At 41.4% G+C, this 117,293-nt stretch overlaps 2 protein-coding genes across 4 annotated transcripts; both read left to right on the top strand.

Moving 5' to 3' along the window:
• Positions 1-767: 767 nt before the first annotated feature.
• LOC308090709 (zona pellucida-like domain-containing protein 1) lies at positions 768-6,301 on the top strand (the record flags this gene model as incomplete). The annotated part of the gene is made up of 10 exons (XM_080435974.1): positions 768-860; positions 1,265-1,485; positions 1,588-1,778; positions 2,246-2,318; positions 3,919-4,016; positions 4,565-4,645; positions 5,311-5,476; positions 5,631-5,745; positions 5,906-5,923; positions 6,177-6,301. The coding sequence occupies exons 1-10, from the start codon at positions 800-802 to the stop codon at positions 6,299-6,301; spliced, it is 1,149 nt and encodes a 382-aa protein (XP_080292100.1). The 5' UTR covers positions 768-799.
• Positions 6,302-27,714: 21,413 nt separating this feature from the next.
• alcama (activated leukocyte cell adhesion molecule a) lies at positions 27,715-116,492 on the top strand. 3 transcript variants are annotated; one of them, XM_080436518.1, is made up of 15 exons: positions 27,715-28,034; positions 74,185-74,291; positions 75,415-75,634; positions 76,056-76,120; positions 93,882-93,969; positions 95,287-95,457; positions 100,520-100,644; positions 100,842-100,974; positions 102,009-102,121; positions 103,055-103,178; positions 104,879-105,012; positions 108,075-108,210; positions 111,340-111,375; positions 111,884-112,113; positions 113,628-116,492. In XM_080436518.1, the coding sequence occupies exons 1-14, from the start codon at positions 27,971-27,973 to the stop codon at positions 112,078-112,080; spliced, it is 1,713 nt and encodes a 570-aa protein (XP_080292644.1). In that variant the 5' UTR covers positions 27,715-27,970; the 3' UTR covers positions 112,081-112,113; positions 113,628-116,492. The 3 variants fall into 3 exon arrangements, with proteins under 3 accessions (XP_080292644.1, XP_080292645.1, XP_080292646.1); XM_080436519.1 differs by having other exon boundaries at positions 113,625-116,492; XM_080436520.1 differs by having other exon boundaries at positions 27,716-28,034; positions 104,879-105,000.
• Positions 116,493-117,293: the final 801 nt, after the last annotated feature.

The raw sequence follows: 117,293 nt of genomic DNA, 5'->3' as shown, positions 1-117,293 counted from the left end.
CTGCTCAATGTCATATAGCACCCATACACAATCTCTGGCTTAACCTCTGGGCTATGGAAATATCTCACAGGGTCATCCTTTGACCAAGATAATTATTATTACAATAGTACTTGCTTTACATAATGTATTCGTCATCTTTTATATGCACAATTCTATCTTGTTTTTATCTAGTTCGTTTTTTATTGTGTGTTGTATTATTACACTGTACTTTCAGAGTGTCATTGTAAAAGAGAGCTTGCTGTAAATTGGCCTCTCCCTTGTTAAATAAAGGCTTCTATCTATATGTCTATCTAAGGAAACTCCCATAGGAGCTGGGCCATTGTTTCTGATCGTTCACTAAAGACTAAAGATGGTGGGTTGGGTTTCACAAACTACTTATATGAGATGGTCTGTGTGCCATCCCCAATACAATGGAATTGTTCACAAATCAAGGAGGGCATGCCCAGCTGCACTGACCTGAATTCTATCCAATCCGAAGAAGATTGCTTACCTATAAAAGCCTATACATCACAGGAATCAGAAAGAAAGGAGACAGGTAACTGAAGGAAAAGGAGTCTTCAATGGCAGTCAAGGTGAGTGTTTTCTAATGATAATCTTAAATCAAAACAGCTTAACATGCTCCAACTTATTTTTCTGTAACTTATTTTACCTGTTGTTTATTTAGATTTCTTCCAGACATCTGGCTGCATGATCGAGCATGTGTGGCAGGAGCATTTAAAAAGTTGTTATTTTTCTGTTATAGATCTCCACAACCCTGAAGGCAAAAATGTATCATCTGAGCCTTTTCTTCTTGGCGTTCATGGTTGCGCAGAGCTCTCAGTTAAATATAAGTGATTGTGGAAGTGGGAATAGACGTCCAGGTATTCACATTTAACATCAGTTTTGATTGATTGCTTTTGAAGAGTAAAATCTGGCTGAACTTGATATTCATTACTGAGTTGAGTTGAAAATAAATTGCTGATTTTATCCTCAGCTTTGAAGGCTCATCTCTGTCAGAATTTTTACTTTTATACCAAATGATCACAACTCATGGTACAATTTATGTGGAACTTTATTGTGTACTTTTAAGACTGGCATTTTATATTTCAGGCAGTTTGCTCTTGTTTTTTTTAATGCTTAAATGAATCCTAGCACATTGTAAAAGTACCTTTGTAGGCAATACCCATACGGTAGTCATCATATTGGAGTGATTAGTTGTGAGTGAATAGGATTATCAATGACGATGGAAAACAAACTTGACTGATCTTATATTTCCCTGTTGAAGCATACGACGACATCTCAGTGGAATGTGGCACTGCCTCGATTAGCCTGGCCATCATTTATTGCCCTGTGATGTTCTCTGGCTACAACGTGTCCCAGCTCCTCCTCAACCATGTGAGTAATAACCCAAGCTGCGCAGGAACCCTGGACGAAAGTGTCTCACCCCCGGTTGTTAGGTTCCACTTCTCCCTCAACGAGACTACATCTTGTGCCAGCAAATTCCTTGTGAGTAGAGCATGAATACGTTGGATGGGGAAAATCCATCTTTTAGGATTCCACAAAATAATAATTTCTTTATCTTGACATGGGTCTTGATGTTTTTCTCAGACCACCAGTGCAGTCGGCCAAGGGGTATTCTCTGAATTCTCCAACATCCAGACGGTTAACATCAGTGGTGCAGTGTACTCCTATGATATATCCCCAGGGTCAGCAGTAGTCACCTATAAAGCCGAACTCAAATACTTCTACTCCTGTGCTTACCCTCTGGAGTATCTTATCAACAACACCCAGGTGGATGTGTAAGTTCCTTACTTGGAATTCTGTTTTGTGTCACTTCAAAGAATGACTTTGTGAGATGGTTTTGTACGAGGGTACCAAAGAGTGTTATTACATGGGACATCTGATAGATACTGACATGCTGATGATAAAACAGTTAATGGTTTTTACACATTTTGAATGTGGTCACACCACATTAAAAAAAGTCTACAACTTAATTACCTCAAAAACCGTTAACATGAAACTACGTACAAAAACTTTTTTTTTTGTGAGCTGATATACAATATACGATTTACAAATTATAAAGTAGGTACTGATCATAATGTCAACAACAGTGAGCAAATAGTATCCCTCTTCTTTTTGAAATATACTTTCAAAGCGTTTGACTCCTTCAATAATGTGTTACTGAGTGTAAACCAGTGTCAGACTCAACCATGTCTCAACCATTAATCATTACTTTCTCCCCGTCATCAATCTTTGTCTGAAATAGGTCAGGATCCACCATTGCAGTGACGGACAAAAATGGAAGTTTCATTAGCACATTGAGCATGGAGCTTTTCACTGTAAGTCATATGAAAAATGTATTTCTGTTGCTCTCTCTCTCTCTCTCTCTCTTACAATCTCTCTGTCTCACACACACACACACGCGCACATGCACGCACGCACGCACGCACGCACGCACGCGCACACACACACACACACACACACACACACACACACACACACACACACACACACACACACACACACACACACACACACACACACACACTTTATTGTCACATTGTCTAGAGAAGAGAAGTGGGTGAAATTATTTTTAGTTCAAGCTTCATCGTTTGTAGTTTTCCAGGAAAGAGGAAGAAGAATAGATATAGAAACAAGAGCAAGGAAAAACAGCATAATTACAGGTCAGATAGTCAGTCTACTTCCTAGTAGAGTGAAGAAAAACAATTATATACTGTATATGTACAGGTGGTCTATATTCATGAGAAAGGCAATGGTATAAGTTTGAGGCAGTTGTAAAGCAATAATAGGTGTGCACAGGATAATGTACGTGATTTAGCGATGCACATTATAAAAAGCAGCATATAAGTAACAGGTATGTGCCTGGGGGTATAGCAGCAGATACAGATGTGTATACACTGTATAAGGTGCAGCAACATGTAGAACATAAGCCAAATAGTATTACATGTGGATAGTCTTACATGCAGGTGGAACATAAGGAAAGTAGTCCCACATAAGGAAAATAGTCTGCATAAGAATGTAATCCAACTTAAACTTAAAATCAGTTAAACTTAAAGTAAGTAATGTAATCCAGTGCGGCAGGCCAGATCGGCGAAAGGTGGCGTTCAGGGCAGGCCTTGTTCAACAGTCTAATGGTAGCCATGTGGAAACTGCTCAGAAACTGCTCAGAAATGTTTGCCCGTCGCAGCATGACACACACACACACACACACACACACACACACACACACACACACACACACACACACACACACACACACACACACACACACACACACACACACACACACACACACACACACACACACACACACACCACACACACACACACACACACACACACACACACACACACACACACACACACACACACACACACACACACACACACACACACTTGTATACACTTTGCTGCATAGAACTGCATTTCATTTAAGCCAATGTTAATTCAACGTCAACCACTCACTCAGTCAAACGGAAATCCTCCCTGGCCAAGGAAAATATTAGGGTTCTGGACTTAGAGACAGGGCTTCTCTGCTACATTTCCCTTTGTTTGACCTCCCCTCTCGCGAAACCTGGTCCAGGTCACATCACCAAACAAGGACTGGTCAAGGACAATATCAGACTTCTGGGCTACAGGCAGGGCTATTATTCTACATCAGTGGTTCTCAAAGTGGGGTCCAGGGACACTCAGGGTTCCTTCAGGTCAGAGCTACAAATGGACCCTTACAGGTCTGTAAACTCTGAGAGGACCCTTACACGTCTGTGAACTCCATTTGGTTTCATTTGCGCACTCAAAGTTATGGGGGTCCTTGAAATTACGCAGTTTGAGAACCACTGTTCTACATGTGCAGTACAGTATCAATGTTGAAATAGGGGAGGTAGCTTGATGGAATACAATGTAATAATGTGTTCACAGGACGTCAACTACACCACCCCGTTGATCATGCCATCAAATGGAGTAGAGCTGAGGACCCGCATCTATGTCCAGGTCCAGGCAACCAACTTGACTGAGCAGTAAGAATATCCATTTGTCTTCAATCACTGACTGAGTTTGATTGATTGAATACTTTATTAGTCAGAAATGTAAACAGCACAAGGTACAGTCAGTCATTAAGGCTAAAATCATAACACACATGTTTCCATTGTGGTCCTATGTATTCAATTCATCAACATAGCATAACAAATAACACAATAATACATGTCATCAACAATTACAAAACACTATTATGTAGAAAAGGAGAAAAGGGAAAAACGTCATCAGTGAATGACACCTCCTCTCTATGGGAAATTACATTTACCTCCCCTTGTGGTCTCCGGAGTCCTGATAGATAGTTTTTCAGGCTAGTTTAGAAAGACCATTGATTTGCATTTTTCAATGGATGCTGTCAGGGGCATTCCACATTTTGGTGGCAGAGTTGTAGTTTTTGTAAAATATGTGACAGTGTGGCAGGCCTTAATTTCATACATCAGAAACAAACTCAACACACACTAGTCCTTTAGTCATTGAGTGAGTGAAGTTTCTGCCATTGCCAGTCTTGACTCTGACCATTCTACCCCATCAGGTATCACGTTCTCCTGGACAGATGCTACGCCTCAATATCCATGGACCCCACCTCTCTGACTGTCTTTGACCTGTTTGTCTCGTAAGTCCAGTTGTGGAAAAAGTACTCAAATTCTTTACTTAAGTAAAAGTACCAAAACTGCAATATAGAAATACTCTGTAACAAGTAAAAGTCTAGTATTCAAAATTTACTTGAGTAAAAGTACAAAAGTATTGGCATCAAAATGTACTTAAAGTACCAAAAGTAAAAGTACCAAAATATTTGAAAATAGCAGATCTACAAGCTCACAACGCGTCGCATCGCGACGCGTTGTGAGCTTGTAGATCGGCTATTTTCAAATAGCCAAGGTATAAAATAGGGCTAAAGTGGTTCATGTATGTTTCATAATATCATAATTTATATCTGAAAAGTAACTAGTAACTAAAGTTTTAAAATAATTGTAGTGGCGTAAAAGCACAACATTTGCCTCTGAGATGTAGTGGAGTAGAAGTAAAAGTATTGACAATTGGAAATACTCAAGTAAAGCACAAATACCTCAAAATTGTACTTAAGTACAGTACTTAAGTAAATGTACTTAGTTACTTTAAACCACTGCGTAAGTCCACAAGTCTCATTCTGAATCAACAGCTCAAGTTCAACCTCACCGTTTGTTTGTTTGTTTGTTTGTTTGTTTGTTTGTTTGTTTGTTTGTTTGTCTGTTTGTTTGTTTATTTATTTGTTTTTCTTTCTTTCTTTCAACTGGACAGGTGCCAGATGGACAGGAATACAGAAATGCATGATAACGGGGGGAGCCACCAAGGACGCTTCTCCTTCCAAGCCTTCCGTTTCACTGAACAGGCGAATGAGACGGTGTCCACCTACTATCTGCACTGTATCACCAGGCTGTGCGAGAAGAGCACCTGCAGTGCAATGGTGATTACTATACAATATATAAACACTATAATTAAATTGATATAATAATCCTACAACTCTCAAATGTATTATGTAGCCCATCACCTATTTAACACTGACATTAAGTGTAAACTGCTGTTAGATCATCTCAAACTCTTGTTCCTTCGAACTATAGAGGTGTCCATCAGAAAGCAGGAGAAAAAGAGATTTAGCTTCGAGTGTTGAGGAAGAAGGATTGACAGAATCTGCCACCCTCTCTTCACCACCTATTGTCACCAGTACTGAGAATCGTAAGTGTGATCTTTCTCTTTCCACAACATACTGATTACCATTGCCTCTTAGACAAAATGACCTAATGGCAGAATGTAGTAAGACTTTTCCCTCATTCATAGGTTATGAATGGTCATATTCAGAGCAAATATTGATCTATTTGTTTATTTTATTTTTCAGCTTATCCATCTCAACAAGGTACTTTATTCTTTTTCAATTCTAAGCAGTCAATTGTCCAAATCTGAACCATTGTTTATTATTATTTAAAACATTTGACACAAAATATGTACAGTTAATAATGTACAGTTTGTAGGATGACAGTTAAATGATGTATGTGGAACCTCCACCTTTTTAATTGATTTCCGGATCCAAGGGCATAATAGACATGAGGGATGCATATCATGATAAATAATCTAAAGAGATCTAACACACCTGCTTGTCCTGTCAGCAGCTACACACTCCAGTGACGTTGCTTCATCTAAAGGACTGAAGGCAGCTGTTGGTGTCCTCGCTGTGGCTGGCGTTGTGGGCATAGGCATGGCAGCTTTCTTCTATAGGAAACTCAGACGCCATTAAAGGCCAGATGCACCTAGACACCACTTTGCTGAGCTCAGTACAATTTTGCCATCGCTGAATTTTTCCACATGTTACGAATGTGGTCTTGTGGCATAGAAGTCCTGTGGTTGTAGATCTGCTAGTCCTTATGGGCCAATGTTGCATTTTAAATGCACCATTGGAAATGTACGCAAAGAAATGCTTGTTTTAGTAAATGCAATATGCAATAGCCTATGTAGTATTAATGCACTTGCGCTTTGGCCTTTAAAAAGCACATAAGGGAAAAAGGTGTGTAGACAAGGTTACTAGAATAATTTAGACCCTCAACGTTTTAACACTGGGGAAAGATGCACAAAAGTGCAATTAAGATGGGTACATATACTGTGTTTTCTATTTTAAATTAAATGTTCTGCAACTGTATTGATTGTTATATGTTTACTGTATTAATGTAATGTCTGTCCCGCTTTATGTGAAACAAAGTATGGCTTATGGCTCAAAAATAATTTCAGGGGAATCTGACAATAAAAGTGTGCTCTATCTAAAATGGCAATGCTAAAATGTTCCTTTTGTTTTTATAATAAAGCCATTCTAAAATTATCATCCTGAAGCAATATTTTCTGTTGCGGAAATGTAGAAAACAAACAAGAAAGCTGAGGGATACTGATTTTGCCATGTGAACACATACTGGCTTTGCTACAGTACATAGAACATTTTGAGCCACTGTTAAGTCAAGTATTGATTTAATTATGTATTAGTTTTCTTCTACTATTAAATTATTGATTATCTGATTATCAGTATGAAATGTGTTGTCCTTTCTAGTAGAATATTCACCCCATATTAATGTTGATCTTTATTTCTAAAATGTTTTGAATATACATAATTGGTTATAATAAATTACACAAAGAGAATACAGGGGAATAGCAGTAGTTGGTATGTGCACAAAAGAGACAAGAAATATATTTTTTCTGCCACATTTTCATAGGAGGTCAACAACAAGTCAAATTCAAGTCTGATATTATTAAATCCGCCTAGTGATATATGTATGTTAAACAGCGTTTGTGCTCGCGCTTCACTATTTTCTCTCCAAATGTTGATCAAACATCCAAAAAATGTTTCATGAAAGGAGGATATCAGCTACCCTTGACTAAATATGTGATACTGACCTAGAATACACCTGTATTTAGTCACTAGCATGGTATTACAAACTCTTCTTCTATTTTTCTGAGGCCTCATTAAATGCCAACCATTTTATTGAAACATGTACAGAAGATGCATATAGTCTTACAGTACATCAGGAAACACAAAGGGCTTCCAATGTTAGTGACACCAGAGCATATAATTGTCTGTACAGCCTTTTCTTTAAAGTGACCTTTTCAATAGCTGTCAAACTATGCAAGTAGAAAAAAGAAAAGAAAACACAAACAATGTGTAAAGCCTAAAATAGGCCTCAATTTTTGTCTTCAGAGATCAAATATCACTTTGTTTTGAGTCTACAATGGCTGACTAAACAAAGGAGTGAGAGTCTGTACAAAGGTGTCCCTGCTCCATGGAGAATAACAAAAGTAGATGCTTTATGGAATAATAATAGAACTATGATCCTTCAGATTACCGTACCTCCCCTTTCTATAGAAAACGGCATCTGTTGCTGGGATAGCCACACATTTCTTCACGTGTGTGGTGCCCACGTGAAGAAATTAGCCTTTTGTCAAACGTCATGGAACTAAGACACAGCTGCCTATTCTAAGCCCTCTCCCCACTTGGTGTGCACTGCTATTTTGTTGTATTACTTATTCTCACCTCTCTCTTTAAGATATACATAGTGTCCCACATGAAGCCCACAACCTCCCCTTAGACGTCATCCCTTCACGTCTCGTTGAAAGAGACCTTTGATTTTAACTGGCCCTAGTGTTCTATCGATTCTCAACCCTTGTCCACCATACCAGGCACCATACCAACAGTACGTTTTAAATATACATTGGTTCACACTCGCCTCAGAAACAACAACCTTGACTCTCAGGGTGTAATTTTTCTGGAAAATCTTAAAACAAAGTTGCCTTCTCTCAACTCTCATCCTTGATCCTTCCAAACCAAAAATTATATCCCCAAAACATTGCAGTCTGGTTTTCGAGCTCTCCAATAGTACAGATTCTGCCCTCCTAAAGGTGACAAATGACCTGCTGCTTACTGTTGATTTGTGCCGTCTTAATCCTATTGGACCGCAGTGCTACTTCCAACACTGCCGACTAATCTAAAGTCTTGACCATAGGGTTTGCATCCAGGGTACAGTCATCAAATCTTTTTGTTGTGTCTCTCAATTTTATTAAACTTTTTTTGGTACAGCACAAAACCTGTTGTTTTATGTGTTTTATACATACAATCTACTGGGGGAATATCCACTATGCACAACAGTCTCAGTATGACGAATGTATTGTGAATGCAGAAGGAATAACTGAAGGAGTAGCATCCCTACATTTTATTTTAAAAAGTGCTGACACAGTTACAGTAATTAAGGAGGTAACCTACAAAAGAGATGATGAGTAACATTTCCTGTGTGACATGAAGGATTTCCACAGTCGGTGGAAGTGTGGTATAGTGAATTTCTGTAGTCACTCTGATCTGCTTTGTGCTGGCACTCAGCAAGTGCTTTGAGAGCCTAGTTAAAGGACTCACTAAAGAGCGCATATCGAGCCAACAGGAGCACGGAAGATACCATTGGCCATGTCCTCTACACAGCCCTTTCCCACCTGGAGGGTAGGGACACTTATGTGAGGATGCTGTTTGTGGACTACAGCTCCGTGTTTAACACCATAGTGCCCTCCAGGCTCCATGGCAAGCTCCGGGACCTGGGCCTGAATACATCTTTGTGCGACTGGATCCTGGACTTCCTGACAGACCGCCCCCAGACGGTGAGAGTGGCTGGTCGTACTTCCTCCACACTGAGTCTCAGCATGGGGGCACCACAGGGCTGTGTCCTGTACTCCCTATACACCTACGACTACGTGGCGACACAGACATCAAACCATGTCGTGAAGTTTGCTGACGACACAGCAGGGGTGGGACTGATCTCTGGCGTCGACGAGTTGGCCTACAGGGAGGAGGTGGCCACATTGGAGTATGGACAATTACCTCTCCCTGAACGTCAGTAAAACCAAGGAGATTGTTGTGGATTACAGGAAGCAGAAGGCTGAGCTCCCACCCGTTATCATCAATGGTTGAGCGGGTGGATACCTTTAAATACGTGGGGGTGAATATTGAGAAGGACCTGCCATGGCTGCCATGTCACTGAAGTCGTCAAAAAGGCCAACAGCGCTGTCATGATTTATGACATTTATCTGCTTGACCCAGTACAGTGGTGAATCACTCATCCATGTAAGCCTATTGATATCCGTGATACGATGACCATCAGCTACTTTATCAGAGAGACTGACTGACGTCTGTGCACAATGATACGAGATGCATGTTCTATTCCTATCCATTCGGTTCTTGTCCCAGTGCTGTCCACTGTCCATTACTGTACATACTGTATTCTCTATGTGTGTATTAAACTTCAGAACTTGTAATGTGATACTGCCTGGTGTCATCTTGTTCTCCGCTCAACGGAAACATCACTCACCACCCTTAGTTTGATGGAGACTCGTAGGGGACCACATGGTTGGTCAACCAAAATCACAACAAGCCTGAAGAAACTCGGCCTGAGACCCCACACCATCAGGGACTTCTACAGAGGCACAATAGAGAGCCTCCTGACAAGCAGCTTCACATCCTGGTACGGCAGTTGTAAGGACGAGACCGTCAGGCGCTGCAGGGTCGTTCGCACTGCAGAGAACATCACCGGGTGTGAGCTGCCTTGTCTGGAGGACCTCTACACCCAGCGGTGCCTCATCAAATCCCTGAGGATCATTAAAGACCCCACCCACCCCAACAAAAGACTGTTCTCCCCTCTAAAGTCCAAAAGGGTGAAGGGATACAAGATCCCCTAAGCACACTAGCAGGCTCAGGAACATTTTTTTCCCCACAGGCCATCAGACTGTTAAATAACAGTAAAGAGTGACTACTTTGCACTTTCATTGACTGATATTCTTGCCCTGTTTTTATGGTGTTTTACTGTAGGTTGTTTTATCATGTTTTTATTGTATTGGAGCTTCCGAGCATAGCCTACTGTACCTAACCAGTGCATCTAAGTGACAATAAAGTGAATCTGAACTCTGAATTTGAATCACTTCATCTTGATCTTGATGTCAACTGAAGTTCTTTATCAGGGAAATAAAAGGAAAACTGGGCACATGTGGCTAATGTGACCTCTTGAAGTGGACATCTATCTATCTATCTATCTATCTATCTATCTATCTATCTATCTATCTATCTATCTATCTATCTATCTATCTATCTATCTATCTATCTATCTATCCATCTATCCATCTATCTATCTATCGTAATTGCGCAGATAGCCTACCTATAATTGAGATAGCCTACCTGCAATACCAACGTGTGTGTGTGTGTGCGTGTGTGCGTGTGTGTGTGTGTGTGTGTGTGTGTGTGTGTGTGTGTGTGTGTGTGTGTGTGTGTGTGTGTGTGTGTGTGTGTGTGTGTGTGTGTGTGTGTGTGTGTTTGTGCGTGTGTGCATGTGTGAATGCAAGAGAAAGACTTACAGAGAAAAGATCCATGGTCAATGTGCTAATGAAACTTCCATTTTTGTCCTTTACAGCAATGGAGGAAGCTGACCTATTTGAAACAAACATTTATGACAGGGAGAAGGTAAATGGTTGAGACATGATCGAGGCTGACACTGGTTTACAGAAACTTATCACTCAGTTACCACACATTATTGAAGGACTAAAATGCAAGTAATTCCCATTAGTAGAGTAGATTTCAAAATACAGAGGGATCACCTACTACCATACAAGCTCACTGTTGTTGAAATAGGCTCTGTGCATAACTGTTGGGACACTCTTGGGAGTATTTTAGTGTTTGTGTGTGTGTCAGGGGCGCAGCTATGGGAGCTATGGGTGGGCCTGGGTGGCCCCCGGCCCACCCACATAGAAAGCTGGCCCACCAGCTTATACAATTAATTTTTTGATAATACATCTGTAAAACCAGGCAAAAATAATAACATAACCCTAACCCTAAAACCGAAATAAACAGAAAACCGAAAGAAAAGTAACAAAATCCTGTGTGTGTGTGTGTGTGTGTGTGTGTGTGTGTGTGTGTGTGTGTGTGTGTGTGTGTGTGTGTGTGTGTGTGTGTGTGTGTGTGTGTGTGTGTGTGTGTGTGTGTGTGTGTGTGTGTGTAACTCTGTTGGATGTAGATTTTAATGTATTATAAATTCTACAATCAAATTTTCCTGAGGTCCTGAGGTCGTGCTGAGCTGGGTCTACTTTATCATATCACTGCACCTTTATTCTCTTTGCATAGAGAGTGACAAAATTGCAAAGGGAATATTAGATTACAAGGACAGTCCCTGGTAGATTGAATCCATTTGAATCCCTCTGTGGAAATGAATAGATTGTAACAGCAACCCTCCATTATCTCTTCAAAAGGATTGAACACTATTGTACCACAAACCGTAACAAAAAAGTATAGTAAAAACAAAAACAAAAAATATCTGGTGACTGGCAAATTCACTATAGCTTATCTGATGTCACATATCTCTTATCTCAATCCAGGAAGTCCCACTGAGATACAAATCTCTTGCCAGGGAGAGGCTAACATGCAATCAACTTCAAGAGGCTGTTTCAATATAAAATAATACAAATATTCTCATGAATTAATTTAAAATATTCAAAATAGAAACACACACAACCAACAGCGAAATAGTTAAAACATGCTCAGACAAAGGCAGGAACTTTTAAGACTTTTCTTTTAAAATCATTGAGATGAGAGAGCTGATCAATGAGAGAGTTTTCTCTTTTTATAGTTTTTACAGCGTAGCCGTACAGTAATTGTGATTGTTATGTTGTTTTTGCACAGTATTTTGCAGACCTCACAAACCTGCATGTCGCTGCTTGGACCTGTATGATCATCGGGCAGCAAAAAGATAGTAACATTTCTGGCACAAAACAAAATTGTATTATACTTGGTTTGTTCCATTAGGGCGCGCTCCCACCGCAATTTTATTTTACCTCTGGGGCGGAATCTGCCAATGCTTTTTCAATGCAAATGCGTGGATTCTCCAGAAAAATGCGCAAGACCATGAATCCACGCATTTGCATTGACAAAGCATTGGCAGATTCCGCCCCAGAGGTAAAATAAAAGTGCGGTGGGACCGTGCCCTAGTTTAGAATTTCTTACCAATCACATATGTTCACATTGCAGTGATTTCAACTAGTTCCAACATCTTGGAGGTGCAGATCTTTTTTGCAGGAAAAAACAAAAAAGCAAAAACATCTTTGGCAAGGGAATGCATTTGTTTGTTTTTTCCGCACTCATGTCATTTTGTTTTTATAACCTCACCGAACTTTGTTTCCACAATCCGTAGTCTATTTATCTGTCATGATTGTTCCTGCCTATTTTAAATCTGCTCTGCTCATTCATCTTCTCAAAAAAATCTAGATCCCTCCTCTCTGAGCATATAAAGGCCCAGCTCATCTTATCTGACTGCAAGCAACCTTTTTGAAAAACTTCAGTCAGGCTTACAGCATGGATACTCCCGAAAGGTTTTCAAATGACCTTTTGTTATCCGCCGATTCAATAAACTGCTCTAAACTTGTCCTTCTGGATTTGACTGCCCCTTTTGACACCATGCATAGATCATGCAGTCCTCATCAACCGACTGGATAAATGTTTGTGCATCTTCGGTATTGCCCTCGAGTACTTTGAAACCTACTTAAGTGGTGGATGGATACTTTTCCGTCAGCATATAGGCGAGTTGATATCATCCCCAGCCCGGTGTCCCCCAAGGCTTGATTTTGGGCCTCCTCACCTGTCTTAGTGTCTTACCCAAAAGTCTCTCCAAGCCTCCATCGTCTTCAGTTATACAGATTCAAAATAATTTTACCACCTTTCTCCAATCGCATCCCTACAATGGCTGCCAATCTCTTTAGACTTTATTTTAAAAGTTTACTCATCACCTTCAAGGCCAGGTCTGGTTTAGCTCTGACCTACATGTCTGAACTAATCTCCCCCTATAAGAGTAAAACACGTTCCTAGCCTGAGATCCTTGGGCAAAGCACTGCTGGTCATTCCAAAGTCCAGGGTTCTTTTAAAGGTGACCATGGCTTTTCCTTGCCTAAGGAAATTAGCCTCACTGAGTCAGTGCCTTGATGTTTTTGTTTGTCTACAGCTGTTGTCTACATGTGTATTTTATTTCTTGTGTAAAACACTTTGTAACTCTGCTTTCACTTTGCCCCGAAGCTCGTTCCAGGACCAGGAACAATGAGAAACCCCTTTTAGAGGAGGGGTTACCCACCCTCATGCAATATGACACCACATGAACATGTCAACATCACCAACCTCAGAACAGGACATTCTGGAGAGAGGCCTTACATTCATCCTGACACCTGGCCTGCTCGACCGGGGGGAGCTACGTGAGGACATTCACACATACCACAGGAGACTTAAATACTCATCTACTTCAAGTATCACACAGTGACAGGCTACCCTAGGGAACCTCTTACCAACCAGTCCCATTGGGAGCTGATGCCAAATTGACATCTAACAGACAGCCCATACTTGCCCCTAGTGCAGAGGCATTCAACTAGATTAGGCAGGGGGCCACAATTGTAAAATTACTTGAAGTCGGGGGCCACAGAACAAAAAGTTCATGGTTTAACCGGAAACCATTAAGAAATGTGTAACTGGTTGGTTAAACGTTTAATTTATTATATTATTATTTTATTTATTTTATGGTGCAAAGGTACTTCCCTCCTAAAGTGACGCCTGGAGGTAGCCGTCCAGCCGCCATGTAACAAAGCTGCAACTGCTCCGTGACTGCTGCCCAATTCTGCCGTGAAAGTTACACATAGATAAATAAACTGTGGTTTATAAAGTACTTGAACGCCATACTTGATTGAGTAAGGGCGGATTCAGACTGGGTCCGATTGATTCGAACCGTTCCCGAGGATGATTGGTCTCTCCCAGCTGGCCAGCATTCACATTGGCCAAAATTCTTCCGTACTCGAGTACACTTAATGCAACAGTAATGGTAAATATGTGCCTCATGCGGGCGCTGTTGACTATGGGGCTTTGGGAGATAGAGAATGTCATTCACAGAGAAAGAGTCACTTGTCAGAGTTTAGAGTGAATAATAAAGTTTGACTGTGTTCCTGACATAATAATAATAACTGAACAACAATACACAACCAAAGCAGTGTGTGCGTTGGTCTTTGAAACCTCAAAATGTAACGTTGTCTCTCGCGTCTCTGTTATTATCAATATGATCGTGAAGTCACTGATGCATCCTTGGTATTTTAGCAGTGACTTCACGGACTAATCCTTGGTATATTTATCCTTATATACACGCTCGCTACACATGTGTTTTTTGTTTATGTTTTTCCACGGCTCGCGCTACTCAAACACTAGCGGGATTATTATTTCTTGTCAACATTCAAGTAGAACTATGAGAAGGCATAACCCAGCTAAAATAATCTGTCATTATAAAAATATATAAATTATATATGATTAGCAGTCCACTTCCTCCTGTCGGTACGGGATTCACATTGCAGCGTTCCACTCCTGAGTGCGCAGCAATCGGACCCTAGACTACCTCCACAGGTGGTTTCGGGTACTGTAGAAAATCCCCTCCTGCTCAGCCCTAGGTGGGAGGAGCCAGACCGGGCACTTGCCTAAATTGGTAACACACCTGCACTTAATGATTTGTACACACCTGAACTGATTGCAAAAGGCCTTTAAAAGGCACTCATTTGGTGCAGTTGTTAGAGAGGCATGTAGTTTGGTTTCCTTCTGTTCCCTGTTATCCTGAGTTCTTTTGATGCATTATTTAAGTAAGTATTCCTTGGTTAGTTTGTCTTATTTTGTTATGTTCTCCTTGATAGTATACTGTGTACATTGTTTGATTGGTTTCCTTTTGTTTCTATTATAGTTTGTTTGATTGGTTTCCTTTTGTTTCTATTATAGTTTAAAATCATCATCACCATTTCAATCACCACCTTCATCCTCAATCATTGCAATCATGCTTGTACTGTTTGCTGAAATAAATATCTGACTTTTATATATCCATCTGGTCAACTGGTTATACTTTAAAGGGTATCCTGATGCCTGAGTATTATTTCACCACATACCGAGTTAGTCAATTTTACATGGTCCTTCGAAACCGGGATATTTGGCCATCAGGCATAGACCAGAAATACTAAAACTGACCAGATGGAAACAGTATGGCAAAGTTTATGGCAACAGTACTGGAGCTCCCAATACCAAACCTTGTATGCAAAGCCAGCACCTGGCTATCCTATAGCCCAGGCTACCATGGCTAATGGCTGCTCCCAGCCACAGAGTCATGGGGTCAGCGAACATGATGGCAGACTTGCTACTGCACCAACCCCCCAGCAGTACACCTCCCAGCAGTACACCTATCAGCTCCAACCTTCGGCCCAGCAATACGCAGCACCACAGTACCAGGGCCAGCCGTACGCAGCCCAGCCTCAAGCCCAGCCGTACGCAGCCCAGCACCTTCCGGTCCAGTACGCAGCCCAGCACCTTCCGGTCCAGTACGCAGCCCAGCACCTTCCGGTCCAGTACGCAGCCCAGCACCTTCCGGTCCAGTATGCAGCCCAGCAACTTCCGGTCCAGTACGCAGTACCCAGCGAAGACTGGGGAGGAGGCCCGGGTGCTGGCGAAGACTGGGGAGGAGCCCCAGTCTTCGCCAGCACCCGGGCCTCCTCCCCAGTCTTCGCCAGCACCCGGGCCTCCTCTCCAGTCTTCGCCAGCATCCGGGCCTCCTCCCCAGTCTTCGCCATCACCCGGGCCTCCTCTCCAGCCGGTGCCACCACCCAGGCCTCCATCACCAGCGCCGCACACCCAAGTACACCCTACTCGAGTCCAGGCTTGTCCAGCGCCTCCCCCAGACCCTCTTCCAAAGTGTCTCCCCCGACATCCGCCCACTGACTGGCTCCACCCCCTTGGTCGGCCCCCAGACCTTCACCCGAAGTGGCCCCGCCAACGTCAGTGGGCCTCTGCGTGGCTCCACCCTCCTGGTCACCCTCCAGACCTCCTTCCAAAACAATTGCGGCCACCTGAGAGGCCCCAACCCTTAGGCCAACCAGCAGACTCACGCCACCCTTCCGCCCTGCCTGGGGTCGTGTGCACCTCATGGGGCGGCTGAGGACAGACTTTTTCCCTCCCTGGGTGTAGCCAGCCCCGAAATGACATTGAGGACAAGGGCATTGTGTTTATTATCAAATACTATATTTGATGGGGCGGCTGTAGAAAATCCCCTCCTGCTCAGCCCTAGGTGGGAGGAGCCAGACCGGGCACTTGCCTAAATTGGTAACACACCTGCACTTAATGATTTGTACACACCTGAACTGATTGCAAAAGGCCTTTAAAAGGCACTCATTTGGTGCAGTTGTTAGAGAGGCATGTAGTTTGGTTTCCTTCTGTTCCCTGTTATCCTGAGTTCTTTTGATGCATTATTTAAGTAAGTATTCCTTGGTTAGTTTGTCTTATTTTGTTATGTTCTCCTTGATAGTATACTGTGTACATTGTTTGATTGGTTTCCTTTTGTTTCTATTATAGTTTGTTTGATTGGTTTCCTTTTGTTTCTATTATAGTTTAAAATCATCATCACCATTTCAATCACCACCTTCATCCTCAATCATTGCAATCATGCTTGTACTGTTTGCTGAAATAAATATCTGACTTTTATATATCCATCTGGTCAACTGGTTATACTTTAAAGGGTATCCTGATGCCTGAGTATTATTTCACCACATACCGAGTTAGTCAATTTTACAGGTACGGTACGGTGATGCGTTACATGGAACGGTACATTCACACTACCACACAACATCTGCCATGTGGTCCGGGGTGCGCACCCGGGACCATAGTCTGAATCCGCCCAAGATAACAGATATCTTACTTTAAATATATTTTTAGTAAAAGTTCAATGCACCCTTAAGAAAATCAGTTGGGTCAAAGGGTTAAATTAGCTCACAGTAAATGTACCAAAAGGGATATTTCAAACAAATAGCACTTATATGCTATCAATTACACAGCCCATGAAGCCTTGAATTCATGGAGATTGTTTTGTTTTTGTCACATTCCTAAGCCAATAATTGGGTTAATGCCAGAGTCTCCGGTGAAATATGTATGGAGAAAAAGGGGAAAAGTATAGTATATGAGTCAGTTTTAGCAGATTTCATTCTAATTGGCTACTATGACTGCCTATGAATTTCATTGGCCTGGGTTGGTCAACCTGGCCTGGCAGGGATCTGCCCTGAGCGCAACAGGTGAAGGCAATTAACTTAAACAAGGTGCTGCATACCAAAAATGGCTCAAACAATGTCAAACTGTCACATTCTAGTTGCTGAAATAAACTTCCCATTTGGATCATTGTTGACAAAGAACAGAACATGGATGTTGTTTGCAAAAGGATTATTTATTTCTTGTCCATCAGAGCGTGAGGTGACAGCTTCTCTCTACTTTTGTATGATATTGATAGCCTAAATTTTGAATTTGTTTGCAGTTATTAATTTCTATTGCTTGCTGGATATTAAGACTCATCATTTTGGGATTTTGGCTGTATCTTGCCAAATGTATTAATCTATATTTTTTTGTTGATCAAATTTCATGATGATACTCTAACGCTCAACTAATGGTTCATGAAACACATCATGAGATCTCTCTCTCTCTCTCTCTCTCTCTCTCTCTCTCTCTCTCTCTCTCTCTCTCTCTCTCTCTCTCGTCCACAGCCCTCCAATCTTATAATGAGCATATGAGGACCAATTTTATGAAGATGAGCTGAAAATCGGTGAAGTGGTCATCTCCATCGATTTGTAGCTATTTCTGAGTTGTGGGTGATTTTTGACCAGCATCACATCAGAGAAATCATTTTCCATGTAGGCCTACATCCATTAGCTTTTACACATAGTCCTATGTTTCATTCAATCACTCAAGAGCGTCCTGGGCTAAATGTCATGATGCTGTGACTATCAACAGAACATGAAACACATCATAAGAGCCTGTGCCCTTATCAGCCATGTACTCAAACATAAACAAAAAGCAAAAAAAATAAAAATAAAAAGAATGTCACCAAAATGGACATATTTGTCCATTACCCTATGGGACCTATATCATAACAATGGACATCATGTTGTACTATAGCACACAGTGGCCCCTTAATTTTTAACCATTAACGAGTTTTGGTTAACGTTTATGAAAAACATTCAAAATGGTCATCCTGTACAACCAACCATCCAAGACTATTATAATTTTAGTATGGAATGTGTTCCAGGGCCACAAGAAAACTCCCCACGGGCCGCCAGTTGAATATCACTGCCCTAGTGCAAAGCGATCTGGACAGACAAACAAGATTTTTGCAAATAGCACTGAAGGTAATATTACCCCAGGCTCAACGAAAAGCTCTTAAATCCCTGAGGTGAATGACAATGACAACAAGGACCCCAGTTACGTAAAGGATACATACTGTACTGTAAGTTTGTCCACAAGATTCCTCAGGTGTCACCACACGCATTCGTATTCTCAGTGGACGTGGTCGTGGGCTCCCGTTACACCAACATCGACACTCTGGGTCTGGGGGCCATGGAACAGCACGCGGACAAGAGTAGATTGGATTCCCGGAAAACTGGGTACTTCAGAGAATTTGTAGTGGAAATCGCAACTATTTAAAAAAGTGCCTCAAATTTTTTAAATATCAGCTTTACACACTGCCTTTTTAATCCTTATTTATTTCACATTGAAAATGGCATATGTACTTTTAAACATTACTCCAAGTTTCTTTAGACATGGTGTGATTGTATTCCTTTACTGTATGTGGCAACAGTTGAATCAGTACTAATGTATGGGGCCGAGACATGGTACAGTACAGCAGGAAAAGGCCCTGGATGGCGTCTACACAAGAATGCTATGAATGGCACTTGACTTCACACGGGATGACCACATCAAAAACGTGGACCTCTATGGGGGCCTCCTGCGGGTCAAGGTCATGGAGAGAAGGATGAGGCTGGCTGGACACTGATGGAACTGATGGCCTGCAAACTGACACTGTGGGAGCCAACCCAAGGCACAGCTGGGTGGGGAAGGAGGTAGACCACCTACGTAGACACACTGCAGCGTGACAGTGGAGCTAGCAACACCGCAGAGCTCCGGACCCTAACACTAACCCTAACCCTTGGATTAGCGGGACTGAGTAACTTGGTGACGCCCCCTCCCTTGGCCTGGGAGCCTGGGAGGCCCTGCCCCACCCCCAGCTATCGCTTCCCGCGCATGGGCACGCAACATAAAAGGTAGTACTGTACACCCATGCAGATTTTAAGACGGAGAAAAACAAACAATAAGGAGTTGGTGTTGGCTAGTCCACATCCTCTCATCGCACCTTTCTATCTATTCTTCTTCCTTTTCCTGAAAACCAAATGATATACGAAATAAAGAATGTCACCCACAGAAATGTTAACATTTCCCAACTGACCTGTCCAATGTGATTTTATCGGTTAAATACTTTAGCATTTTGTCGAATTCGCGCCAATTTCATGGATATCACACAGACACACGGAAAGTGTAATCCGTATGTCTCGCCAACCCAGCTCTGGATTCACAGTCCTCCAGGGGGTGAGACAAAAAGCTCAGCATTACCTTAAGCTTCTGACCCAGGGTTTATATATGTTTGAATTTTAAATTAATGTCCAGCCAAAAGCCCAGATACTGTGTTTCGACAAACTCAATACCATCACCACCTCAGGGTGGGAACAGAGAAGGCTTTAGCATCGACTTTACTAGAGCCAAAAAACAATTGCCTTGGTCTTTTAAGCATTTAGAAGCAGTTTCAGATCACACAAAGCATCCTGCAGCGAGTTAAAGTCAGACTGCAAATTGGCAAAAAGTCTTTGGAGAGGCATTCGCCTACAAGAATACAAAATTGTATCATTGACATACAGATGGTATTTAGTTACGTGATTTGTCAGATCACAGATAAAATGTATATGAATTATAAAAAGCAAGGATCTTTGGGGAACTCTTTGAAGAACCGGATCTAGTGTTTAACCCCCTGCATTACAGTACAGTCAGTTGGGTAACTCTCAAACTACTTGATTGCTTTGTTTGCAATGAATTATAAATAAATAATAAGCAAAGAGTGGACCACTGTATCACATTGTTTGGCTCACAGTGATCAAGTTTGAATTGCAAACAATAAATCTGAAGATTTTTTCTTTATGTAAAATCCATCTCCTCTAGTGAAAATGTATAAATGTTCTGTAAACGTGTGTGGAAATTCTGGCCTAAAGGTGGCATTAGAGGAAAGGCCAATGGTTCACCTAAATCAGAAGGGTTCATGCTCCGGGGACCGCTGAGCATGGAAGGCATAGCCTACATCAAATTCCATAGCCGTTCATCCAGTAAATATCTTGTTTAGGACCACAGGGTTGGAGAGACAGACAGATAGATATGCGATGCAAGAGTGTGGTCTAGCCAACACCAACTCGGGACTCCTGAATCTCTGCCCTCCACTCTCTCCTATCTCCCATGTGTCAGTTTGCTTGCCACTAGTTCCGGGTGCCTCATCCTTCTCTCTCTGACTTTGTCTGTGACCCGTGGTAGTTCCCCATTCGTAGCATTTCTTGTGTAGACAGATAGCTACAGTATATGAGTGGACTGACTGACATTCCCATCCTTAGAGACCCACTGCAGGGCTAAACACCATACTTTCCCCCCTATCAAATATATGCTTGAAAATGTTTTCTGGAGCTGGACAGGGTAATTTGCCAATCTTTGCACAGTTACTTTGTTCTGCGTGACAGGCCCTGTCTCAGTATAATAGGATGGGATTTACTTTTCAGATCTGGTAAAAGTGCACTCAGAAATCAAAAAGCATCTCCATCATAACGTCATTCTGTTGAGAGATAAATGAGTCTGGGACTGAGAATGGGACTTTGAACCAGGCTGTCAGCAAACAATACTGAGCAAGTAGTGACATTTCAAAGCAGAGGAGGACATCATTCTCTCTCCCTTTCTGTCTCCCTCTGTCTTCATCCCCCGGGGAGCATAGAAGGTAGGCTACACAGCAAATGCCATAGCATCCAGTAGTTTTCAAAATATCTTGCTTGGGAGTGCAACACAAAAGACAACACGAAAGTGTTGTCTGTCTGTCTGTCTGTCTGTCTGTCTGTCTGTCTGTCTGTCTGTCTGTCTGTCTGTCTGTCTGTCTGTCTGTCTGTCTGTCTGTCTGTCTGTCTGTCTGTCTGTCTGTCTCTCTGTCTGTCTATCTGTCACTCACTCACTCACTCACTCACTCACTCACTCACTCACTCACTCACTCACTCACACAACACAACACAACACAACACAACACAACACAACACAACACAACCACGCACGCACGCACACACACACACACACACACACACACACACACACACACACACACACACACACACACACACACACACAGTCAATGTGTGACCCAGAACAACATTATTCACAGTTGAACATTTTTTAATATAATTATATTTGCACTATATTAACTCATTATTCTCATTATTATTGGTAATTATTACTGATTATTGTAAAAGAAATGTCATGAACCATGTGTTTTTAATAATGGTCAGAGCAGGTTACCATAGGAATCGTGTTTTATATGAGCTATAAGCTATTGCCTAGGATTTGTCTAAATTGGCAATTCCTAAAGACAACCAATAGAGGTCAGTGAAGTCATGTTTTAATCATGTGTTTAAAAAAGCATAGTTTCAAATGTACTTTACTCACCTGACTCACAAGGTAAATTACACTGGTATTTACCCAGTGTGTGTTAAAGTAGTACTTTGTATGAACCATACTCCGACTGGCTTAATAGATGGAGCATTACTCCAGAATTATACTGCGTTTTCCTATGAGAGTGTTTTGTTTCCAATATAAAGAATGGATACCAAACACTGTATTTCCTCTAAGCACAATGAGTAGATGACACATGGATTACGGGTCCATTTGAACATTTTATAGTGTATGGTGTCCCTTACAGAGGTAATATTGTTTTACTTGCTGCACATCATGAAAACCAGCAGAATAGAGCCTTGTGAGCCTTGTGATGCCGTGATGTAGGGCTGGGTGATAAGTCAAAATGAAATATCCTGGGTACTTTTTGACCAAGTACATTCTGATGCTATTGTGGGGATGACTACTGGTGCTTTCACAAAATGAGATTCTTGAGAAATAATCATCAGTAATGCTCATATAACTTTACTAACTAAGTGGGTAAAGGCAAATAATAGAACAGATGCAACAGTCAGGTAAGTTCAGAAAATGACATAACTACTAATGTATATAATGCAACTTTAAAACCATGAAAAGACAACACTTATACCATATCATGATATTATGATATCCAAATTTACAGATGGTAGTCTCTTATCACAATAGTCCTATGTGCTTTGTTCTTGCAACCCCTCCACTCATACCATACAGCTTACAGAAGCAGAGAATAGAATGCAACCCATCTATTTAACCATAAAATCCTATAGGCTATTCTTTGTTGAGAGGGGTCTCCCAGCTAGGGGTCTGTACTTGGGCCACTTAGAGAAAATAGCAGATCTACAAGCTCATAATGTGTTGACACGTTGTGAGCTCGTAGATCAGATTTTTTTGCCAAATATTTGCCTATTATGATATGCTTGGAATAGAGATGCAAGGGTTCATGTGGTCAAAAAGGGGTCTGTGTAGTGTGCATTTGCCAAAAAGCATCACTTAGTAACTACTCAATGAAAATTTGACATCCTTTTAGTCACTAAGTTCTGATGCAAGCAACTGTCGGCCATCCGGTGCTGTTTGAATAATGCTGTGCTGCTGTCCTCATGATCAGGGTGCATCAGATGAGCTGTCTGTCTCAATGTCTGCATTCACTATTTCAGTTACGCAGATCTCACATTTAAGGTCCTTGCACACTGGTGCGTCTTTTCGTTGCGTTTTATTTTTTTTCATTGTTTTTTCAATTTTTTTCATTGTTGTAAAAAAAACGCAACGAAAAGACGCACCAGTGTGCAAGGACCTTTAATGCTTTATATGCAAGGCGTGCCATGTACTGTTTACACTGATGCTAGGTTCTTGGTTTACCTATGATCCTAGATCATAGGTAAACTATACTGTCTCTATGCATTTGATGTATGTGTTTACCTTGCTTACTGTAAGTAAGCCAAATGACTAAATTGTAAATTGTATGTTTGGTCTACATACATATACCACTGCATCAGAAGGGGGGGATACGAATTAAATATATTGAACATATCTCAAACATTTTCACGTCAATTAAGGACCCCAAATTGGTACATATTAGGCGCAAAAAGATTCTGTGCCAAGGATGCCCATAACAGAACGTATTTTGTTGTTAGATTGGATTTAGTGCAGAATTCTACATCTGTAAATACAGAGATAACAGTGCCAGTGGAGAGTTTAAATACTGTAAGAAACTGAAAAATCATTCTTATACATCTCATATGGGCTAACATCTAGCAGGTGAAATAACTGTCCCTCATTTTGTTGGGGACCCCCTGGAACCCCCTCAAGGATCCCTGGGTGTCCTTCGACCCATGAGAATCACTGATCTGGCATACTGTACACCCAAATATAACCTTAATAGCTCAATAAAATACATCCCCAATAGACCTGATGGCAGCCTCTGCTGAAACTGATTCCCCAAAGAAAAGGGCCTATTTAGCTTACATAGAGATAGAACTCATAAACTTAATAATGTCCGAAGCGCAAACCACTAGTAATTACATTAAGAAATTGCAGGATTAATCATCCAACCCCCGGCCTGCAGTGAAAAAAATAACCTGCAAGTAAAGCCGATTCTTTCGTCATACCACCACCACCAGAGGGCAAAATGATTGCCTTTTCCACTGACTATGCATTTCGTTTGACTTTATGCAATATGAACAAGCTAAATTTTTAACTAACCTAAAAAATAAATAAAACATACAACATCCATGACTGAAACTTGTGTTCATTTATAGTCTACATTTGAACCATTCCAATGAGTTGCAACAAGATAGGGGATAGACTAAAGTGTCATTACTTGGGGAAATATGACATCACCTGGAGTACAATATCAAACTCTTTTGTATCACTAAATCTGGAATGGAATTAGCCTACGGTTTAAGCCTGCCTGACAGCGACAACTGATTGATCTGTGTAGCCTAACCTACTCCCAATCTCAGCATTACATGTAGGCCCCTAATTCGTCCCAGCGGTGTAAAGTAACTAAGTACATGAACTCAAGTACTGTACTTATGTACAATTTTGAGGTGTTTTTACTTTCTTCAGTATTTACAATGTTCAATACTTTTACTTCTACCCCACTACATCTCAGAAGAAAATATTGTACTTTTACTTCACTACAATAATACAAAGACTTTAGTTACTTGTTACTTTGTAGATTTAGATTATTATCAAAAAACACACTAACCAATTCAGCCCTATATATATTTCGGCCATTTGAAAATAGCCCATCTACAAGATCTGCTATTTTCAGATGTTTTATTACATTTTGAACTTGTGAAATGGGTACTTTTACTTTCAGTACTTTAAGTATATTTTGATGCCGATACTTTTGTACTTTTACTCAAGTACATTTTCAATACTGGACTTCCACTTGTAACAGAGTATATCTACATTGCAATATTGATACTTTTACTTAAGTAAAACATGTGAGTACTTCTTCCTGGAAGCAGTGTAATTCGTCCACACAACAACTGTAGAACAGAAGGGATCTGTGGTTGTGCCATGTGTGTTGGGCTGCTACTGTCGTTTAATCACACATCATCTGGGGACTGTGTGGGGAGACAAAACAGACGCTCCAGATAAAACGCTCTAATGGCTTTCAGACTGTAACTGTAACCGAGAGCAATAAGTCATTATGTTACTTTATAATCCGTCCCCTACAGGCAGGGGTGGAAACAAGCAACTAAGTACATTTACTCAAGTACTGTACTTAAGTACAATTTTGAGGTAGCCTACTCTTACTTTACTGGGGTATTTCAAATTTTCAATACTTTTACTTCTACCCCACTACATCTCTGAGGAAAATAGTGTACTTTTTTACTCCACTGCAATTATTTGAAAACTTTAGTTACTAGTTACTTTTCAGATTTAGATTTTCATTACTAAAACATACATTAACCCATTTAAGCTCTATATATATTTCGGCCATTTGAAAATAGAAGATCTACAAGCTCACAACGTGTGACTTTGCAACACGTTCATGTCATGTGAGCTTGTAGATCTGCTATTTTCAAAAAGATTTGTATATATTTTGAAAACTTAAAATGGGACATTCTGCATAATGAGTACTTTAAGTAGCCTATATTTTGATGCACTTTTGTACTTTTTTACTCTACTAAAAAAAATACTTTAGTAAATTCTGAATGCCAGAAGTTTACTTGTAACAGGGTATTTCTACATTTGCAGTATTGATAGCCTACATTTACTACAAAAACATTTTACCACCACTGTCCCCTACAGGCAGTGTTTCAGTGACAATCCCCGGACTTTTTTATGATTTCATTTGGTCACACAGGAAAGAGGAAGAAGGCGGAGTTTGTAGCCCGTATAACAATTCCCCAAAGAATTTTTTTTAATTGCCTCGACGTTTTTATTCAAATAAGTTAATCATTTAACAACAACACGAGGCACGAGTTCCACACGTGCAGACTGTTATTTATTGACACTGACAAAAACCCTGGCCTGGCTGTAGGCGTACATAAATACATGCGGTACAACCTCCAACTATACATACATACTTTTACCATTTACTTAAACTGTTTTTATTATATTTTGACACTTGCTTTGTCAATTTAAACGTGTTTTCTCATGCCAATAAATCTCCTTTGAATTGAATTGAATTGACATTTGACAATAAAGACCTGTCCTCCTCATGCTTAATTTACACTCTGTCGTACTAAGGTGTCCCACACCTAAAATAGCCGAATTACAAGCTTGTAAATCGTGAGCTTGTAGATCGACCACTAGTCGATATACAATCTCACGATTTTGCAAGCTACAGCTTGCATTTCGGATGGGAGGGACACCGTTGTACGTACAAAGTGTAAACCAGTGTTGCCAGGTTTTGCGAGAGAAACAAGCAAACAGGTCTATGAAAACAAGCCCAAAAGAAGCAACTATGCCACATGAACACTTAAAGGAATATTTCACTTTCAAAAAAACTTTGGGTAATTTTATCATCTACTCAGGCTTTTGTGAGCCCCCCAGACAGTTTTTAAGTTGCTTGATTCACTATTTAGATATTTGATATTCATTTTATCAGACACGCCCCCTTCCTATACAAACCCATTATAACTTCAAACTCATTTTTAACCTGTTAGATTCATCAAAAACACCCGTCCTTGGTTCTGGTGACTCACCCTGCCCTCCTAATACGTGAGGGGGCCATGTTTTTTCGACAACTTTTTTCATTTATTTTATTTAATGTTTTTATTGTATTAAATTATTTTCATTTTCAGAAAAAAATATAAAAAATAAATGAAAAAAGTTATGGGAAAAACACGGCCCCCTCGTGTATTAGGAGGGCAGGGTGAGTCACCAGAACCAAGGACGTTTTTTTTTTGATGAATCTAACATGCTAAAAATGGAGTTTGAAGTTATAATGGGTTTGTATAGGAAGGGGGCGTGTCTGATAAAATGAATATCAAATATCTAAATACTGAATCAAGCAACTTAAGAACGGTATGGGGGGCTGACAAAAGCCTGAGTAGACGATAAAATGACCCAAAGTTTTTTTGAAAGTGAAATATCCCTTTAATTGAACCTCATCACATCATCAGCTATTTGAAAATAGCCGATCTACATGCTCACAACGCGTGTTAAAAAAAGATGTTTTTGAAACATTTTAAATACACAAATCATGTATGGGGGTCCATGGCACAAAATATTTTCAGATCTGTGGCCTACATGTTAATTTGGGGGGTCCTTGACATGACAAAGTTTGAGAACCACTGATTTAAACAACATTTAGGAAAGTAGCCCAATTAAATCACTGCACTTCAGAAACAAGCCCCAAAAAAACGCAACCCGCAAACCAATATTTACAAGCAAGTAGCAACTTTTCAGAAAAACAAGCACAATGTCGCTTATAATAAGCAGACATGGCAACGCCGGTGGGACACCGTTGTACGTACAAAGTGTAAAACAACCAGGCTTTTACTGCAGGCGATGCTCGGTTGAAGGTGGGGCAAAAGGCGGAGTTAGTGACCGACATCCAACCAAACACCAACACCCCCTGGCGAGAAGATTCCTCTCTGCTCTACATGCGCACACACATACACACATGCGTTTTCACCTGGCTGCCGCGCACACACTCACACACAGACAGACCGACAGTCAGATTGTACAACTTTTTTGGTGAAGTTTTTCTCCCCTTTTTCTTACAACCTACGAGAAAGAATCCACAGCCCGCGGACAATTCTTCTGTTACAACGACTGTTATAGATCTACTTCAGATTCTCTTCTAATCTACGACCACAGGTGTCCCAAAAAACTCATTGATTTTTGGGAAGGATGGATTCGTCTGCTTTCCTGTTGATCGTCCTCGCCGTCAGCAGCACTGGGATGCTTGGTCAAGGTAGGTTCATCATGTCACTACTGTGTAGTAGCCTCAGCAACACTGACATTTATTATAATTAAGTACAATATGATTATGATTCCCGTCACTGCAGCCTTCATATAATGTACAGCGACGTGCTGGATTACCTGTAACCGTATATCCCACAGATTAGTCTGGGATCAAGACTATCATTGATTTATTTTTTATTATCGTTTTTTTTCCACATTTGCATATCTATGATCAAGATACGAAAGTAAAAGTGTAGATAAAATACATCTACGATAGTCTTGATCCAAGGCTACCCACAGATATAATGATTTTCCGCATTACGAACAGAACAACTTGGCTTAACAATGAATATCACCTGAAGTTATATCCGACGCCACGGCACCATCACACCACTCCAAGTTGGCTTTCGCTTTGTGTGGCTGTAGCGTCCATTCCCATAGAATGTACCTGAACCTTATCCAACTATGTCATTTAGTTTACCTCATGTCCTGGACTGGTTCTCAAAGTGGGGTCCGGGACCCCCAGGGGTCCTTGGGGTGGGGGTCCCTCCCCAGCAAAAGTAGTTAACATAGCGTCACAATCCTTTTAACCAATTTATATGTTCGCTATTCAAAAATAGCAGATCTAAAAGCTCACAGCGTGTCACTTCGTGCCGCGCTGTGAGCTTGTATATCTGCTATTTTTGAAAATATATATTTTCTTACATAAATCTTCTCTTCTGGGGGTCCCTGGCACAAAACATTTTAAGATAGGGGTCAGTGGCCAAATATATATCAATTTGGGGGTCCATGACATGGAAAAGTTTGAGAACCACTGATCTGGATGATGATGATGAATTTAAGCGATGCGAAATGAACGAGAGTCGACGGGACTCAGACTCAGAGGAGACTGTGGAGAGCAAATTACGCACGAGGTCGTGGTCCGTTCGATAACGGCATTATCATGCTGTTTATGAGCTAAACAGGGACCGTTGGGCTACAACATGATTTTAATTCAGAATAACTTTAACACAGTCTAATCCTTTCCCATGTGCACCACCACACCCCCTTCCACATTTCCCCCTGCTTGGCACATGGAGCAGTGAACGCAATTATGGAGCTATTTAGAACCCCACTGTTAAGATGTCACTGCCAGCTGGTCATTTGGTTGTAATTAGGGATGTAATTGTTTAATGCGCATTTGAGGTAGCCTACCTATATGCCTGTGATACCAACGTGTTTGTGTGTGTGTGTGTGTGTGTGTGTGTGTGTGTGTGTGTGTGTGAGAGAGTGCGTGCGCGCGCGCGCGTGTCTGCCATACAGAATTAACACTGTATGATTTCCCTGCCGTCAGACATAAATAAATATATAAACAGGTTAGTCTAGTAATTAACACTTTTTTCTTAAATTTTCTAAGAGCTAAACCATTTACCACCAACGCTCACTGATGGGGCTTTGTTCTGTGCCACAGGGACATGTTAAAACCATTGAGTTATATTATCTCTCTACTCTATGGTTGAATCTCAACATTTCTTCCATTTGTTTTACTGCCTAGGGGTGAGGGTTGCTGGGACACAACTCCTATTTTCCCAGTTCTTATCTCTGGGCTGGTGTGTCTGTCATTCGATGTCTCTTGCTGTTCACAGAGCTGCTTTTTGTCAGGATGAGGATGGCTGAAGGGCAGGCAGGCTGTCTGGCCAGCGGGGTGGTGGCCCATACCTCACATTATTTGATCTTATCTGGCCTGTCCCTGTTCACCGACCCATGGGAGGTGGGCACAAGGGCTGTTTTGGTTCATTTAATTCACGCTGAAATCAATATTCATCCCCAACGGGAGGACAGATAGTGCAGAGAGTGGTTGAAGTTGGTATTAAGTGTGATATGTGGGATTCCTCACATCAAAGCAGAGGTACTTCCAAAGGAATTCAAAAGATGATCTCAAAAGTAATAGGTTAGTTCTAATGGCTGACATGAGGTTTTGCCATTAAGGTTTTTGAAAAATGGGGATGGCTGAATGTGCAAAAATACGTACCCCTTCTCTAAGCAGTAGTGTTGTACTGGTCAAATAATAGGCTAATTTACAATGCTTATGCATCATTCAGAGGGTAGACTACATCCCAGGAGGAGTGTTTCACACAATGAGTCATGTGAACATTGCTTTGCCTTGAAACGTTACCCACTTTGAAATGCTTGGAATGCTAGAATTCCATCAAATAAGACTAACAATGTATCATTAAACAGCCTACCATGGCTGGGGCATACTCCAAAAGTAGTTTTGTTGCTTCTAGACTACATTACCTTGTGTGAACCATGGAGCTAAATAATGAAATTTAAAAGCAAGGCACACAAACAATGGCTATCTAAGAACAAGTGCTGGTAGTCATGGTCAGCATGCAGGCAGGTAATACATAAATACTGCTTGCCCTGTAGAAATTAGAAATTAAATCCAGAGGTTTTTATTTTATTTTCTGTTGCGGGGAACATAGATGGGATGACAGACACAGCTTCATGACTTTGTGCAACACAAGAATGGGGTGAGGCTGGCTGGTTCAACTGTGAAATCTTACATTAATTTGTATTGGGGTGTAGTTCTCACTGAGAACTAAACCCCATTACAAATTAATGTAGAGCATGTCTCATTTAACTTAACAAAAACCTTGAGGACATAGCCGCTCTGTTTGAAATGTTGGCATCACTTAATGTGACAGACAGGCATGATCAACCACCAAGGAATGCTAATAATGCTATTAGTACTAATGTCCAAACTAAAATAAAGTGTATGTTGAAAGCCTTTAAGATGGTCAACTGTCTTCCTGGAAAAAGAACATCAATCACAGTACTTTAGTGAGCAGCAGTCATTGCATTGTTAAAATACATGGCTCTTTAATTATGTGCACCCTAAAGTCATCCATTCACATTAAATAAATTGACTTAAGATTGTTAGCCAGCCAGACAAGAGGGTGTGATATGTTGTTCGTACTTCAAATTACTTTAGCCTGGGGACGGGCATGTAATACTATCTACATTTGCCCAGACATGTGAAACAGCCTCTCTTTTTCTGGAGGGAAAATACCTTTGGACAGGGGAGGGGGAAGGGGGTGGATCCTGCTGTCACTCTGAGAAGTATGAGGGTACTCAGGGTATGTGGCCTCTGAACGCGGGGGTGCAGCTAGAAATCCTGGGCCCCCTGACACCTGGGCTCCTGGGCCCCATAATAGTATTAGGTAGTTAAACTGACATATAAAACATTAGGGGTGCGCCGATAGCACCTTTTCATGCCCCAGTGTCAGTGCTTTATTTTTGAGAACTCACCGATATTGAGTACAAGCATATGTTTGTTTGTTTATCTTGTTTGTTTATTTATTTATTTTTGCAGGTTTTAACATGCAATAATTGCAACTTATTTTTTTCTGAGCAGGATTCTCACCCTTAGCAGAAACATATCCTAAAATTATACTACTCAGTCATTACTTATGGCCTAGCCCGTCCCTCTGGGTTATGGGAACTAAACAGCCGCCGCATCCCTCCTGGTTATGGGAGCAATGTCACTTAGAAACACGCGCAGTCCTCCCTTCAAGTTATGGGAACGACATCACTTGTAAACACAGCTCTTTGTTTTTAGTTTTTGCTGGCAACGAGCGACTACATGTTACACAGTACACCATTTAAAATACTCCAAAATCAACATTATGAACACAAAGAACTGACGCATTCAAATAAAAAAAAAAGAGGTTCTTGCCAACAGCCAAATATTTTAGCCTGGTATCTCTGGCGTGTTCCAGGGCCCCTGTCCAGGTTTCGGCCCTCTGAATCATTCAGGGGCCCCCATGGCGCCCCTGTCTGAAGGCTATAGCTACCTTCAACTTCCACAACCTCAATGGCTTATGCTGTGAAAGGTCAAAGTCTTGTTTGAAGCCACCTTAATCATTCTGTCAGATGGCTTTAGTTTGATCTCCTATTCAAAAGGGGCTGGAAATCTAACACGCAGAACTGACTAGTTATGTCATGTTAATAGCAATGAATGATGTTATATGAGTAATTTTACAAGTACTTTTGAAGCAGTAGCAATGCTACTGCTGTGGTAATACAACAGTAATCCAATATTTCAATTTCCCTCCCAGAGGCCAGAGGGAATCACCATTTTCATGACAATGAAAATGGTGATCTATGTAATTAATTCAATGCTTCTGCATAAAAATACCAAATGTACCTGCCATACATTAAATAATGGTACTGTACACAAGGAGGCTGAAATGCTGACATGTTTAATTCATCTTCCTAGAAATGCAAAATGTCAGCGAGCAGCGCATTTTCCACATTGGTTCATCAGGTTCACTGTCAATAGAGCTTAAACTTTTAGACTCCAGTCCCATATTGTTACATTTTCAATGGATTGTCTATAAAACCACTTAAACCTGATATACTTAGTTGACCCGAGTCCCCCAGGGTCATGTACTATACCCCCTCTTGTTTTCGCTCTACACTTCACCAAAAACAGCCTAACTACTGTACAAGCTCATACCACAATGTTAGTCCCCAGAAAAGGGAAGCTAGGGTTCAAGTGGTTAAGAAAGAAAATGTCAACAGTATACAGGGGAAAGGGAAGATGGAAAGAACAAAAGACAAGATTGAGAAAAAAATACAGTGATTCTAAAATATGGTCCTCGCTCTGTGCCGATCAGCTTTCCCAGGCACACAGCGAGAGCATGGACAGTGTGTCTAATGCAGGGGCCCTCACTTGGGGGTACCTTGTAGCTTGGTCAGGGTCAGAGACCTTTTGCATTGCTATTCTCTTACCTGTGAAAATGCACTTTATATGTATTCAGTGACCAAAAGTACTCGAAAGGGGGAAGCAATACAACGAAAACGAAAATAGAATGTGAATGAGGTCATAGGTTGTGCTGGAAGTTTCCTATCTCTCTCTCACACAGACGCACACATGCGCACACACACATACGCACGCACGCACGCACACACACACACACACACACACACACACACACACACCCCCCTCATCGCTTCACAGAGTAAAATCCTCGATTAACTTAAATTAACACTCAGGACTTTACTGTGCACATGAAGCAGTGCATAACTCAACAGTAGCAGTGCACTTCGATGTTGTGTTGTGGGGGCGAAAGTGCCAGACATTTGCTGTGTAGTGGTGGTGGTGATGTCATGGCGAAACTCATTTCACTGCCCAGGAAAGCGTGACAGTATCAAAGCAGGAAGTTAAATGTGATGTTTGCCCAAGTCTCAGCGGGGGAGCCCAGGCTTTGTTTAATGTGCAGGAAAATTAAAATTCAGTGAAGTCCACCTTGCCAAGAAGAAACTCCCAGGGGAAGTGCAGACAGAGTCAGGCAGCTCTGAATAGCGGCAGGGAAATGGCTTGTGTTATCTTGCCTCTGCTTTCTGATTTGCAGACTCAATTGTTTATAGGCCAAAAGGGTCCCAAGCAATAACTTGTAATCCAAATAGATATTAAAATAAGGACTTTTTTTTTTTTTGTGAAATCTACCTCATACTTTTTTCCCCACACAATTTTGAGATTAACATAATTTATTCATTGTCGAATTGGAACTGTTCAGAGGGACTTGTGTGTGTTTTTGTGGTTAATTGTTTTCCCTACTACTGCATTGAGCTCTGGGACTGTTTTTTATTATTATATATACAGTATATTTTCTTTAGGAAAATCTCAGTTCCAACTTTAATACTATTTTGTGTGTGTGTGTGTGTGTGTGTGTGTGTGTGTGTGTGTGTGTGTGTGTGTGTGTGTGTGTGTGTGTGTGTGTGTGTGCGTGCGTGCGCGGCTGCGCACGTGCGTGCAGGGGGCGGGGGCGGGGGGGGGGTTGTTGTTGGGTTGGGGGGGGTGGAATTGGGGTGTGGCATCATGTATATGGATATGACTCAGTGTGTGTGTTTGTGTTTGTTTATGTAAAATAACCCTTGGAGGTGGCATTTGATGAGGATGAGGATGGGACCTAGTCTCGTGTGGTGGTTGGGGAATGGTAAATGGGAAAAGTCAGTGATGCTGGCAGGTCATCACAGGCTTCTACAGTAAATCACTGTGACCCTGTGACAGATGAAGGAACATCTGACTTTCTCACCCTTGTCTGTGCGATGCTTTTTGCCCTGGGTGATGGTCATCTAGTCTAGTGAAAAAATACCCACATCGCCCACCCCGCCATCCGTTAATGGAGTAATTCCAGCTCTGCTGAAATGGGACCTGCTGTCTGACCTGCTAAATGACTTCTAGGAAAGCTATGCCCTTACAGTATAGCACCTTCAAATCACTCTCTTCGTGTACAGGTATATTAAAATGTACATGAAATGAGATCAATATATTCATCTTTGATTGTTGAAAAGCTGAGTTATATCACGAGTGAAGGATTAGGAATGAATGAGAGTACAAAACAGATATCAGGCCTTTTTATTTGAGTGGTGATGGTAGTGTACACACAGACATGTGCCTTGTCACATAAAGCAGAGATGAGCAGTGAGAGAATCTGTCAAATAAGCTTTAAATGAAATGTGTTTATTTTGTGTGTGGGTGTGCATGCACGTGTGAGTTATTTATTCAGAAGCTTCTGCAGTTGGTTCATGGCGTGTGTAGGTTCAAAGCTATATTGATAACTCAGATCCTTGTTTACTTGTCTCTTTTACTCCTTAATCCTCACCAGTAATTCAGAGCCAAAAAAAAATGGTCACAGCTGGAGTCAGATGCATTGAGATATTAAAAAAATAGTGAAAACTGAAAAGATGACAATGTGTTTGACTTGCAGAATTAATTATAAATAATTGCACATCATGAAGTTTCAGCCACATACAGGAAATGCAGTACATTTCTGTATTTCCTCTATATGGCTGAAACTTCATGATTGTGCTAATATGAGATGACTGCTCATTAGTCATATCTTTATACATGTAATTAGTGACTACACAAATCTCTGTTCATACGCTTTCAAATAAATGTAATTGAGATGTATTACAACAGTCAAGAATGGGTTAGGATTTGAATTTAAGATGTCCACATTTAAATTTAGGTTCATGTGTTGAATACGTATTGACATTTCTAGTATAATGAGGTCCATTGTAGGTTCCTACAAGGAGAAATCTGAAATCAGTTACATTAACCACTTTCAACCTGATTTCTTGGTATGTGACCCTTGATCCAGGACACATGATGTCCTGGTTTTTGGTTTGTTCCGATTATGTTCCTTTCTGTTCCTGAGTACAAGTAGGCAGCCAGCCTGCCAGAGGTGTCTTCAGGGATGAGACACCTGCCTCCAATCATCCTCAGGAGCCTATTTAAGCAGGCCGGCCAGAGTCACTCTCTCTCCTGATCATCAATCATCCATTGATTCTCTCTCTGGGAACGCAGAGGTCCTGGGTTCAGGTCCAGGATAAGCCCCAATTTCACCATGAACTCTGTTGTAGTACATAACAAAATATGGGAGAGCACACTCAAGAAATAATGCAGACAAATTGTTTAACAAACTATAAATAGCTATATATAAATCACAATGTGATGTGATCAGTCAGTAGTATCAGTAGTGTAATGTGGTAGAAGAGAGAGAGAGACTCTGGCCAACCTGCTTAAAGGTGTCATGACATTCATTTTCACTTTTTTTATTTTCAATGTTTTATTTGGGGTTTTATGACCTCAATTACACCCAAAAAACCTGAACTTAGAACATTCAGTGGATTTTCTGTGGTCTGGGGTTTTCTGAATAATTAGGCTGAAAAGTAATCTGAGCTTGGCCCTTCGACAGTGAGGTCACAGTCGATTAATCCCGCCCACTCTCCTCCTCGCCCCTCCCCTCCCCTATCCTTTCCTTTGGGGGGGGCGGAGCAGAGGCGATGATTGACAGGCAAAATCCCTCACCAGCGACACCCGCAGGCAAAGATTTCTTTTTTCATTGCAGTTGAAAAGGCTTTAGAAATGTGAGAGAAAAACACCTGCAATGGATCACTGGAATGGAATTTTCACTTAAAACTTTTTGTACACTTTTGAAGGACCAGGACAAAGACTTTGAATGTGGTGTAAAAGTGAATGTCATTAAACCTTTAAATAGGCTCCTAGGGATGATTGGAGCAACAAACTGCTTTTTCATATTCCGTACGGTAATCACGTTTGCCTATTGGCCTCTAAAATTAGTAGGAGGGGATTGGATTATTTCTTACAAAATACACCCTATCATTAACGCATCATCCAGTCAGCCCCAAATTGAAATTGTTTGTTGAGGGGCCTCTACAGAGCGCACCTGTATGAGCACTTCTGTCCATAGGGGGCACCACAAATGTGAAAAGGTGAGCCTTATGTTGTAGAAATTATTTCCAGCCCACGACTTACACAGCCCCTGGGTAGGCCATCCAGCCTGGCGGAGAGCCCCTTTCCAGTTAACTATGTGCTACCAACAAACTATAATGTAAGTGAGCTTTGACTGTTGTGCATTACACTGGCACTGAAAATGACAACTCACCCAATATTTGCTGATTGACTGTGGCAGGTTAGTGCAACCAATGCAGCTGTCTTGGTGATAAGCATTAGGTGCTAACTAAGCCAACTAGTACAGGCGTCTTCAATAGCTTGCTCATTAACTTGAAGCACATGTAAAAGATGCAGCTATGAATGATTTGCCTGAAAATCTTCAGTTCACGGGACATCCTGGCCTCTCTCTCCGCCCCCAACCAACCCTTGACCCTGACCCAAATTGCTAGTCATAGTGATTTTTCTGCATAATGTAAACCAGTTGTTCTCAACTTTGGTCCTGGTGAGCCACACTACTGCCAGTCCTCTGTTCCTGCAGTGTCCAGTGTACCAGGTGTTGCTTAAATGTTTCCCTGAGTGGACAGCTGGAATTAAAACCAGCAGGACATCAGCCGTGTATACTGAACATCAGCCGAGAATCCCTGGTATAAATATTATGATTACATAAAGCATTTACCTAAATGACCAGAATTGTTTTTTACATAAATAAATATTACATTATACATTCCCCCCTACGCAAATAGGTTTTCAGAGCTGATTCTAGTATTTTGTGAAATATAGAGGCAATACACTTTCTCCTCTTACAAAAGTATATTATGGTACCATCATTCTACCAAAAGTACCTTTACACTCCTATTAAAGGAACTGGCTTTTGCAGAAGCTTCGAGTGTTTGTATTGGATGGTGAAAATCTCATAGGAACATGTCAGTGCTCACTCAAAGAAAAAAGATCAATAACCATGAATGTTATCTTAAGTGGACAAGACTGCTATTATGGAAAACAACAAAAGCAGTGGTTATACTTGTAGCCTTAGATTCCAATTAAACAGATGGCTGCAGGCTTTTTAAAGTAATGAGAGATGTGAAGAAAAAAAAACTCTATTGCTAACTTTAATTGTGATGCCTAAAAATAATAAGTTACATACGGCTCGGGAGAGCTCTGTATTCAGGCTCTTAGCATTGATTGTTTAAGCACCAAATTCTTTTCTTGAATAGGCACCCTATGTATGCATGTGTGGGGGAATGACTCAGTAGCTTACCATCATAAGTTACTGTTTTCCTATGAATATAATACAGTGGGAAGGGAGCTGGATAAAACCAATTGCTGAAAAGTGCTAATATGTAGATACATAGAAGAAGCATATCTGACTGAGCCTATATCATACATGGCCATTGACTGGATGGTGCCCAAATTAACCCTGACAATGGAGTGAAAGAAGCACCAATGTGAAATGTAGTCTTCCAACTGGACACACTTAATGGAACACACTTAATGGAATTTCTTTGTGCCTGCAATTAGATGCTGCTGCTCTAAAATTGAGTTATGCAAGCTAAGGTCTCAAGCTGCGAGAACAGCTCCACTCTCCCCCTACCCCGCATTGTTAACCTTTGATACAGATTTCCTGCTGAAAGGCAGGAAAAAAGTTGCCAATATATATCATCCCAAATCTGATTCCCTTTTCGGGTCATTCAGAACAACTGACATTCACAAAGACACACACATCCACTCTCTGCACAGTAACTCAATTCTGATCCATTTTCTCCCTTTAACCACATGAACCCTAGCGTCCGAATTCTTGGCATGTCATGATAGGTGAACATTCGGTGTTGTGAGCGGATATTTTCGACGGAAGAGAGGGGGGAAAGTAGGGGACCATGTATATATCTCTGGGGGACCTCCGTCAACGAAGTATATAGAGTTTAAGTGGTTAATGAATCACTCCTCACTGACCATACTATTAGCACACAAACCGCATGCTGAATGTCCATAAAGCAGCAAGAGCAGTGTATCCTACACGCTGACGGATAGTGTTACACAGTGTGTGTGTGTGTGTGTGTGTGTGTGTGTGTGTGTGTGTGTGTGTGTGTGTGTGTGTGTGTGTGTGTGTGTGTGTGTGTGTGTGTGTGTGTGTGTGTGTGTGTGTGTATGTAGGTGGGTTAGAAGTATGCTTGAGGGCAGAGGGCATAGTGTCGTGCTGTCCGCACGCACACACACACACACACACACACACACACACACACACACACACACACACACACACACACACACACACACACACACACACAGTATTGGTATATTGAGGGGATGTGGGGTGTGTGTTATGACTTAAGCCCTCCTGGAAGAGAATAGTGGCTGACAACATGGGCGCTAGTAGACAGGAAAATGGGTCATGTTGACATTGCTTGCTACATTTAATTGGTATCTCCCGGTGCCTTCACAAAGCAAGTATTCATCCTGGGTTTTCCCCTGAAGGTCGCTGATGCCCGATGAAAGCTGTACAGTAACAGTTGTACATCACTGTGTGCTTGTCCAGCTAGAATGTCCATCCCTTGCTGTATGTGTCATCGAAAAATGCTGTAGAACCTGACTTTGACAGCAATGCCGTGGAGAAGTGCAACATTGTAGTTGTTCGGGTGTTCTTGGAAAAGAACAGCACACTGTAAAATCATGCGTGTTCATTTAATCCTAAAACTGTACAAATGTAACCTAATGGACCTGTTAAATTAGTGCTTTGGATTTTACAGTGCAAAATGTTTTTTGGGAGTCTGTAAGGCAAAGCTAAATGCTCTTGTGAAGACTGGAATGGAAATTGAAAATCCAATTTTGTGTCCTCTTAATGAGAATTTTGCCACTGAGAATAATGATGAATGGTTTCGGCTCCTTCTGTTCTTGTGACATGCAGGCGTTCTTGTGTTGGGGCATAAAAAAGAAGCACAGAGACAGGATTTTCTTCACTGGCTGATTACACAGCAATTGCCAAAACCGCAGGGAGCAGCCAGCAACCAGCATCCATATATTGTGTAGAAGATGTTTTTTTTACACATTTTCACAAAGTCTCTGTCATGGAGCACAACCAAATCAAAAGCAAAAAAAGTGACTGCGACTTGCAAGGCATGCCTTTCGAATTTCAAAACTGCCCACCAAAGTTTTTTTATGATGAAGGGGGTAAAAGCGACAACAAGTAGGTCAAGGGAAGAAGAGGTAAAAGTAACTTATGTTGTATTTTACAAGGGCAGTATAAATCACCCTCTGGTGGCTGCCTGACCATGGCTGAATGATAAACACATCTACCTGCTTGATGTAAAGGGGTACTTAAGTTTGGGGCGGGAGGTGGATTGCCGCATAAACATTCGTCTCCTCGCTTCCAAAGAAGTAAATATTTCCGCATCTCACGGAGTCAGGATTGGTTGGAAGCAGTGGTGTCTATATGTCATCGTGGTAATGAAACATTCAGATGCACAAAGCCGCTCATTTTGTCTGTTTACTTACTGCAGTGCTACGCAGGCTCCGCAGTTAGATGAGTACAGAAAATTTTAACCTTAGGCTGTGTTCGGAGGAACGTTTATAAAACATCTAATTTAATTAGGTACTGGCTTATTGTTGTCTAGACAAAAACAAAAAAAAGACAGCAGCGAGAACCAGGCCAAACATAAAGAGTGTAGGCCGGCAATAATAGTTAGGATACTCTTTTTTAATGGAAAAGCATCGTTATTATAGTCGGTTTGTGCTTTCCTCCACCGTGTTCAATTTTTTTGTCTTGGTGAACATGACATAAAAATAAATATGTCTCACTTTGTTTGTTGGAATTCATTAGGGTTTGTGCAGTGCATCAGGACAACTCATGGCTTGCGCTGCTCATGTTTATGCAGAGCATAAACATATGCATTTCTTTTCTTTGTTTGACATCTAATGAGGCCAACCTGGTGACGCCTCCAGAACGCGCAAGTGCGGATGGTAATCCTACAGCTTACGCCGTGTGAAACCAGGGCTTTCAGCTTTAGAGCTGATTGCCACCTCTGAGATTCAGAAGCCATCAGTGGTCGATGGTTCTTTTCATGTGACAATGGCAGTGGATCAGTAGTCCTTACCAGCAGCTGAGGTTTCAGTTCTGGGAATTTGGCCCAACCTTATCCTAGAGTGGACCCAGCAGGAGCATAGAATTCATCCATTAAAAGGAGATTATCGCTGAAGGCTCAGCTTTGAAGTATATTATTCCTACACCCTAGGAGTTTTATGAACGTTAGTGAACATTTACTACTGTACCCCACAGAAAGGGGACTTAAAAATGAGTTTGGCCTACCCCCTAGTGACAGACACTGAGGTATATAGACAGACACATTTCAGGGAAAAGATGCACAAAGGTGACCATGGCATTAACTATAAGGCGATTTCTCTGGGAATCATGGTACATTTTCTGGTTGCCAACTGCTACAGTCAAAGTGTCCAGAATTTCAGTATCCCATCCCACGAAAGGGCTTATTTCACTGCAATAATAGCCTACACACTATAGACTAGTGTAAGGAAGGAGAAAATTGCAAGTCTTTAAATGGTATAATCTTGAGCACATTCACTTATATTAGGATGCTTGTAGTTCCACAGTGCAATCGATTTTCAGTCAACAGCGTACGCCCACCTCATTATTTGGATTTGTGAGGGAGTAGGCTGAGGGGACTGGAAAAGCCTGCCCTGTCTGCCCTACCATCAAAAATTAATTTGGCATTCTGTTTAAAAGACATCGTTATGCTGCAGCTGTTCTGTTTGTTCAGAAGGTCTGTGGTAATTGAGAAATTATTCATTTGAAGTGAGATACAGTATGACTGCAGCTGCGTGCTCATCTGTAAGGTTGTGTATACTGCCATGGGCATCGTGTCTCGGTTTTTCCATTCCCTGACCCTGACTAGTCCGTGTTTCTCTTGATTATTCTGCTTCACTCTGACATATCACAGAATAGTATTTATTTTATGATAAGAAAATATGTAGTGTTACAAACATTAAATCATTTAGTTTTTCAGTCCTATAATTTAAAGACTTGCATGTACATCATTATGGTTCTCATCCACTCCAGCTACAAAGTACAAAACTAGCAATGTCTTAAGTAACCACTCAAACCTTGTACTTCGTTGTATGACAAAACTTGTTCTTGTTAGCTTGTTCTTGGACAGCTACTTTTGCCATATTTTTTCATCAAATGTTTGTATATTTTTGCAGAATGTTTGTGTAATTTCACTTCTTATGACATGCCCAGAATAGGGGCGCTATAGTTCACATGGCTAAGAATATGTGCATGTGCAGGCTTCAGTTTTGTGGACACATTTATATCTAGCCCTTGTTGGGCTAAACTCATCATCAGTCTACAATTGTAATTTGTAAACCCATCTCAGACTTTCTGCTAGTGGTGCAGTGCAAAATGTTTGGCTGCTTTCCTCTTTTCCTTTATTACCATTCATGTCACACTTAGAAGCAACAAGGGACAGGATGCAATAGGGCAGAGGAAGAGAGGAGAAAATTAAAATGCATCATAGATGATGGTTGATCTCCTCAAGCAGATGTTCTCCAAATCTCTTCTGCAATGTGTACTGAAATATCAGTTGCTATCAGTTTCCGCCTCATTGAATTATCTTTTTTTCATCTGTAATTTTAATTATAAATGTATAAAAACTTGTGGTTTATGACTTCATTAACACTTAAACCTTACCCTATTAGTTGACCGGGTTATCAAATATTTTCCCTCTACACCAAATGTCTCCACCAAAAACAGCTGATCTACAAGCTCACTACACTGCATAAGCATCATGAAGCATTGTGAGCTTGTAAATCGGCCATTTTTGATGAATATTCACACCACAATAGGGAGTCAATAGGTTCATGTGGTTAATGGCTCAAAATCTGAAAAGCAGGAGATTTGATTGGGCTCATGTGAAAAGTCATACGCTTTGCTTCATTGCAGAGAATACGCTTGGGCATTATGTGTACAGATGTGAGGAGATGATTTTAGCAGCTTGGCTCTCTTGGCCACTACCTCAGTGGAGAGTTGCTGCTGGTGAAAGGAGGACACAAGACACACTTGTGCCCCGCTAGTGGTGAGCTGCAAGGATAGTGATGGTTGGTCGGTAGGTTGTGAGAATGTGTGCTTTAAGGATCTTTGGTCCGGTTGGGTGTAAAAAGCAGCACAGCCTCTAGCTGTCTTTTAGACTCTTGTGTTTGTTTTGAGCCCAATGTTTTCTCTTTGTGTATGCTGTTGATTTGTTTACAAATAATTTCAGTTCAGACTGCGCAATTTCAGATGTAGCCTGTATCCGACAAAAAAGACCCCCATAGGCAACGTGAATGAGTATGATCAATTGCCAGTGATTCTGGCATTCATCACCAGCCCTGACAGCCAACTAAAATTATAATAATGGAGATAGTCCAAAGCTTTAGTGTCAGTATTATATGATAGGATATTGGATTCCTTAAAGTGTGCACTATTTTATACATGTGATGCTCAATTACAATCTGTTCAATTCAGACCAGAATGCATTTTCAGTGATAAAACACATGCCTGATGCTTAGAGTAGGCCTAAGTATTCTAACACATTATCTGTGATTGCGATAAAGCATAGAATAGGCTTAATTTTAGAGAATTTTGTTATAAGATAGTGGTCCATGGACCCTGTGTGGAAAGACCTTGCTCAGTTTATTAATAGGCTATGCCTAACATTTTTGTAAAACTCTGCTGAAATCTAGTCAGGTCACTAGGTGACCCAATAACATGCAGGGATGTGCTATTTATAATTTAGTTTACTGTGCCTTTCCCAGCCACCCTTATTAATTACATTATTAGTCAGCACACATCACCAACAGATAACCCATCGTAACATTCACTATCAATTAAGTAGTCTACAGTTACACTATAAGACTTATATTAATTTGAGTTTGACCACTGACTGACCACCCCATGTAACAATTAAACTTTGATTAAACCTTATTGTTCCTTAATTATACTGTTCTAGTCATAGATCTTTTGTTAACCACAGTATAAATAATAGGGTTAAAGTTCTAGCTTTCATCTATGATTCATGGCTGAGTGTGAGGATGACTTTAGACTTGTAAAGATGACTTACATCGTACACACAGTAGTGCTGTTGTTGTAATACTATCCTGGGCGAGAACAAAGCATGTGAAGTCTAGGCAAGTTTGTACTATAAGCTGATGTCTTCTGCTGAAGACAGCAGCATTAAGGTCTAATTTTAACTTCTTGACTGGATGGGAACCACATGAAGCTGAACTACTTTTGGCCTTATTGAGGAAATACCAGGGGGGATCTCCTGTGTATCTCTCAGTCAGAGATAACACTACCAAGCACTCTTTCAAGATAGCCGCAGTACTCAGGTATTTGAAACTGGACTGTCCTCTTTACTGAAAATACACCCATAACTCACAAGAAATGCACTGGAGCCCCAATTGTTGTTGACTAGTACATTTCTCTTCTCCAACACACAACCTTTCTTCCTCAGTGAAAGCTTTAACAAGGCTTTTTTTCCCTTCCAAACTGTGTGTTTTCCACAGATAACAAAAGCCGACTGGGTGTTTTTTCTTTCTTTTTCCAAGACACTTGAGAAAACTAGGCTATATATCACCCCACCTGCTAGAGGGAGGCAATACACTCTTACAGTTACCTGATAATGAGACTGGTCATTAGTATATTTTTCTGTATGCTAACGTGGCTGCCAAGACTTAAGAAAAAAAGGCTTCCTATTCATCATCTGAAAGACCACAATACACAGTTGTTTTCATCAACTCATTTATGTGTCTTGCTGGTCTATACTGACCTTCCTTTTTCTGTCTTTTGTCAATCCGGTTTGTCATTCTCTAATAGCGTTGCTCGCTGTATGAACTTTGACTCTGATTCCCCACTTCTTTCAATCTTTTCTCATGCAGTCTAGTCTCAGTACAGTGCAACATTTATTTTCCACGAGGAACAGAACAATGACCTGAACAAATGACCTCATCCAGAAAAAAAATTGTGTTTGTTAGCTTGGAGTTTTTCAATTATGACCACTCGATCAGAATCTATATTATGTTGTGAGAGTCTCAGAGCGAGTGTGTGTGTACAATACCATGTACATCTGCTTATACAATGTTACTCCCTATAGGAGCATCGTAACAGTGCGAAGCTGACTAGTTGGGTGTCTCAATAGATCAGGTTTCAGATAGCACACTGTCTACCAGAGCTTGCAGGCATTATGCAAAGAGGATTTAAGGAGTAAACATTGGCTTTGGCAGGTTAGGGTCAGTTTCAGTCATCCATCCTATCAGGGTGACATGAGATCTCAGTATGGATTGTTCACATTTTTCATTACTTGCCAGAGTATTTGTTTTCATGATTAGGAAATAATACAGAAATCGCATGTAAAAAATAACATCCCGAAAGCCACGCAAAGACAGAATAGATTGTTTAGACTCAATAATATGACAGTTTTTGATGATAATTGTTGTAGAGTATTTGTTTTGATGTGTTTTGATCTGTATTGCTGTCACGTCTTGTTTTTAACTCTGGAGTTCTGAATCTCGCGTCTGCACAAAAAAAAATGCCCTCGGGTACTAATAAAGAAACCTTGAAAAACCTTAAAGCTGTGATGTACAAATAAGCACCAAGGAGATGATTATTCCCAACCCCCACTCCCGTATCTGTAACTTAAAGAGAGGCTTTGAAGTTGCTTGTAGCTGCAAAGGGCTTGTTTTGATTAATTCAGTTGTTCATTTACAAATCAAATGAAGAGCTTAGCGTTGTCATATCTATCAGGTTAATGCGAATGCAAATCATGCTGTTTTAAAGCACACACCTATTTACATGAGCTTTGGCCATAATCCTGAGTTTTAAAGTGGGAGATATGCAGGAGTAGTGAGACGGAGGGTGCAAGAGGCACGTTAGATGTATTTAAGTAGTAAGACAGAGGGTGCACAAGTTAGATGTATTTAGTAGGACAGTATGTGCTTTGTGCATTTAAACTGGAGTTTCCAAAAGGGGTTTTATGTCAAGTTAAATCTCGCAGAGGCCTTAAGGGCCTGATTAAGACAGAAATCTCTCACTGACTGCTGGAGGGCAAAATTCCAGTTGTTTGCGGGAAGACCAGTCTTATGTGTTGTAATGTAAGGGAATCCCTGTGGGTGTGTACCACACCAACAGTGATTGTATACCGTCAACAATTAGCCCTGTGGTAATTGATATTTTAATGAGACTATTACATACTGTAGGGCCTTAACCCATTAAGACCGGGAAAGCATCTGTGTCATTTTAGATGTTAGCTATAGCAGCACACGTTTTTCACAGAAGGCATATCGTTGCTGTCGGGCAGAAACCTCTCCATAATCTAGATTTTTGTGTTTTTTTTTGTAAATTAATGGCCTACTTGATCATACTACAGCGTCACACAAAAGCATCAAAAGTAGCAGATCCACAAGCTTGAAACGCAGCGCCTGAAAAGTAAACAGTTTTGGATACATGAGGTTTCCACCCGACAGAGATGATTTGTAGACTCCGCCTCAGGTCTTAATGGGTTAAGTGAGATTTGACTACTGGATGACAGTTCAGAACTGTTATGGATTTTGAAATTTATGTGAGCAGAATTATCATGGCAACCCAATTCGCCACACTTCCATCTCATGGAGGACTGTATGCCTTGTGACAGAAATTGCAAACAGTAGAAATGTGTCCTGGGGGCAGTTCTATATAACATAAGCCATACTTTGAGTGCGAAAGGCTCTGGAGGTAAACTATGTGTTTCTAATCATCATAAAATGGCCCTAATTTAAGCATAAGTTAGTTTTATTTATTAAGGAGCCTTAGCTGTGTTGGCCCCCGAGGCTTAGTTTGATCAAGGTGTATCAGATACCCTGCTTTGGTGCCTTGTTTTCACCCTTTGAAGTCTGAGGCGGATCGGGCAAGTAAAGGGTTGTCAGGATGTTAACTTTCCTCTTTGAGTTTAATGACCTAGAAATGTTTCCATATTTCTCTTTTCTTTTGAAGAACTCATTTGAAAGTGCTGCATTTCCTTTAAACGGTCAAAGGGGAAGTCTTATCTGAGAGAATTCCTGGGGAATGTGATTCACAATGTCATCGCTTTCTTGCTATGGTCATACCTCATTCACTTGATAGCTCTGAGACAGCTTAGTCCTTGTCTTGACATGGTTACGACTAACAGGCCATTTATTGCCTGGGTTTAAACCTTTGAATCCGCCCACTCCACTGAGTTGACTGATTATGGTCTGGCATCGTGACACGAAACAGCGGTTTCTTGGTTGAAAAAAAGCCATTATCCAATGAGCGCCACGGGGGGAGGGGGGACACTAAATTATTAGCCAATCAGAGCCACGGGCGGGACTAAACACAATTTTCAAGCTGTTATCATGCGTTGTCAAGTTGTTGTCAAGCGTTGTCAAATCAGCTGGGAGGAGTAAAAACTAAAATGACAAGATAGACCTTGCTATTGAAGCTGTTCTAAATTGATTAAAAGTACCAATTACTTTGAAATCCAAACAGCATTATGCTTTGAAGTAATTTTTTTCAAAGTAGAGATGATTTTGGGATTGCATGGCTAAGCATCAGCTTCAACGTTAGATTCAGGCGGTCTCTGTTGATTGGTTATGGAAAAATCGAATACCCCTTCCCCCCACGGAAATCTGTTGGAGTGGAGGCAATGTCAGAGTCAGACGGAAGATGGAAATGGATTGTAACGAGGCAAACAAACACTGGCTAATTGTCCTTTCTACTTGTTATCAGAGTTTAAAAATAGACCCTGTACCTGACAGATAGACTGCCAGCACTTAAAGGAATAGTTCACCCCAAAATTATCTACTCACTCTCATGCTGTTCACATACAGTTGAAGATTATTTTGTCCACATAACCCACAGTGAGATTGCCAGCCGCTACTACATACAGTAGCAGATTCTGCAAAACAACTTAAGTGACCAGTTAGTACCAAAAAGTGGGGACATTACCATAAAATTGTACTCCAAATATTCTGAAGCCAACCAATCACACTGTGAGTCTGTGAGTGGAAACTATTATATTTAGGCCACACTATTATTTAGCACACAGTACTCTAATAATGCATGAGAACGGGACAATCTTCTCCATGTCCGTGTTTTTAGCACAAGTTATTTGTGTGAACATGTGTAAACATTTTCAAAAACAACAACGATTTGTAAGATTTAGCTCTACTAATGGTATGATAAATTATGCAGCTCTAGCGTATCAGGAAGGGTGGCCTGGTGGCTCAGGCAGTCGGTGTTTGGAAACCTTATAAACGTTTTCTCAAGTTAAATCCATATTCAACCGGTTGGGGGCAAAAAAGTTTTCAAGACCTACAGCACCCATTTATCAGTTTCCCTTGTCTCACATGAGGCATGGTAGAAAATAGGTTAGCCTCAATAATGAAAATAAATTAAATGTTCTTTTCAGTACAAAAACACACGCATTGTTCAGAGTTTCATGGAATAATTACTGTATTTCACTGATAACAATCACATTTCAGAGAGAAAGAAATAATTGTCAGTGGATGCTGCAACGAGTAAATCAATTATCTATGGTAATGTTCCTCCCATGGTCTTTATACGGTATACTGAGACTTGACCATGCCTGGCTTAAGTAAAGTGATAGACCTAATTCTCCAAGGTACACCACCATCAATGTGCATATCGTCCCTGTTGGGTGGAAACCTCATATGTCAAAAACCTTTCAGGATTCACATTCAAAAGTAGCAGATCTACAAGCTCAAAACGCGTCGCTTCGTGCCGCGTTTCGAACTTGCGGATCTGCTACTTTTGATGCTTTTGTGTGACGCTGTAGTATGATCAAGTAGGGCGTTAATTTACGAAAAAACATAAAAAGTTAGAATATGGAGATAGGCGGTTTCTGCCCGACAACGACGATATGCATATATGCATTCCTGATATAAGGTGTTGTGTAACCGTTGTTGATTTTGTTGTTGCTGTTGCTAAGCACTGCATCCTGTCTTTGTGTTTCCTTTGGGGAACTAGAACATTCACTGTATTGTTTAAGATATTGTTAAGACTCTCTAGGATCAGTTTACTTGTTGCAAACCCCCTGAATCTCATGAATGATTCATTAAACTCGCAATGTAGTCGGTCGAACAATCTCCAAGGAATTAATAAAATCTTGGCCAAAAAAAGAAACTATATTTGTTTTGTTGTTGTTTTTATTTAGAAAGTACATAGAGGAGGAAAGGTATGCAACACAGTATATGTTTTTGTCATAATGATATTTGCCAATTTCTTGCTTTTTATTTTGAAGCACCTCAAGCCATATAAATAAACTTGACTTGACTTGACAGGTTCCCTGCCGGAATCGAACTGGGGGTGTTGAAATGATGTGGTCGATGATGCACTTCACTTCACACCCCGGGAGCAACACTGCTGCTCTTTTTGTGTGATAAAGAAATTAAGAGGGAAAAAATAAAAAGAAGAATAGAAGGAAACAAAATGGGTAGAGAAAATGTAAGTGACACGAACAAATGAAGAGGGTTGAGGAAGATAAACAGGAGGGAGGAGGAAGGGCAGAGGAGAGAATGCTTTACTGTAATTCTGACTTAGATGCTCTTAGACCGGAGGGATCAGGAATAGCATTATTGTTGGCATCCTCTTAATTCTGTCACATCACTGGTAATAAACCATCTGAGAACACTGCAGGCATATGTCTATTTAGTTTGTACGTGGCTGCGTTGCCAGATGAGTTTACAAGATATATTTCCTGTAGTGTTCAATAGATCACCCCAATTCATCCAAGCTCATCTGAAACAAAATGCCGTTAGCAGTTGATGTGGAGTCACTAAATCTTTCTCTCACCCTCAAACTATTTCGGAGCTTCATGTGTTTAAATCTGTTATTGGTGTTGCTGCTAAATTGGTGCATTCTCCTAGGGTACATCTCCCTTGCCAGAACTGATTGCAGCGAAAGCGCTGTCATTTCCTTGTTATCACTTTTACAAAAGCGACAGACCTGTAAGTTGCCACATTCTTGCCATTCAGGTTACCTAATGGGATTGAAACCGTGCCAAGACAAATTACGGCACACCTTAACAACCCACAGCAGCCATGGCTTCCATATAGCCTGCAGCATGTGTTATTACTAAGGTGTTGACTTTACGTTGCCTTTAGCTTGTGTTTTGTGTTTTGTACTAACTGTAGGATGCGAAAATCAAAATATTTGGTTAACGTTTCTGAAAGTGTTTTCAAAATATGCATCAATTAACATACACTAAAAACGAATACAAAACAAAGATATTTAGATGAATAACTGGAAATTGTAATATTTACAGTATGTACGTAATTCAAAGTGAAATCCACACATGCTGGCCTAGAACATCAGTCTGTGTGTGAGCTGAAGAGGATTCTCAGAATCTATTCTTAGAGTGAAAGTGTGTTTTGGAGGTGCCAAGAGCTCCAAAACACTGTGACCTGCTCAGTCATGTTGGGATGTCACTTAAAGGTGCACTCTGCTCAATGAATTGAAACTCTACTCTGGAATTGGCTTCTTTGCCAGGAGAAAGGAGAGCGGGGACACACACCACTGAGCAGACCATGTGAGCTCTCAGGTTTTGTTTTTCTCCATTAAATGTCAACTAACCAGAAATCTTTTTTACTGGCCTCACTTTCATCATGCCAAGGCCATAGGAGTGAGTTGCGCCTTGTCCTCATGTTTTCAGTATCTACAGGCCGTGGCCTACAGATAACACCAAGGGTTGGACAGTTTCCACAGGATGATGGGATTCCGGGGGTGAGGAGTTGTTTCTAGACAGCCACCCACAGACATACTAATGATATACTTCACCCAAAGAGCTCTGTTTAGTCTCTCTCTCTCTCTCTCTCCCCCTCGCCCACCCCTCCTCTCCTTACAGTAACCACCCCACCCACCCCCCGTATCAGCTAGTCTCTGAGTGTTTGTCACTGCGTAGATTCTAATGGACGTACCTTAAGTATTTGCTGGAGAGCATCACTTGGTGGACCTCTGCCATTAATATCCGCTCAGATAAACATGGAGAGCTGCTACGAGTGCCCCCCTCCTACACTCCCCTCTACCCCTGTTTTGCACACTGACACGGCCCCCATTTCCCAGTAATGGGCCTCCCCTGGGTTGGGCGAGATGCTGTGCAGTTCACAAACAGGCGGATTGCCGCGTGCGTCCTCATCACAACACAAGGCAAGCGTCTCACGCACACATACTATGCATGCAGACAAATTGGATTTGTTGACGCCGTGTCCATCGAACGGCACAATTTCCTGCTCTCTTTCTCTCCTAATTCTGTGTGTTGCACTCGCTGCAGTCTGTCTGCCTGTCTCCTATGCGGGAAAACACGATACAATGACAGCAATGCTCAATTGTTGTTGTTTTTATATTTCTTTGCCGTAGTCTCTTGCTAAAGCTAACTGGAGAATTGGATGGGGTAGTAAGCAATTAGAGGGCACTTAGCTAAGGTTATTTTTTTTGTTTTCATAAGGTTTCTTTGTGTGTGCGTGTTTGTGTATCTATCCCCAAGGACAAGCGATGTGTTTGTCTCCAGACCTGCTGGTGCCGGAACGGTTTGCTGAAGCAGCAGAGGGCCTTCTCTCACCATACAGAATGAATTAGCCTCTCCTCCCATGGGTGTACACTGTTCCATCTCTTACTGCAGGGTACCATAGGGGTAATGAGAGGCCCAACTACTCTCAGGCCCAGGAGGCTGATCGGCCAATACAGGAAGTTGAGGGAAAGTGTGTGTGCTAGTGTTCAAATACTGAGAAGCAATGTTTAATATGGTTGTGGAAATTATGGTGTGTTGTGTGTGTGTGTGTGTGTGTGTGTGTGTGTGTGTGTGTGTGTGTGTGTGTGTGTGTGTGTGTGTGTGTGGGTGTGTGTGTGTGTGTGTGTGTGTGTGTGTGTGTGTGTGGGTGTGTGTGTGTGTGTGTGTGTGTGTGTGTGTGTGTGTGTGTGTGTGTGTGCGCGCGTGTTTGTGTATGTGTGTGTGCGCGCGTGTTTGTGTGCGTGTGCATGTGCGTGTGCGTGTGCATGTGCTGGTGTGCACAGCAGATTTTTCTATTACAAGCGGTGGCACTCTTTGCTATATCAAATTAATGAGAGGGTTTTCCTATAGGGAAGTCTCTGCTAGTTCCAAACTGCTGACACTGTGGCTTGTGGCACTCAGATTCCAGGGTCACCAATTATTAAATTGGCTTCCACGTCATTTGTCATATGAAAATCAAAAAGTAAAATATTCACTTCACACTTTCTGTGTGTTTTGTGACTTTTTTTTCACCACTTTCAACCTGGCGTCCCTAATTTTGGCATGTCATTATAGGCTTTCAAAAACCTTTTGACAATCATTATTATTATTTCATTTTAAAAATAGCTCCAATAGCTGGTCACGGATCATGCGTCACAGTTATGAGCTTTTTTTCCACAATTTTCTGAAACATTTTGAAAGTTTAGGGCTTAAGTGGATACATCCAGAAAAAATATATAATCTGTGTGTGTTCCTGTAGAAACTTTAGGAATTTGTATGTTTCTATTATGGGAAAAGTCCCACCCAAAACCAGCCATTGAAAGTTGAGGTGATGAAGAAAGTTGAAGAAGAGTTGCTCAAGTGATGAAAACAGACTTAATGAATGCAGTAAACTGTAAAAGAAAAACTGTAAAAAAATGTAATTGACAGTAAACTGTTAATCATATCACCTTTGTGTTCATTGAATCACGTTTGTAACGTCATAGAAGGAGCCATTTTGTTAACCAGCTATCCTAGTTTGAATTGAGGATCATAACAGCCACAACATACCTTCTTTGCTTACTTAGACCCATTGGTGTACCTTAATCAATCTCTCTCCCTCTTTCTGTCTCTCTCTCTTCTCTCTCTCTGCCCCCCCCCCCACCCTTCTCTCTGTCATAGTGGAATTATAAATAGCTGACCCCCTTAAACCTCAGAGTGGTCCGCATTCCTCAGTAGCTGGACATGTACGTGCGGTAGGGATGAGGAGAGCGGAGAGGACAGTACTTTTTTTTCCTTTTTCTTAGAAGGCAAAAAGAGGGGTCCCCCCACGCTCCATTTCTCATAGTGCTTGGCGCTGTGGTTACTCTCAGGTAGCCCTCTTGATGACAAAAGCAGCTGTCAGGAAGACGTTTCCACAGCAGCCCCTTCAGAGGCAGTTCAGAGGCAGCGGGGAGAGTTTGTTTGACCCCCTTTGACCTCCCCCCATCCATTTTGATGCAGAGAACACGTCTGCAGAAAGAGAGAGAAGGAGTGAGAGAGGGAAAGGCTGTTTTGCTCTCAGCCACCTGTTCAACATTTTATCTTCAGAGTTTGTGTGTGTGTGTGTGTGTGTGTGTGTGTGTGTGTGTGTGTGTGTGTGTGTGTGTGTGTGTGTGTGTGTGTGTGTGTGTGTGTGTGTGTGTGTGTGTGTGTGTGTGTGTGTGTGTGTGTGTGTGTGTGTGTGTGTGTGTGTGTGTGTGTGCGTGCGCGCGTGTGTGTGTGTGTGTGGGTGTGTGTGTGGTGCATGTGTGCGTGCATGTGTGTCTCTGTGTGTGCTTCCTTCATCTGCCTAGCTAGGGTTCAGCGTAACCCCCTTTTTCCAAGAATACCAACCACATCACCCCATCACCCTTTCCAGTTTGACGTCCCCTCTCTCCTCAGGCCAGTGGGGAGGTGGACTTGACAACACTGTAATGCTAAACAGATGTGAGCTGAGGAACCGGTCAACATGGTTATGACAGGACTCCCAGTGGAAGGCCTCGGGCAGGCAGAGAGAGACACTTACACAACAGTCACTTTTAACGTACTCAAATTGTGCAATACAGTAGGTAGCATCGCATTGTGAGGCAAAAAATATATTATGCACTCACCTCAGGCCACTGTGATAACACAGCGAAATAGAATGCCACACATGTCCTTGACAATGGAGCTACTGTCCAAATGTAAATTTAGAAATTTGCTTGACATGAGGTGAGGTCTTTCATGGCATATCGCACCATGACCGAGACTGTTCCCTGAGCTCTACCCCTCTGGAATGCTCAGAGTCTTGTGGTCGGCAGGTGTTTACGGGAATGCGGGGAATCTAATCTCAAACTATAGTACGGTGGTGGGCGGGAGGTGAAACTATTCAAGCCCTGAGTCGTCTGAGCCCATACCTCTGTGTCTTAGCGAGGGGGTGGGGGGTGATTTGTTTGGTCCGGCACTCTGAATTTAGCTGAGGGGGTCAAGGCCTCAGTCAGCCCTCCCTGGCATCTTAACCCTGTCCAGAGTCCCAAAACATTGCATAGCAATCGGGCATTACATTACATCGCAGGGAGCAGCTAACCGGCTCTGCAAAACAATCACATAGTTTATACGCTGTTTGAGTGGTAATGAAACACGAAGCACGGAAATATTAGGTTAATTTGAAGTGTATTTTGTGACTCAATAAGCCTGAATCTTTCATCAGACAGCTCCCCACAGTCAAATAACTCGAACCTCCCAAACGTGTGTGTGTTGATTGAAGCGTACCGTTATCTCTTCCAATGAGGAACGTGAATTGTTCAAGGACTCTAGCTCAAACAAGCAAACCACCCACCCCCCCCCCCCAAAAGAATTCACAACTGGCAACTGAAGGCTGTATTGTGTGTGTCGAAGCGTACGCGTGCATGTGTGAGTGCATGTCTGTCCTGATATGTGTGCCCAGATAATGTTATCTAGGTAGACCCAGGAGAGTGCTAACTCAGTGCTATGTGCATGTGTGAGTCAGGGCTACCTTTCAGTGCCAGGCTAAGGCAAACAGAAAGGGCTGCCTTATCGCTCCACTCGGGACTCGTCCCACCTTGTCTGGCTGTCCAACGGCCTTCAAGCTGCATTATAGCATTGTTTTGTGTGGGACTTTTTTCATTAACCACTTAAACCAGTGTGACTTTTGTTGACCGGGGTCCCCAGTGGTCGATCCTTGGCCCCCTCCTTTTTTCCTCTACACAAAATATCTTCCACACAATGCGCTGTGAGCTTGTAGATCTGCTATTTTTTTTGCAAATGTTCGCCTATTATGCCCTGCCCTGACCTGGAACACTAGGGTTCAAGTTGTTAGTCACTTAAACCCTATACTTCGTTGTACGTCAGTCAACTACAAGATCACAAAGCAACGCTTGCAGATCGACTATTTTCAAGGAATGTTTGACTATTTTCACTGAATGTTTGCCTGTTACGACATGCTCAGAATAGTGACGCCAGTGTTCAAGTGGTTGGCAAAGGCAAAAAAGACAAGCTGTTAGTGTGTGTGTGTGTGTGTGTGTGTGTGTGTGTGTGTGTGTGTGTGTGTGTGCGCGCCACACACACGTGCGTGTGACGTGTGCGCGCGTGTGTGAAGGAAGGGGATTATGAGCCGCCAATCAATTGGTCTCCCAACTGTAGGGTTCTCCAGCAGCAAGGCGGAGGATTAGGGCTGGATCAAAGCTCTTATTCCGGCTTTAAGATCTGGTTTGAAACACGGTGGAGAGAGAGAGAGAGAGAGAGAGAGCAGAGGAAAGCCAGGGGGAGGGCAAGAGGCAGAGGTAATGATAGGGCTGCTGCGCTGCATAACACCTGCACAGCACTGGGGGAGCTGCCCACCTGTAGGCACTGTTGGTTGTGGGGGGCTTGCCGATTGTTACCAGTCTCTGGGAACCACAGAATTTCTGGACAGATGCATCATGGATTTGGGCTACGTTTTTCAACATGTTTTTTTTCCCGGTCCCTCCTCCGGGCAAAGGTTGTGAAAGCGCATCAGCCAGTCTCACGAAGAGAGAGAACTCCACACATATTTTTCAGAATCCATACTCATCCCCCAGTCACCGGATTCTTATCTGTCCGTGTAAACCGTTGGCTTACGTGAATGTAGTTCACAGTTCAGCTGTGGGAAAACATGGGGCTGCGGGATGGATTCCCACGACTGGCTGAGAGGTGTGCCTTGCCTTCTGGCACCATACCCATACAGTACAGTGTGTGGCACTATAATTGCATACTGACTCTCTCTCTCTCTCTCTCTCTCTCTCTCTCTCTCTCTCTCTCTCTCTCTCTCTCCCAGTGGTTCTCAACCTATGGGTCGGCACCACCTGATTTGTGTCTGTGTGGGGGGACAATTTAAGGACTTTTAAGACCTTTTTAATACCAAAAATAAAATAAAAAGACCATTACTGCATCATAAGTAATCAACAAACTATACTATAAAAACTGGTCAAACATTGGCCAAATTGTCAAATAATATAAGAAAGAGGCAAACATTGCGAAAATAGTCAAACTAAATGTACTGCCTCAACTCCTACATTCCATTATCAGGGTGGGGGGTCCCCAGTTCAAATATGATTATTTTGGGGGGTCGTGGCCTGAAAAGGTTGAGAACCACTGCTCTATCCCTCCCTCCCTGCTTCTCTCTTTCTCTCTCACACAGCAGCCATGTCTTTAGGTGTGGGTGGAAGTCACGCCGGAGATATAGTGGGTTAGCGAAGTGGACTCAACTCAGTAATTTGAGTTCACATATTGTCTGTAGGGCTTTACACGAAATTTGATGTGCAAATCTTAGAATGTCTGAAAGGAAAATATTGATTATTTTTCCCCACGTCTCTTTTTGTTCTATCACTTCTTTCCTTCAGGGCATTCGAGATTGTATGCTTTGTAAGCTGTGTGTGTGTGTGTGTGTGTGTTTGTGTGTTTGTGTGTGTGGGTGTGGGTGTGTGGGTGTTCCTGCACGTGCAGCGTGCATTTTGTATCGTGCCTTCATGCATGACGCGTGTATGAGCTGTGTCAAAACATGAAAAGGAATGCGGGCCTATCAGTTTGAATGAGGGCTTCTCATGCATAGAGCTAGCATTTGGTACTCAGGGATATCAAGGATAGGTGGGTGTACTTTCAAAAGACGTCATTTATTGCCGAGATGGGTGTCGCTCAAGTTATATTGCACTTAATGGCAGATTGTTCACGCTGACTCCCATCATTTCACGACCATCCACTTAACTACTCAAAGCCATTCCCCCAGCTGACCTGCATTTGAGAGAGTGGAGTGGAGAGATGTTTAAAGATTTAGACACGTAAGCAGGCTAGAGGAGTCTGTCTCTTTCATTTTGTATTTTCCCTAGCATGTCTCAAGGTCTTTTTTTTTAATTTCCACCAAACGAAATGAAGAAGGGAGGGGTTTAGCTGCAGACTTAACAGCTGCTAATTACACAGGCCCATAATGATCCGTCTTGAGCAGAGAGAGAGCTGCTCTGCTCGGCGATGTGTCACTGATAGTATGTCATTTAGCTTAACGGGAGATGGATTGAGGGAGGAGGCCATTCATGATATATAGTAGTTTCTCTCTTATGCGCTTCTTACCTCTTCCTCTCACTCTCCACCGGCTCTTCATTAGTCGCCAGCAGTATCTTACTCCCTCTGGCTATGGCTTCCCAACACCGACCCACTCTCCAAACCCCCAAAGACTCCCTTAGTGCTTAGCTGGGTTCATAATGCACCACATCACTGCACTTACCTGTTGGGTCAAGCAGATGAGTGGCCGTGCTACTGAGCTCCAGTGATGAACTCCTGACCCGTGGTCTCCACTCCAGGCTTTAAAGGGTTTGAGCAGCTCGCCTTCTTTTTTCCATTAGCGATGCGCAAGTCAGTGTGGAATATCCGCAGGTCTGTACTGAAGATGAGACTTTATGGGGAAAAAAAGAGTATTTTTAGAGCCTAATGCACCTGATACCATGTCTACTTCAGTGTAGAAAATTATCTGTCTGACTCTGGACCTCTTTGCTCTGACTCATCTCCCTTTAATGGCTGTCCCATCCATTTATGATATCGTCGATGTCGAGCAGAAACCTTATATCTCCGTATTTCAACTTTTTATGTAAATGAATGCCCTACTTCATAGTACAAGAGTGACACGGAATAGTACTAAAAATAGCCGATGGAGCTATTTTCTCTTATAAAGATCTTGAAAGTGAAAGTGGTAAAGTGTGTCTGCGGGTTTTATGGATATTGAACCAATGAAAAGTATTAACAAGAGGTTGTGACTAAATAATAACTACATCGGAACTATCAGACATACAAGGTATCCACCCGACAGCCACGATATGCTGATATGGAACACGTTCCACCTATCAGCTTCCTGCTATTATTGGACCAGTTGTTTACAGTGTGTTTTCCATGTAGATTTCCACTTTGCATTTGGCATGCACTTCTAAAGGCATCAGCTGAGAATTAGTTTTCCCCACTTGAGAACATCCTATAGTGTCTGTATATAGGATCTGTGCTTAACACACAGTGGGTGGGTTACCTGCCACCTCCATTGTTTTTCCATGTTCACTCAGCAGCAGCTTGGCAGCGGCAAGGAGGGAGAGAGACCACACACAGACACAGGAGCTGCATCACAACTGGACAAAATGTATTTTTGTTAATATTCTAATTTACTCTCTTGTCCCCCCTCCCCTCCCCCCTCTGTAGTTTGACACCCCTTCTACAGGGTGCAACATGAATGTTCCCCAGTGGTGGAAAGTAACTAAGTACATTTACTTAAGTACTGTACTTAAGTCAAATGTTGAGGTATTTGTACTTTACTCGAGTATTTCCAATTTTCAATTACTTCTACTCCACTACATCTCGGATCCAAATATTGTACTTTTACTCCACTACATTTGTTTGAAAACTTTAGTTACTAGTTACTTTGTAGATTTTTATTATTATTACAAAACCTACATTAACAACTTCAGCTCTGTATACATTTCGGCCATTTGAAAATAGTCGATCTACAAACCCACAATGTGTCCCGATGCGACGCATTGTGAGCTTGTAGATCTGCTATTTTCGAAATATTTTTATACATTTGAAAACTTGAAATCGGACATTCTGCATAATGAGTAGCCTACTTTTACTTTTGGTACTTCAAGTACATTTTGATGCCAATACTTCTGTACTTTTACTCAAGTACATTTTTAATTCCGGACTTTTACTTGTAACAGAGTATTTCTACATTGCGGTATTGATACTTTTACTTAAGTAAAGCAATTGAGTACTTTTTCCACCACTGATGTTCCCAAGAGGATGAGTGATTCTCCCATGCAGGGGGTGTTCAGCTAATGTTGACATTACAAATAGAAGATGAAGGGACGATATAGTGTTGAAGTGTAGTATAGAGCTCAGCTAAAATGGAGTTCCCACACAAGGCTTGATGCGAGAGGTCCATATTTCATGATGAGTGCACTAACGCCGGTAGCTGACCAGATAGTATGTGGACTGCATAATTTCACCATCCCCGGGTCCGATTCTGTCCAGAAGGCCTGTGGTGTGTCGTCCCCCTTTCTCTACTCTCAATCTTCCTGTCTCTCTTCTATCTAAATAAAGTAATCTGTAATATGGTGATTATCACCGGCCTCTGTCTCCAGCATTCCTGAGTCAGCCCTAATCTGAGCTATGAAATGCCTATTTATAGCATGCAACCCTGAAATAATAACTCCCTCCGATTCACACGGCAGAAAATGAAGTTTGTCTGCACGCTGGGCAATTAGATTTAAAACTCCTCGATAAGGCTTGCTTGGATGCTTGGGCGGATGTATTTTGGTATTTTGGGGCGGGGTGGGTGTGGGGGCTGCAGTTTGTGAGTTTACGATAGGGCCTGAGGGCAGTGCTGTAAACCCTGCTTCTGTCATTCTAGAGCAGTTTAAGGAGTATAATGACATTGTTTTGTCTTTATGTGCATTTGTGGAAACAAGGTGACGTGTGTGTGTGTGTGTGTGTGTGTGTGTGTGTGTGTGTGTAGTAGTAGTGTGTGTGTGCACAAGTGTCTGTGTGTTTGTGTATCTGAGTGTGCATGTGTTGTGTGTCATAGGGCAGATAGGAATGCGCTAAACAGCAAATCCTAAATAAAACCTGTCACTTGCAAGGAGTGCTAGTGGTCATAGGTAGTAATTTAAACGTGGTGATACAGAGTTGGAAAGATCTGCATGGACACGCCAGGGCCACCATCGTGACCTCCACGTGACGCCGCCATCCCACCGCCCAAGTCGTACTCTACTCAGACACAGCTGGCTGCTAGGAGACAGCATGACTTGCTCATCTTTATCGAACCTCGTAAACTGCAGATCAAAAAATGAGCCCTGTGGGCAGGGCTGGTGTCTGACTGGCAGTGTTGTAGAACGGGCGTGAACATCGTTTGTGTTGAGAGATTTCAGGCTTTGTTTAGCACTATAGTCTGCTCTGGAATTCAGGGGAGCCTTTTATCTGCGGAATACACAAAACAAGTAAGGGCAAAGACACTGGGGGGGGGGGGGGGGGGGGGTGGGCTTGGCCTGGTTTGACAACAAGCCTAACTGAACCTGGCCTGAGGGAAGGTAATGCAATTCAACTGCAGCCACTCCCCTGCTCGTTTTAAAGCTGGTGTTTATTGGAAGCATTTGACCAAAGGTTGCATCTCCATCTTTTTGCCTTTTGAAGTTGTTTTCTACTGCCAGTTTGTGACACTCTGTGGGCGGCTGCTTCTTTTTAACCACTTGAACCTTAGTGTCCCTATTCTGGGCATGTCATATAGGTGAACATTCAGCTAAAATAGCCGATCAATAAGTTCACAACACGTGACCCGTTTGTAGATCGGCTATTTCCGGTGAAGAGATTTGGTGTAGATGGAAAAAAGGAGGGTTTATAGACTGTGGTTAAAATTGGTGGCAACAAATATCACTTTTCAATATGTTGTGAGACCATTTCTTCACACTTTGTTGATCTCTGCAGAAATGCACAAAATGGTTGAAAATGACACCCACCCACCCACCTGAGTTTTCTCAACCTGCTTGTGAAAACTGGAAACCTCACCTTCCAAAAAATATCTTCAGCTATGGAGGATTTCATGGATTTAAAATCACCCAGAGACATTTGATGCTGTTTGAATTGTGCTCCAAAAACTCATTGCAACATTAATGCTGCGATTAATCCGGGTGGATTTAGAGGTCCTGTGTGCAGGAGGGCCATGAGAGCGGGCCTACAGGCAGTGGGTGGCAATGGGAACTGGCTTCTAGGCAGGGATTTTCCAGACCCCAAAAGCGTCTTCATAAGAGGGAAAGTCCACCCTAAAACAGTGTTCATAATGTGCTGCTGCTCCCTGGAGACAAACTACTCTCTCAATAGCATTAATGTCATCAAATGCTGACCCAGTGACCATGAGCTGGACATTTTGCCCATTGGAGCTTGCAATTCTAAATCACATTATCCGTAACATTGGGCTACGTCAATATGTTACACATAGTCAAGGCAATTTTACAGTGTGTTGAAATACTGAGACACAGTGGCAACCACTCTGTTCACTACAGGCTGTTTGAGGGATAATGACCAAAAACAATGTAGGGCTTATATCCATTAACTGAATTTTCCTGTCTCCTGCTGTAGTGTCCTTCAGAGATAAATTATGGTCATCACATCACCAGCTAATCAGCAGTAGACTTTTCCCAGGCCATGGTAGAATATTCAATTTAAGCCGTTCTCATGACGATATATTCAATATTCAACAACATTTGATTTCCAGCATTTGAGTGAAAGTGACATCACAAAATAGATAACGAAACTATTACCACCATAAAAGTAAAACATTGATGCACGTACAGTTGGTCACGACTCTGACAAAATGACAAAATCTATTACAAATGTAATACCTTTGAAAGCCATGAAGAATGAACTCAAGGCAATGTTGTCTTTCTTCTTTCTTGATATGTCAGTTTATAGCTCCAATACTAGAGTAACATCATACATAAGCTGTTATACAGTATTGCACAGTCTGGTAATACGATACTTAATCAGAAGTGTAAGATTTATTACTGTTGTTCACTCCATAGTCTAAACTGGTTCCCCTCAGGGGGGGATTCAGATTGATACAGATGGTATCTCTGACAGATAGTGGCATTATCATTGATGTACATATGGCATTGCTATTGGCTTTTTTTGCTAGAGACAAATTATCTGTTAAGTGCCAGTAATCCAATCCATCAGTGCCCATTGACCCTAACAGCTTGGCTAAGGGCCACCAAAGGTGTAGTTTTACGCTGGGGTGAGGGACCATGCAGATGGTACAAGTCTTTACTCTTTAAGTGCTGACATCCTATACATTGGTGAGTTGGCGAGAATCCCTTGAGTTTGAACCCAGCACCTCTCATGAGGAAAGAAATCAAACACTCAGTGCTTTGAGAAAGAAGAAGCAAAGATAAAAAAAAGAAAGACTGGAGATAAGCAGTAGAGATTCTGAATCCTAATGCCGGTTGAAATTACACTTAACCTGCAAATATTGTGAAGTTGTTGTGATAGATCGTTTTGTCCTGAAGGCTGGCTATATGACCTTGAGGAGAATTATTCATCTCACCATTTTCATTTTCTGGCTAGAAGCTGTGCTTTTTACCTCACATCGATATGCCTCGCCATGTCTTTAGGAACGGTAGGTAATGCATGTGAATCATCAGACGCTGATCGTGTTTGGAAGTAGAATTGGAAATGGAGGATTTACTGTGGTAGGTAGTAGGGAGAAAGGGTATCTCTCTACCTTGTTCTTTTTGCTGGAAATGTTCAGATTAAAGGAGTGATAACATCTTGCCATGTGAAACTGTGTTGACGAGACAACGCCCAGCCATGGTCTGATCCATGGATTGTGTTGGAGATAATTGCCATCTGTTCAATTACTCTTCCTGGCCCTGGCACATTGGCTTGATTTCAATTACATCTTCTAAAATGAAATTACAGCATTTTTACTTTTGGCAAGGACCTCAGGGCATCATGTCCACCAGGTGAGGCCCATTATGGGTGTCTAAAGGTCACACCAAGCCACTATTATTCCCTCTGACTGATGCGGGGATTGAGGGTTTGAACGTTGAAAAGTGGACGTCATAACAAGCATAGAGAATTACAGTTGAAGATTGATTGATGGGTGGATGCCATGATATTATTGGTTGAAATTGGGTTGTTTTTCTTACAGGGAGACTGGATTTTGATATTTAAGATTACAAAGGAATTTACTTTATTATTATTATTATTATTATTATTATTATTATTATTATTATTATTATTATTATTATTATTATTATTATTATTACTATAATTGTTGTTATTAATTTATTTTAAAACATTTTTTTTAATACTGTTGGTGAACCATATGACCGGGGATGTGATCTAAAATAATAATAATAGCTTGAACTTATATAGCGCCTTTCATGAGCCCAAGGATGCTTTACATCAAAACAATGAACAACCAACAAACAACCAAACAAAACAACAAACAACTATTTGCCATAAGCCTGAGCAAATGGAAGGGTTAAAGGGTTAAAAAGTATTTTTTAATTTCATCTAGACTTTAAGACCAATGCAGCTACAGTATATTGCGCTCTCCTCTGCCCCCCCTGTGGCAGTCCACCATACAAGGTTATTATTTCTGTTCTTCTCTGCTGCCCAGAACATACAAGCCCCAGTGTTAGAGATTCAGATAGATTTGGGCCTTTTATCCTTCTCCTTGAAGCTCCAATGTTCCTGCCTCGTTTGAGAGGTCTCTGAGGTTTCTTTCATTCTTTTTTTTCCTTTTTTTTTTTACAGCCACTGTTTTTGTTCTCTCCTGTCTGCCTTTATTTTGTAGATTGAACCACAATGTGGAAGAAAACATAGGCTTACCATGGAAGCTTCCACATTCCATTGTTAGTCTGCTTATATCTCTAAAAGCCCTTTACTCCTTTCAACTAAAATGACATGCCTAACATAACAGAGAATACTTTTTTTTTAAAAGTACCATATAGTACAGTGAGTGAATATGCTTTATTTTTTTCTTCCTAGACATGAGTGGATAAAGTGGGAATCAAACGCTCAACCTTGAAAGTTTTAATGCCGTGCTTTACCCGTTGTACTATACAGGAGATTTACAACGTCTCTTAAATCAAATTGCCTTTCGTGGTCCAAGCTGTTGTCTGTCCTGCTAACAATGTTTTCTTGACAGTGTTTCTTGACTGAATTTAATTAGTTCTGCATTTAATCACACTATTCTGACTGGTATATATCATTGTGACTGTGTGATTGTGTCTAGGCTTAATAGATTAAAGGCCTGGCTTATTAGAAATGAACCACATGAGCCCTAGCATCCCTATTCTGGGCATATGCGAACATTCGGCAGAAATTAGGCAAAATTGGATGAACATGTGGCGACATTCGGCAAAAATAGCACATCTACAAGCTCACGCTTGTAGACAATGTGTAGCCTGGCATGGCCATATAATATCACTTGGAAGATATTAGTCTGGAATCTCTGTATGGAGCCTGCATTTCCAAGGGGGGGGATTAAAAAAAATGCCTCTGGTGATAAACCCGCCCCATATTTGCATACTGAGCCCTGATTGGTCCCCCACTACTTCAGAGGGAGTGAAATCCAATCACAACTGAACGGTGCCAGACCAAATCTGCCAAGGGCATTTTTTTTTTGCAATGGCAGATTCGTCTGGTTTCCAGGCAAGACAATGTGACCCGTTGTGATCTGTGGATTGCTATTGGATGTAAAACAAAGTATATAGGGTTTAAAGTGGTTAAGGGCTAATGGGCCCTGGTGTTTCTGTCTCTCACTCTTGTCTCTTGCTGTTGAGATGCTTTACTTTTTTTTCCTTTCTTATCGATTTCCTTTTTTGCCCAGGTACAAACAAATAGATAAACAAATCAGGCAGGAAAAGACATACTAGCATTTCAAGCATAATGTGAAGCAACAGCTTAGAGTAGATGTATAGTATTGTTAGTCCTATAGTGCATTCAATAATGTCATGGGACAAAACAGGACAAGTGAGTGTTATCCTGGGTGCTGTTGGTCCATACACTTGTCACACACACACACACACATGTCTCTTACACACACGCACACGCACACGCACACGCACACGCACACGCACACACACACACACACACACACACACACACACACACACACACACACACACACACACACACACACACACACACCCACACACACACACACACACACACACACACACACACACACACACACACACACACACACACGCACAGAGCCAGTAAGCTCAAGGGGACTCATAGCTTCGGAACTGAAATTCATTGTAATTACTCTTGTCCAAAAATAAATGACTTCTAATTGGATGCAGTTTAATCTTAATGACATTTTCTATAATATGAGCATGTTGTGGAGTTCATGTAACTATGTCTTATTATTAATATTCATTGTGCTTTTCCAATTAATTGCTAAATATTTCTGGCACTCATCAGCCCAGTACACACTAGGCCTACTATGGGCCAGTTTTTAGCTTAATGAGTAATGCTCAAATTAAGGACTACAGTATCTGTGCTGTCAGTGTGGGTGTGGGTTACTGAACTTGTATTTGCTTGTAGCTGTAGCCGTAGCCGTAGCTGTAGCCACATCATTATAATTTAATTTAATGGGTTTAATTGTTCTTGGTATAAGATAGCAAATTCATAATTATATTAAGTTAGATTTTTTTGTGCATATATTTCCATTATGAAGAACCATTCTTTAAAGTCTGGTTCCATTGAATTAAGAGGAGAATGGTGATAATTATTCAGCAGTTTATGTAGTTCACTAGTTTTATGCTTCAATCATCCTATTAGGGACATCAATGACTTTCCAACTTCTTTTAATTCGGGGGATTTAACTCACTGTTGAGATGTGTACAGGTCTGTTTCAAAGACATTATGCTACACTCACAAAGATAGGAATTACAATGAAACTCTGTGGTTATGGGAAGTCTGTTGTGCCAAAATTTACCAGAATTTGCTCTATGAAATATATATGAAATGAGCTGTAAGCACTTAAGCACTAAGCAGGATTATTTCCAGCTGTGGCCCAAGATATTGATTTTAGCCTGTTAAGGGGTCTGTGAGTGGTGTTGTTGACAAGTGCAGTCGATTGGCTATTCCCATGTTCATTGTCGCCTTACTTCCCTGACAAGGTTGACCTGAGTGTCACCTTCTTCCCTGACTGTGAGGTTGACCTGCGTTGCCTGACTAAAACTGGTTCGACTTGTTCCACTCGTTCCACTTGTTACTTACAGTACCTTGCAGTGGTTCTCAACCTGTGGGTCGGGATCCCCAGGGGGGTCCCCACATGATTTTTGGTGGGGGGTCCCCAGATGACAGTGAAGTGAGAATTTAAGGACCTTTTTAATACCTAAAAAAAATGAAAGAAAAGAGACCATACTGCTTCAAAAGTAATCAACAAACTATACTATAAAACTGGTCAAACATTGGCCAAATCTTTTAATAATATAAGTTATAATAATATAACTTTTAATAAAATAGCCGATCTACAAGCTCATAAGGCCTAGCGTTGCAAGGTGTTGTGAGCTTGTAGATCTGCCATTTTCACAATATTTATCTGTGTAACCGAGTCAAACAAAATGTAATGCCTCAACTCCTACATTCCAAGTGCTTGTCAGGGTGGGGGGGGGGGGGGTCCCCAGTTCAAATTCAGATGATTTTGGGGGGTCGTGGCCTGAAAAGTTTGAGAATCGCTGATCTACCTCACAAAGCAGGTTGATAACAATGGCTCCACTATCTTGGGGGAAGGAGCAAGATGTGTACTACCTGTCAGGTACGTAGCCTATAGTATGAGACGTACTCCCCTCATAAACATACTCCCCTTATCTATATGCACTGATGACATACACAAAGTAAACAGGCAGCAGGATCACGGATCCTCCCTTAAAAAAAGCATCCCTTTTTAGCCAGCTTTAGTCTGCCTTTGATCACTGCCATGGCAGGGGACTCTTTTGATGACTCATAGAGATGCATCTCTCTCTATCTCCCCGTCTCTTTACACAACCCCCCACACAAACAACACACACATTGATGCTTGGTGTGTGTGTGTGTGTGTGTGTGTGTGGGTGGAAAGGGAGCAGCATTTGATCAAAAATAATCATTTCATACCATAATGTTGGTGTTTTTTGTTTTAATTTTAATTTTTTAATGTTTACAGAAATCTTGTGATGTGTAAATGTGTAAACAAACATATGATTATGTTTTTGGACACCCAAAAGCTGGATGTTTAGAACATACAATGTTCCACTATACTACTACACTATATATACTGTAGATATATCTGCATTATTTGCACTGCCCATGATTCTGAAATATTGTCAGATTTAATTTGACCGTACATGTGGAAAAAGGCAACGTATGAACTTTCATGTACTCAACTTGAAAAGTGAGTTCATGGAGCGTGCTTGCTTAATTGTGATCCTAATCATATCTGATGTACTGCTGTGTTATTGGAAATCTATAAGTAGATACATTTGTGCTGACTGCCCAACTCCTTTAGGCTGTATAAACACCTAAATGTAACGACTTCTGCAAGAATTGCACTTGTTTGGGGGTTTTAGGCTGCTGTAATTTTGCGTCAGTTAGCTATCTCAAACAACACCAACTTCAAATATTTGTCTGCTCTGCAAGTAGGAAACTGTACACACACACACACACTTTCACATTATGTTTGGACACGGGTGTGGTGTTATGCTAATGCATGTTAATCAAGGTTTCGCGTGAACAAGCTCTGAAATCTGAAATATCCGGGCAGCAGCCACCAGACACATTTCCCCTTGAGTCTGCGAGGTGACCAGATGCAGAAAGATTTTCTTTTGCATAAATACATAGGCACCAAATGAACCGATTAATGAACAAGGCATAATCTGTGTAAGCCGTGTGACAGTGTTCATCCCATGCTTAGATTGATAGATGCTTTATTGCCATTGCATGAACGCAAAGAAACTTGGGCAACAATCAATTCCACCAAAAATATTCCCCACCCCACTGGGGATTTTTAAATTCACTGGTGACCATCACCAACAGACCGGGGTATTTTGGGTGGGAAAAAAGCATGCTGACGGACTGTCTGACACCCACTACTAGAGAGAATCAGAATGCTCTGAGGATTGTATGGGCCAGAGGGAGGGGGAAGCACTTGTTTTGTTTCATTCTCAACTGAATAAAGAATGGTTTTCCATGCATGACGTTTTGCATAACTTGAAAACAAGGCCACTGTGCGCCCGGGCGAGCCGTGAGGCCAGCGCCTGCGCTGAGTATCCGATGGCCTTGTGCGTCGTCGAGCTGCAAGGTCCGACTTGGCAAGCCGGTGGTGGATGGAACTGGTTCTCACCTGTTTCATTATGTTAACCCATTGAGACCTGAGGCCGATTCCAGATTTTACATTTCGATTGATTTACTGTACATTAAGGTGAATTATCAAAAACTAATATATGTCATGTGGAATGTCACCCAGTACCCTCCCCACTTGGGAATTTTAAAAGTTACCGGTGATTCAAGTTAAAATTCCCATATGTTTTCAGTTTCACCATAACATAGTCATAGTCAGATGAATTGACCATAGAAAATGAACACTTGCTGTAGCAGGAGTTATGTATTGCCCTTGGGGAGGTGGTAGTTGTTTTGGAGGTGGGGAAGGGGGGGGGGGGGTTATGGGATCAGCAGCGTGTCCATGGCTCTGGGGAAAAAGCTGTTTCTCAGCCTGCTGGTTCGTGTGCGTATCAGTTGAGAGCCTGCCTGAGGGGAGAGTGATGAACAGGGGGGTGTGAGGAGTGTGAGGGGTCTCTCACGATGTTAGTTAGAGGCCCATTTGTGGGGTGGTTGTCTCTAAGGTTTGGGAATGGGGAGCCGTCGATCCTCTAAGCAGTTTTCACTATCCACGTACCGCAGGTCTTTCCTGTCTGCTGTGGTGCAACAACTAGTGTATGCGACTCTACAACAGTATGTCAGGATGCTCTCAATAGTGCAGTGGTAGAACTTAATCAGCAGTCTGTTCCTTTCGGCAAAAATCATCTGCCCCATGCACTGCCGCTTTTTTTTTTTTTTCCCCAGTATATCCATATTAGTACAAGCTACACAAATACAGGGACCTAACCATTGAAGATATGGACAGCATCAGTCTTGCATGATGTTTTTGTTCTCGCAGCCAAAGCAGGAACAGCCGTGGTGAGCGGAGTCTCTGTGTAGAGGATGTTTCGAAGGCTCAGTGCTTATGCCTTCACCTGCAGACATTTCAGGTGGCCCAGCTGCCATAACACAGATGCATGCACACATACACACACATGGTGAGGGAGTAAGTGGCGTCTAATCCACACCTGCACTGTTCCTTGTTTTAGCTTGCTCGCTCTTTGAAGGGTGACGAGGCAGGGATGTATCCAAGAATTTGTTTAAATCTCCAGCATTCGTTTCGCTTCATCCATGGCCTAGATAATCACTGCTCCAATCTTGTTTGATTGGTTGCTTGTTACAGATATATTCTGGCATGTTTTGGGGTATATGCTGGTACATATATGTTGAGATGAAGTGATGAATTGTATTAATTTGACATCTATCTGCCCTTGTTAAGTTCCATAGCCTTATGTATATTCTTTCATTCAGTGTTGCTCAAAGACATGAAAATGATATTATATTATATTGTTTCATTTGAATATTGTTCTTGGGTACACTAGAATGTCCTTTTTCACATGTCACACATGTCAACGCCTTCCGTTGGGCCAAATTAAATTGTTTTCACCTTGTTTTATAATGATAAAGGTGTGACAGGGGGGCTAACACAGATGTTCATGTCTTCTGGAGTAGCCTACAGTACTTTGCCGGAGGGGTGTTGTTGCACAACCAGTCGTGCTGGAGTTTCCATAGCAAACAAAACAATGCTTGTTCCATGAAATGGGCTGCATGTATAGTTTGAGAAAGGCAGTCTTGCTCGAGGTAAAGAAGCATTTTCAAATATTCATAATGGTGCTCATGATGCAACAGTACGCTGTTGCCTCACACCAGCGGTGGACAAAGTATATACTCAAGTAAATACTCAAGTGTTCAAAAGTACAAATTACGAAGTACATATTCTTTTTAATATCAATGCATTGCTCTATTGACATTTAGAACATAAATAAATCGGCTATATAGAACATAAGTGGTTAATTCATGATATATTTTGGTACGTTTGGGATCCCTATAGTCCTTTCCTAGAAATGTAGTGGAGTCAAAAGAACAATATTTCTAGTGAAATTCATGCACTTGCAAATAAAATAAAATAAAAATGTACTTAAGTATAGTACTAAGTAAATACATGTACTTAGTTACTGCCCACCACTGCATCACACTAAGAAGGTCCTGAGTATGAACATCTATTCACATGGGTGTGCTGCGGTTTCCTCTCACACCAAAGACACGCTTTCAGGGAATACGGCTGAAAATTTGCTCCTTGACTTAGAGCATTTAAGGGTGATTGATTTGCATTGTACCTGTAAAAATAATAGTAGCCCACATTGGTTAAAACCTTTGCACCATTGTAGGACAGAGGCATACACCACAAAAGGTGTCAATTATCTGTCTCCAAACATTTTGTGCATTGAGCAAGTTAATTGCGCATGTGAAAGTCGATAAGGCCCCTTGCACTACACATCCTCCTGTGTACCTTGCGCTAATGATTTTAAGTAATGAATGAACAGAGGTGAGGTGAGGACAAGTGAGGATTAGGGAGTATTTAGGTGACAAAATAAAATAAATGTAGGAAATACTGCTGTCCGTATAGCGAGCCATGTTCCTCTCAGTGGAGTCAATAATGTGAAATATATGGGATCAGGACCACTTCCTTGCGCCATTTCAACAGTTTTTTTACCCGAGGCAGTGAGGCTTACAAACAAGCCTCGCTGACAGATGTCTGGGATTGTATAGCACACCAACCTCACTGAGACAAATTCCTGGTGTGTGTGCACTGCAGCCATACTTGGAAATACAAAAATAATTTGGACCGGAGGACCATTTAGTAGGGGTTATAATTGACAGTGAAGTGAAGTAGCAGGTAGTAGCGGGTTTAGTTGGCCCATTAACAGGCAAATGTGCAGATTGCATTCACCATCCCTTAAACTACTTTGTCTATATTCAGCTTGCTCAAAATGACATGTAGTGAAATGTAATGTAAAATGCTGCTTGAAAACATTCTGCCCCTCTGCTTGGCTACACCAGCTGGTCAAGATGCATAAATTGTGCATAAACTGACAAGTTTCTGATTTCATATCTTCTCTCAACTTTTTCTCTCTTCGCTGTATTTTCAGCTTTTAGTCACCAAGAGCTGATAAGAGGTTGACATAACCTGTCTTTGTGAACAATGCTTTGCTATACAGGAGAGCCTCACTGGCTTGAAATAGAACCCTCTTTTGTTAGCCAGACACCATAGATACTGAATGACTTGTGTGTTGAAATTGGAGAGCTTGCGTGGCGTGGTCACATAGACAAACATACGGCTGTATAATAGTCTATCTTTGTTTTCATTTTCGCCATCTCTGAATTTGATAACGCCAATCTCTTTGGCCAAAGGCAATACAAAGTGTGTTGGGCAAGGAATACATTTGGAGTGTGACCTACATTTAGTAATGTTCTTAACCACTTAAGCCCTATACTTCATCGTATGACAATCGTATTCTAAATTTTTGGAGAATGTTTGACAAAGTTTGACTATTATGTTTCAGTCTTAGTATTATGCGAAGCCTTGCTATTCCCAATTACTTTATCCTGGTGGTGATGCTGGCTTCTCCTACCACTGTGCTAATGGCGCTTTAAATGCTTTAAGCAGGAGTCCTATTGCTTTGTTGTGGGGAAGAAACTGAGCTGTTTGCACATCTCCTTTCCTACCGTCCTCGCCTACCTCCCTTATCCCCTTCATAACCTGTTGCTATGACACTCTACACCTGCGTAGGTACAGAGTAAACACCTCCAGCACAGCCTTGTTTACACAAGCCCTGAGATATGATAAACCTGTGTGTGTGTGTGTGTGTGTGTGTGTGTGTGTGTGTGTGTGTGTGTGTGTGTGTGTGTGCGCGTGTGTGTGCGTGTGTGCGTGTGCATGTGTGTGTGTGTGAGTGTGAGGACTTGAACACCTGACTAGTCTGAAATGTCCTTGGGATAACTTTAGCCCACCCTATCTCTCTTCTGTCTCATTCGGATCCACAGGCACATACGTGTGTGTGTGTGTGTGTGTGTGTGTGTGTGTGTGTGTGTGCTCTGGGGTTTGAGACACACAGCTACTTTTGGAAGAAAAAAATCAATCTAATGAAATTCACACGGTTTGTTTATTTCCTCCCTCTGTAGCAGCAGGTTCGTTAGCCCCTGTGCATAGTTCCCTCATGCCTTGTGCCTTGCATTACCCAAAGATCACATGCAGCTATTTTTTCCATTGCCACCATTGTACCATCCCTAATGTGGCACAAAGCACTAGGGCAGAACAAATTGCCAGGACCATATTTTAAGTTTTTTATGCCAGAATTTTGTATTTTGTTGGTAGTATCAGTAAACTACCCCCCCCCCACACACACACACACACACTTTGTGTTTACACAGAAAGAAAAAAATGCAATATTTTGTGTAACAGAAGAGAATAAGTAAACTTCTGAACATTAAGCTTTAATCGATGAAGAGAGGAAATGCATTGTGATGAACTTAGTGAAAATCTGATTTATCAAATGGTCTACTAAAATCAAGCTCATGCTCTGTTGAAGCTCATTAGGAGAAGATACAACATTTATGTCAGAATAATATGTGGCATTACTTGTGGCTGTTTTAATTGGATTCAATTAAAAACAAATATGATAGACTACCTCACAAAAAAATCATACTTGTGACTTTTTTTTTATTACAGATCTAGCGGTTTGTGGACCATTCTTTATTTGACTTATTAGAGTCCCTTAACCCATATCATCACTTGAGGGCTTATTGGGGGGTCATATTAAAATCTATATGTTACACATTAAAGACCTGTGAGGTCCTTTTGGTTACAATTGTAGTTACATTAATACTCGGGACTTTGGCTGGGCTTTACACAAAATGATACATCTATGCAGACTTTGCTTTATTCGGAGCTTGCTGTTTGTTTGACCTTCATCAGAACAAAAAAAAGTCTTTTAAACTTTCATATACAGTAAATATACGCTTGTGACTGTATACTGCTACTGTATACTGAACCCACTCTTTCTGGCTTGAAACCCAAAGGAATTCACAAAGAATTATTTACGACAATAGGGACTAGGGAGTTTCAAACCCTTTCTTGCTGTGTTCCATTGCATCTAGCATGCAATGGAACAGTGCAAAGTGGAAACCATGCAAAATCTTGCATAGTTACAAAAGTATGGATGCACTTTCTTTTTGTGATGAGTAATTAAAGTAATTAAATCTCAATAATGTGATTCAGGAGTTGAGTGTAATTGATAATCCATTTAAACTTCCCTTCCCTTTAAATCCCTGTTATTTACTTAATTATTATAATAATCATAATGCGGCCTCATAAATAACATACAGTAGTAACATAATATAAGAATGTTTATGATCTACATGTTTTATTGATTTGTTTCAGGTTATACCTGTTCTATATTTACAGTAGCAGTAAAGTCAAAGTAAAACATATGATCTTGGTACAGTATATTATATACACCAACAGCATTTTTTTCAGTAGCTGCCACATTACTTTATGTAAACAACAACTTGCATTGAGCAACAATCCTGAAGCCACTTCAGTCAGTGGCCCGCCACTTTCAGCATATCTTTTTGGGCCTCACCACTTTGGAATGAGCAGAATTTGAACCTCTTGCTTGTTCTGCCTGTTTAGCTGAAAGCTCAAAGAGAAAGAGTTGGAGCGTGAAGACCAAGAACTCACCGCCCCTTCACTCTACTTTGACCTCCCTCAATCCATCTTCTCCCGTCCACAATCCTCCCCCCACCCCCCACATTGCACATGAGATTACTGTGCCGCCATAGCAACCTCCATCCTCACTACTTTAATCACTACCCATTGATAGTGAATGGGGGGAGGGAAGTAGTGTTGACTTTGCATTTGTGAATGGAACCACCATTTTAACCATGACACTGCACTGCAGTGTGTGTTTACCTTTCTTTATGGCTCTTCTTCACCCTCCGAATTACAACCGTTTGTACCTGAAAGCTATGAATGCAGCACTACCATAGCCTTCCTCTGTCTGTCATTGTATAGCTCAGTGTTTGTCAAACTTTCTCATTTCAAGGACACCCAGTTTGATGTGCATCATCAGGCCATTAACCCCCATTTGAGATTTCTTTTTAATTTCTGGGACCTCAATTTACACTGTAAAATCCTCAGTGTTTATTTAACTGATAGTGTACAACTGGAACCATTTGGGGTCCATTTGTACACTGTCGGTGTTACAGACCCGTAAAGTTAGCTTGGGACCCCCTGGAACCCCCCCCCCCCATCCAGACCCCACTTTGAGAACCACTGGTATAGCTCTATTGGAGCAGTTGATTAAGTTCCTTGCTCAAGGTCCACATGACTGCAGTTATTAAGGGTTATACACTAAGAACGAATTGATACTCCCAACTGTCTGGAACCCATAGGTATTCTGTTTTATAGTGATGATGATAACCCATGACTGCAGAAGATTTTGGTTCCCAACATAAGGTTTTTGGTTATAATTGTGGGTTAATCTTGCTGCTAATTGCTGGTAATTAGTACATTCAGAGCTGTGAGGGGCTACTCACTTTCAACCATGTCATTATAGCCGAAAGTAGTCCAAAATTGTCCCATCGGCTATTTTCGCTATTGGCTATCAGGATGCTAAGTGGTTATTAAGGCACTCTGCTTTGTCTTGTGCTAAAACACCCGCAGCTGTGGTATAATACAATATATCACAGCCTCTGTGTGTTATTGCTTAAAGAGAAGAGTGTGCCTCAGTCACTTCCACAGCCCAGATTGTCCTTGTCTGCATTTAAATCTGTGACTATCTGGTCACAAACTACCCTCTCAGACAACTGTAATCTTCTGCTCATTTGCAGGTAAAACCTGCTGAGACAGAGGCTGATGTCACGTTGTACTCAATAAGAACTCGGTCTAAAAGCACACTGTTTTTCTTCTTGTTTCATAGTGAGGAGCTTGGAAACCGTTATCGGCCTGTACGGAGAAACCATTGTAGTACCATGCAGTGATGAAACACCACCAGGGGACAAAGTGATGTTCACCAAATGGAAATACGTGAGTATCCATTAGTCTGCTATACTGTCAACATTATTGTAAAGATATTTTCTTGGGAATATAGACATTTTATGAGGAAGGTCAAGATCCAGATTTACGCAGATAATAATGGATCTTTAAAAAATATTGCTGGAAGGTTCATATTAACAGGACCATACAAAGCATCATATTTGAAAACATAAAGTTAATCTAAGCAAGTTGGGTTGAACATGACCATATCAGTGTCTTTCTCTACAATGTGTGGTGCCTTATTAAAAACACAAATCAATTATTCTGTCATGTACCATTACTCTCACTATTTGACAGATGTGTGAATGTATAAAATATGGATGCTTGTGCATAACACATTAGCAATACAATAAATTATGAGCTGAGAATCTAATATGGAAAGGAAGAATTTGACAGAATTAAAATCAACTTTATATCTTTAATCAAGATCCGGGATTACATTTATTTATTATTTATTTATTTACAATTTCATTACACAGTAACATCCTCTGAGAGCGTACACTCTCAGAGTTAGATTAACCTTGAGGATTTGACTGTGTAGCCTAGGTTTAAAAGGGTTTTAACTAGGGCTGAGACTTTATCGCGTTCATTTCGATCAATTAATTACAGAAAAAATATCGCGAAAAAATAAGCTAACAATGCATTGTGCTTGTAGAGCTGCTATTTTCAAATGGCCAATATAGGGCTTAAGTGGTTACTGTATGTTTTGTAATAATAATCGAAATCTACAAAGTAACTAGCAACTAAAGTTTTCAAATAATTGTAGTGGAGTAAAAGTACAATATTTGCCTCTGAGATATAGTGGAGTAGAAGTAAAAGTATTAGAAATTGGAAATACTCGAGTCAAGTGCAAATACCTCGAAATTGTACTTACGTACAGTTCTTGAGTACATGTACTTAAAGACATATGCCAAAATCCATTTGAAAAAAATGCTTTTCACTGTTCTCAGGTCAAATATTGATACGCGATTAAAATGCAATTAATTGCGATTAATTAATTACAAAGCCTCTAATTAATTAGATAATTATTTTTATCGAGTCCCAGCCCTAGTTTTAAGTGTTCCCAGATCCGTGGTTCCCAATCAACACAATCGTTCTTCCTTTCGTCCTTCAGGAGCAAGATGATGGCTCTGCAGGTGACCTGATGCTCAAACAGGCCCACAAGAATGAAGCCATTGTGCAAGCCACCGACAGCTATGCCACGCGGGTCGACATGGCCGACAACTCCAGCCTGCTGATCAGCCAGGGCACCCTGCAGGACCAGAGGATCTACACCTGCATGGTGGTGTCTGAATCCAACCTCCGGGAGTATCCCTTCTCTGTTGTGGTTTACAGTAAGTCCCGTACATACATACAAACATACAGCAAGTCACATGTTGGGTTGCTAAGAACATAATGATGATTTTACCTGGACTAAGAGAAATACTGTAGCATATTATAAGGGGGGGGTAGGCTAATTAATATATAGGATTTCAAGGAGCAAGTGGAATAGCCCATATAAAATACGTTTGCAAAGACTTGTAGAGTTTGAGGGTATTCTTTTGTTTAAGCTGAAAGCTTTCATTCTTTTTGGGACACTTCCTCCTTCTGAATTTCACAGAAAATCAACTCACAATGAGCGCATGACCTTCTCACTAGTCTTACCAAGCAGCAGCAAAGACAGCAGCCAGTCTTTCCTCCTTGACATTTTAGAATCCCCAACTTTCCTCACAGTATATTTCATCTAAAACTGACCCTCTTTCTGTTTGTTTACAGAGAAGCCGGCGTCCCCTGAGATTATGGACAAAGCCAAAATGCTGGAGAAGGATAAACTAACAATGGTAAAAAGTCACTCTAAAATCCCCTTTCTGCAATAGAGAAGTGAACGTATGCCCTGTTTGCAGGTACACAAGTGTACAAATGAATGTGTGAGGCATCCCAAATGCCATGTGTGCATGCACACGTATGTGCACCCAGAAAAGGGAAGCCACTGTATTCTTTTGAAATCATACTCTACCGTAGCTTAAACTAGTGTGGGAAGTTGACTGCTAATGAAGTCCCAGCTGGTAAGCGTACTAAAAATGTTTTATTGCTGTAGCACCACATAAACCAGTTATTTATCTCCAAACCACCATTGTGAGTTGTTTAATAGCACACTTCTCTCCATCTGGCTTGGTTAGGGACACTTTGAAGGAGAAAAAAATTAAATAAATAAGCATAGTTACTGTTTCAACTGCATGACAGTGGATGACTAACAGTCACTAGCTTGCTCAAAGCCTTGTAGTATCTTGATAAATGTATAAGCACCCATGGTTTTCATGCCCCACACACATGCGAGTACACAATGTTAAAGTATGCATTTGTAACTCAGAGAGTGTACACATATAACTAAATAATTTGTACTCACTGGGGGTGTAACAAATAAACGATCAACAACATCATCGATGCCTCATTCATACAGGTTGACGCCATTATTTATGGTGAAAAATCAACCTTGTTCTAAGTTAACATTTCTCGTGTAACATTCTGCGTTCTGTGTGGATGTACTCATGACACAAAACGGTATGAAAAAAATAAAAAAATCCGGCACAGAGGAAACAAACGCCTCTGGTGTGTGTGGACCTTCAGCATTTCCAATCAGGATGCTACTGTGCACATTGCTACATGCAGCAGTCTCACACACGTTCACTTTGAGAGTATGTTGTTACCTTGGACAACCACCCCTCCACTCTCCAGCATGCAATGCACATTGCACCACCTGCAGCGTGTACACATTCATTATGGATCAAACAAGTCCTGTTTCTTTCCCTTTCCATTGAGGTATTATTTAACAGCTTTGTGGTCTTTCTAGCGAGGGAGACATAGAGGATGTGATGTGAATAAGATTTGTAGTGTGTGTGTGTGTGTGTGTGTGTGTGTGTGTGTGTGTGTGTGTGTGTGTGTGTGTGTGTGTGTGTGTGTGTGTGTGTGTGTGTGTGTGTGTGTGTGTGTGTGTGTCTGTACATTGTGCGTGCTTGCGTGCATCTGGACAGGGTGATTTAATTGTATAACTTGTGTGAGGAGGATGATATTGGGTACAGCATGTGTGCTTCTTTCAATTCTATTGAATTGTTATTGAGAAACGTAATATGCTTGAGCACAAAAATAACAAATACGTTTTGCTCATATGTACACAAGATGTGGCAATGAAGATCACCTTGAACCTTTATCATTGAGCTGGCTTAGATGTGTAAACATTGAATATCAATAATATTGCTACAATTTTGACAGGCAAATTTACAGTGTACAACTGAACAGACAGAACAGTATATCCGAATGTAGCTCTCAAAAGAATGTGCTCAGTGCAACCTTGGCTAGAAGATTTCTGGAGTCCAAACCAAATCACACAATATACATTCTCAGAACGTTTCTCGCCCTTGGCTTATATAAACTTTTCTTGAGTTACGCTAGCAGCAGTAGCTCCCCCTTTCTAAAGTTTGTCTTTACAAAACAGCTGACACTGTCAAGAGTGTGTGAGTGTGTTTGTGTGTGTGTGTGTGTGTGTGTGTGTGTGTGTGTGTGTGTGTGTGTGTGTGTGTGTGTGTGTGTGTGTGTGTGTGTTTGTTTAGGCAACTTTTGGGGACATTTTTCAGAATACACACCAGTTGATTGGGGACCACTTGAAAATCGGGGACGAAATTTACCGTCCCCAAAGGGAAATCCTTATATTTAATTGTAATCATATTCCCCATGCTCCAAAAGGGCCTTAGCACTTAAAATTACAATTGTCCCCAAATGTCCTTATTTTTAAGGTTTTTGTGTATGTTTTGTGTATAACCCCGCCCCCAAACCACCTCAGGAGTGTGTGCTCTACATTGCCCCCTAGTGAAAGTGTGAAAAGTTGCAATCATAAAATTTATTTCTGTTGACTTCCTGTGTCCCGGTTGCCAGGCAGAAATTAGCTAGCAGAAAACCTAACAAATACAAAACTAAGACGGTAACAGAAAACACAAAAATAAAACAAACTAAACAAAATCCCTCTTTTTGCGCTTTTAAAAAATACATTGAAGTGCTTCATTTAAAATTAATTAATGTTAATGGCCAGCCATCTCTTTAATGCAAATTTCACAATAATTTGTGAAAGGAACTGGTCAATTTGAGGCTGGAAGGTAAATCTTTCCACTGAACTGCTGCCGAGTATATGAAAGATGTTTTTCCCAGATTGTTGTCAAATTTGTAGGGCTTAAAATCAGTAGGTGAAATGCCTGTGAGTATCACTAACCTTGTTAAAGTAATCACAGAAATACTTGGGTGCTACCTTACTTCTAATCCTGTGAACTAAGTACATTTTTAATTGGGATACTCTCTCCTCCACTCTAAAGGGCCAGTCCCACTGAGCACTATAACTATAACTATAAAAAGTATAGTTTTAAATTTTGTTTTTTAAGTCAAGTGGATGGCAGTGTTCACACCAACTTTAAAAAAATATACAATGGTGAACAATATAGTTATAGTTATCTTTATAGTTATAGTGCTCAGTGGGAATGGCCCTTAAAGGGATATTTCACTTTCAAAAAAACTTTGGGTCATTTTATCGTCTACTCAGGCTTTTGTAAGCCCCCCAGACCGTTTTTAAGTTGCTTGATTTAGTATTTAGATATTTGATAATCATATTATCAGACACGCCCCCTTCCTATACAAACCCATTATAACTTCAAACTCCATTTTTAACCTGTTAGATTCATCAAAAACACTCGTCCTTGGTTCTGCTGACTCACTCTGCTAAGCCTCTTACAACAAAAAAAAATGAAAAAATGTGCACACATGCAGCTGCGTTTGTTAGGCAACTTTTGGGGACATTTTTCAAAATACATTACACTTGCTGAGCTAATAGTATGTTGCTCTTTGGATGCTTGTTCTTCCTTTGTATAAATAACATTATCAGCTAGACTCATTACTTAAACTACTGTTCATTAGCCTAAAATAGGGACAGTTTGACATGGATGTGGATTGTGGTTAAAATACAACTTTGGGTAACATGAGGCCTACTCATTGATGACAAGAGGGCGATCTCTCCCCCAAATACAAGTTCCATGTAGTCACATACAGTATGTGTCAACTTTTCTGGGATTGTATATGAATCTTCTGCCCAAACTTGAAACATGGCTTAGCCAACAGAGGGAATGTACAAACAATCAAATTCAATCACTCAAAATTAAGTTATGAATCAATGTACTATCACAGTACTTTCACATAATCTGGTCATATTAACAAAATAAACATTCATCAAGAGCATTAACTGTATTAAGCCTATATGCGTTTTCAATCAAATATCATAAATTATAGCAGTGATATGTGTTCCAGCATTAGCAGCAAACACATAAGTAACAGCATCATACATAAGCAACAGCAGTAGAATTAAGCAAAGACATAATACACACTAAAAGAAACACTTATCGCACCAGTGGCATTCCCCTCGATGGCTTGATAAGGTCCAGTCTTCCCAGCTTCAATTTTGATTCCATCCATCCATCCATCCATCCATCCATCCATCCATCTTCAAGAATCCTCTCAGCATCCAACACTGCTGCTTTTCACTCTGAACAAACATTTTCCACTTCAGTGTCTCTCCTTCTAATCAGTGATTGACACCAGCTGCTGACTGGTGTAAAAATGTAGACCTGTCCACTTAAAGCCCAATCGGGGACATTTTAGTGGGGGAGGGGTGGAAGCGTAGTTGTATTCACCCAGCCTGTGGTGGACATCAATCATCCACCATGAAAATGTTCAAATGAGCATTTTGAAAGCAAGACTGTCTCTCTCAGTCTTGCTTTCAAAATAAAAGTGTCTTTCTTATTTAGGCTTTTGACAGCACAGTATGTCTCCAAAGCATTAAACAAGTCCACACTGTAAAAACTATTCTCAACATTGATCAGTAAAAAAAATAACATTAACAGCATAATTTTCAATGGCACCATTTAACTTTTTTATTAACAAAAAATAAAACATCTTCACTTAAGTGCAAATTAAAGGGTGATATGTAGCAGGACAAGAGGGTGAATCAACTGCCTCAGAACTGTTGTCTTTTTTCTGCTAATGGTAGTGTCTGTTCTTCTTCACAACTCATTTGAAAGGTAAAAACATGTAGATTGTGACATTCCAACCATTAACATAATGTATGATATTAGCTAATAATAAATCACCAAATACTAGAAACAGCAATACATTCATTAAGTAAATTTAGAACCTCACACTTATCTCAGAAGTTAATTTAGAACCTCACACACAATATAACCTGGAGATGAGCATGCATTATGTGCAGCATCAGTTGGAGGCTCTGGTGTTTTTTCCCCCTCTGTCTATAGACCTGGTAGTGAACAGTATTCATACTCTTGGCCTTCTTCATCCCAAACAGTGTAACTCTGTACCTGTATCTTTTAGATCACTGTGAGTGGCATTAGGTTCCCCATGCACTGTATTCAGACCAGGCATGCCACTTCCCAGGAGTACTCTCAGGGCAGATACCTTGCCCTTTCCACAGGCGTAGGATACAGCACATCCTGACAGGGCATGCATCCCCAGGAGACCCTGGCATTTCTCGCCCAATGCCCTGACAGTGGCATTTATGTTCAGGATGGTGCCATCCCATTGCACTGCAGAATGAACATTGGCCTTCCAAACCCAGCACACTAACAGGACAAATACATCTGTGTCATCACTTAAGATTTGTATGGTATGTGCCCCTGCTCCAGCAGCTTGCAGCACGTAGCTAATGAGGGTGATGTCAGCCTCCTCATGGTTTACGATGCAGTCCATGTTATTCACAACAGGATCTTATCAGCAGTGAGGTCATATGTGCAAAGAAGGCATGATAGCTGCATCTTGTTTGATGCGCTCTTCATCACAGCTCATCACTTTAATGGTCAAAGATGACAAATATCTCATCAGTTCCAACTGCAGTGTAGGCTTTGTTGAGGCGTGATTTAATGCTAGAGGCAATGTCCCCAATTGTACCTGCCACAGGCCAGACAATGTGGTAGAGCACCCTATCTCAGGCAACCATATTCATCGATCAGTGATGGTGGAACAGGGCTGAGCTCATGATCAAAGACATCTTTCAAATCTATGCCACACTGCTATGCCTACGACTAAGAGTCGAGCAAAGGACCTCCATGTCATAAACTGCCTTGCCAGTGACGGCTTTCTTCATCACCTCCATGGTACTCTCTTCTCAATAGTGTTATGGAAGCCTTCTGGAAGAGACGCTACAAAGTCATGGCTCTGCTGTTCACCAATCTGAAGAGCATTCTACGCATTCACAGAGTTTTGAGCCACCTGTCCATTCACAATGTTGTACAGGACTTTCTGATTATCTTTCAAGGGATGAGAGTGTTTCTGGAACTCCTCCATGATTTTAACACAATCCCATTGATCCAGCTCTCTGTGTCTCTCACCTTTCTCCTCATGTTTCCCACAACTCTGATTCTCCTTTCCTTCCACATGTGCATATTCCTCCTCTGGATTATCTGCCGTTTCCTGACTTGTGTACATTTCTTCCACTATCTGGGAAAGATGGGAACAAATAAGGAATTGGTCCACACTGCAACTTGTTGTTCATTGGTTGAGAGGCCTTTCAAACCACCTTGTCCTTTCCCTTGTTTAATGTAAGTCTGCACACCAAACTGGTCAGCAGGTACAGCAGTTCCACCGTCAGAGTGGCGGCAGACATGAGCCCCAGCTAAAAGATCCTGCTTGGCCTCATGTGGAAGATTTTGCACCATCTTGAGGTACCAGGTGATGTACCATGCATACTTATGGTGCCCAGCAGCAAAGAAGTACAGGACCATCTGCTTGAGGCAGTGTTGCTGTAGGAGGAAGTATCCCCCTCTCTCTGCACAAAGTAAACGCAGTGCAATAAAGGTAGGACAAACCAGGCAGTCCACCCAGAGTCTACCAGTAGGGTGCTCACGTGCCATGTCCAGATATTCTGATATAGCACCATCAGTCTATGGTCCATCTTTCAGAAAATCTTGGAGGACGACGTATTGGAAAGAAGTATCCGATATGCACGAAGTGTATTTGTCCAGGATTTGCCATTGAGAATGTTGGCAGGTGCTCATAAAAACATTGTTTACGTATTACGCAACATTCAGGGTCGGCATTATGAGTTTATTTTTGAAATAATTCATATTGTGACACTTTTAAATGGACATTAGACATGGATCTAGATGAATGATTAATGATCATCTTCCTGAATTCACTACAAGCAAAAATATATTATATAATATTTCCTGGTTTTGGCCCAATTAGTACATATTGTATGCAAATTATGCAAATGAGAAAAGTTTGCGTAATTTAATTATGGCAAGAGATTCATTTATGGACATCAACACAGACTTCGAGTCCAAAATCTAAATTTCTAAATTGAGTGAAAGCAAAGAAATCCAGATTTGTTTTCCTTCCCCCCACTAAAGTGTCCCCAATCGGTCTTAAGTGGACAGGTCTTTTGGTTTAGGTTTTTGCCCCTCTCCCTGGAATACAAGCGTTTGTTTAGGCAACTTTTGGGGACATTTTTCAGAATACACACCAGTTGATTGGGGACCACTTGACAAGGCACATGGTTTGGGACTATACAGTTGGGGTGAGAATGTTGATCTTGTGGTCTTAACACCTAATGGTGCCATGAACAGTCGGTTTGAGTAGAATCCAGCAAATAAGATGTCTCTATACCAGCTCATCAGTGGTGGTCACACACGTGGGATAATACACCCTCTCATCTTATCAGCTAATAGTAGTAGAGCTCCCTGCCCTCTTTGACTACACACCGTACTTGTGTTTTAAAATCTGTTGCAGGACTCATGTGTTCTACCTGTTAATTTGCTTTTGCCTTTACAATAAAGCCCAGGACACATTTTCATGGTGGATGATTTATGTCCACCACAGGCTAGGTGAATACAACTACGCTTCCACCCCTCCCCCACTAAAATGTCCCCGATTGGGCTTTAAGTGGACAGGTCTACATTTTTACACCAGTCAGCAGCTGGTGTCAATCACTGATTAGAAGGAGAGACACAGAAGTGGAAAATGTTTGTTCAGACTCAGAGTGAAAAGCAGCAGTGTTGGATGCTGAGAGGAGGCATACATTTTTGCCCTTACCCCACTAATCTCCGTAATACAATCACACGCTCTAAGCAACTTAGCAACACAGAACCTAAGCATGGAATTGAAGTCACATGGTTTGGAACTATACAATTGGGGTGGGAATGTTGATCTTGTGGTCTTTACACCTAATGGTGCCATGAACAGTAAATGCAATTTTACATGTAAATAATATTTTGGTACTTTGGGGATGGCAGGAGAGTTGCCCATGTTAGTTTTCAACATATAGTGTTTCACACTGCCTTCTGCACCCTGTGAACCATTCAAGTGATACCAGGGCCAATCAGAGGCTAATTAGAGGCACCTGTTGGCTTGTCATCTGCTGACATGCCCTCAAATCAACCAGAATGGAAGAAAAAGGGACAGTCCTTGCTTTTTCAAAGGGGTTCTGTAGTCTGGTAGGAAGGGGGGGGTCCCATCAAGGTCAAGGTCAAGGTAAACTTTATTGTCCACAAGGGAAATTTGTCTTGGGCTTTCACCCCTGCTGCAGCCACACACAAGACATCAATGACAAAAGACATAGTAGAAATACATCCAGAGGGGGGACACAACATTACACAAGTGCACAAATAGTGATCAATCAAATCTCTCAGTCAGTGCTGTTTCAGAGCCTCGTTCAACATTTGAGTTGATGCTGGTACAAACGATTTTTTAAACCCAATATACTTCCACTTTGGTTCACTGTACCCTCTACCAGAAGGCAGAAGTTCAAACTTTCCATGTAAAACATTGTAGTTTACTACAGAGACTGTCCACGTGTATTCCAGGTTAGTGAGTTGTCAATAAAAATGCCCAAGTATTTATATGAAGAAACCTGTGAGATGGTCGAGTCATGAATGACCACGGGCCTGTGGTCACCAATGCTCATGGGGTCGAACACCATCTCCTGTGTCTTCCTAACGTCAAGAACAAGGTGGTTGTCATCACACCATTTTACAAACCTCTGTACCTCTAAAAAATAGTCAGCTAAATCTCTATCCTTATCCAGTGGGGATAAGATGGCAGTATCATCCGAGAATTTTATGATGTAATTATTCGGGTTCCCACTTCTACACTCATTTGTGTACAAAGTAAAAAGGACCGGTGAGCTAACGCAGCCCTGAGGTGCTCCAGTACTTAAGGTTCTGGGCTCTGACAAAGTACCATTCACACTGACCCTTTGAGTACGTTCAGTTAAAAAGGAATAATACCACCTGATGATAAGGGGATGGACATTATGGTCCCTCAACCTCTTAATTAAGAGATGTGACTGTATTGTATTAAATGCTGAGCTAAAATCTACAAGAAGAAGGCGTGCATAAGCTTTGTTATTTTCCAAGTGTTTCAAAAGAAATTAATCCAAGGCCAAAACTGTATCCTCTATACACCTGTTACTCCTGTAAGCAAACTGAAAAGTATCCAATGAACAACCAACCGCTGCCTTCAATAGACTGACAATGATTTTCTCAAAACACTTCATAATTACTGAAGTCAAAGCGACTGGGCGGTAGTCATTATTTTCCTTGCAGCAGGCCTTTTTGGGAACAGGGATTATAGTAGAATCTTTCCAGATGGACGGAACCGTAAGTGAGTGCAGTGACTTTTGGTAGATGGGACACCAAGCCTCTGCAAGTTCCTGACTGCATGAATGCAGCAGCCGGCCACATATCACGTCTGGACCTGAGGCCTTGTACATGTATGTGCAAATATCTTCTGGACTTCATATTGATCCACAGTAATTCCCAGATCACTGTGTGAAATTGTTTGCAGATATCCTGCAGGCAGGAGACTGCAGGCAAAATTAAAACCTGACACTATATTTTCAATTGGGGATGGATGTGTGTATCAAGCACATCAAGGAATAATGAGACCTCAGACTTTAGAGAAATTGGTCTTCCATGATATCCAAACAACAATAAGCTCAGTAAGACAGTAACACGAAGATGTACCAGTTGTAACAGTTGTGCAGCCAAACTGTAAAGAATGGTGCATGTGTTTTTCCCAAACAAATGTCAACACGTCATTGGCAGTGAGTGAGTTAATGGGGCTGGAGGAAAATGTGCTGTTGTGGGGGTGCATGTTATACTGGTCTTGTAGTTTGCCTATTTGTGTCGACTGCTCGCTTATTTTGATATGTCCAGAATAGAAACGCTGGAGTTCATGTGGTTAATCTGAACATATCCCTTTATATAGTCCAGTTTGCACCATTATCAAGGCCCAGAAATTACCTTTTTGTCCACTATCCAGAGTGGCTAATACGTAGCTGTTGGTTTAATGTTCTGCATGTCTTCACAAGAGCTTGTACATCTGCGTTCAGTTAAAACAAATATATCCTACAATTAATAAAATGCATTGACCCCAAAATGTACTTCCTGTGTTTGTGATTTGAGAAAAGTAGACCCCACAATCTATCAGTTTGTGTATAACCTAATACCCCAAAGGTGGCTTACAGTAGTTTGTGTATAACCTAATACCCCAAAGGTGTCTTACAGCAGTTTGTGTATACTAGCCTAATACCCCAAAGGTGGCTTACAGTAGTTTGTGTATAGCCTAATACCCCAAAGGTGGCTTACAGTAGTTTGTGTATACTAGCCTAATACCCCAAAGGTGGCTTACAGTAGTTTGTGTATAACCTAATACCCCAAAGGTGTCTTACAGCAGTTTGTGTATACTAGCCTAATACCCCAAAGGTGGCTTACAGTAGTTTGTGTATAGCCTAATACCCCAAAGGTGGCTTACAGTAGTTTGTGTATACTAGCCTAATACCCCAAAGGTGGCTTACAGTAGTTTGTGTATAACCTAATACCCCAAAGGTGTCTTACAGCAGTTTGTGTATACTAGCCTAATACCCCAAAGGTGGCTTACAGTAGTTTGTGTATAGCCTAATACCCCAAAGGTGGCTTACAGTAGTTTGTGTATACTAGCCTAATACCCCAAAGGTGGCTTACAGTAGTTTGTGTATACTAGCCTAATACCCCAAAGGTGGCTTACAGTAGTTTGTGTATAGCCTCATACCCCAAAGGTGGCTTACAGTAGTTTGTGTATACTAGCCTAATACCCCAAAGGTGGCTTACAGTAGTTTGTGTATACTAGCCTAATACCCCAAAGGTGGCTTACAGTAGTTTGTGTATAGCCTAATACCCCAAAGGTGGCTTACAGTAGTTTGTGTATAGTCTAATACCCCAAAGGTGGCTTACACTAGTTTGTGTATACTAGCCTAATACCCCAAAGGTGGCTTACAGTAGTTTGTGTATACTAGCCTAATACCCCAAAGGTGGCTTATAGTAGTTTGTGTATAACCTAATACCCCAAAGGTGGCTTACAGTAGTTTGTGTATACTAGCCTAATACCCCAAAGGTGGCTTACAGTAGTTTGTGTATAGCCTAATACCCCAAAGGTGGCTTACAGTAGTTTGTGTATACTAGCCTAATACCCCAAAGGTGGCTTACAGTAGTTTGTGTATAGCCTAATACCCCAAAGGTGGCTTACAATAGTTTGTGTATACTAGCCTAATACCCCAAAGGTGGCTTACAGTAGTTTGTGTATAGCCTAATACCCCAAAGGTGGCTTACAGTAGTTTGTGTATACTAGCCTAATATCCCAAAGGTGGCTTACAGTAGTTTGTGTATAGCCTAATACCCCAAAGGTGGCTTACAGTAGTTTGTGTATAGCCTAATACCCCAAAGGTGTCTTACAGCAGTTTGTGTATAGCCTAATACCCCAAAGGTGGCTTACAGCAGTTTGTGTATACTAGCCTAATACCCCAAAGGTGGCTTACAGTAGTTTGTGTATAGCCTAATACCCCAAAGGTGGCTTACAGTAGTTTGTGTATAGCCTAATACCCCAAAGGTGGCTTACAGTAGTTTGTGTATACTAGCCTAATACCCCAAAGGTGTCTTACAGTACTTTGTGTATACTAGCCTAATACCCCAAAGGTGGCTTACAGTAGTTTGTGTATAGCCTAATACCCCAAAGGTGGCTTACAGTAGCTTGTGTATACTAGCCTAATACCCCAAAGGTGGCTTACAGTAGTTTGTGTATAGCCTAATACCCCAAAGGTGGCTTACAGTAGTTTGTGTATACTAGCCTAATACCCCAAAGGTGGCTTACAGTAGTTTGTGTATAGCCTAATACCCCAAAGGTGGCTTACAGTAGTTTGTGTATACTAGCCTAATACCCCAAAGGTGGCTTACAGTAGTTTGTGTATAACCTAATACCCCAAAGGTGGCTTACAGTAGTTTGTGTATACTAGCCTAATACCCCAAAGGTGGCTTACAGTAGTTTGTGTATAGCCTAATACCCCAAAGGTGGCTTACAGTAGTTTGTGTATACTAGCCTAATACCCCAAAGGTGGCTTACAGTAGTTTGTGTATAACCTAATACCCCAAAGGTGGCTTACAGTAGTTTGTGTATACTAGCCTAATACCCCAAAGGTGGCTTACAGTAGTTTGTGTATACTAGCCTAATACCCCAAAGGTGGCTTACAGTAGTTTGTGTATAGCCTAATACCCCAAAGGTGGCTTACAGTAGTTTGTGTATAGCCTAATACCCCAAAGGTGGCTTACAGTAGTTTGTGTATACTAGCCTAATACCCCAAAGGTGGCTTACAGTAGTTTGTGTATAACCTAATACCCCAAAGGTGGCTTACAGTAGTTTGTGTATACTAGCCTAATACCCCAAAGGTGGCTTACAGTAGTTTGTGTATAGCCTAATACCCCAAAGGTGGCTTACAGTAGTTTGTGTATACTAGCCTAATACCCCAAAGGTGGCTTACAGTAGTTTGTGTATAACCTAATACCCCAAAGGTGGCTTACAGTAGTTTGTGTATACTAGCCTAATACCCCAAAGGTGGCTTACAGTAGTTTGTGTATACTAGCCTAATACCCCAAAGGTGGCTTACAGTAGTTTGTGTATAGCCTAATACCCCAAAGGTGGCTTACAGTAGTTTGTGTATACTAGCCTAATACCCCAAAGGTGGCTTACAGTAGTTTGTGTATAACCTAATACCCCAAAGGTGGCTTACAGTAGTTTGTGTATACTAGCCTAATACCCCAAAGGTGGCTTACAGTAGTTTGTGTATAACCTAATACCCCAAAGGTGGCTTACAGTAGTTTGTGTATACTAGCCTAATACCCCAAAGGTGGCTTACAGTAGTTTGTGTATAGCCTAATACCCCAAAGGTGGCTTACAGTAGTTTGTGTATACTAGCCTAATACCCCAAAGGTGGCTTACAGTAGTTTGTGTATAGCCTAATACCCCAAAGGTGGCTTACAGTAGTTTGTGTATAGTCTAATACCCCAAAGGTGGCTTACACTAGTTTGTGTATACTAGCCTAATACCCCAAAGGTGGCTTACAGTAGTTTGTGTATACTAGCCTAATACCCCAAAGGTGGCTTATAGTAGTTTGTGTATAACCTAATACCCCAAAGGTGGCTTACAGTAGTTTGTGTATACTAGCCTAATACCCCAAAGGTGGCTTACAGTAGTTTGTGTATAGCCTAATACCCCAAAGGTGGCTTACAGTAGTTTGTGTATACTAGCCTAATACCCCAAAGGTGGCTTACAGTAGTTTGTGTATAGCCTAATACCCCAAAGGTGGCTTACAATAGTTTGTGTATACTAGCCTAATACCCCAAAGGTGGCTTACAGTAGTTTGTGTATAGCCTAATACCCCAAAGGTGGCTTACAGTAGTTTGTGTATAGCCTAATACCTCAAAGGTGGCTTACAGTAGTTTGTGTATAGCCTAATACCCCAAAGCTGTTTCACAAAACTTGAACAACAGGACACGGATTAATAAAGCTTGGCCGTTATCCTGGTCCGGAGCAAGCTAACTTCACAGCTAAGTTTCCATGATAACTAAAGCGGGATTTCCTTCGTGAAACCGAGTCATGGCTGAGCCTGGCTTGTTTAAGCCAGGATATCTGCTAAATCCTAATCTACCCTTTGTGAAACAGGCCCTAGTTCTTTTTGAACAGTGACATGCTTGTGACATGGAAAGTGACAATACAGAGAAGGCATTGATTGATTGATTGATTGAATACTTTATTAGCAGTTTGCAAACAAAAAAGCTTAAACAGTTTAGAATACAAGGTCTGCTAAAAGGATCTACACAAAAAGCCAAGCTTGTTTCAATTGTGGTCCTTTGTACTCAATTCATAGAAACATTGATCAGATAAACAGCAACACTATGTGGAACAGCATGTAATAGTTATTTACAAAAATAAAATAAAAAAATTGAAGAGGACTATTTACAGTGAAACAGGTCGGGGGTGGGAGGCTATGTTTTTTTTTACAGGGGCCAGTTTCAATTTGCAACCTCCTGTAGGTGCTCTTTTAGGGCGGTTTTGAAGGAGAGTAGGGATTTATTCTCCTTTAGAGCCTTTGGTAGGGCATTCCACATTTTAGTGACATAGCATAAACAGATGATATCACTGAAAAGTGCAGTATAGAGCAGCCAGGATATGTCCCCAGAACCCCAAAGGTGGCTTAAAGTAGGCTGTGTGTATAGACCAAAGCCCCAAAGGTGACTTCCTGTTGTGTGAAATAAGCCCCGCCCAAGTCCCGAAAAGTGGGTTAAATATGATTGTCCCCAATCTCAGGGTAAAAAATCATACTTTTAAAATAAAGCTTAAATCAAAAATATCAAGACATATTGGTAAAGTGGGCACCCTCTGAACACCAACAGTGGTCACAGCTTCTCTCTAACCCATTCAGAAAGGGTAGCCCCCGAAAGGGGGGTGTCCTGACATCCGTACCCAAAAGTAGTCTAAACAAACATGTGTGTGTGTGTGTGTGTGTGTGTGTGTGTGTGTGTGTGTGTGAGACGTGTGTGTGTGTGTGTGTGTGTGTGTGTGTGTGTGTGTGTGTGTGTGTGTGTGTGTGTGTGTGTGTGTGTGTGTGTGTGTGTGTGTGTGGACGCCTACGCATGCATACGTGCATGTAGAGGTGTGTGGCCTCAAACTGTCCTTTGAATGTTCAATAAGCTACAGTATAGGTTGAATGATTTTGTTAATCTCATCATGTGACATGTTCTGTGCACTTCTCCTCTCTCCTCTCCTCTCCTCTCCTCTCCTCTCCTCTCCTCTCCTCTCCTCTCCTCTCCTCTCCTCTCCTCTCCTCTCCTCTCCTCTCCTCTCCTCTCCTCTCCTCTCCTCTCCTCTCCTGTGTAAGCATACTCTACTTAAACAGAGATTAATCATCGTAAATACACACACACATTGACTGCAATTCACTTGGACAAACTCTCATTTATAAATAAACAAGCACCCACACATGGACAAGACACACAACGCCTACCAAGGGAGCGGTTTGCATACAGGTCCACAGCTGCACCCCAAATTATTTTGTGGCATTTTGTATTGATGAGGCATTTCCTTTGCAATAATGGAATTTTCTGCCCCTCAATCTTCTCTCCATTTGGTAAAAAGTGCTGAGGTCTCTTGGTGGGGGGGTGGGGGTGCGGCGGGGTGTCACTGAAATAAGGACCTTCTTGGTCCAAGCTAAGTGACACTTAGGAATGCAAACCATTGTGTTTTGCCAAAGCAGAGAGAGAAGCCTGCACCTCTCTGACAGACAAAAATGCCTCAATGCCTACACACTCACACTCGCGCACACGCATGAATGCACGCATGCACGCACGCACACGCACACACACACACACACACACACACACACACACACACACACACACACACACACACACACACACACACACACACACACACACACACACACACACACACACACACACACACACACAATCAGACACAGACAACCTGCAATTATCTATCTGAGGGATGTGGGGGTGAATAGCTATAATTCCCCTGTCCATCCCGTGTATCCAAGTTCCCTCTGTGGAGAAATATCACCAGATAGTTATATTTTCTTTACTATTAATTAATTTTAATTGCACAGTAAAATCCACTGAGAGCTCTCAGCATTAAATTAACACCGAGGAGTTTGCTGTGTGACCTAGGTTTAAAGTGATTCTCCATCTCCATCTCTCTCTCTCTCTCCCTCTCTCTCTCTCTCCCTCCCTCTCTCTCTCTCTCTCTCTCTCTCTCTCTCTCTCTCTCTCTCTCTCTCTCTCTCTCTCTCTCCTTCTATATCTCTCTCTTTCTCCCTCTCACACTCTCTCTCACACACACTCTCACGTACGCATGCACGCACTCACTCACACACACACACACACACACACACACACACACACACACACACACACACACACACACACACACACACACACACACACACACACACACACACACTGCAATCATCTGGGTGGGGGGTGGGGGAGAAAAGCTGAAATGTCCCCGTCTATCCACACTTGTGTTATGAATGTGTATACTGTGACATGTACGTGTAATAAAGGGGAACCGAACCAGAGTCAGAAGACATGCACGCTCAAAACACATGAAATGTGAATGTGGCATAATAACCTCCCCCCAGCCTTTGACACAGCTGTACTGTGAGTCAAAGAATTAGTCACCTACGTTGCCACAAAGACGGCTATAGTTACCTATAAGTCCATGACATCATGCTCCTAAAACTCAAACCACACAATGTGTCACAGGAAATGCCACAGGACAAGCCCACGTTGGTCTTATGACACTATTACACAGAAGCAAAACAGAAAGTACACAGGGACGTGTAATCAGTGTTAATTTTCACCGCAAATTTTGATTTAGTTTTAGTCATAGTCTTTTGAATAAAATTCCATTTAGTTTTAGTCATAGTCTTTTGATTAAAATTCCATTTAGTTTTAGTCATAGTCTTTTGTCTGACTGCCAGAATTTATTCATAATGTACTCACTCACTGCCAGCGTTTTTAATGATCTTTTATAGAAGAAATGTGAATTATTAGTTTATTTTTTAACATTGAAGTGAATGGATTTTTTATTTATTTTTTAATCTCCTAATTCGTTGTGAATAACGAAAAAAAATAATACAAAAGAATTAGAGAAACATTTTAGATTTTAGAAAATAAAAAAAAAAGACAAAAAGGGGATAATTCTCCCCTTTGGCGGTAAACACCATTGACTGCAAAGGGGAGAATTCTCCCCTTTGGCGGTGAGTGTGTTAAAATTCCATTTAGTCATATTTCAGTATCAGAAATGTTTTAGTTTTAGTCTAATTTTAGTTGATTAAATAGTATAAGATTGTAGTCAACAAAATGTACAGTTGATTTAGTCATCAAACATTTATTTTGGCAGTCATTGATGGTGTCGTAATGTCTGATTTATAGTTCGTTGTGAGCTTGTAGATCGGCTATTTTCGGAGCGTGACACCCACGCGCAGCCAAGCATTGGTGGGGATTCAAAGCTGATGGAAATTGCAGCCTTTCCTCTTGCCGGAAAGTTAGCCCACTGAAATAGAAGCCATTGTTCTTTCATCAATTAAATGAACACAGTTGATGTATTTGGTAGGACATAGAACATAGGATAGCTATAATAGCTTTCTGAACTGACATAGTAGACAGACACAGTGCCATCTTTTAGAGAAATGATATGAAGATAAGGCTGAAAACTGAAAAAGTGTTCCTTTAACTCTGTGAGAGTGTACAAAATGTAACCAAATGGACCCGTCACATTGGTACACTCTCTCAGAGGTACAAAGGACTAAATGAACACTGAGGATTTCCCTGTGTATGTATGCACTACGCACTGGAGTGGAATGATGTCATGCTGTGTTTACTCATTTCACATGTGACTTATTGGTACTGTTGGTGACCTTCACACCTTCAGTGACAGAGAGTCAATATGTGTGCGGGAAATGTTAAACCGTTTCCCCTTCAGTAGAATGTCTATTTGTATTATCCCATGAAGACCTGAGGCCGATTCTACAAGTGCCCAGTTCTAAGTCAGTAGTTCTCAAACTTTTCTTTTCTCAAAAACATTCAAGATCTTTTTTATTTTTTTTTTAAATAGCAGATGTACAAGCTCACATCGCGGTACGAAGTGACGCACTGTGAGCTTGTACATCTGCTATTTTTTAATAGCCAATGCTAAAATATAAAAGACACAGATGCTTTCCCGGTCTTGATGGGTTACGGTAATTAACTAGCTCATAGTCCATATTGGAATGCCAAAATGACACAACTTTACAGTACACACGACAAGGATATCGAAATTGGAATTTGTCATTATCTTCTGCATGAATATTGTCATTGTTACATGGCCAAAAATCGTTTTTCTATTTTTTTTTTCATCACATCAAATGACATTATGTAGCTCATAGTCAACATTGGAATGCCAAAATGACTTATAATAACAACTTTACAATACACACATCCAAGGATATTGAAATTGTAATTTCTCATTATCTTCTGAATGCCTATTGTCATTGTTACATGGTCAAATGTGTTAGTTTTGTGTTTATTTTAATGACATTTCCTAGTACATAATGGATTTGTCATTTGTCGGGTGGATCGCTTTGGTGAATTATTATTATTAAAATGTGTTTTGTATTTATTTTTATTTTCCCAGTTGGGGACATGTGTTTCGAAGGATGCCAACCCTGCTGCTAATATCACATGGCAAAAGAATGGGAAGCCATTGGTAGCTGACGGGAAAGGTAAATCAAATGACATGACATTCTGTTTACGGACACACCCAGTAAAACGGTCATGACACACAGTGTCGTAACTTAAGTCACTGACAGAAAGCCCCCGAGGGACTGCTAGGGTATTTTCACTGTTATTATTTCAAGTTGAAAATATCAGAGTATCATTCTCTATTATGTCATCATACCTACTGAAATGTATCACCTCTTTCATGATGTTGATAATATGCCACATTAGTATTTTCTCATCTCCCGTTTTAACACATCACAGTTTTTCTCTTAACAGTGCTGGCAAAACTTTACGTTGCTTTTCAACATTGTATATCTGACACTGTTACTTTTCAGAAAATGGGAAAAAGAAAGTGTTCCAAAGTAGTTATTGTTTAGTCACAAGCTTTTGTGAATACTTATCATTGGTTCAATATTTATAAAATCCACAAACACACTTAACCACTTTCACTTGAAAAAATTAAAAATCGAGGGAAAATAGATCTACAAGTGCTGCAAGACATTGTGAGTTTGTAGATTGTCCACTGTAGTAGTATGACAAAGTAGGGCATTCATTTATGAAAAGATTTAATGTGAAGTTATGAGGTTTCTGCCCGACAGTAATGATATGTATTTTCACTTCTTCTCATTGAACACATCACAGTTTGGGTCTAACAGTGCTGGCAAAATATAAATAAATAAGCACTTTTTCTATGCTAGTTTGAGTCCAATTTTGGTACCTTACAGGAGACAACCATGGCATCTACAAAGCTTAGATACGATACAAGGGACATATTTAAAGTCAGTTCAGTATAATTGAAAAAGATGAAACAATAAGAGATGATTAACCCATTAAAACCGGGAAAGCATGTCGATTTTAACCACTTTAACCATATTTTATACTTTGGCCATTCAAAAAAACTCAGATATAGCGCGTCACTTCGTGTTGCGCTAGGAACTTGTAGATCTGCTATTTTTGAAAAATCGCGATATTTATTTTTGGAAGCGAACATTCAACTCAAATCTTTGCTTCTGGGGGTCCCTGGAACAACATATTTTGAGATAGGGGTCGGCAACCAAATACATGTAATTTTGGGGGTCCTTGACATGTAAAGGTTTTGAGCACCACTGATATAGCAACATAAGTTTTTTTTTTTTAACTGTTAAGATTTAGAAGACATTTTGTAGAATCGGCCTCAGGTCTTAATGGGTTAAGTACCTACTGTTCTCACTGTTACCTGTGTGTGTGTGTGTGTGTGTGTGTGTGTGTGTGTGTGTGTGTGTGTGTGTGTGTGTGTGTGTGTGTGTGTGTGTGTGTGTGTGTGTGTCGGTCCACTACAGCCATCATTGTCAGCTCCGTTGTGAAGGAAGACCCCGCCACAGGTCTGTCCACCACCTCCTCCTCCCTCCAGTACACGGCCACCAAGGCGGACCTGGGGGCCCGTTTCAGCTGCCTGGCCAAACACACGCTGGGCCCAGTGGAGTCAGAGCCACAGACCATTCCTGTTTATTGTAAGTACGCTACAAGCAGTGTTTCCCAAACAATGGGTCACAGAAATTCCATTAAAAAAAAAAGAAGAAACTTGTAAGAAATAGTTGGAATACCAGATCTACAAGCTCACAAACGCATCCCATCACGACGGGCTGTCGATCGGATATTCGGCCATTTTGAAAAAGGGCTTACGTTATTAAGTCATGATGTATGTTTGTAAGTTTGGATCCCGGGCAGACACCAAATTTCTTTTTTGGGTCTTGAGGTGAAACGTTTGGGAACCCCTGGGGCTATAGCACCTCCCTCAGGCTCCACGCCTGTAATGCACTGATACAAAGTCACTTTTTTATACTGTAAGATGATGAATGACAAGGGCCTTCGATTGAATTTAATGTCAACAAGGTAGAAAACAGATAGCTTAAGTCAAACTCCAATACTAGTGCGAAATGGCTCATTTGTTCAATTTTAAGAGCTCATTGGATTGCAATGAGCTCTTAAAATATGAATGCCCTTCTTTAAATGTGAATGCCATTCCAGGGTTATACACTGTTTTCAAATACCAATACGCCATTTTAGCACCTTCTAATTTTATTTGGGATCTATTGCCAGCCACTTTATTGACCAAGTCGTATTACAACTGCTCCTCTAAGAGGAATATGTATTGATGGCATAGTTGTTGTAGACAGTACTTACTGCCACTTGGTCCAAGGACAACAGAGGCTCACAGCTTCACCGATCTGTGAAAGCAATCGGGCAATGCAAGACATATCCAAGACATACGACGGCCAGTAGGCTATCCATATCACTACATGACTTTACATTCGACATTTAATTATAATGTGCATTCAGGCAGCAGAAAATATTACTGCCTCTGTAGAAGCTGTATAATGAAATGTAATCTAATCCTGGTTAGAATTTGATGAAAGATTACAGTTTAAATCGATGCACGGCACAGGTGTGTACAGTACTTACACCAGCAGAGAATGTTAATTACTCTGGCCAGGTGTGACTGCTTCAATGAGCCACCGCTCACACCGCAGTAAACATGTTGGCATTCTTCTCATTCTTGGACCATGGTGTTGCTGTAGAAAATTCCAGAGGTTATGGTATGCGCATGACATGTTCTTTTCCTGGCAAACAACAACAGTGCTGTAACTATTTTTACACTGTTCTAGGTTGAGACACCTGTTAGGGATAGTGCAACGAGTTCACAACAATTAACCACTTAAGCCCTATATACATGTTTTCTTTTCTTAAAAAAATAAAAGAGAATCCCACGATTTTGTAACCTTTTTTTTTCACCCGGTGCCAATTTCCTAAGTGATCCTGGGCGCTACACTCCCCCCAGCCTAGGGAGCCCAGGGCCGAGCTCATGCCTCCTTCAATGCATGAGAGCCAACTGACCTTCTTGTCACCTGACAGGGGGGAGTTTCCCCGGTAGGACGTAGAGCGTGGAAGGAACACGTTATTCCAACCAGTTCCCTTCCCCTCCATCAGGCACCCCGGCTGGCCAGGGGCAGGCAGTATAGCGACCAGGATTACTACATGTTTTTGTTAGGGTATTAACTACCCTAGGAGACACGGGGAGAACATGTAAACTCCACACAGAGTAGGCCCTTTCGCCAACCCCATTATACATTTATAATTGTGCGACGAATATCATGTTGCATTGTGACGCGTTGTGAGCTTGTAGATCTGCTATTTTAGAAAGATTTTATTGAAATAAATACATGTGTGCCTATAATGACGTGCCCAAAATAATGATGCCAGGTCCAAGCAATGTTATACCCCTTTCCAAACAGAATTAGCACTTATATGGATTATTATTATTCATTGGATTTATTTTATGCGGAAAAACCTGCAAAAATAGGCGAATGACTCCTTTCCCCATTGCCAGTAGACAAGTGTGCCTGGTGTGTCATGTTCAACGTCGCAAACGCGCCGCTGAAGGGCTTGCAAAGTAGCTCTCTCTCAAACTCAATCCCTGCCTCTCCCTGCATCTCTATCTGGCGCGTGCTGTCCAGAGGCAATACGAGAATTACAACAATCCAAACCGATGGCACGAATTGTTTTGGGATTGCTTGCATGAAAAGGCATGGGGCTGGGGTAAAATGTTTAATTACTTAGAAAGAATTCTCTTTTACTTTGGATTGAAAAGATTATGGTAGCTTGTAATCTTTACTTTGCTCATGAATTAGTATTTTTCCTCGTTTTGCATATATCTAAAAATGTTTGTGGAAAATGTGTGTGAAGTACTCACACTGTAGAGCCCTTCATTTCCTTATTTCCTCTTCCCCTGGAATCAGGAGAAGCTCTCTCATAGCATCACAACGGAAAATGGAAAAATAAGCTTTTCTGTCATCGAGGGCTGAGCGACATGATTTAAGAGCCATTCACACCGAACACTACACCTACAGTATAAAGATATAGTTTAAAATAGTCAAGTGGATGGCAGATACCACACCATAACTATAACAATGATAATGGTGAAAGATAAAGGGTGCGTTCGGATATATAGCACTGAGCACACTGGCCAATACAAACTAATACGTGAGTGCGCTCCCGGTGCGCATTTCCGAACGCACACAAAGTTATAATTATAGTGCTTGGTGTGAACGGCGCCTTACTTGTCTTTGCTCCTCCAGGGAGCATGAGCCATTCCCCAGTTGAGCCCACTGTCTATCATTTCTAACCTGACTGTCAAATGGAAGAAGCTTGCGACACACATTTTGTTTCACAGCCTACTTCCATCTGAGACTCCTGAAGCAGAATCGATGACAGATTTTAATTTTTTCAAGCTACTTGGCAGGTGATTGGATGATCCCGCCCCTAGCAGCCGCTGATTGGTTCTAACACGCAGCGGACCGGGCAGCTTTACTCCCTGAGCGACCCCAGACCTCCTTCCTGAAATCAAATGCAAATGAGATTTCCGGAGGGAGGGGGGTTTACCAGGCTATATCGTTTCTGCCTGGACACACATTTCCTTTTCCCCGGGGGGATCCATTTCAGGGCTTGTTGTGTGATGGTTGTGGCAGGTGTTGGTGCAAGGTTGGATGTTGCAAATTCAGAGAGAAATACAACTTAGAGGCAAATGAGTTTTACTAAATAAAGCTAATACATTTATTAAAAGAGAGAGTCACAGCTATACAGAGAAGGTTAGTCTGATCTTGCCTACTGCAGAGTCCTTGCTAGTGGATGAGTTTTCTTTGTCCAGTGGAGTCTTTATTGTGCTCAGTGACAGCCTGGAGAAATGAGGAGGTTTCTATTGATGTAACCTTTTATATAGTAATGAAAATATAATGTTAAGGGGAAACCTTACTGATTTTGAACCTACATCCCATTGTTCTGATGTGCAGAGATATAGTACGGGAAAAAATACCCTATGTGTTCTGTATATGGGCATCTGTATAATGTGTACACACACAATGACACATTTGACATCATGGGCATACATCCTGCATTTTGCTGGAGAAATACACCAAAGACATAGGGTATTTTACCCCACACTATATATGATCTCCTCACATCAGCACAATGGTGATTGTTTCATATATTTTTCATGATTAATAAAGATGACAAATCAAATCAGATTTAGGTTCAACGTTTCCCTTTAAGGCATAAGTTTTGTTCAAAGTTTTTTATGTTCATTGATATGTAGCTGGAGCTCTATTTCAGGGATTATACACCAGAATGTTTACATTAGATTTGAATTTGCCAGAAGGTTGGGGTTTTTGTTTTTGTAAGTTAATGAAATAGCTATCCCTCTTTGCTTCTACTCTATGTGGATAATGCAGATGGTGCCTTGTACCACTGAATGGTAAAGGGATGTGCGTGCTGTTGCACATCCCTGGGATATGGAGGCATGGTGCATTGATTTCTGTTACATTTTTGTCATCAGTGTTGCACCTTAATTGTTGCTGAGTTGTGTCAATAAAGCTCTGGGGCCTCATTTATGAAAATGTTCTTGGATTTATGCTGAAACAGATAAGCGTAATCTGATTCATAATACATGATTGTGTTTTGTGCACCTTTAATTTCTAAATGTTAAACTATCTTTGCCGTTGCCTTTGGAAAAGGACCAATTACAGATTTTCCCCCGTAGGTATATAAATGTATCACTCGAGTAAGAGTTTTTGTTCAGATGGAACCATGGAAAACAAAAGAAAGTCAACTGCTCCTACGCATAACCCCAGGGAAATTAATGCGTGCACAAAATCTTTTATGTGTGCCTGCTCGTTGGCTGTAATCAGAAAACCCATCCATAGTATCTAGCTTCAAGATAGCATACGTAGAATAGCCTCGATCACATTGGGCAGGATGCTGCTAAAAGATGTCTGTGATACCAGACCTGTCACTGAGTTCCCTCTGGAAAGTCCCCTTAGCAAGGAATCCCAGAGTGGAGAGTATGTAGACAGGTACAAGTATGGCATGGTTACAGCACGTCAGCACACAAATCTAACAAAACATTTCTTGGGAAATAAAGGGAGTTCTAAGTCACTCATCATGATGAGCAAAAAAGTCTTGTCTCTGAAAACTCATTGTCTTTGAAACGCACTGTTGACAACGTCTTCCAACAAGGCCAGAACAGCCACGTTGAGTTAATGTTTGCGAATTTTCCACACAATTTATATAATTTCTCATCATGTCTTTAAGTGAGAACACATGTAATTCCTCGCGCCTGTAGCTGATAAAATGCCATGCCATGCCAAAATGTCACAAAGGGAGTGCACAGCTCTGTGGTTCAGAGGATGTTCCCTCCCGCGCCTACAGTAGACAACATAACTAGCTGGACATTCACTTGTAAAATGATGTCAAAGTAAGGTTTTATGAATACGTGCTTGATGGTCGGTTTGTGTGTAAGTGGTTACTTAACCCTTACCAGTGGTAAGTATTTTGGTCTTTACTTGGACCGCTCTTTCCTTCTATACCAAATCTTTTCACCGAAAATATCAATCTACATCTTTCTCTCTCTCTCTCTCTCTCTCTCTCTCTCACTCACTCTCTCTCTCTCTCTCTCTCTCTCTCTCTCTCTCTCTCTCTCTCTCTCTCTCTGTCTCTCTCGCAACCTTTCTTAAATGGCAGATCCAACAGAGAAGGTGAGCCTAACGGTTCAACCCAAAGGGCCCATCGCAGAAGGGGGCAACGTTACATTGAAGTGCCATGCGGACGGCAATCCTCCTCCCAGTAGCTACAACTTCCACATCAAGGTAGGCAGCCCAAGCCTCTCCCAACCCCAGAGAGCATCACAAATCCCACCGTTCCAGATGCTGTATTCTTCGGTACATTTGAAATGTTTGAAAAAACTCAAAACTAATCTCCTGTAATGACATGCCTAAAATAAGGACACCAGGTTGTAAGTGGCTAAAGAGCTCATTCCCATGTTCCTTCTTATCCTACCCTCCAGGGACAGACGGTTTTGGCTGAGAATTCTGACAGCTACACCTTGACGGCCATCACACGAAACAATGCTGGGGAATACAAGTGTTCGCTCGTTGACAACGAGAAAATGGAAGCCTCACAAAACATCGCTGTTAGCTGTGAGTATTCGTGACACATTATGCAAACCTTGAATTTTCAAAAACAAGAGGGAAAGTGACTTCAGAAATCAAACTTGTATCCCGAGGTTGCCTTTGCAATGAGCCAACAAACACCTCCAGTCAAATCTTCCCTGCCCTTCCCTCGCTAACTGAAATTTTCCAACTTTGTTTTTAACAAGGCTTTTGTTATTGACGGTAAATAAAGTCATGGGAGCACAGTAAAGTAATCACATTTCCAAGCTCTGCGAGCCTAAGCTTGGAAGAAGGCAGAGTGAAGTGCCAAGGAGAGAAGGCAGAGTAAAGTGCCAAGAGGGAAGAGAGCTAATTAGAAATTTCTGACTTCCAACGAGTCAAAGTGACAAAGTGTTTTGGACGGGGGAAAGAGCTCGCTGCCTCCGCTCCTACAGATACTCCCTCAAGTAATCATCCCTGTCTAACCAGGTGCATGTGTCTGAACCCTCTCAGTTCAAACGGGTCAGAAGATTTTAATAATGAAAAATTTAAAATAAATAAATAAATAGGGCTTGCACATTTCCCCTCCAGTAATCACATTGCTGCCTCTGTGTATTCACACGTCTTCATTTTATGTCCTGTTCTGTCCTACGTTCTAAATTGAGTTTGGGGCTAGAAGGAAGGAGAAACAATGTGTCTGTGTGTGTGTGTGTGTGTGTGTGTGTGTGTGTGCGTGCGTGCGCGTGCGTGTGCGCGTGCGTGTGCTCATACCTATGTACGTGCGTACGTGCATGCATGTGTATGTGTACGTGCATGCCATGCATGTGTGTTTTTTTACAGTACTGTGCTGTATGTGATTATCCGTAGGGTACATGTCATTGTGAGCTGCCAGCTATTGTTACTATTGCGTGGGCCATCTAGCTGGTTGCCGCACATTGCAATATGCAGTGAGAGTGTGTCTTCTTCTTCAAGTTTGCAACACTGTGGCTTTGTTCTAACGAATTAGCAGAGCCAGCTGATGGTACTCAACATAACGCCATGCCCCTTCTGAACATCCTGTTTCCTGACCTACTGTTTCCCAGATCTGGACCTGAGCCTGAGCCCCACTGGGAAGGTTTTGAAGAAGGTAAAGGACCCACTGGTGGTGAAGATGAACAAGAACGCTTCAGGCGATGCCAAAGTGACATGGACCAAGGTAAAGAGGAGGGGGAAATAGCTGCTGTAAGGGAGTGAAACGTGTGTGGAAACGTGTGTAGAATCCCACGAGGACTCCATTTTGACACTTGGATCATGAACAACATATAGGAAGGAATAAAACATAAGGTTTCCTCCCAACAGCGATGATAATAGGACGTTGAGTGAAACATCCCCATCCCTGACACAACCCTATTCCTTCCTCAATTTAAACATGATTCGAAACAAGAGGAACCTGTTTGACGAGAAGTTAGATACTTCTTGTCAGCAAAAGTGAAAAGACAGTGACCATTAATCATGAGACCTGCAGTGGGATAGCAGCATGTTGATTTTTCCCACATTTCTACTGTACAGCACGTTCCTCAGGAAATGCAGACATTTACTGGTCAGGGGTCATCAACGTGTTCGTACACGGACAAAACTCGTACAACTTGTCCATGGAATATGTTTGAGTCCTTATTTTGTTCATATAATGTGCGCTGAAAGCACTGACTGTACTGTACTGATGAGACCCAGTTATTGAAATACCAGTCTCCATGTTTTCTTCAGAATAGGTGAATAACACTTTTTAAAATGTGTGTATCACATTGACATTGACAATATGGCTCATTAGCAGACCACTAGTATACATTTAGGGCCAGGTATATGTGTTACTGTTATAATTATTGAACGTTCATTTTGTATGTCCATGGCAAAAATAGAAATGGACAAAAATGCCCATCACAGGCACCTGTTACTGGTCCATTTTCTGGCTAAATATGTACATTTGGACTGCAACTCAGACTAAAAACTATGAGCCTATAAATACCCAAGGAAGAGACAGGGATAACTTGCATGCAAGCTGCAAGGCATAGAACATGCAAATGTGTTTCCATTCATAGGCATTTTGAATGTTTTGCCACATTGAGCTCAGTATTCTACTTCTCGCTCTTAGAATGGTGAGAAGACAGTGGCACCCGTGTTTGGAAAGCTGACCTATGCACACGCAGGCATGTATGTTTGTGAAGTCTCCATGGCTGGTCTAACACGTCGCCAGTCCTTTGAACTGGTAGTAGAAGGTGAGTGTGTCCTTATTTGCCATCAGTGTGTGTTTGGGGCGGGCGTCACATGTTCAGTGAGGTTAAACGAGGACCTGATATACCTACACAGAGTTTTCTTTTCTGCTTTGTAGAGGTTTCAGTATAGATGTAACAGGCAGTCAGAAAGCTTTCACAGTACCTGTATTCACTTGTTCAAGTCCAACTTTATTGTCATGGGATTAAAAAATACAATGAAATACTCTCTCTGCCTTAACGCCAAGGACGCACCGTCCTACAAAAATAGTGGGATAGTTCACCCGTTTTTTTCTATCGATTAGTCACCCCATGGAGACTTGAATTCATGGATATTTTTTTGTTTTTGTCGCATTCAACAGCCAATAATTTGATGAACAGCGATAGGCAGTGAAACACAAAAGAGACTCTTTGTGTCTCCTACCGGAACCGCTGCCGGTCATCAAATTATTGGCTTAGGAATGTGACAAAAACAAAAAAATATCCATGAATTCAAGTCTCCATGGTGTGACTAATCGGTAGAAGAAAAAGTCATTTTGACTATCCCTTTAATACACTCATATGTATACATTATATACACAATGTACAATAACAATTACCCGATAATATTACATATTAGATAACAATGTGCAGGGCATAAGCTGTAGATGCGTTATCTGTTCAGCAACCTGACTGACTGTGGAAAGAAAGCCTCAGTGAGACAAGTAGTGTGTGATTTGATGCTTCGGTATCATTATTTCAGATGGAAGGAGCGAGAACAGAAAATGAGCGCGCGGTGGCTAGTGTCCTTAATGATGTTTTTGGGCTTTCTTTTTGCAGCGAGCGCTGTAAATGTTACAGAATTGTATTAGTTCTGTGCCAATGATTTTTGCTGCTGTACAGGCTGCAGTCCTGAGCAGTCAGGTTGCCAAACCACACTTGTGATACAGCCTGTCAGAACGCTCTCAGTGGTACAGCAATAAAAAAAAAAACTCTTGAGACACCTCTGCTGTGCTTTCTCAAGGCAGCAATTAGCGCTGGAAGGCCATGCGAGGGTGTTTGAGATGTGTATACCAAGCAAACACTGTCATCAATTTCAACAAACGCCCCATTGATAGAAATATGTGATTCCCTCTGATCTTACTGAATTCCGCAACGATTTATTTAGTCTTATCAACATTTAGAGAGAGGTTGTTATCATGGCAACAAAACTGTTAGATCAATCCAAAGGGACTCAACTTTACAAAACTAGTTATGCAGTAAAGCTAATAAATATGCAGGTGCTGTATGCGGTATGAAACATCAGCATTGATCAATTGTGTTCTGTATGAGCTTCATGGACTTTTGCCATCGCACCCAAATTATGGACTGTTTGCAAACAAACAAACTAGTGTGTGCGTGTGTGTGTGTGTGTGTGTGTGTGTGTGTGTGTGTGTGTGTGTGTGTGTGTGTGTGTGTGCATGCGTGTAGTTGCAAGTGAGTATGTGCATACCTGTGAGCGAATAAAGTCTATTACTGTAATCTATCTACAGTATCTATGTACTGTATATGTCTATGTAGGACATGAACATATAAAATTGCAGTTTACTGACTTTTACGCTATGCGGTTAATAATGCAACCATCACATGCACACAGTGTAGCACATGTTGTGTCAGGTATCACGTGAGTATGACACTAGAATGTATAGGTGATGCATATGGCTAACGAGGTGATGTGGTTACATTAGGTACACCAGTGATCACCGGTCTGACCAAACACCGAGCGGAGGACGCCCAGCACAAAGTCCTGGCCTGTGAGGCGGAGGGAGTCCCGGAACCCGTCTTCATTTGGAACGTCAACGGCACAAATGTAGGTACAAATGTAGGTACAAATGTAGGTACAAATCGTTGCTGTCGGGCAGAAACCTCTTAAATCCATATTTTAACTTTTTGTGTTTTTTCATAAATGAATTACTACTTTATCATGCTACAGCGTCACACAAAAGCATTAAAAATAGCATATATACAAGCTCGAAACAGGCGTGTGTGTGTGTGTGTGTATTTTGGGTCTGACTTGTGCGTACTATGGTGTTGAGTGACAAAAATAGAGGATGTGCAAGCTCACAACGTATCACGGATGTGAGATCATAGTTAGGCTATTTTCGACACTTCTATAGCTTTACTAAAGCTCATTACGGCACACAAGCATAAGGTGTGTATTTCAGTGTTTAATTTAGTGGTTGTACAATTACACTTGGTAGTACAATGGCTCTGCTCTGTTTGGATGGAGCTTGTTGCAGGAGGTATGGAATCAGAACAGACATGCGGTAGATAAATATACACACGTTGCACCTATAAAATGCCCACAAGGATGCATAAATGTGCAGAAACAGTAGCAGACGTGGGTTGGTTATTGTAAAATGGGGGCAGCAGCGAAAACCACACAAGGCGAGTGAGGACAGCAAGAGTGGTTAAGTCTGCTGTAATTGAAATGTTTTTTTTTTCTGAGAGCCCTGCGGGAGTTAGCCTCATCCACGTGATTAAATTAAAATAGCATTGTTATTGAGTTTCTCAGTCAATTCCATCATTGTGGGGCTGCCTCTGTTATACCTTGATTGTTGTTAGATTGGGTGGCGCGATTGAAAGTTGCCTTATCCTCTAGCGCATACAGCATCTCATTCTTCTGGACGCTCCAGTGGGTATACTGACATAGTTTGGGACAGTTTCTAATCTGTCCGTGGAATGATGGATCCTTGTGGAGGTTTTAGGCAATTGCTTTTAAAATTGAGTCAAAACAAATCAGGAAAACGTGTGTGTGGGAACTAAACTGCTACAAATTGTGCATTTTTTACATTAAGTAGGTGAGAGATAATGGCATTTTTTAGAAAGCAAACGGGTATGCGGGTTCAGTTGGCAAAGCATCAGGCTACAGATTTTCATGCTGTTAAGTCATGAAAATCATTAATGATTCAGGGAGTTGAGGACTAGACAGGGGCCCTCAGGCCAGCTCAGATCTAAGATCTACTGCAAGACTAATAAACTCTGGTCAACATCATAATCCACTAAGGTTGCAGCCACTGGGTGGTCATATTGGTATGCCCTAAACAGACTGAAATTATTAGCGCAGCATTCGGTTATGAGACCATTAACCCATTCAGACCTTATGCTTTCTAAACCAATAGTTCTCAAACTTTTTCATGCCAAGGACCCCCAAACTGATATATATATATGTCTGCGGACCCCCATCTGAAATGTTTTTGTGCCAGGGACCCCCAGAAGAGAAGATTTGTGTTAAAAGAAATCAAAATTATTAAAAAAAATTCAAACACTAATTTTTTTGTTTGCAAACATAGCAGATGTACAAGCTCGCAGCATGGCACGAAGTGAGCTTGTATATCTGCTATTTTTGAATAGCCAACGCTAAAATCTAAAATGACGAGATGCTTTCCCGGTTTTAATAGGTTAAGAAAGGGGTTTTGCTACTGCTTGCTTAAGCACCACAACACAAGGGACACAACACTAAATGCAATAAATAAAGGCTTTAATTAAATACCTAATTAGGAAAATTATACTCAAAGGAAATCAAGGTGTTACTGCTGCAGGGGAGAGAGAATTAACCACTTGAACCCCAGTATGCCTGCCTATTCAAAAATAGCAGATCTACAAGCTCACAAGCCTGTGAGCTTGTAGATTGAGTAGATGGAAAAAAGCGGTCCAAGTTCAGTTTTAAGTACAAGTACAGGTCCAGATACTGACATGTTAAGTATCATGTCAGTATCATGTCAGTTTCATGTCAGTTTCATGTCAGTATCATGTCAGTTTCATGTCAGTTTCATGGTCAGTATCATGTCAGTATCATGGTCAGTATACTGACATGATATACCATGGTCAGTATCATGCAGTATCTTGGTTAGTCATGGTCAGTATCATGTCAGTATCATGGTTAGTCATGGTCAGTATCATGGTTAGTCACGGTCAGTATTATGTCAGTATCATGGTTAGTCACGATCAGTATGATGTCAGTATCATGGTTAGTCACGGTCAGTATCATGTCAGTATCATAGTTAGTCACGGTCAGTATCATGTCAGTATCATGGTTAGTCACGGTCAGTATCATGTCAGTATCATGGTTAGTCATCATGGTCAGTATCATGGCTTCCCAAATGATTACTTCATCAATCCAAAATGTATTACAGACTAGTGGATGAAATCAGCAAGTGTATAAAGCATTTCAAAACTACCCTGAACACATGGGAAGGAAAATCACAGATAAATATATCCATTATGACCTGTCAACCTCAAGGTGTGTGATTTGCCATGGTACATCAGGTGGCATCAGGTGTATTGAGAGGGGGTAGTTCACAGTACTGTATTTTCTGCAACATTATTAAATATTTCTCTTTTTTCTGAACTGGCCTGAGCATAATGTAACATTATTGTTTATTTCAGTATTTCCCCTTAATAACCTTTTTTTTATTTCCCAAGATGTTCAGACAAGTTCTGCACGATTCACTTAATTATCTACATATGTTTTGTCAGAACCACAGCACCTGAGGTCATGTCTTGTCTTTTGTAGCCACAATTAGCAAACATTATTTTTCGTCTCGCCAGATTAAGTCTGTGGTTAGGCTATAGTTGTGGAGGTAGTTTGTTTAATTCTGTTTTCAGAAGGGGGTTGCATTCTCACTGTCAGTTGCCCCTGGCAAAATAGCAGTTCAGTGTCCTGTCAGATGTTGACATTTGGAATATTTTCCTTCCATTATCTGTCTTGTCCCCTGCCATCTCAAACCTGACAAGTGGTGTACAAAACATTCTGCACTGTTGAATAGGAAATCTGACAAGAGTGTAGAAGGTTAAAAAGACAATGTGAGTGTGTGCAATATATTTTCCCAGTATTTGTAGAGCCCAATAACCAACTAATTGTTTGTTTTGCTCTTTCTGCAGGAGGAGAGTTCCTACAATGAAAAGAATGGCAAGGCCACCCACAAGATCACTGTGGTGCCCAGAGCAAACCTGACCGTTACTTGCAGTGTGAGCAACAAGCTGGGAGATGATGCCAAGACTATCAATGTATCCTCCTGTAAGTTAGCAGACTACCTCCCTGTGCTAGTAACTAACAGGCTAGTGCCAGCTCACTGCTGATTGCATGGAAGGGGCTAATTTCAACGGTTACTGTTCAATAGTGCTGTGCATCTCTATTTCTATCATGCAATGGGCTATTTATCAAAGTAAAGGAAACACCAACCGTAAAGACTCTCTACAGTTGAGGATTTTTAATCGTTCTGGTGTGATCTCTGGTACTAGCCTGGCTCCACCCCCTGAATCGTTTGCCTCGCATTCAGGGTCTGGTGACGCTGTCTGGTGACGCTGTCGAAGGCGGGTGTTTCTCGGTTGGGTGTTTCTCGGTTGAAAATCTGACGAATCGGGATCGGGATAATCCAGTATGAACCAATCGCCAAAGAGTCTTTGAAAAAACTTTGGCCACGCCCCCATCTCAGAAATCGGCTGCATAGAGAGGGCTTTCAGACTGAATAATGGAGTGAAACGAAATGAAAATTCTGACTGAGTGTCAGGCTACTCTGGTACTTCTATCTACCAGAAGTCAAGGTTAATCCTACAGATAATGACATCATTTTCATTGTAATCCCCCCCGATGGCATTGGCATCATTTGGCATATCAGTGCCAAAGCAACTAGACACAGTAAGTCATTTGTAAAGTACAGTGCTGTCTAAATAGAACACAGCATCGTTTTATGACTGGTTCAGTCAGTTAAAATATTTGCAAATATTGCAGAATGCTGTCTAGGGTGGCACTTTCAAGCCCAGTTATAAATCAGTTATGGGTCATAGGGAGCTGAAAACACTGTTGCTGATGAATGTTCCTTCCATCTGTCTACTCTTGTTCACGCCTTCAGGCCCACACGGAATGTTGGTCAACGAGCATGTGCTGTGATACAGGCCTAATAGTGTTATTTATGACACTTACAGGATCACATTTTCTTTGAAACAGGTATCGGCTATCTTGTTGACAGATACATTCTGTTAATCTGAAGACATTGTTCCCTGTGGCGAATGTCATTGTCATATCTGCTCTCTGCATTGAAATAACTCAGCTTCTCTTTACCAGTGGTGTAAAGTAACTTAAGTACATTTACTCAAGTACTGTACTTAAAGTGACATTTTCTTAAAGTTATTTTTACTAACTTATAAAGTTATTTTCCGCACTTCAGCCTTATATACTGTACATTTTGGCCAATCTAGCTCACAATGCGTTGCATCAAAGATTTGTATACATTTCATACATTTGAAAACTGGACATTCTGCATAATGAGTATTTTCTACTTTTGGTTCTTTGAGTACTTTTAATACAGTTTTTAGGACTGAGAGTTCCTGAATAACTGACATTTGAATTTCTCAGCCTCACCACTGACCTTGGCCACTGAACAAAGACGGGTCTGTGTTGTAATGAGTTGTGTTCTGATAAGTAGTACAATAGTTTTAAGTTGCGCAGTGAAATAACGGGCATACTGCAAAACAGAATTGGAGTCAGTACAGGTATTTTCCATTAAGTGCGCTATGATATGGAGTCTTGTCATGTGTAGAGTTCTTAGAGATACAGCAATACTCTTTATGAGCAGTCCAATAATTTAGCCCAATTATCTTGGCGAGAGATACCAAGAGTACGTGCATAATAATATAATGCTGTTATTATCTTTGGATGGTTGAACGGACACAGAAGGCCTTCACATTGTGGAAGATAATACACCCATATACACACACACACGTACAGAAATACAGTGCATCATGCAATACAGATTGTCACAAGAATTGTCGTTGTTGTTTATTTGTAATGGCTGGACTTGCCTATGTTGAAACATAAACCCATTGCCATTATTGAGACACCAGAACCCTGAACTGTGGAGAGACCATTCGTTTGTGTTTTCTTTATTGTGGCAATTTGATGTGATTTTATCTGAAGGAGCGCTTTGGTAAAACGATATGATGTTCAACTTACACAGATGCTAATTGACAAAATGGTGAAAATGCCACATTAACATCTTTTCATTTCATGCATCCCCCCCACGCCCTGGCATTGCATTACCTCTTCATCCCTTCTTTCTTTCTTTCTTTCTGGCTGTGATAACCCTTGGTGCGTTTGTCTTCCTTCCTTCCTTCAAACCTCCCTCCTGGTCTTGACTAGACCCTTGTTCTTGTTAGTCAGGGTGCTAAATCAGAGCATCAAAGGGCCTAGTGTTCTTTACAGTCCCTGCAGTCTCTCTCAAGGACGCTCGGTCAACGTGTTACTCCCATCTCAGTCACTTTAACCCATTAAGACCGGGGAACGCATCTGTGTCATTTTCAGATTTATTTTGCTCTTCAAAAAATAGCAGATGTTCACGCTCATATTGTACGGCACCGAGTGCCGTGCCATGAGCTTGTAGATCTGCTATTTTTGAAAAATCGTGAAAATGTGTGCAAATCTTTGAATACATTTTTTTTTTAAGCGAACATTTGTAACTCAAATCTTTGCTTCTGGGCGTCCCTGGAACAAAATATTTTGCAAATGTTTGCTTTAAAAAACTATCCACACGTTTCCTAGGGCATGGTGGGCATCACTTCCTGTCCATTTGATCCCTGATACCTGATCAAATCGACAGGAAGTCATGCCCACACCATGCCTTAGGAAACTTGTGGATATATTCCAAGATTTGCACAACATTTCACGATTTAAAAAATATATATACAAGCTCATAGCGTGGCACAGAGTGCCATGCTGTGAGCTTGTAGATCTGCCATTTTTGAATAGCCAGAAATAAATCTAAAATGACAGAGATGCGTTCCCGGATTGAATGGGTTAAGAATGTCTGTTCATAAAAAAGTGCATTCAAATTGATTTTATTCCCCAAAAACGGTCACTGCATATTGAAACATGCTCTGAAAGCACAGTAAATAGTTGCTCTGAGAGTATTGATGTGCTTCCCCGTTGCTGACTTTGACCGTGCATGTTGAGAGGCACGACCCAGAGAACATGATTTGATTTGATTAGATTCTGAGAGGCTGTGAACGACTAGGCTTTCCCCGCTGTTCTTGAGAATTGATTAGCACCGGGCTGGCTTTCTGCTTTACTTTGAACGCGGGCTAATGTTGCAGTACTTTCCATTCCAGTTTATTTTCTATTCCTTCTAATTTTTGTTATGTTTAATTTCAGTATTTAAGGAAGAGCCGAAGGGCGATAAGAGGGAAGGTAAGATTTTGTTTTTCATTTGAGAATTTATTTTTTTATTTATTTGCTCTCTAGAATGTCGAGGGCCTCAGAGTGAGATAACGGCTATGTATTAGGAAGTGTACCGCAGGGAGTTGCATTCATAATCATCACATTCCAATCCTGTACACCACCCAGCCCACATGCCCACATCTCCTGACATGGAAGACAATACTGCCCTTCCATGGGAGCTTTTAATCTCATCCTGGCTTTGCCATCCACATAGATTTCTAAAGACTGGTTTATCATACAAGGGAGCTCTCAAAGCATCGCTCTGTGTGTGTGCGGGTGCGGGTGTGTGCGCGTGCGTGTGTGTGTGTGTGTGTCAGTGCGTGCGTGCGTGCGTGCGTGTGTGCGTGTCTGTGTGTGTGTGTGTGTGTTTGTGTGTGTGTGTGTATGTGAGAGAGGGTGCACTCGCGCACGTGCGTGTGTATGTGCGCGTATATCTATTGTTGTCTCAGTGAATGAGCTCGGTATTGTTGTGTTCCAGGGTCCTCGGATGACAGTGGGGACCAGGCCAAGCTCATAGTTGGCATCGTGGTGGGGCTGATCATCGCTGCAGCGGTTGTGGCGCTGGTCTACTGGCTCTACATGAAGAGAAGACAAGGAACCTGGAAGACCGGCGAGAAGGAGACGGGCACATCTGAAGAGAGCAAAAAGCTAGAGGAGAACAACCACACCGTTTAAAAGGCAGCTGTGCTGTACTTGGGGATGAAAAAGGTACGGGGAGTGGTGAAGAGAAGCAGACACACACACACACACACACACACACACACACACACCCAGTCTCACATACACACACACACACACACACACACACACACACACACACACACACACACACACACACACACACACACACACACACACACACACACACACACACACACACACACACACACACACACGCACGCGCACACACACACACACACACACACACACACACACACACACACACGTAGCCTGGGACCAGACGAATCTGCGAGTGCAAAAAACAATTGCACTCTGCGATTTGGGTCTGGCACCGCTCCATAGAGAATCCATTTCCTGCTCCAGAAGACGTGGGTGACCAATCAGGGCCCAGTATTCGAATATGGGAGACTGTAATTGGTAGTTGGTTGTACTGTAGGTCTAACCAATTGCGTCGAGGGCCATTGTTTTGATCCCGCCCCTTGGGGAAAAAAACTTCCTCATGGAAGCACCAGACTCATATCCACACAGTGATATAGTCTGTCTACGCGAGGCTAACACACACGCTGTGCACACACCAGGGTTGGATTTGCTGGGCGGGATGGGAGGGGGAATCCTTTTGATACCCCTCTGTGGTCATTCATATTTATGGCCGGTGGGGATATGTTTTATCCCTGCTTCTGGTCAAACAGAATTAAATACATGCATTTCCTTTTGGGAAACCACTTGAACCCCAGCATCGGTGTTGTGGGCTATTTTCAGCTAAAGCTTTCCCCACAATAACATAAAACATACCAGTATTGAGCCCTGAGGGACTCCAGTCACCCATATGGGGTTTAAGTGGCTAACCCATTTTCAACCTTATCTTCATATCCTTACTAATGCGCATTATAAGATGGTAGACATTTCTGTCTACTCGCTCTGTGTCTGATTGGCGGTCTAGTCTATGGACGGTTCAGAACCCGGCCAATGATGTCACTGGTAGGCAAGTTTCTGATCTGCCCACAGCCCTCCTCTGAGACACAAATGGTGCCCTCTTATAATGAGCATTAGTGAGGAGGACCAATTATGGAGATAGGTTGAAAATGGGGGCTGTGGTCCTTTAACCACATTAACCCTGGCATTCCTAATTTGGGCAGATTTGTCCAAATGTAAAAACATTTGTTTGCCTATCTACATGCTCACAAAGCGTCACAATGTGACGCATTGTGAGCGGGTGAGATGTGCTATTTTGGCTATTTGTTATACGTAAGTATTCAGAGGGTTGATAATGGTTCCTTTTTACAAATCGAACCCTGGCGCGCACGCACACGCACACGCACACACACACACACACACACACACACACACACACACACACACACACACACTGGTTCTAACTTTTTCTGTGGCTGGCAGGGAAATTGTAAGATATTAGTATGCTTTGAAATTTTTAACTGAAGATACAAGGTCATTAATCAGACCGACAAGAGTTCCTAAACTCCTAAACAATCACAACAACGTTAACGCGAGAATTGTTTTCTTCTTTTCTTTTGGCAAAGAAGCAGTTGAAAGAGGCCTTGACACGCCAAAAATGAAGACTCCCAAACGACTGCTGACAACTTCCATCAGGCTCCACGTGAGCAGCACACAATCACAGAGTAATGTTGTAACAGGATGTGCCTACAGCTGATGTGTAGGCTGCACTGTGGCTGCCTCATGCTATTGTGTCATTTTATGTTTTGTGTTCCTGGTGAATGCTCTCTGGTTTTGTTTCGTTTTCTTTGGTTTGAGTCAATCTGTGAGGCCATGTGGAGGGATTTGGCTCTTCGTACGTGTTTGTTTTGTTTTGTTTTGTTTTGTTTTGTTTTGTTTTGTTTTGTTTTGTTCAGTTCTTAATTTTCCCTGCAAGAATGTCAATTGTACACTTTTTTAAGGTCTGTGTAACAATTCATGCGTGTGCCCATGGACGAGCATGCTGATTTTAATGCGCTGTGTGGAATAGCCTTCATTTGGCTGTGCTCAGAGAAAAAGACGCTTCATTGCTGTTTCTGCAGCCAGTAACACCCTCCCAAGTTAGCTAAGACTTCCAGGCTGTGAGGAATGATTATACAAGTTGTTGATAACCTGTGTACTGTACCATCAAAACCCCTGTTATTATTTTCTTGAGTTTCTTTGAGTATGGCAAAATGCCTACGGGGGATAGTTTTAGACCACAATAGATTTTTTGTAATGCATGACACATACAATTCTAAACAAGCAGCATACTGTAACTGTGATCCGTAACTGTCCTTGATTCAAAAAACAACCGTGTCATGTTTCCGCAAAAAAAGCAGTTGTGTAGATGTAGATTTTAAACTGACAGCGCATTGCAGTACACCCACTCACTTGATTCTGTCTGTAAATCATAGTAGTTCTTTCCACTTTAAGTATAATTCACTACAGTTCTTCATTAAACTTTAACTGTCAGTTTCTTCCTTTCCCAAGGGTTTCCTTTTGGCTTGATTTAGGCTCTAAATCTATTGGATGTGAAAAGGCAAGCAGTTATCAGGAATGTGCAAAAAGAAAAAGATAAAAGTATTTGCAGTTAGTAATGAATGTGCGGCCATATCTCCCATGTCTTGTATACAACTTTGATACCCTTGGGCTAAGACACTGTGTGTGATTTGTGCATCTGAAGTTAAGCTAGTTTTAAGACTGAAACTACATAATTGCCTTCACCTTCCTACATTGTTTGTTCTAGTGTTCCTCTCCTGTTATGCCATCCTTTATAGGTTAAGACCACTCAGTCAAAGCGTCATATTTATACACCATTGCATGGCGGTGTCGCTTGCTCGCGGCTCGCGACACCATCATGCTACGAGTATAAATTGGGCTTGAGAGTAGATGTTTATTCTTTCTTCCTCGGAGTACCTCTACTCCAAATGTACCGGGGTCTGAATGTCCTAAATCTTTGTGTTTTTTATTATATTTATATTCTGAGTGAATCCTACCAGGATAGCTGTGCTACAGCATGCTAGATGATCTTTTTTATTTTATTTTTTATTTTACAGCCTTGTTGAAAGGCATCATCTAAGTATTGAAAAGGTACTGTATGGTAGGAGAGTTACATGGGGGTGAATAAGGCGATACAGTGTCTGTGTGTTCTTTGCTGTATTATATATATTTTTGTTTTGTTTAAATGGTCTGAAGGATAAAGCCCAATTTAAACTTTGTCGTATGAATGTCGCGGGCAGAAATGACAGATTTTCAACGGAACATTTAAAAATAGGTTACTATTAGTCGTACAACGAAGTGTAAATTAGCCATCAGTCATGTTGAAGACAGCGACTGTGATTGGCGAAATGAGGCTATCTGCATATGGATGGCAGCCCTCTGGTGCACAGAAAGTAGCAGATCTACATGCCCACAACGCATTGCATCCACGATGCGTTGTGAGCATGTAGATCTGCTATGTTCGGCACGCGACATCATCATACGATGGAGCATAAATTAGGCATTATGGATTATTCTGTCCTGTCTGTTCCCCTTGCCGTGCAATGCCCCGATGTCCCACCAAAGAAAACGCACTGGGAACAGATTAGACAGGATTTACACGTGTTCCGTTGGTAGCCCAGAAGTGCACACAGCTTTATATGGCAGGGGGTCGATCCTCGAGATGCAAAGTTGACAATGAATATTTGAAATCTTCTTGGAACAGATTTATGATCACAATGTTTTAGTCTGATGGCAGACACGACGGCTGTCCACAGTTACAGTAACTGTTAGAGTTACAGTAACTGAAATCGGCTCCCTCCCAACACTATTATTTATGATAATACTAGTTGAATTACGTGGTATATCCTAGTACAGTGGTTCTCAAAATGGGGTCAGGGGACCCCCAGGGGTCCTTGCGGGGGCTCCAGGGGGCCCCCAGCTAAATGATTGCTAGTAGTTAGGAACCAAATGGTTAGCGAGAGTGTACAAATGGAACCAGTTCAATTTGTACACCTTCAGCGTTACAGGAACAGAGACAGTTTTACTGTGCGAGTGTACTGTGTAAGCAGAGTTCCTTCTGGACAGTTCTTCTGTGGTATTTGAGAACCACTGATGTAGTAGACAGCGTGTGTCCCCACCTAGAGTCCTGTAAGGTATTGCCCTTTTCCATCTTGGCTCCACTGATGGCCGTGGGAGGAGGATGACTGTCCGATGCATTGTACTGTGGAATGGTTAATAAAAAAATAAAATAGAATGGCATACAAGCAGGAGGCGGGCATCTCTGTCTGCCTGGTCCATTGTGTTCTCATGCCTTTTGTTCCTTTTCAAATAATCAGGTCAGCAGTGAAACCAAAGAGCGTAAGACGAGAAGGCCATAGTACTACTGTAAATACAGAACTTTTGTTTTTGTACTGTTGTTGACAATAAAGTGTACATTTTGAAAAAACATTCTCATTGAAACATCTTGTATAGTCTCCTTGTTTTTTTGTATCTAAATACTACACTTAAAGGGGTATTTCACCTTTTCCTACTCACCCCATGAAGCCTTGAATTCATGCAGATTGTTTGTTTTTCGTTTGTCGCATCCTTGATGCAATATTCCAATGAATGATGAATTGAGGTAAATAGGAGGCCAGGCTTAACAAGAGCAATACCATATTTAAAACAATCGCTTATAACATGGACAGTAGTAGTCCTCCCAGTGATTTACACTGAGAGTTGTTTTGGAATTCATTTTATATAGTTTTGCCTTGGCATCCTATTTACTTCAATTAATATAATATTGGAATATAGGATCAGGCATGCGACAAAAACAAAATCTAACATCTCCATGAATGCTAAGCTTCCTGGGGTGAGTAATTGATAGGGGGAAAAAAATCGTGACTGTGCTTGGAAACACTCCACTCTCAGAGCAGTGCACGGTGAACGCCCTCACCAATCCTTAACCACACCAAACCAATGCCTTCCCATGCTAACGGCACCTAACCTTAAATATAAGTGATTAAACCACACCAAACCCCTGCCTAAACTCAAACCAGATGCCAGCTATAAACATTTTGATCAATCAAATGGGTTTGAGGCTGAATATCCACTCCCTTATTTTTTGCATGCTTCAGGGTGGCTTGTTGGTGTGAAATGTTAAATATAGACTGGCTCCCGAGAGCCTAAAATATAAAGCAACAACTTCATTTAGGTATGCAGTGACTGTGCAAAGGAAGCAAAGGAAGCGGCAAACAGTCTGTTGACTTTCATCT

Source organism: Gymnoscopelus braueri, assembly GCF_963280865.1.
Source record: "Gymnoscopelus braueri genome assembly, chromosome: 8".
Lineage (NCBI taxonomy): Eukaryota > Metazoa > Chordata > Actinopteri > Myctophiformes > Myctophidae > Gymnoscopelus > Gymnoscopelus braueri.
Note: the sequence above shows the minus strand (reverse complement) of the source record. Positions and strands in the feature narration are given on the sequence as shown.

Excerpts from the sequence above, each read along its gene's own strand:
- alcama (XM_080436518.1), top strand. The coding sequence starts at position 27,971 with ATGGATTCGTCTGCTTTCCTGTTGATCGTCCTCGCCGTCAGCAGCACT. Across the intron at positions 76,121-93,881 it reads AGAAGGATAAACTAACAATG|TTGGGGACATGTGTTTCGAA; the intron begins GTAAAAAGTCAC and ends TTATTTTCCCAG. Across the intron at positions 108,211-111,339 it reads GACTATCAATGTATCCTCCT|TATTTAAGGAAGAGCCGAAG; the intron begins GTAAGTTAGCAG and ends GTTTAATTTCAG.